This window comes from Miniopterus schreibersii (assembly GCF_964146895.1).
Source record: "Miniopterus schreibersii genome assembly, chromosome: 4".
In the NCBI taxonomy this organism is placed as follows: Eukaryota; Metazoa; Chordata; class Mammalia; order Chiroptera; family Miniopteridae; genus Miniopterus; species Miniopterus schreibersii.
The window spans coordinates 15,985,487-16,108,987 of NC_138105.1; the positions used below are offsets into that span (position 1 = coordinate 15,985,487).

General features: G+C 39.1%; 1 protein-coding gene across 9 annotated transcripts; it reads left to right on the forward strand.

The window, feature by feature from the left end:
• The first annotated feature begins 18,136 nt into the window (after positions 1-18,136).
• On the forward strand, positions 18,137-119,250 carry NR3C1 (nuclear receptor subfamily 3 group C member 1). Of its 9 annotated transcripts, none has more exons than XM_081137086.1 (10): positions 18,928-19,143; positions 20,220-20,282; positions 22,607-23,803; positions 89,130-89,296; positions 95,587-95,703; positions 99,684-99,959; positions 101,017-101,161; positions 105,609-105,739; positions 114,619-114,776; positions 115,327-119,250. In XM_081137086.1, exons 3-10 carry the CDS (start codon positions 22,620-22,622, stop codon positions 115,477-115,479), a joined length of 2,331 nt encoding a protein of 776 aa, XP_080993212.1. In that variant the 5' UTR covers positions 18,928-19,143; positions 20,220-20,282; positions 22,607-22,619; the 3' UTR covers positions 115,480-119,250. The 9 variants fall into 9 exon arrangements, with proteins under 9 accessions (XP_080993213.1, XP_080993218.1, XP_080993212.1 ...); XM_081137091.1 differs by having other exon boundaries at positions 89,130-89,293; XM_081137087.1 differs by lacking the exons at positions 18,928-19,143; positions 20,220-20,282 and adding an exon at positions 18,137-18,369.
• The last annotated feature ends 4,251 nt before the right edge of the window (positions 119,251-123,501 follow it).

Below are 123,501 nucleotides of genomic sequence, written 5' to 3' on the forward strand. Positions count from 1 at the left end.
TTTTCTGTTTTTTTATTACAGCCATCCTCGTGGGCATGAAGGGATACCGCACACGTTTTTGCATTTCCCTAGTGAGTAAGGACGCTGAGCACCTTTCCATGTGCTTATTGGCCATTCGTATGTCTTCTCTAGAGAACTATCCAAGTATTTGCCTATTTTGTTTCGAAAGCATAAGGTTGTCTTTTATTACTAAGTTGTGAAAGTTCTTTGTATACTCTGGATCGATACCCTTGTCAGATGTGTAATTTGCAAATATTTCTTTCATTCTGTGGGTTCTTTTCATCTAATTCTTAATGTCCTTCGAAACAGAAACATTTTCATTTCGCCACAGTCTAGGTTACCAACTTTTCCCTCGTTTGCTTGTGCTTTTGGTGTCATATCTGAGAAACCACTACCTAATCCAAGGTTAGAGAGACTTACACTTATGCCTTCTTCTGAGTGTTTTATAGTTTTGCCTCTTACATTTAACTCTTTGGTCCATTTTGAGTGAACTTTTTTCTATGATGTGAGGCAATGATCCAACTTCCTTTTTTTGCGTATGGCTATCCAGTTGTCCCAGCACCATTTGTTGAAAAGATTATTCTTTCTTTGAATAGTCTTGACACTCTTGGTTTAAAAAGAAAGAAAGAAAAAAGATTCTAGACATATGGGTTTCTGGAACCTCACTCAGTTCTCTGCCACTGCTCCGTGTGCCAGCCCCTGTGCCCATAACCGCAGTATCTTGATTACTGTAGCTTTGTGGTAAGCTTTGAAGTCAGGAATTGTGAGTTCCCCAACTTTATTCTTCTGTTTAAAGATTATTTTGCTATTCTGAGTTAATAACTTTTTAAAACATCAAGTTAAAAATGAAGCAGCAACTCTAGGAAGACAAATTTTGAAAAGTCACAGCGACCTGTGTTTGGTATGTAGTAGGTGCTTCTGAAAATGTTTGTTACATGGAGTGGATTGATTTCATCTCTATTCTAACTCTAGATGCCAAAGTCACTTCTTTGGAGCCTTTTTTCAACCCCTTCTCCTTTCTAAGAAAACCAATAACTTCTACATTAATACTGTTTGTATGCAGAGAGATATAGACAGAGACAGAGATATAAAGACAGAGCTAGGGGGAGGGGGAGGGGGAGGGGGAGAGAGAGAGAGAGAAATATACCAGAGCCAAGGGCCTGGAACACTTCATTATAGTATTTACTTATTTATGTGTCTATTTTCCCCACTAGACTATAACCCCATGAAGGACTGGAATCACATCTAATTTACCCCTGAGTTCCCAAAACCGTGTCCCAAGTAGATACCCCATACATGAATTTTGAAAGGAGAGAAGCCCGTAATGAAGGACGGGATGGCAGGTGGGAGGATAAGGGTGGAGGGAAAGTGAGAGAGAAAGAGGGAAGAGAGAGCTAACATCTGCTTAATGTTTACAATATTCCAGCACAGCCTTAGGAGGCACTATCTCATGCATCTCACAGCAGCCTTATGACACAAGCACTCTTATAACCCCCATTTTACAGATGAGGGCGGTGAGACACAGTGTTAAATAATGTGTCCAAAGTCACACAACCAACAAGTAGCCTCGGCAGGCTGGCTCCTTGTCAAGTCCGTAAACACGAAGCCATGCTGCCTCTCAAATGAAGACTGAAATAAAGACCCCTGGGCTCTACCCTTAAGAGTGGGTCAGTAGGTTTGAGGTGGTATCCGAGTGTCCGTACTTTAAACAGGTTCCCAAATTATTTGATGGACAGCTTAGTTGGAAACCAGCCTATAAGGGGTGGCCAAATAAAACACTATGGAGGCTCAACGCAGGGAGACTTTGGTGCAATGTCGTACTTGGGAGGCAAAGCAAGAGAGGGCTGGGCAGCAGCAAAGATGAGGGGAAAGGAAAACAAGCTGTTGGTTGTCTAACCAAGAGGGAGAACTGAACGCGCGCAAACGCCACGCCAGCCACTCCCCGCCTTGGCCCGCAGCTGGGCCTGGCTCTCACTGTGCTGCGTGCTCCGCAATGACATGTGCCTTCCACCAAGTGCACATCACACCTGAAGTCTCCTTCAGAGTATCCTGTGAGCAAATGGATGAACCATGAGAGCAAGTAAGAATAAACAGCAAGAGAAACAACTCATATTTATTTGTTGCTTATATGTGCCAGGTGATTTTCTAAGTGCTTTATATATAAGAACTCACTCAATCCTACGACAGTCCTATGAGGCAGGCACCGTTGTCTTCCCTTATTTTACAGGCAAGGAGTCTGAGGCACACAGAGGTTAAACAGCTTATCAAAGTCCCGTAGGTGACAAGTGGAGGAGCCAGATTCAAACCCGGGCAGGTTAGCCCCGGAGCTCATATTCATAACCATTATGCTGCTTCTAGAAGAAAGAAGGAATGAAGGTTGGGGCCCATCAACACTGCAATTTAGAAAAGCTGCTTGCAGCAAATCTCACTTGAAAAAATATGAACACGCAAATCCTTCTGAGCCCCCCTGTTTTTGGCTGAGCTCCGACAGGAGTGTAGGAAGACCATGAGCCCTCAAAGGGCCCTGAGCCTGCCATCGGCTGCAGGGGCCAGCTTTGGGTGGCTAGCCGTTCATAACCCAGTGGCAATGGAGACAAGCCCAGGCTGTGGCCAGTTTCTGTACTCCTGAAAAAGAGACTCCCAAATTAGGGCTAACCAAGTCTCTTTTTGGTGAATTTCATTAAAATCACCATCTGAAAATGAAGATGTTTACCCTGAGTTATCCATGAGGGGAAAATGATATATTTTTTTAATTCAACTATTTCGGTAGCAAGAAAAGTATGAATGATATTACCAGGGGCTCTGAAGGCCTTTTGTTTTCAGAGGAGATGTTAAAATGTGTAAAATATCCAAAGGATACACTTTTGCAGCTGAACTTAGTATATTCAGGAACATTATTGCTTTACTGTGTTTCCTGATGATTATTGCAAGTAAGCAGTACCTGGCTTGCATCTCAGGCAGGGATTTTCAACTTCGGCACTCCTGACATTAGGGTCTGGGTAATTCTTTGTTGTGGGGGGCTGTCCTGTCCATTGTGGGATGTTCAGCACCATTCCTGGCCTCTACCCACTAGATGCCAATGAGACTACCCCCTTCTGACAACTAAAAATGTGTCCAGACGTTGCCATATGTCCCCTGGGGCAAAATCACTCCCTCTTGAGGACTCCTGATCTAGGGAAGACCATTATAGTTAATGGCATGTCTACAGTCTCTTCAAGGTATTATATGAAACGTTCACTTTTGTATCATAGCGCTTTAAATACTTGGGTGTTATTGAAAGTATATATAAACAGACTGTAGTTAATAGCAAAATATGAATATGTTTGTGTCCTTGGAAGAGGGAGAGAGCAGACAAAGGAGTGGGCATAGCAATACATTGTCGGTGATAGTAAATTGGTCATGTTATTATCATCATAGTTAGCTACTACTATGAGTACTACTACGATTATGAGTGTCGAGTACAGGGCTAAGGTTCGCAGGCATAACCTCATCGAAGCCTCACAATGGCCCTAAGAGGGATTTAATAGGCTCGATGCCTGTTTAATCGACAGGGAAACCGAGCACTGTAACTAGGTCAAGATCACACAGCCAGAAGCATCCGAGCCTATGTTCTTTCTGGTTCCGCCCCCGTCCAAGCCAGTGCTGTTAACACTGTTCTGCCTTTCAGCATGATCATCACACGAGCCTCAGACTGTATTGATCTGTCTGCCACCCACGAACCCTTGTTCATCCTTAAGTTTCGACCTGCTTCCTCTAGAACCTCCCAGATTCCCGCCTCCCTGCTCTGCTCCTGTCACAACCTGTGTGTTCTCTTTTTTATTGCACTTTCTGTATCACATCATCTGTTTCGTGTTTGTCTCCTTTGCAGTGGGGGAGCCTTGAGGACTGGAGCCTACCTTACTTATCTCCATCTCCAGGGCCTTGCATGTAGCCATAGAGTAGGAGCCCAATAAATACGGACTTTCTAGTAAAAGCTTTGCTGTGAGAGGGGACAGGGAATGTCGTTACCTCTGTGTGTGTTAAAAGAGATGGGGAGTGACAGTCCAGAGACCTGAGCAGAGAAAGAGAGTCGGCAGGAGGAAGACAAGCTCACCCAGATCATGCAGTTGGAGGCTGGGGCGGGGTAGGCAGGGTCCTAAACCCAAAACCAAAGCCCCGTCTCCTGTCCCCTCGCTCAGGACTTTGTCCACTCTGTTATATAAACTTCGATGGTGCAGTGAAAGTGATTTTCGGTGGCATTGATATAACTAAGCAAATGAATTTGTGGGTTGACACATGGCCAGCAATAAATTCATAGAAGGTAAATATTGACGTCTGAAGATTATAGAATCACTATGTTGGGTGTGTTAAGGAAGCTCGCATGTTCTTTTTGGTTCCTTGGCAAATCAGAGAGGCTTCAGACAAATCGTTCCATTTCTCTGGGCTTTCTTTCTTCTGGCTGTAGAACTTTGTTGCTGGTTAAGGAGCATATGGTCAATTTCTATGCTTTATTTATTTATTTATTTTTCTACTACTTGCTCTTTTTAAAATATATATATATATTTCTTAATTGATTTTTAAAGAGAAAAAGGAAGGGAGAGGGAGAGAGGAACATTGTTTGGGTGCCTCCTGCACCCCTTCCCACCTGGGGTTGAGCCCACAACCCAGGTATGTGCCCTGACTGGAATCGAGCCAGGGGCCTGTTGGTGCACAGGAGGATGCCCAACCATTTGAGCCACACAGGCCAGGGCCACTTTTATGCTTTTAAATGTCCTTATTTGAACATGCTCAGCCAGATGTGGAAAATCTGTGGTTCTCTTGGGTTTCATAAGGGTCAAATCCCACGGTGATATGTAATTTGTGTGGTTTATAGAATTGTAGGGCTCCCCCCAACACACACACAGACACACACACACACACGTGGTGAGGAGCCTGATAAATCATAAAGTGAAAATTTCCAGCTAGTGACTGAATTTCTTTCACAGAATCCCCAGCAGGTGCTCAATGAGTCTCATTTTCCCATCCGTGATAGAAGGGGGAAAGTGGTCTAGTCTGAAGAAAGGTTGTGTGGTGTGTCTGTGTGTGCGTGTTTGCATGTGTTGGTGTGTGTGAGAGAGAGAGAGACCTTTCTGGTTGGGGTACGCCTACATGTCCATCTCACTTTCTGCAAGGCTGATAATGACTTGTTGGTTTCTTTACATTGCCAGTCCCTTGCTCAGGGCTTAGCGACAACAATACTCATGTAACATAACAGCACTTACAAATCGTCAGACACTGTATTAAATGCTTTCCATAGAATAGGTTATTTAATCTCTGTGAGAACCTGATGAAACAAATACTATTATTACCTTTCCTTTTCCAATAAGGAAACTAAGATTCAGAGAGGTTAAATAACTTGCCTGAAGACATATGTCTACCAAGAGGCAGAGTCTCAAGTCTATTTCAGACTGAGCTGGAGCTATTAATAACTAAATAAGTGTTTACTGAATCCAACTAATGATATCCCTGCCCACCACCACACCTATTCCCTTACTACAGATGAAAGAGAAGTATAAAGTATATATGTAAAACAGTGGCAATATTTATATAAGAATTGTGAATTTAATTCAGCTAATAAATTGATTTTTTATATTAGTGGAGTTTTTCTTCAGCTATCAGGTTTGGGTTTCAAAAACACCAATAATAATAAGATATTAAAATATTGTAATATATACTTCACTAGAGCATATTTACAGGTGCTGTATTTAAATTAATATATTATCAAATCTACTATAAGCAAAGCAATAAAATATAAGGCTGGACCCATATAGAAAGCAGAGTAATAATTTAGGCTGCCCTAAGGAGAAATCAGATGAGACTTTTCTTTGGGATGATTATCGGGGAGTTGTTTTCTTTTCTCTTTTAAAGCATAGCCTAAAATAGAGATGCAATTTCTATATTAATAAAAATGAAAATCCGAGGCAGATGTAGCTGGAATGAGTGAATTAACTAAAAGTTGATACTCTCATTTATGTTGCTGTATTTTAAATAAAGAAGTTTGACCATCTCGCCTGGTTAATCATTAACAGGAAACTCTAGCCAAACTCGTAAAGCAGGTAAAGTTTATTCTTAGGCATTCAACTGGCTTCTCTCTCTGGCTTCCCCTTCTTTTTTGGGGTCACCCTAGATGGCTGGTAACCGTAGCCAGCTTCTCTCTTCTGGAAGGAGCAGCACCCCATGTTTTAGGCCTTCACTTCTTAGGTCAGGAGCCTTTCAGATGCAAGTGTTAAAAGTTAACCCTAACTGGCGGAAACAAGCCAAAAGAATTTATTTATCAGAGTGTAATAGTGAGGTCTAGGGATAGCCCTAGCCTCAGGATCTAGGCATTCAGATTGTATAATTGGGAATCTTTCTATCTCCAGATCTCTTTGCTTTTTCTTATATTTTTTGTCAACCACATTCTGATGGAGGCTCTCAGCGGTAGAATACAGCTGCTCAAACTTGCCTCTTATCAGCTTAGCTATTATTGTTGGAAAAGGGCAAGTCTCTGAATCGTCCCAGAAGGTCTACAATGAAGCGTCATGTGCCCGTCTCTGAACAAAGACTCGACTAGGCCCGGCCCAGCCCATCCATAGATTTTGGGATGGGGTTAATCCCACCACAAATACATGGACTAAAGTTCAGGAAAGGACAGTTTTCCAAATGAAAATTCAGGTCCTAGTACCATACGTGGAGAGTGGATGTGTGGCAGGCAAAAAAGCAGTATCTACCCACCATATGGTCATGATCAAGGACATCATAGGAGGGAGGGTGTTCATCAGGAGCACTGTGGTGTTCCTAAATAATCCCTGGCAGGTGAGCGCTCCCCAGTTCATATGTAAACCAGTCCTCTTGAATTTGTAATACAGTTAACATAGGATGGATTCAGCAAAGCTAGGACCATAACAAGACGCAAGGGACCTGCAGGTAGGAGCCTGTTCTGCGTGGCCATCCATGACTCCTGCTCTAATTGAACTTTTCTGAAATGCCTAAAAGAAGATGAAAACAGAAAATGAGCTGGCAGCGGACAAGCAGTTTTTTAAGCAAGCCCATTAATGTGGCACAGTTGGGTGCTTCATGATTGTTATGAATTACACTTGCCTGAGCATTTCTATACTACAGAAACACTTTCACAATGGTGCAAAGATACATTTGCAAGGATATTCATTGCAGCATGGCATACGACAGTGAAAAATGGGAAACAAATGTTTATCAACAAAAGGAAGGTTAAATAAATTATAATATAGCCAAACAATAGAAACCTGTGCTATTACCTAAAAATGTTGACATGAAAAGATGCCCCCAAACATGTAATGAATAAAGTTGAAAAATATACATAGTAAAATCCCACATTTTAAAACTGTATGCATGTGTAGGCACGCACGCACACACAGGTGCATAGACAAAACAGGTCTGGAAATACGAACACCGACTCTTAAAGATAGCTGCAGCTGCAAAATGGGACTGTGGGGGGAGGTTTTACTTTTTACTTTATGTATCTCTGCCTTCTTATGTTGGGATTTTAAAAAATAGGTATGTATTTTTTAAGCATGTGCTATTATTATTATTATTATCATTTTAAATTCTCACCCGAGGATATTTTTTCCATTGTTTTTTCAGAGAGAGTAGATGGAAGAGAGAGACAGAGACAAAGAAACAGGGACGTGAGAGAGACACACCGATTGGTTGCCTCCTGCATGTGTCCCAACCGGGGCCAGGGATCCACTCTGCAACCCAGACCCTTCAGTCTATGGGCCGACACTCTAACCACTGAGCATACCAGCTACGGCTAAGCATGTATTACTTAAAAAAAAACCTTTTTTAAACAGAAATGATATCTAAAGTTACGTTTTGTTCTTCCTAGGCCACCCACACAAAGGCAGCCATTTCTCTAGGGAGCTTCCAGTCTTCCTTCTGTAAACTGTGTCCCCATCTGTCACATCGGTAACGCATACACTTACTCCTCACTGCTCTCCATTTGCTCTACAGTCAGGACTCAAAGCCTTATTAAGCATTATTCCTAATAAAAAAAGAAAACACTAACTTGTAAAGCATGTGCGGAATGTGCTAACAGACTAGCCATTCAATAACCTATTTCTCTCTTCTTTTTTTTTTCTTTACAATTTATCCCTTCACTAATTCCAGATAGGACTTGGACTATTCATAATAAAAATCAATAAAGATAGATAGGTGATTATAGGTAGATACAGATATAGATAGATAGGTACCTCGTAGGTGGAATAAAATCGAGCAATTAGAAACTGATCAAGTAGACTGTTGGTCTGATGAACAGAAACACATGTGATGAAATCACTGAGAAGTAAAATAGAAAATGAAAATCAGAAACAAGGGGAGAGGAATAAAAATATGCTGGACATCATTCAATAGCTATTTGCTGATGGTAATTATAGGGATGGAAAACCCATCAGGCCTGTGGAGCTAAAATTAATCAGCAAGTATTCATGGAGTGCCTCCTGCTTCTATTACTGGTTCTGGCTTCCTGCCTGCCCAGTGCCCAGGCTGCAGACATTTGCATGACTTTCAGCTTGTGGAGACACGAGGAGCAGAACAAGCAGACAGAGGCTCGGGGCAGCCTCTCCAGCCCATCGCGCTTGTTGGAATCACAGTCAAGCGAGACAGATCCCTCTGCGAAAGACTATAAAGCCAGCTTAAGCGTTGTAAACATCACTCCATCACCTGAAAAGAGCCCAATTAAGTAGAAGTACTGTATCGGCAAAGCAGCAGTCAGTTCATTTGTGTACTATTTGAAATTCTTAAAGTACAAACCTACATTCTTTTCCTACTGAAATCAGGAAGGGAGATTAGTAGGGCTTTTAACAGCTATCCTTAATTCTCAGGGTTCGTTTCCTTGCTGACAACATCTTAGGCTAATTTCCTTAAAATGTAAAATAGGATGTTTATGTCACTGTTAATATATATATATATTAAATATGATTTTATTGGTTTCAGAGAGAGGAAGGGAGAGGGAGAGAGAGAAACATCAATGATGAGAGTCATTGATCGGCTGCCTCCTGCACGCCCCCTACTGGGGATGGAGCCTGCAACCCAGGCATGTGCCCTGACCAGGAATTGAACCTCCATCTCCTGGATCATAGGTCAATGCTCAACCTCTGAGTCACTCCAGCCGGGCCACTGTTAATATTTTGATAAACGGCTATCTTAGTGGACATCTGTAATTTTGTGCATGCAGTCCAGTTATTTGGAAGAGACATCCTGCCTCTCTCTCTCTCTGATTTGTATCCCACTCTCAGACCTCAGTGGTAGACACTTGACCTAGGTGTTGCCTATGAGAGTGCCCATCGCTTACACCCCATGGTCATAGTAATTGGTTCAGGGAGGAGCATGTGACCCAACTAGGCCAATGAAACCCCTCCCAGGGACACCCACTGATGTTGAAGAAAAGGACTCTCTTTCACTGAAGTTGCTAAGCTGGTAGGATGTTTTAAATCCTGGTACTGCAGCCACCAGGTGGAGGCAGCCTTCCCAGGAATAAAACCAAGACAGGAAAGTTAAGTTAACAGCCGTAGTCCAAGCCCTTTTGGCATCGTCTGAGCCCCTGGATCCATCCTGCCTAATACTAAACTTCCTCTCGAATTTTAAGGAAATCAATAATCTTCTCTTTGCTTTAACAGTTTGGTTTCTTTTAAATGCTCCCAAAAATGTTCAGACAGAATACTAATGACAAGCTTTCTTTATAAGTGTTATTTCCATGAGAAATAACCAAATAACCTGGAGGAGATCCTTTATAATTCAAATCAGTCATGCTCACCTCCTAGAAACCCTCCCTGACCACCATCTCCATACCCATACCTACTTACTTCTTTTTTTAAAAAATGTGTTTTTATTGATTTGAGGGAGAGAGAAAGGGAAAGGGAGAGATAAGATAGAAACCTCGCCCCAGCCGGGCGTGGCTCAGCGGTTGAGCGTCGACCTAGGTAGGATCCAGGCCATCAGGGTTCGATTCCCGGTCAGGGCACATGCCCGGGTTGTGGGCTCGATCAATGACTCTCTCATCATTGATGTTTCTCTCTCTCTCTCTCCCTCTCCTTTCTTCTCCCTGAAGTGAATAAAGATATATTAAAAAAAAAAAAAAAAAATAGAAACCTCGATGAGAGAGAAACATCAATATCAATTGACTGCCTCCTGCTTGCCCCCTGCTGGGGATCAAACCTGCAACCTGGGCATGTGCCCTGGCCGGGAATGGAACCAGTGACCTCTTGGTGCTTAGGTCAATGCTCAACCACGGAGCCACACCAGCTGGGCAACTACTTCCTTCTTACACACCTGCTGACTTCTTGATGCATATGTCTGGAATGATAATGACTGGATACTGTATCTGTCTCCATTTCCTCCAGAGTATAGATTATATCTTAACCATCTTATACTCACACAGCCTTACAGTGGGGCCTAACATGTAATAGTTGCTGTTTTGTTGAAGGAATTGTATTTTGCTGAAGGAATAAATGAATTAGTTGGGAAAGTCCCTACTATTAATAAAGATTCCATAATTAAAACCTTCAATAAAATAGCTATTAGAAGACAAAAGTGAGCCAAATTGATATATCCAAACTGAATCCTGAAAGTGTTAGTCACTGGTGGCAATCTAGTTGAGAATTTGTCCTTTCTCTGGCCATTGGAGTTGAAAGGGTGGGTGAGTGGCAAGTAGTTATTCTTTCTTTTACAGAACCATTTATGGTTCAAATTCTATAAAATTTAAATAACTTCTCTTGCAAAATGTTAAAACCAAAGCTTACAACCTGTGGTGTGGAATATAGGTTGCAGCTTGCAAGGGAGGAAGCAGGGTAGCCAGAAGCTTTCTGGTAACTAGTAGGCGATACAGCAGGCGGCTTACGGTAGGGCCCTTCTTCACGGCGTGGCGAGGAAAAGCTGCAGACAAGGTCATGGGGAGTGTAGGAGGAGACCGCACTATCTGTGCAGCACAGGGTGACTGAGTGAGGGAGCGTTGCAAACTTAAAATGGGCAAATGCTAGAAAAAAGTCTATGTAGATGGGTTAGGATCAAGACATTGGGATGAAGAAACAATCCCTTGATGTAGGCAAAAATCATTACCTTTCTAGATGAGTAAGAAAACTTCAATGCGAGTTCCAGTTTGACACGAAGCCCAGCTTTCTCCGTGCGCTTCAAAGATATTGACTTAAACTCTAACGCTGCCAGTGTCTCCTCTCCTCCTTACACATGCTGCTCTTTAGTTCTCAGGGGCAGCTTTCTGTGCACTCACTTCCTTCAGCCATGGAGCCTTCTTAGTATCCACCAGGCCGCCTTCCTTTAGCACAGGCGGTTCCTCAAAGTCCCTCTCGTCCATAGAGATGTCAAAAGACTGGTTTGCCTTCCTTTAGTCTCCAAAATGCTCCCCCATGTCCCACCATAGCTTCCCACCTCACTGCCACCACCCCAGTACAGATCTCCATCTTCCCTGGAACCAAAGCCCCTGCCTCCTCACTGCTCTCTTTGCTCCCTCTCTTAGCCCCTACAACACAGGCTCCGCCTCACAGGTGGGATGATCTTTTTGAATAGTTCATTAGATTATGGCCATGCCTGGGCTGATAAATGTTTAATAACTGTTGGGGGGAAGGGGAGCGGTATCTATGTATTTTCAAGGTAGATGAAAGGGAAACAAAGATATATGATGGACTACACTCATTTTTCAATGATGTGAGCAACTTCTTTGCTGATCAGGTAATAGTTTTCAAGTACTGGAAAAGCATTTCCTCAATTTTTTTGTGTTATCATAAGCAAACACAATTTTAAGTTTAATCTTCACTATTAAAATTTCTCCCATTACTATCTGAAGTTGAGACAATCAACAAAATAAACCAAGCCTGATTTGTAGTGTTTTCCAGTTCCTATAGTGTAAATACTCCACCATGGTTGATTTCAAACTACCAAAAAATATTTCTGAATGCAAAATGGAGATGGGATATGCTGGATCACACCATATATAATATATCCAATATACATCACAGAAGGAAATAACTTTATAAAGCATGGATAATAGTAAAATGTTGTAAAATAATTAAGAAGTGAAGTTTTCGCCCAGTTGGTGTGGCTCAGTGGTTGAGTGTCGCCTGTGAACCAGGAGGTCATGGTTCAGTTCTTGTCAGGGCCCATGCCCAGGTTGTAGGCTCAACCCCCAGTAGGGGGCGTGCAGGAGGCAGCCAATCCATGCTGCTTTTCTCTCAGCAGTGTTTCTCTCTCTCTCTCCCTCTCCCTTCCTCTCTCTAAAAAAAAAAAAAAAAATCAATTAGAAACACATTTTTTAAAAAGTGGTTTTCAGCATGTATTACCTGTTTTGAAAAATATTTTAATTGTGAGCTCGTAAATAATTTAATTTTTAATATAGACCATGATTAACACTTGACTTACAAAATTCCTGAAAATTTAGCAATCGGCTCTCGGAAGCCGGTACAGCTGGCTCCAGCACACTCCTGAATCATAACTCCTCTGCTTAAGCCTTCAGGCCTCCCATTTGCACGGGTTATCTGGGAGATGAGTGAAGAAGGCAATGACGATTTTCAATAAGATTAGAGGTCACTTTTGTTGTGGTGAATTGATGATGCAAAAATTCTACAAGTGCCTCTCTGTTTTCCCATCCAGGCTTGGGGCTTACACACTCCTCAGGAGCCTCACATGCTGCCTGTGGGACAGGTGGAGTAGATACCATTCTCCCTCCTTTGCAGCTAGAAAAGCAAGGCTAGGAGGAAACAAGGGACTGGTCCCAGCTCATTCAGTTAGCGAAGTGGCAGAATAGATTTCAAACCCGGGTCTTACACTGAAGATTTAAAAAGAGGCTAGAGAAAATGCAGTTGACTAATACTGACATCAAGTTTTCAAAATTGCAAATGTCCTTGGTAACTCTTCTGAGTCCGATATGAAGTACATTCATATCTTGTTCAGGGGTTCCTATACCAAGGACGTTTAGATCTTCTAAACTTCACTATTAAATAGGCTGTAGGCATGAAAATAGCATTGTATGTTCTCAAAAATGAGCTGAGACATTCCACCTAGAAACTGAGCAGATTGAAACAATCTCTACCAGAGAACATGGGACAGAAAAGGAGATTAAATCAGAAAAGGAAGAAAGCTAATGACATAATGGCCAGCCACAAATGCCACAAATGAAAACAAAGTACAAAATATCAGCTACAATTCTTCATTGTGTTTGCTCTAATGTCTCCAAACACTAAAAACATGAGGTTCTTGCTTATTGCAAAACTTATCCTTTTTCTCTGCTGATATTTACCTCATTGTTGAATCAGGTATGGCTTAAGCTAAATTCTGCCTGCGTAAGGATGTAGACTTCACAGGATGTGCGAAGAGCATTTCATGCGTATGAGCACAAACTGTGATACTTCAGGTTGTTATGATGGAGTCACTGAAAGTATCATGAGGAGCAAGACACCAGGGATGTTGGTAACAATTTAGCATTTCCCAGTTCATGGGGTAATGCTAATTCCAGTTACAAAGAGAAAAGTACCAACATGGAATTCATTATGATTAAGAACTTGCTGTACTACCCATGAACTGCTTATAATAGGCATGTCTGGTGTAAAGTGCAAATACCGAAGCAGAGAAAGATGGGACATTCAAAGCTCAGTTGGGTTCCCTTGAGCCTCTTACCTTACAAAGTTAAACAAGAACAGAAGTGTTTCCTAAAGTCAAGGTATTATTTTTAAGAGGCATCTTATAGCTATGATAGCTGCAGGAACAAAATTTTAAAGTAAGTTTTGACAACCCATAGAAGCTGCTCGTGTTGGTTTAATGTAAAATTAACATAGTCAATGAACTATCATTTTCCAAATGATTAATACATACAAACATGATAAAAATTTACTTGATTTCAATTTACATTTAACATCACAGATTTAAAGCATGTGTGTGAGAGATACAAAGATACAATGAATGAAACTAGAACCATGACTGGGAATTCTGAGCTATAGGAAAGTAAGTCACAAGGAGGTGTCTGTCCTACGTAGAAGGAAATGCACGATAAACAACGTGGGGGTGGGAAGGAATGCGGTATAAGCTGTGGTCTTCCTTCAACAGAATCTCTTACAGTACTTAATGCATTCAGCTCAACTCACCCAAGTTCTCCATTCTCCCTGGAAAACATACTGGCTAATGCCCAGCATGTGCTGAACACGGTCAGTTCCTATACTCTCTACATTTCTCTCACCTGTTAAGCTGAATGCTTACCAAGAGTCCATGTGTTTTTTCCCTCCATTTGTGCTTGTTATTGTAATTAGGTAAATATTAAGTAAAAATGAAATATGAATAGAAAAATAGTTGTTGTTCCATACAATCTAAACAGGAAACTGCCATGTAAACAATTGCTATTAGATGAGGTGAGTGTAAGACAATTTTAAAAGATTAGGGTGAGAGCAGAGGGGATGAATCATAAAAATTGAGAACGCTACCTCTCATTTTGTAAGGACTTTTAATTTCTTGCACCACTTTTTTTTAAATGGGGAAAATGGTAATACTGAATATTAATAACAATTGCTAATGATGATTAAACGCTTGATAAGTTCTAGGAATGAGTCTAAGCACTTCACATATACTGAACGTGTTTAATCTTTAGAATAACTGGAGTTAGCACGATTAGCACCCTCCTTTCATGGATGATGGAAACTGAGTTACATTCCTCACAGAGGTGGAGGCGACCCAGCCAATCTGGCTCTTAACCGCAATGTGTACTTAGTTTACACATGAACAAAGACGTCGAACTCCAGGCAGGGGGCTCACAAAAGGTTTAGGCCTTCATCAGAGGATTAGGAAACAAATGTTCAATTCCAGGTTTTAGGTTTTAAAGTTTAAAATGTGCAAGTATAATTTTTTTTTCTTTATGATTCCCCTGCTTTAATGGACTTTTTAATTTAATCAAATACCAGTCCAATTGCATCAGCTAGAAGACTCTGCCTGGCCTAGAAAGAAGCAGGTAAAAGATGGTCTTAAACATCAGAATGGAAGTTGGGGGTCTGGATACACTGGAATAGGAAGTTACTGTGGTTACTTTTTTTTTAACAAAAATTTTAAAGTATATTGAAGTATAATTCTGTAATCTGCAGACCTAACATTTGGTGCATTTTCCTAATCTTTTCAATGCCTAATTTTTATTCCATATATGGAAATATCATTTATTGGATCACTAGATATCAAACCCAAACACCATCTCACGTGCTTCTAACCATCCAAGCACATAGAAGTTAAGTGATTTGTTCAGGGTCACAGAGTTAGAATTTAAAGTCTGCTACTTACATTTTAGGTATGATGTCAAACTCAATCTTAACTGCAAAATTACAATAACCGCTTCCCCCTCCCCCACTTAGCATAGCTTCAGCATTTCCCAGGACATTAAGAGTAATAACTTATTGGCAACTTTGACTTCTTATTGCATACATGCACCATGATTAGTTACTTGAGCAGGAGCATGACATGGTTTCATGATGTTTTAGAGGGGTAATCTGGCAGTGAGGCTTGCATTATTTTAATGGGAATGGGAATAATAAAACCTGTGAACAAAATGGGGGAATTCACTTGGCTAACATATCAATTGCTGTGTAAATGTAAAAGGTGGTTTGGTTACTATTTAGATTTAAGGTTTTACTGGCCTTAGGATATAGTCTCAGACCCTTTCCATCCCTCCGTTCATTCATTAAGTCATTTAGTCATTCAACAAACATCCACTGAGCACCTACTATGCAACAGTAATATAGTGGTAAAAAAGAAACACAGGCCCTGCCTTCACAGAGCTTATGTTCTAGTGGGGGAGACAGAAATTTAATAAATGAGTCCACAAGTAATAACAAACTATCATTGTAATGTGCTAGCAAAGTACAGGAGACTATGAAAACACATACTAATGGGTCTTAGTTGCTTTTTTGTTTTTGTTTCTGAAGAATGGGAGCACTCAGGTGTTTAAACAAGAGGTAATAAAAATGAGGATCTTGAGTAACACTTGGACACTTTTCATTAACTCATTTGGCCTCCACAACAACCTAGTAAAAGTGATATTATGTCTTGTTCACTCAGTGTTTTATTATAACTTTGTAAAGTATTTGCTGAGCACCTACTATGTACTTTGCTCTGTTCTGGGAGTGGGACATACAGCAATGCATAAGACAGATCAGGTCCTTGTCTTAATGGAGTTTCGATACCTCACCTTCATTCCCACGTCTACCTCTGAGGCAATCAATTATATTCCTCCTCAGATGGGGATCCATCCTATTTATTCTCCTGCAGTAATTGTAACTTTCAAGGGTTACAGATTAGTAACTGTCATAGCTAAAGGCTTAAGATAGTACATATAAAACACTTTCAATAACGCCCAGCAGACAGAAGCTCAGTAAATTGTAAGTTTACTAACAATTGTTAGAATTGCTATTATTATTACAATGTTTAATCTCACGTCCTTTCTGGTACAGGAGATTTCATTTCTTTAAATTCCATACACACTCACTGCAAGCCTATCGTGGGACTTACATACTCTTTCATGGGAATTGTGAGATCAACCAAGAAAAACCTCTTTTTTTTTATTATTTTTTTTATCCTCACCTGAGGATATTTTTTCCCACTGCTTTTCAGAGTGGAAGGGAGAGAGAAAGAGGAAGAAACATTGATGTGAGAGTCACATCGCCTGGTTGCCTCTGCTCGCACCCCAAGCACGGCTGGGGATCAAGCCTGCTACCAAGGTACATGACCTTGGCAGGAATCGAACCCGGGACCCTTCAGTCCTCCAGACAACGCTTTAACCACTGAGCCAAACCGGCTAGGGCAAAAAACTCTAATTCTACCTCCCACTGCTATAAGCATCATCCTCTGTAAGCCTTTTTCCTCTAATTCTCATGAAAAATTAGAATAATACCTATCTATTCAGCTGTTGTTTGAATTTAAAACGATGTGAATCTTCCATTTCAAGATGCTCTGCGGGACCTACAGAAATAAAATGAGTGGGGAAAAAGTTAATTGGAAACTTGTGTGAAATTGGGTATTATTTATTTGTTAATCCTCACCTGAGGATATTTTTTCCATTGACTTTGAGAGAGAGTGGAAGAGGGAGGGAGGGAGGAGGAGAGAGAAACATCAATCGGTTGCCTCCCAAACCTGCCCCACCTGGGACCGAACCTGCAGCCCAGGGACCTGCCCCCGGGCCCCCAGCTCTCCCGGCTGAGCCGCCGGCCAGCGCCCAGGGGATGTTATTTAAAAGGCAGAGCATCCACCACCCAGAACAAGAGAAACGAGGCGTATTCTCAGAGCAGAGATTCTGTTAGGAATTGGTTGATGGTTCGGGGAGAAGTTAGGTAACTTATGGTCCCTTTATATATGTGTGTGTGTAATAGATATATGAAGTACTTATACATAAGTTGTCATATTTATATATGAAGTATTCATATATAAATAATCCCTAGCATAACAGTTACGCATATTAAGAGGGATAATCATACTAGCACGAGTTATTTAACTAACTGCCTTTTAAAACACGAATAACATTATCGTAAGTTTGGGTCTTGATTTTCCTCCCCGATACCGTTGGTGGTTCTGGAACCACAGAAGACCTCTGATTCTAGCGTTTGAGCCTTGGAAGGTGGAAAAACTGGAAAGCAGGCCAAGCAGCGCTCTCGGGGTGAATTCTCACTCCTCGTCCGCTAGGGCCCGCGCAGGGCCTTCCTCCAGCGCACTCGCACCGACGAAAGGAAAGCAGAAGCCCCCTCTTCTGGACTCAGACGGGGGTTTGTTAGCACCCGGGGAGCTCAGCACCCTTCGCACACATTCTACTGGCGGAGGGTTGGACGTCGGCAAGGTTTTGGCTCCCTCTTCTTTTCGTTGGCAGCGAGCGTCTCTTCCTTTTCCAAGATGGCGGCCTTAGACTCGCCTGGCGGGGGCCGGCGCAGATCGTCTCCGCACGGGCAGCCCGCTAAAAGCCCAGCTCTCTCCTTCCACACCCGACCACGAGCGGGGCGGCGACCCCCTGAGACCCGAGGAGGAGTGGTTCCCGCGTCGGGAACCTTGGCCAAGATGGTGGCCGCGCGGCCGGTCCGGCGTCAGCGCCCTTTACCAAGATGGCGGCGGCGGCTTCCGGCACGCGTCTCCCCAATCCTCTGGAAGATGTCAGAGCAGAGGCGGCTGCCGGCAGTCAGAACGCGGCCTGAGGGGAGAGTGGCTGCGGCCGAGCGCCCGGGCCGGGACGAGGTGGAGCTGCGGCAGCCTCCGCCCCCGTCAGGAGCTGGCAAGCGCTGTCACCTGTGGGGGCGCAAAAGTTACCTCTCGAAGCCCTAAAGCAACACAGCATCACCTTTCCCTGAGTCCCCAAAATGATAGTATGTGCTGCACAAGGTAGGAGGCTCGGTCCCGGCGTCGCCCAAGCCCTCCGGACGCGGCGAGTTGGGCAGGGGGCTGGGGCGGGGACCTCCCGCGCGGACAGCCCTCGCCTCCGCCCCTGTCGTGGGGGATCGGCCGTGCGCTTCCCTCGGACTGAAGGGGAGCCGCGTAACGGGAACAGCTGGAGGGAGTTGAACGCTGACACGTTAAAGCTGTGTGCGTTTCGTCCCCTTTGGGGGGGCCGGGGTCCCGTCACACGAGCGGGTGGGCGACGCGTGGAGTCGGGTGCAGCCGAAGTGAAGACTCGGGGAGGGGCCTCCAGGGAACGCTTGGAAGCCGGTCCTGGAGGGGGTGGCAGGAGAGGTCAGGAGTTTGGGGGTGAGGGCGTACTTTGCAAGCAACTTGCTGTTTCGCCTGCAACTTGCTTTTAGGCCTGCCGCCCCCTGCTTTCCTTAAAAATCATGAAAAAAAAGTGCAAAGAAATGCAGCTCGCCGGAGGTTTTGCTTTTGGCGTGCAACTTCCTTCAAGTGTGAGCGCGCTGGGAGGGAGGGAGGGACGGAGGGGTGGGGGTTGAACTTGGCAGGCAGCGCCTCCTTCTGCTCCGCCGCCGCCGCCGCCGCCTCGGAGACTCGGGGAAGAGGGAGGGGGACGGCCGCGCGCGGGGGAGGGTGGGTTCTGCTTTGCAACTTCTGCCGGGGTGCGAGAGCGCGGCGGCGGCTGCAGACGGGGCCGCCCGGACGATGCGGGGGTGGGGGACCCGCCGGCACGCGACTGACCCCCGGCCCAGAGTACGTACGCGCCGACCCCTCGGCCCTGCCTCCCCGGAGCCTCCCGGGAGGGCGTGTCGGGCCGGCCGCCCCGAGCGCGGCCGCGGCGCCGCGGCACCGTTCCGGTGCAGCCCGTAGCCCGGTGCTGAGTGACACACTTGGTGCTACTCGGCCGGGGGACCGTGGCGCGGACCACCCCCGCGGCTCCGCTGCGGGCCGCGCCCGGCTCCCCAGCCAGCCCGCTGTCAGCCGCAGGGGCGCTGGCGGCGATTGCCGCCGAGGGACAGGGCGTGCTCCCGAGTGGGTCGGGAGTCGCTGCGCTGGGTGGGGGCGGGAAGGAGGCAGAAGAGAAACTAGAGAAACTCGGCTTCCCTCCTTAGCGCGCCCTGAGAGACTAGGTCCGCCCCCGCCTCCTCTCCTTTTTCCGGGGGGTTGGGTGGGCGAAGACAGTCCCCGCGCGCCCCGAGGGCGGCGGTGGGCTGCCGGGGCGGGGGCCATGCTGGGGCCTCGGGCGTGCAGGCGCCGTCGGGGCCAGGGTGGCGGGGCCCGCGGGGAGGGCGTGGGGGCAGGGGCCGCGGCCGCCCGTGCAGTTGCCGAGCGTCGCCAACAGGTTGCACCGTTCCCCGCCGCCTCGCGGCCCCTCGGGCGGGGAGCGGCCGGGGGTGGAGTGGGAGCGCGTGTGTGTGCGAGAGTGTGCGCGCCGTGGCGCCGCCTCCGCCCGCCCCCCGCTCGATCCCGCTCGCTCGCCGCGGCGGGGCGGCCCTTTCGCGTGTCCGCACTCCCTCCCCTCTCCTCCTCCTCCATTTTGCGATCTCGAGTCTGTGACGGGAGCCCGAGTCGCCGCCCGCCCGTCGGGGACGGGTTCTAGTGGGTGGAAGGAGAGCCGCAGCCGGAGCGGCCGGCCAGGCGCCGGGACGGAGGACGCGCGCCCGAGACCCGGCCCGAACAGACGGGCTCGGGCAGGGGGCTGGCTTGTCAGCGGAGAAATGCAAGACTTTATTAGATAGGGGCTCCCCCCACCCGTGGAGAAGGGGGCGGCTGTTTACTTCCTTTTTTTTAGGAAAAAAACCATCTCCCTCTTGCTTTCACATGCTAAGTTGTTTATCTCGGCTGCCGTGGGAGCTGCGGACGGTGGTGGGTGAGCGGCGCCTCCAGCAGAGGTAAGAGGCTAGGAGCCAGGGCCCGCGCGGGGCTCGCTCCCCCGAGGTGCCGTTCGGGGGCCGCCGCGGCAGCCTGCAAACTTTTATTAGCCTCGGGGAGTGGGGGTGGGGGCTGGCCGGGGCCGGGTGACGGTGACGAAAGGGCAGTGAGCGGGTGACAGCGCTGGGCTCTTCCTCTCCTCGGCCGCCGTCCCCCGGTGGGGCCGAGGGGGAGGAACCTGAGCTCTGACTGCGAGTGGAGCCGCGTTGAGCTGCCCCGGGTTTCCAGCCTCTCGTTCCGTGGCGCGGAATCGTGGTCTCTCTCTCTTTTTTTTTTCTTTCAAGTCCCCTTCTTTTTCCTTACCTGGGGGGCCGCCCAGACACCCATTTTTATGGTGAACGCTGAGCCGAGTGTGAATTCGACTCGCGGAGTATTTCCACTCCGCCCCGGTGCGCCCGAGCGCGTCGGGGTTTGTGCGGAGGCTCCAGCTCGTCCCGCTTGTGGCGGGCTCGCGGGGCGTGGAGTGCGAGCGCGCGGGGGCTCACCGCCTGCAGCCTGCAGCCTTCGGCCCGGGCTGGCGTCGTCGGGTAGGAGTGGGCGTGTCGGGAGAGACTCAACAGGTCTGGACACATTTCTCTTTTAACCTACCCCCCCCCCCCACCCGGCGAGGGATGGTTCTTTGGCGCTTAGCAGCATTTCTCACCTGACTCTTATAAGTGACCCCTTTTCAGAAAAGACCCTCCCTAGCCGTCTTCGTTTTCTGGAGCGACTTTTGACCAGCGCGCCTTTGGTGTTTGGGTTGCTGGCTTGGCGATGGCAGCCTGGTCGTGCCGCTTTAGACCCCCGCTGCTCGGCTCATTAAGGTGTCGGAGTTATTGGCCGTGTAAACTGGGGCATAAAGTCGTTGGAGGGAGGGATCTTTTCGTTTTATGAAGCATTGTTTTGGTTTTGAGTTTGAAGGCAGCTGTCAAAGCCGCGTGGAAATTCATTAGGTTTTATTTGATACCTAGTGTTTAGAGACTTTTATCAGATAAACAGGGGCAGGGAGGTAAGCCGGTTACCAACAAGATTTGTAGTGACAGATCCCACCCTTCTCTCTACCTTCCTCCGACTCCACTTTCCGTGAAGGCCAATGAAGTTTGTTTCTTAAAATCTCCGTATAGGAAAAGTTTCCCTTCATTGGGTGAGATTTGGCTGTAATGTTGAGAGTATGTTTATCAAAGTAGTTGCCCGTTTTTTAAAAACATCTTGATTATTAACAATGTACCAGCAACCTAACTGTCCTGAGACTAAGCTCAGAATTGGCACAGGTGAAGGTTTAAATGCAGAGAAAATTATCCAGAGCATTTTATTGGATTTTTTTTTACACCTGGATTTATATGAGTGTGATTTTACAGTTCTGGGTGTTTTTTTTGTTTTTGTTCAGTACTTCAATATCAGGAAAAGAAACGTCTTTATTTAGAGGTATATTATTTTATACTGAGGATCTTAAGCAGTTTTAAAGAAATGTAGCTTCACCTATATTTTATTGTGTTTTACAGATTGAGAGGTGCTGCATTTGTTATATTTAAATAAGCTAAGTTGTAGTAAAAAGCTACTTCTAATTCTATTCTGCTTTTTAAAATCTAAATTTTAGTTGGTCTTTATACAGTGTATTTCATTTCGTATCTCCAAAATTTGAAGGGAGACACTATTCAACAGGTACATTCAGTAAGAAATATGAGTTAAAAATACGAGCCTTTTCCTAGCCTATTGGAAGATAGGCAGATCATCATTGTTTATTTTTCAAATAAAATGTGCACGGTTTACCAGTAGGTTGTACTAAAAGGTTTAAATGTGTGACTAGCAGGAAGGGGAATTTGGGGATAATCAGAGATACAGAATTTTAGCATAGTATTTATCAAATTTTATGTGTACTGATTCTCAGAAAAGCTGAACAGCCTTGATTGAAAAGAGGCAGGAATTTTAATGATCATAGTTCTTTTTTCAATTAAATACTTTGACACCAACGTGAACCTTTAGAATAATCAGATGTAATGAATTATAATGTCTATAATTAACGAAGTTGCAGTTCTGTGAGTGTCAGGATGAATAGCCAAGCTTAGTTTGATACAGTTTTGTTGTCAGCCACGCAGATGGACTGTGTTGTACTTTTAAGTGTGGCACACTGAATGGGAGCAGGGGAATGGCTTTTTTATTCTGGAAGACAGAACTACTCTTCTGATAACAAGGAATTAGATTCGGAGTTAACTGAAAGGTTCATTTAACAGGCTCTTACTAATCGGATCACAGAGATAATGTGACTTTATAGCTTATTATGTCCCCCCCCCTCTTCTTTTTGTAGCTGATATTCATTGATGGACCCGAAGGAATCATTAACCTCCGTCAGAGAAGAAATCCCTAGCAGTGTGCTTGTTGGGGAGAGGGGAAATGTGATGGACCTTTATAAAACCCTAAGGGGCGGAGCTACCGTGAAGGTTTCTACATCTGCCTCCTCACTGGCTGCTGCTTCTCAGTCAGACTCCAAGCAGCAAAGACTTTTGGTCGATTTTCCAAAAGGCTCAGGAAGCAATGTGCAGCAGCCAGATTTGTCCCAGGCAGTTTCACTCTCTATGGGACTGTACATGGGAGAGACAGAAACAAAAGTGATGGGGAATGACCTGGGATTCCCACAGCAGGGCCAAATCAGCCTTCCCTCTGGGGAAACAGACTTTGGACTTCTGGAAAAAAGCATTGCAAACCTCAGTAAGTCGACCAGTGTTCCGGAGAACCCCAAGAACTCAGCATCTGCTACTGTTTCTGCTGCCCCCACAGAGAACGAGTTTCCAAAAACACATTCTGATATGTCTTCAGAACAGCAGAATTCGAAGAACCAGACTGGCACCAACGGGGGCAATGTGAAGTTGTATACCACAGACCAAAGAACCTTCGACATTTTGCAGGATTTGGAGTTTTCTTCTGGGTCCCCAGGTAAAGAGATGAATGAGAGCCCTTGGAGATCAGACCTCTTAATTGATGAAAACTGTTTGCTTTCTCCTTTGGCAGGAGAGGATGATCCATTCCTTTTGGAAGGAAACTCGAGTGAGGACTGTAAGCCTCTCGTTTTACCGGACACTAAACCTAAAATTAAGGATAATGGAGATCTGATCTTACCAAGCCCCAGCAGTGTGACACTGCCCCAAGTGAAAACAGAAAAAGAAGATTTCATCGAACTCTGCACCCCTGGAGTAATTAAGCAGGAGAAACTGGGCCCAGTTTACTGTCAGCCAAGCTTTTCTGGGGCAAATATAATTGGTAATAAAATGTCTGCCATTTCTGTTCACGGTGTGAGTACCTCTGGGGGACAGATGTACCACTATGACATGAATACAGCATCCCTTTCTCAACAGCAGGATCAGAAACCTGTTTTTAATGTCATTCCACCAATCCCTGTTGGTTCAGAAAATTGGAATAGGTGCCAAGGATCTGGAGATGACAGCCTGACTTCCTTGGGGACTTTGAGCTTCCCTGGTCGATCGGTTTTTTCTAATGGCTATTCAAGGTAAGATTGTTTCTCTATTTCTTAAGTTTGAGACAGATTGATAGTTTTAAATATTCATTTATTTGTATGTGTTCTCCAGCAATTAATGTGCTGCTACTTATGAATAAGTTTAAGTAGTCTTTTAAAGTAGGCAAGGTAGACAGCCTGAGTGATATTTCTATACATAACCATTTCAAGTTTTTGTCTGAATATTGGCATTCAGTATTTCATTGGCCAGTGGTTGAAAATTTTATTTAAAAATTTAAAATAATATTGCTTATTAACAGGTATCTTAAGTAAAAATTGTATAAGTTCAAGGGATGTAATGTCTGCAGATATAACATGTTCATTGTGCATGTTCATTTAAGCTGTTTTCGAATACGCTTACATTGCAATGAAAAGTACCCTTCATACTTCACATAATCAAAAGTTGTGCTGGTGTATTTGCACACTTGTGGAATGTTAACTTGAGATTAAAGGGTTAAATCTTTCCCCCAACAAGAAAAGCTTCCTATTTAAAGAGGGTAAAAAGGCTTTTAAGTACCAACCATAAGTCAAAGCAATGCAGTGTACAGTGTGCCGAGTCATAGTATTAGACGGAGGACTCGCCTACGGGGTTCCTGACCTAACGTAGCCAAGTCTTGTCTGCTGAATTCGTCTCTTTAAGAAAGGAATTGTTGGCAACATGGTGCAAAACAAAATTTTACTTTCAAAGGTTCCCACAGGCTCTTAAATAGATAACTGATGGCCGACATTGCTAAGCTTCAATTCTCAACTATCATTTGATGTGTTCATTTGTCATCTTTTTTCCTCAGGCGTTTGTAAGTATGCTGACATTTCTGTTTGACCTCAGAAGGGTCTGTTAAAATGGAATTACTGGGAAAAAGTTCTAAATTTAGATGTATCTGTTGGTAGGGGTTAAGTTGTGTACCTGCACCCCCATCCCCAATTCAGATAAATACTGGGTTGTATATCACATTTTGGATATGTAGGAAAATACAAAAATATGACTGTAGAGACAATCAGTGGGTTTTTTGGGGTTTTTTTTGAAAGGCATAGTAGATTCAGTGATTTATTTGTGCATAAGCATTTCAAGTTTTTTCTTAATGTTAGTAATAGTCATTGTTTCCGTTAACTAGTCATTGAAGATTTTATTTAAAATTCTCTTTGAAATACTTTTTCTGTTGAAGGGACGTCCTAACACTGAGGTATCTCTTTTTTCCCTCTTAAAATAGGAAGCTTTTCTTGTTGGGGAAAAATTTTAGACTTAGATTTAGGCTATGTTCTATTTCTTTTTCTTTAAAAGGCTTAGTTTCTCATAAAAAAAAAATAATAATAAATAACACCTTGGTTCTTGTGTGTCTAAATGTAAACGACCTACTAATCTATTATTTAAATAATAATTATCTTTATTTAAAAGAACACTACAACTTTGTATTGCTATCATTCTGAATTTGAAGGTTTAAAATGTTTCCAGTAAGGAGATTTGAGATGTTTCTTATCACATAAACTGTTCTGTTCAAATGTTAAAAGACATGCTGTGTTTTAAATTTTTCAATCTCAAATTTTTGGTATTGGAATTCATGGTTGAATGTGCTTGGTTGATTTGACTAAGCTATCTGTAGGAAATTACTACATTGATTTATATAAAACATAATTGTACAGAGTAAAATAGTATATCTTAGGAAACTCTTGCGGATTATTAATGCATTTTGGTCTGATAATTACCAAGGTATTGTTCTCGTTTTCCTTACTATAAAAAAAGCGTGGAACAAGATTATTTTCCATTTACATTGAACTTTCATTAAGCCCCATAAAATCTGGGATCTGGAGCATAAGTCAGGTGAACGTAGTTACCTGATAGATCGTTATCGAACCTTTTTTAGTAATTTATGACATGGTAAGTGTCTTCATATTTTTAACTTGAGCTTCATAGCAACCTTATATGGTAGGCAAAGCAATGATGATGTGGCTCTTTCAAGATTCTTTAATATCCAATGCAATGATTATTTTTATGCCAATGTGTGATTTGAATTATAACCAGTAGTTACGACTTGAATTATAATCAGTAGTTTGTGTCCTAATGAAAAGGTGTAATATTCAGAATCATTTGGTAATCTTTGAAAATTTATACCTTTTGGCATTAACATTGGGAGTTATGATTACCCAGAACAAAGCTTCTTCCAAATAAATTGAAACAATGTTTCTTTTCTAACCATCATTGAATTACTCTATTGTTTCCAAACAACCACCCTGATATAAACTAAAATTGGTTGCTTTCTCCTCTATATATGTTACATGGTTCTAGCAAAACACTAGGTATGACCAGTGACCCTGAATGATTAGCAGATAAATCAACATGCTGAGGCCACAACTGTGTTGAATACTGACATTCTGACTTTTGATATAAAAATATTAAATGTTACTAATAACTTCACTTGCATCCCTTTTCAATTAAAAAAAAATCATCATTTGACTTTTTAAGATGACACCTAAAATTGCTTTTTCTCAGAATGCTTAAAAAAAATTCACAATGTTTTGAGGGGGAAGATAGAGTTTTTTAAACTTTTTTTTTTTTTTAAGAATGGTTTTATTGATTTTAGAGAGAGATGAAGGGAGAGGGGGAGAGAAACATCTATCCACTGCCTCCTGCACGCTCCCTACTGGGGTTTGAGCCCCAAACCCCCCTGGGGGGGGGGCAGATCTAACCATTGACCTCTTGGCGCATGGAACCATGCTCAGCCAACTGAGCCACACAAGCCAAGGTGTAAGGTAGTTCCTTCCGATGTGTCAACATAGCACAACGTCCAATTACCACATTAAATTGTAAAATTATGCATGTCCTGATTGAGCATAGTAAAGTGTTTTCTTTTTAAGTTCATTAATAGTGAAACAAGAGAGATCTTATTGATGTTCAAATACATTCTTAAAGTGAAATGAACTAGCCATTCTAACTTAATATGCTTTTTAAATACTGAAATTCAATAAATTTAACATAAACTTGTAACATCGATGAAGGCACATTTCTGCATAACTTGATTTTCAACATTGTTTCACTTCAGCATTAATGGTGAAACTGCTGAAAAGGGGCAGAGAAGTAAATGGTTTCAGGTGAAATTACAGCTTTTATTGGGATTATTGTTGAAACTTCAGTGTTAAAAAGCTGACTAGTTTCTGAAGTATAAGATTATTGGAGAAAACGAATGATGCAAGATGCAATTGTAAACTCAGTCGTGGGGTTTGGGGCTCTGATAATTGACACCTAATGAAGCTGCAAAAATTTATGGTGATTTTATCTCTCTCATTATTAACTGCATCTAATTTTATTAATGTAATGAAACTGAAGACCTGCACAAACACAGGATGAGGGAAGCAAGTTTTGTCTCTTTCTCGTGTTCCTTAACATCATGTTGAATATTTTTCTCAGAAGTGGAGGAGGCATAAGGAAAATACTCTGTTTTGATTTTATTTATCCCCTATTTATCCCCTTCTTAGTCCATACTTCCTTTACATCCTACCTCCCCCCGCCCCCCCCCCCCCCCCCCCGCCCATTCAGAAGGCCCTGGCAATGAGTGTTTCAGTGTCTTCTTAAACTTAATATTTCTGATATTCACTCATATAAATGATTGCTGAATGTTAGAGGAGATTTGCCTTTGCTTATTTATTTACTTACTTATTTTCAACTTTATGGTAAGAATCTTTTTTTAAACTTTGTACTTTGTTATGGCTGTATTAGTAAAAGCTTAAAAAATATAACTGTGTTCAGGTGTTTCAATTTAGTGTGGAATGAATGATACAGAAATGTGTGACCAACATGTGGTCAGACGTTATTAAAATGACTTCTTGGGTGGTTTCTTTGGCTATCCCATGATATTTTTGTAATTGATAACATGATTTTTATTATAATGGTGTTTTGATTTTGTTGTTGCAGATACTTTAGTTAGTCTGACCACTTTTAGTATATTATTGAATAGACTATAAATTTTATGACCTATTCTGAAATATACTTTGCATAAATGTAGGTTAAATGCAAATTATATTAATAGTGGAATTTATATGTGGGTAGAGATCACTTTAGAGGCCTTTTGAGATTTTAGACATTGGATCAAAAGGGTTTATTTTAGTATGAGTGCCTGATGTGAAATAGCATCTGTATTAATTGGTTGGTTATATAAGTCTTATTCACTCTGGCCTGTAGGTGATTGAAATAGCCTAGTTGTTAGAAAATCTTAATTTACATTAGGTTTAAAATAAGTCTGGGGCATATTTCTTAAAACACATTTTTTCTTTAAAGATCACATCTAATTTTAGTTAGCAGTGAGTTCTCACTGTGTACTACTATTTAAGTGAGCAAATTAAATAGGAAAAGTAGGTTTGTGCTTTTACCCTTCTAAGGACATCCTGATAATTGTGTAATGCAGTATTTACAGGTATGTGCCAAATTAATGGGCATTTGCTTCCATATTTCTGAGTCATGGAAAATATATGTATTTGTAAATTGTGTTGCAAAAAAATTTTCAAGATGTATGTTGAATGAAGCTAAAACCATAAAAAAAAAACCCCAAAAAATTACTGATTGACCTTTGCAGAAGGGTTTAAAAGCCCATGCTCTCCTTATTTTTGTAATTTCAGAAAGCCAACTGCTGTCATTTTTCTTCTGGGTTATTCTACGTGGGTTTTGTATTTTTCAAGTAAATAAAGATATTCCATTTTTTTAAAAAGAGAAAAGATCCATTACGTTTCCTTTCCCTTTGAATTGTGTGTGATCACTCTGTGCTAAACTGGATTAGAGTGTGACTTTTAATGATGGTGGTTGTTTTCATTTTACACATTAAGGTATAGTTTAGAAAATGTGCCATTTTATTGCAGTTCAAAATTCATTATAGACAATGATTTCAACCCCAAAACAAGTAATTTTGACAGCTTGTCTTTTTATTCCTCACTGCCATCACAAATGTCCTTTAAATACAGGATTTCCAGTGGATTATGCATTAATGGGTGTTGTGGGGAAGTGGGGGGGGGGGGACGGGAGAGGGAGGAGCAGTACAAGTGTAGAATGGTGGAAGATAAGTTTAGAAATATCAAAAACAGTTTCAAAAACCAACAATTTGGACCAACTGTCATGAATTCAGAGGACTAAAAAGAGATATTTGGTGCTGTGTTTATGTATAAGGGAATGCAGCAGCCAGGATTACACTTTGGTTTCTTTCATTTGAGAGATAAGTCTGAAGCTAATTGTGGCAATGTAGCCCTGTTTATGGGGTTATGTCGTTGGCTTCTGTTAGGCTTTATTACCAAAAAAGGGATGGGATGAACATTTTAATTCTTTTTAGATTACTTCAGCTAAGATCAAGTTCGTATTTGTCACATTTTTATTTAGGCTACTATTTAATCAATGAAAATCTAGTTACTGGAGTGTCGTTGAAACAGTGATGGTGTCTTACATTGTTTCAACCACTTCATACTTCACAGCCTGCTTTTATTGTGCTCATCGCTGCCGCACTGTGGAATGCAACCCTTGTCTTTAGTAATGTATTTCCATTGGTTGTGTATTTTTCTGCTGGATTATTGAGGAAATTAAATTCTTATTTAATGGTACATAAATAGAATAAATTATGGGGTAGAATTGCTAGACAGCCTATTAAACTATTTATATTGCAGTATAGTCCTTAAAACCAACTATTTTGAATGGAAGTGTGTCATCCCCTAATTTATCTCTTGGCCAGCTTAAATATTAATGACTGATTATCTTGGTAGAGCTGCATGCTTAAACATACTTTTACAGAGTAACTCAGATATTAATTTTGAGTGCTTTAAAATATTTTTTCTTTGGAACAACTTTCAACAAGATTAATAATATTTATAGTGCAGCAAATTTAATAAACATACCTCTTAATTTTAGAATTTTTTTCATTTACCCTATAGGACCCCAAATACATATATGGGGAGAAAATGATATAATTAATTAATTGTAAATGTTTATCACAGTATCTTACATTGAATTTTTGTTTTCGTAACTAACAATTTGAGAGTTCAACCTAAGTATGCAATGTTTAGGACATACAGTCGCAATAAATATTAACTTTTATTTCTTTTTCTGATAAAATTAGCCTTTATTCTAGTTGATTTCATAATTTTTCCATAATATTTAACTGTGTCTATTATGAAAGTATATTTGATAGCCAATTTTTAAAAGCTATTGTGAAATGGCAAATAATTTAGTTCATGATTTATTGTTTATGGTTGGGGCAGTGCAGTGGCTTATGACCTTATGATGGTCACATGTTGAACATTAAAGCTCTACCAGTTTGTACGCTCTTTTGTTTTTGTTGTTTTGTTTTGTAATTACTGAGGATAAGGGCTTTATTAATTTCAAGATGATTTAAATTACAAATTTGGTGCTTTTTAAAAAAAACCCTGGAATCCCTTCTGTACAATTTGATTTCGTTATTAAATAGTAGGAATAGAAAAGCACTAGACTAAAAATCAGACTTGAGTTCTAAGCCTGAGCTGAGCCAGTCTATGACTTTGAGTAATTCGGTGTTTTGGAGTCAAAATACTTTCTTTACAGTTACATAGTAATTATTTTCAAAATGTGTGTGTGTTTCTGTTTAAAATCCTGCAATCCTCTTAACCTTATCACTTTCGTGAAGGAGGCAATTATGGTAGGGAATGGTGTACAAAGTTGGTTCTTTGACATATTTTTGGTGTATTATAAAGTACAAGAGGAAAAACTGAACACAGATTTGGTATTTTTATGAGATAAAGAATTTAAAATAATGTAGTTGGTGGTACATAGACATATGGTAAACATGTTGTTGGCAGTGCCAGAGAGGTGAGGGCCCTTGGGTTCTCGGAGCTGGATTTATGCGTTGGGTACAGTGATTTTTAGATGAGAGCATAAAGGGACTTGAGAGCTCATCTTCTCCCCACACTCATATTTTTTTCAGATGAGGAAATGAGACCCATAGAGAGTGTCTAGGGAAAGATCACAAAATTAGTGATGTTGCCGAGTTGAGTATCCTAATTCTAAGTATCTAAGCTCCCCAGCAGGCTTCTTTTCACATCTGGTCTCTAGTTCTAGAGACCTGAAACATAATACAGGTTAGCCAGGTGTTTATGAAATCAACTAGTTTAGATTTTTAAAAATATACAATATTCACATTCATTCTTGTATATTTTTAACCCTTTTTTCCTAATAATATTGAATGTAATAATTATGTGGCAGTATATGCAGAGGACTTTGTATGCATTCATCTCTTTCAAACCTCTTAACAGCCTTATGAAGGTTTTTAATTCTAGTTTCTATGTTAAATTATTGATTCTGTCATTATCTGTGTAGTACAGAGTCAGCTGTTATTTACCTTAATTTTACAGGTGAGACATTTAAAGAGAAAAAAAAAAGAATAGTCAGGAAAAATTAATACTGATCTGTAGGGAAATAATTAATATTGTGTTAGAAATTCCTCCTGGATCTTTAAAAATTTTATTTGTCATATGTGAATCTTTAAATATATAAAGGAGAAATGGAATCAAGCCTCTGCTCTCCCGCATATATTTGTGTAGTCACTTACTGCTTTCTGTTAAGTTTTGACTCCTGTAAAACAGTAAGAACACCCAGTATTTCTGCCTTACAGCATGGGTGCTTGCTTTGAAAATTAAAATTACTATAAAAATTCAAGGTGGAATTTTTAAAGCTGTGCCGTCTGTTGAACACAAGCCAGCATACCCTCCTTGGCTGAATACATTAGGGCATCTGTGCCTGTGCAGGTGTTATTTCTTCATCAAGCATCTGGACTTTTTCCGTGTCTACTGTGTGTGATCCTTGAAGGTACATGGCTCTCAATTTCATACGGACTACTATATTTAAAGCCCTCAGGTGCCAAGATCATTACATTTATACTGATTTTTTAATTGTTTTTTGTTAGTTTTTCAATGGATTTTATTGAATATTAGTTATGCCATCTAAATTTTAATAGCTGTATTGATAATTTCACCCACGTTATCTTTTTATTAATAAATGCTAGAATATCCCCTTTCTGTTTTATTTTCTAGTAGTCTTTAAACACACACACACACAAATACTCGAAGATTCTTACTCATTAAGGAACTTTAATTTGCCTGAAAATGAGAATGAAGTTATCAGCTTAAAACTTTTTTTACATTTATTATATTTAGCAAGCTGTATGAAAGAGAGCTTCTGACTATATTGAATACCAAAGTTTATCCTAAGTGCCTAAGTTTGGGAGAATTATGAAACTTTATTTGCTAACTTTTTTCTTTACTGATCAAGTGGTTAAAAAATCTTGAGTAAGACAGATTTGATGGATTAAACCAAAGTTATAAATCTAATTTTTATATGACAAGGAGCCAAGTACAGAAACAAGTTAAAAGGTATAGTAAATTGGTAAAGCATACCCATGTAAAGTGTAACTTACTACGTTTGTAGGCAGCTTTCTTAAAGGGAAACTTTAAAAAATTTAATTAGAACTCTATTTGAAATTTGTCAACTGGAATCCCACTGAGTTTAGTTTATTAAGGACAAGGTGTGACTATAACATAGGTTAATTTTTTTTTAAACAGAAAACCCCAAATGAAAGTTGCATTTCTAAGCCTCTACCTTGGGAGGCTATGTGTATTATTTCTTGTTTGAAGTTGCCATAGAAGAAAACTTGACTCATTCATTACACTATTGTAACACCTAAATGTTCTTGCTTAATCAGAAAATGTATTGAATATATTCCTTAGCTTGACCATTTACCTTATTATGTGATTCCAAATGGTTCGAGTTCTTCCAGAAATACAGAATTTTAATTCTCTCCGAAATTATAAAATTTGTTTTCATTGAAGTTTTTAAAAAAACAAAGCCATGTAGGTATTTTTATAGCAGATGTTTAAAACTGTGTTGAATATCCCTGAAATAAGCACTTAGCTTCCCAAGGTGACTAATTTGAAATGGATGGTGCTCAAGTGGTTAAGTTCTGCTTTGTTTTCTTTAAGCTATCAAAGAGCTTTATGTTAACTTTCATATTCCCTTTTCCTGACATAATACAGAAAAAACAGAGATTACCTCTAGGCCTGATTTTATTTTTTTTCATGACTGTTTATGTTCAAGTAAGGTGGGCCTGTCTTTGCCTTGGCCTGTGATGATAGCAGATACAAAATAAATGTAAATTCCTGCAACAGTCTCCAGAACAGTTTAATTTCCCATTCTTGTTCTCCACATATCAGGGAATTAACTATTTGATAATCAACTCAAGTCCACTAAAATTATTTACACCCATAAAATAGTTTGAGTTATATAAAATGCATGTGTTTTCTATTTTGTATTCCTCATAACCTGAAAAGAAATATTCTGCTCTTAGTGAAAGTACTTTTAAAAACTATGTGGCCCTGGCCAGTGTAGCTCAGTTGGTTGAGCGTGGTCCAGAGGTCGCAGATTCGATTCCCGGTCAGGGCACATGCCTGGGTTGTGGGCTGTATCCCCAGTAGGGGGCGTGCAGGAGGCAGCTGATGGATGTCTCTCTCTCTCTCCCTCTCCCCTTCCCCTCTCCCTCTCCCTTCCTCTCTCTAAAGTCAGTAAAAACATAGTTTTTATTTTTTTTATGCCGTTTTAAAAAACCAAGTGAATTTTGGTTGTCATTACTGTTTTTTTTTAAATTTAGTCATGTTTATTATTCATAAAATGCTAGGATTGGAATGGATCCCACCCTGCCTTTGAAATCATAAAGATACATGCAGTGGCACTAAAAATAGGTTATACCTTTTGTAACCATGCTGTTAGTGCTGAAATTCTTTGTGGCTTAAGAACTCTAAGTTTCCTGTGTTTGTACTGAAAACAACTTTTTTCTCAAATATTCTTTCTCCCTCAAAAATGACAAGTTTTCAGTGGCTAAGGAGAGGAGGTAAAAATCCATTGTAGCATGGCAGATCTGCTTTATTGCTAATTTTGGTTTTATATTTTTGCTCTTTTGTTAGCCTTAAATCTAGTTCTGTTAGCATGGAGGTTGATAGTTTTCATTTAGGTAGAATATGCTTCTTATAACTAAACACGTACTATGGGCCAGTGTTGGTGTAGTATATGGGTACCAAATTTTACATAGTTAAAGAAGAAGAAATATTTTTAAAGGAAAGGCAAGAAAACTAGGTGATATAATCTCTAATTCAATATATTAGAGGTGAGTGACCCTTTAAATTGATAAAGTCATTTAACAGTGCTTTGGGGGTACCACAGACATATTTAAAAGAGAAAACAGTAAATAAATGAAGGCAGAGGGAAAAGTTAGAACTAAGAGGCTCATGGAAAAAGAAAATGAAAGTTCTAAATTCTAGTTCCAGTGTCTGGTTAAATAAGATTTTTCTATGCTTGTGGTTCTGTGTGGATGCTGGAAAGTATATGAGCAGCCTCCCTACGTTGTGTTGGTAACAGGTGAAAGATACACAAATGCATGTGCTTAGAAAGGAATTCTTGAGATGAGTGGAATGGGAGGTTAACTCCATGATCTCAAAGTTCCTCCAGCTGCACTAGCAGCAGCAGACATTTATGGAGCTAGACACTGGAATACAGGCATAAAGAAGATTAAAAAAAAAAACAATCCCCAACATCACAGAGCAGTGATCTTCCAGTGCAGTGATTTTCAACCCATGTGCCATAAAAGGCACTCTAGTGTGCTGCAAGAATTTTTAAAACATGCAATGCCTGACTATTTAGTCAGGGGCACTGACCTCTTTCCCTTAGATTGTGTTGGCTGTTGTTCTTTCTAGTCAATATTGTTGTCAACAATAGCCATCCTGTATGAATGGATCAAAATTATACCTATATTTTTTATGAGATCTGCAAAAAATATATTTTTTGGTGTGCTACTGAATTTTAGGATTAGTTTGTGTGTTCCATGAGATGAAAAAGGTTGAAAATCACTGTGCTGGTGATCTTCATACCTGTGCCACCTCCCGCCCAATTTGCTCTTTGAAATGTGCACTTGAAGGATATTAAACGTTTCCCTAGGAAGGCATAATTGAAACTTCATAGAGGAAGAGTGTGGAATGAATGGAAAGCAGGAGTGGATTCAGCAATTTGGAATAAAAAAGGAGGTAACAAGGAGTGTGAGACAGAAGAAGAAAAAGATGGAAAGAATGAGCTGCTCAGATGAGGACTGAGTCGTTAGGAATGAGCCAGCAGGAGACTTCAGTCTCCTATGGAGGAAACTAGTATGTCCCAACTGTCATCCTGTACATTTGTGATGCAAGACAAGGAGAAAGCACGATTTTCACCTTTAATGCATAGCCTTAGGTTATGCACCCTTGGTGTAAGACACTTTTGTTTCTTCTAGTCACTGAAGTATATCTCCTAGTTCTCTAAAAGAAGCATAGTTCTCTTTCTAGGTCCCTGGATGCATGAGCCCAAATCTGAGGAATTTCTGCCTGTGATGTTCTTCCCCCAGGTATCCACATGGCTCATTCTCTCACTGTACTTTGGATCGCCATCTAAATGCCAGCTCCATAGGAGAGACCTTCTGACAGCTCTCTCTGAAACAGTGGCATCTTTCACAGGTTGTCCCCTCCCCTCAACATTATGTATCTAATTGTTTCTGTCTTGTCTGCTCCCCTGCTAGAATGTAAGCTTCCTGAGACAGTGTTACAATCTGTCTTGCTTAGTCCTATATCCCAGCAAGTAGAAGAGTATCTAGCACATAGTAAGACCTGAATACATCCATGTTGAATATACATGACTAAACAAACTTGACATTAAACCAGAAAGATGTGTATGGATGGATTGTACTTCTGTCTTTCCAGAGAAGGGAGATGTCAGCAGGTAGTGAGTGTTGCTAAGAGGGATGATAGCCCGCCCAGGTATCTTCTCCAGACAGGAAATCAATTTTAAGATGGACAAGTACTTATGTATATGCAGAGAAAATATACCAAAAAAAGTGTGTTTTTAATTGCTGTCAGTCTTTAAGTTTGCTCTGAGACTTTGAAATGGATTGCTTTTCACAGACTCTTAGAACAACTCTGGTACATTCACCACTGAACAAATTAGGATAACCAAAGCTTGAGGGTGAAGAGTTTGAGGTTTGGCTTTGTTTAGTTTTATTTATGTTGCTCAGGATAGTAACCTTTTGTAACAGAAATTTTCATCTTTATGTTTTTCACTTTACAGATTGAGATTATTCTAGCAGCCGTCTAATGCATACATTTATGTAGGCTTATCTAGAAAGTCAGGCAAGAAGTAAATTTACCCACTTTCAGATAAGTTGTGTGTGTAATCTCTGAATACTCCAAGAAAGGAGAGGTATCTTATTTTTGCCTGAATTTCTAAATTATCTTTCTTCAGCTTATTGATATTTTGGATTTGACTTACACTATAGTTTTTTTACTTTATCTGTTGTATATAACAGCAATTCAGAAGGGTAGTAAAATAAATTATCTCTTCTAAGAGTTGTGGGAAGAATTCAACCTAATATGATAAAGACAGTACAGAAAAGAGAAAATGCAAGGTAAGTCAGTTTTAGTGAAAGCAAGAAAATCAGGTGAGGTTATTTAAAAATGAACTGCTTTAGTGTTTAGAAGAAAAGTGGAGGGCCAATGACAGGGCTCTGGAAGGCGCCCAAAGGGAGCAGCCACGAAAGATACTGAATGAATAGCTGGAGAATTAGGAGACAACAATATTAAATTGGGGCAAGAGAGAGTAGTTTGTGCTGTCAAGTCAACTAGGGTAGAAGACAGCGAACAGAATATCACAATTATGAAAGGTTGTTGTTGAAGCCATTCCTCAAAATATGTAAACATTCTCAAGAGTCAAAGCCAGAGAAATCAATGAAACCCTAAATAAAACAGCATAACTAGTGATTAATTTATAATTTTTAAATTTATTTTTATTTTTATTTTTAAAAATATATCTTTATTGATTTCAGAGAGAGGAAGTGAGAGGGAGAGAGATAGAAACATCAATGATGAGAGAGAGAGTCATTGATCGGCTGCAGCCCGCAGCCCGGGCATGTACCCTGACCAGGAATCAAACCCCGATCTCCTGGATCCTAGGTTGATGCTCAACCGCTGAGACATGCCCGGCTGGGCCAGTTTATAAAATTTTTTAAAAGAAGAAACCCTAAGTTTGAGAGTCTGCCCAGTCTTTGAAATTTAGATTAAAATATTGAAGTGGATAGTAAGGAACACACTTCTTAGACCACAAAGACCCTGAGACTGGGCTTAGGAGTAAAGGCTGGGAAACGAGAGGGCATTAAGTTTATGTTCTCTGAGAAGCTAGCACAGCAGGAAACAGCTGGCCAGACCCTAGTTCAAACTCCTGTCACTTCAGTAGTCTCTTGAATGTGCTCGCTCTTTTCCCTTCTCCCTTCTCAATCCATTCTTCACTCACTGCCAGACTAAATCTTCCTACAACACTGCTTTCAGTATTATTTCCCTGATCAAAAAATGTCTGAGGTTCTGCTGCTCACAGCACAGTGGTTCTGCATCTCCTTTCCACCACCACCCATGTGCCAGATGGCACACGGCAAAGAGCCGCGCAAATACCCCAGAACCCTTGAAGGATTTGGGTTATGCACGATTTCAAGCAACTCCATCTGGTCTGTCCTTTGTGCAAGAAAGCGAATCTGAGTATAAGCAAGGTTACAGGGACAGTCTGTGAGGTGCCTCTTTTTGGAATTTTTTTTTTTCATTATTAGTTTTGCAAATGCCTTTTCAAAATTTACAAAAATAATGTGTGTTCATTCCCTTCAGTAAAATTATACCAAGAAAAGTCCGTAGACTTAACTTTTATCACCTTTCCTTCCCTTTTTCTTCCTTCCCTTCCTGCCTGTGCCCCCCCACCCCACCCCCTATAAGGCATCCTGGGTTGTTTGCTTTTATTTTATTTATTTTATTTTTGTATTATTACTTTTAATATGTATAATTTTTATTTTTGTTTAAAGTATTACAGATGTCCCTTTTTCTCCCCAATGACCCGTTCCCCCGTTCCTCCCCCCCCCAGTCACTCTCCCCACCATTGTCCGTGTCCTTGGGTTGTGCATATATGCATATAAATTCTTTGGTTACTCTCTCCCCCTCCACCCCCTCTCCCCCCTCCCTCTGACATTTCGTCAGTCTCAACTATGCTTCCATGTCATTGAATCTATTCTGCTCGTCAGTTTATTAAGTTCTTTAGATTCCACATATAAGCTTTTAAATAAGAATAGGACCATTATATTCCGGTTTCTCTGCAGCTTGCTTTTCTTGCCTAACAGTACACCCTGAACATCACTTCAGATCAACAGATGTGGATCCCATTCTTTCTAATAGTTGTACAATATTCCATTCAGGATGTTTCACGATTTTTGTCACTATGAACAAGGCTCCAGTAAACACCCTTTTCTGTGTATCCTTTCATATAGCAGCTTGTGTTTCTACCCATAGATTCCCCCAAAGTAGAGTTGCTGAGTCAAGAGTATGTATATTTACATTTTTTTATATATTAACTTCTTTTTAAAAAATGTATCTTTATTGTTGAAGGTATTACAAATGTACCCCCCCCCCCCAGTTTCTCCCCTCCGCCCTGCACACCCCTCAACCCAGGCCTTCACCTCACTGTGGTCTGTGTCCATGGGTTATGCATATATGCATATAAGTTCTTTGGTTAATCTCTTCCCACCCCCACCCCCTTCCCTCTGAGATTCGTTAGTCTGTTCCATGCTTCTGTGTCTCTGGATCTCTTTTGTTCATCAGTCTATTTTGTTTATTATATTCCACATATAAGTGAGATCATGTGATATTTGTCTTTCTCTGCCTGGCTTATCTCACTTAGCATAATACTCTCCAGGTCCCTCCATGCTGTCTCAAAGGGTACGAAATCCTTCTTCTTTACAGCTGCGTAGTGTTCCGTGGTGTAAACGTCCCACAGCTACTGGTGGGCACTTGGGCTGTTTCCAGATCTTAGCTATTGTAAACTGTGCTGGTATGAACATAGGGGTATGTATATTCTTTCTGATGAGTGTTTCAGGATTCTTAGGATATATTCACAGAAGTGGGATCACTGGGCCAAATGGCAGTTCCATTTTTAATTTTTTTTGAGGAAATTCTATGCTGTTTTCCGTAGTGGCTGCACCAGTCTGCATTCCCACCAGCAGTGTACCAGGGTCTCCTTTTCTCCACACCCTCACCAGCAGGAGTCGTTTGTTGACCTGTTGATGGTGCCATTCTGACAGGTGTGAGGTGATACCTCATTGTGGTTTTAATTTGCATCTCTCTGATGATTAGTGACTTGAAGCATTTTTTTCATGTCTCTTGGCCATCTGTGTGTCCTCTTTGGAGAAGTGTCAGTTTAGGCCCTTTGCCCATTTTTTAATTGGATTGTTTGTCTTCCTTTTGTTACGTTGTATGAGTTCTTTATATATTTTGGATATTAACCCCTTATCACATGTATTATTGGCAAATATAGTCTCCCATACAGTAGGCTCCCTTTTCATCTTGTTGGTGGTTTCTTTTGCTGTGCAGAAGCTTTTTAGTTTGATGTAGTCCCATTTGTTTATTTTCTCCTTTTGTATGTTTAAAATTTTAACAGATATTTCCAGTTTACTTTTTACAAGGATCACAGCAAATCACAATCTAACCCAGAAGTGTTTATACTTCTGTTTCCAATGAAAATACGTAAGTCATTACTAACAACTTCCTTGCCACAAATGCTAAAATTGATCACAACATAACAGTGTGTGGTATAGTTGAGGACTTGTGCAGTCTGGAATGGGGGCTCCCTCCTGGTTTAACATTGTGTAACCATCTAGACCAGTTTAATACCCACTCACTTTGTATACTTTCCTTCATGTAGCCCAACTCATTGCACCCTCTTCCTCATTAGAAGGTATCCTGTGGCATCTGCTAACCAAACAGTTCTTTATACTGAACTCAGTGATTAGCACATAGTAAGTGGCCAATAAATATTTGTTGAATTAATACTTTTTTTATATACAGTTCGTTTTCTTTTTGGTTAATCCTTACCCCGGAGGATATTTTTTCCGTTTACTTTTTTTTGGAGGGGGACAGAAAGAGAGGGAGAGGGAAAGAGACATTGATGTGAGATGTGAGAGAGACACATTGACTGGGTCCGGGGCTTGAACCTGCAACTCAGGTACGTTTCCTTGAAGAGGAATCGAACCCAAGACCCTTTGGTGCGAGGGCAGACGCTCTAACCACTGAGCACACTGGCTGGGTGCTCTTTTCTTTATATATTTCTGATATATTTCTTCAACTAGATTCATTCTTACGAAAAAGGAATGTTTTCATTAAGCACCTAGCACTTAAGATACTCAGTTTAGGTTGGCTAGTGGAATAAAAAACCATGGAGAAGAGGCAACAAATAGCATGGCCTTGCCTTTAATCATGTATTTTACTTCCTTTAGGGGTAAATGCATTAACAGCAGTAAGAACAGCACTTGTGTTGAGCAGTTACTATATGCGAACAATTCAAGTTGCAAAAGATACAGTGGTGAGCAAGACTCATGTTACCTCTGTCCTGTGGCACTTATGGTCTATGGATGTTACATTCAAAATATTTGTAGGAAACATTAAAACAATGGTATCCAGTTTCAGGCTCTTCCCAGCAAAGGCTGTGTGATACTTATCCATTCATTCAACATTTAATTAGTGCTTACTCTGGCAGGCACTGAAGGGGGAAAGCCCAGGGCAGCCAGACCTTAGCTGGGAGGGGATGAACTGGCCAGGGTGGTGCATGCTTATGGGTAGTAGATTTGTTTTCCTAACTGGCTTCACCACTGTGTATAGAAGCAAGGGACTAGATAGAGTGGTTAATGTTAGCATATACTCCAAGGATGTTCCTTTTTAGGTAAAGGTGCCAATCCCTATCACTACCCAAAACACAAACACTAAGAAGTATGCTCCTGTCGTTGTCATAGAGCCACAGAACTCCAACTGGATCCAGTCTTTTTTTTTTTTAATAATATATATATATATATTTTAATTTCAGAGAGAGGAAGGGAGAGGGACAGATAGAAACATCAATGATGAGAGAGAGTCATTGATTGGCTGCCTCCTGCACTGCGCCTGCTGGGGATCAAGCCTGAAACCCTGGCATGTGCCTTGACCTGGTCAGGAATTGAGCCATGATCTTCTGGTTCATAGGTCGACGCTCAACCACTGAGCCATGCTGCCTGTGCTGGGTCCAGTCTTGATACCTGGTCCTCACTTTTCATATGAGGATACTAAGGCTAGTACAGTTAGTATAGCATTGTGGGTAAGAATTAGGACTCTGCACTCAGATTCTGTGGGTTTGAATCTGTTTAACAGTTTTGTGACCTCAAGGAAGTTCATAGCCCTAAAAACCCCCAGTTCCCTCCCCTTTAATATGGGCACCATGAGATAATGCATGTAAACCACATAGCACAGTGTCTGGCAGTTATAAAGCACTCATGAAATATTAGCTATAACTTTTAGTGAGTTGGCTAAGATTAGACAGCTTCTTAATGCCAAAGGTTCCTTCTTGAGGACTCTGTTCGCTGTGCCATGCCAACCTATTCATAAGCCTTTTTCATTAATTGATAGTTCTTAAACTGACTTCATTACCATCTTAACTTTCAAACTAAGTACAGGTACACCTACACCTAATTTTATTGTGCTTCCTTTATTGTGCTTCTCAGATGTTGCATTTTTTACAAATTGAAGGAAAGACCCTCCACCAGCAAAAAAGATTACAACTTGCTTTATTGTGGTGGTTGGGAACCAAACCAGCAATCTCTTGGAGTAGACCTGTAATTATAGTTGTGTAATGGAGACTTTAACCTCTGGTACCATTATCTCACACACATGCACACACACACACACACACACACACACACACACACACACACACACATTTTTGCAATAAGTTTGAAGAGGAACTGAAAAATGCATATGTGATGGATATTTTGTTGGAATGAGTGCTGAGTACTTCCCATCTGGCTCTCTTCCCCCTCTCCTCCCACCAAGTTCCTCTACTTGAAACTCTTAGGAACTTGATTAAGGTAAATTAGAATAAGACTGAAGGAGAGAAATCCTCTTATGTCTTCACAAATTCTTGGGGTTTTATAAATAATTTCATTGCTTCTACTATCTGATCTCTCTATATATCTTTGGCTTCTTAAAGAAAATAGTAATTCTCTGAAAATCTTATTATAGTACAAAGGCTCTGTCTCTTCAAAGAAGGACTTTTAAAAATAGCTTTTTATGATTCAGTATGAATTAAATCCCACAATTAAAAGGACTTTACTTTCTGGGTTTATATTTTCAAATGCATAATTGTTCCTGTTCGTATCTAAACGTAAGTGCTCTGAAGCACCTTGCACATTTTTGAAGGGATCAAGTCACATGCTTCAGCCTTATTTTGCAAAGTTAAGTAAGGTAATTAAGGATTTGTTGAACACATCTCTTATTTTGATACCAACAAGGTTTTTCATGTTGGGGCCCATTTTTTAGAAGTAAGTTTTTGTTTCACTTTCTTTGCTTTCTTGAAGTGGATTTGTTTGGTAATTGTGTCAGGTAGTATTTGCTCTATAAGAAAACCACCCCAAAATGTAATAGCTTTAAAATAACAGCCATTTCTTATTCCTCATGAGTCATCAGGTCAGCTGGGCATTTCTGATCTGGACAAGCTCAGCTGATTTCAGCCGGGCTCCCTCAGTGTGCCTGTGGCAGCTAGCTGGTTGACTGTGGCAGTGAAGGCGGACAGCCAGCCATGTCTCACTATCCAGCAGGGTCTCTGGAGCTGGTTCACAGAGGAGCAGCAGGGCCCCAAAAGAACCATCAGAAGCTTGCAAAGCCTCTTAAGGCCTAGGCTTGGGACAGCTCCCTTTTCCACCACATTCTGTTGGTCAAAGCCAGGCCAGCCCAGATTTGGGAGGAGGAGCTGCAAAGTTACACTGCAAAGGGCATGACCATAGTGAGGAGTCTTTTTTGCAACCTGTCACAGTAGTTATAGAAATTGGGTGCATTTGAAATTCTCATCCTTTAGTTGGTGATATTCTAATTGCTTATGAAACTTGCCCAAGCTGGGAAGGCTGAGTCATCAAAATCAAAAGGGTAAAAGCTTGGACTTTAGAGACTGAGCTTCACATTCTAGTTCAATCACTTTTTTCTGCACTTCTGTTCAAGTTACTTAACTTTTCTGATAGGCACTCACAATGTGTAATTTATTATAAAGAAAGGGCTAAGTACCTGCTAAGTACTAAAATAATTGCTTTTGTTAATATAAAAAATTGTTTTTATCCCTGTCTCCCACACTTTAGTAAAGGTGCAAGACCCAGCCACTTCCTTGGAATAAAAAGGAAGGAAGAGAAAGTGGGTTAGGGAAGGGAAATATTTGACTAATTGTGGCCTCAAAATGAAGTGACTATTCACTGGAGTATTTTCCTCTAAGAAAAGAATGGCTGAGATCAAAATAGTTAAGAGATAAAAATCCATAGGTCTCCTTGGGTAGGATTCACTGTGATTCATGGGTTGAGAGTTGTAACTTTAGAAACAATCCAAATCTAGATTAAAAAAAAAAAAGAATTCTGACCCCTCTTAAAAACTAAATTTGGGAGTTGTCACACTTAGAAATCATGTATTACATGAGAAAGGAGAAAAACAACACAGTATCATCTCACATAAACAGTTGTATATTGACTGCTTTTAAAAAATTAAAAGGGGCCACCTAGAAGTAAAATAACAAATTTATTTTCCTTTTGTTGAAAACAGTTGTCATGTTGGATAGAAACTCAACACTTAAGGGCACAGTAACATGGGATTAGCTTAAATCACTCAAAGAGCCAGATATTTCAGAATGTGCTCAGAAATGTTAACGAGCCCTGGCCCGTGTGACTCGGTTGAGCAACGTGCTGTGCGCGGAGAAGTTGCCAGTTCGATTTCCGGTCAGAGCACATGCCTGGGTTTTGGGGGCAATCCCCAGTAAGGGGCATGCAGGAGGCAGCGATCACTGTTTCGCATCAATGTTTCTCTCTCTCCCTTTCTCTCTCTCTCCAAAATAAAATCAGTGAAAATATTAAAAATAAAGTAAAATAAATGTTAACAAGTTTTAATTGCCTCTTTTAGGAGAGGTACCGGTAAGTGCTCTCAAAGAAGTAACAGGTAAAGTTGAACTACCTCTGGCATTAGCTAATCATGGGAATACAAGCAAGTTCGTTGATGGGTCTGCACCTTAGCTGCCTTTCATATTTAATAATTACACATTGTTCTAAGAAAAGAAAGTTTAGTTATAGCTTTTTGATTAATAACAAATAATAAAATATTTTAGTCTGGGCAATGAAAGTGTCTGGCTTAGAAGCCCATCTTTTTCTTTCTTTCTTTTTTTTTTTTTAAACTAAATTGGTCTTTATATATTTCAATCTTTGATTTTCTTAAATCAACATTTCTCAGTTTCATTCTTTACAAAAACCATTTTCAACCATAAATCAAGGGTAACTAGCTTTCCCAAATATATTTGGGACTTACGGATATTTCCCCAAGACATTCAGTGCTCATTTTATGCCAGTACATGTTTGCAGAACCAATAAAAATAGACTGTGCTGAAGGAAGAATTTGAGTTTGGAAGGACAGTTGGAAAGAAGAAAATTTTGACAGGCAAGTACAGTTCAGTGCTTAGAAGTGGAGGGTCATAAAGAGATGGCAGTGGTCAAAGAGAGTTTCTCCCCACTATCACCTGCTAATCAGGTGGGTCAATAAACATATTACTGAGGACATTCCACCTGTGCAGTGCTGCAATTTGTGTTCAAGGGGAAGAAAGAAATCATATGTTCACTCTGATCGAGAAGGTTCTTGTATCTGGCTGGGGAGACGATGCAAATACATGAAGTCATTAAGAAATCCAGGAGGTCAGAGGATGGATGATGAAGCAGGTGTGGGAGGAAGGTCAGTCCAGTGCATCATCAAGTGGTTCTTCCAGCCCCAGATTGACATTTCCTATGGGTCAAGTCTGTCCTGGGCTCACAACAACTCTGCAGATCCTGCCCTAAGGCTGACTTAAGGCAAGTTTCAAAAACCACCATATTGAGTCATGACCTTTCTGGGAGGTACCCCTGCCCTTTCCTCCAGGACCGGGAAGGCAGTGCCCTTCATAAACCTGCTTTGTTTTAGGGCCTATGAAAAAGAAGCCGCATCGGTGAAAGACAGCAGTTGAATACTGAGGGGTGTTTGTGTTTTAACAAGTGACACAACTTTAAGGAAGGAATGAAATTGTAATGATGGAATTTCTTTCAGGCATTTTACTTTTTTTGTTGAAAGTTAGTAAGCTAATTTGAGGCAAAAGAGCCTTTTGAGTGTACCTCAGTCGCAGCACCTATCTCATGTGCAGGAAGACAGCACTGTCTGTCTTTCTCATGGAGCAGTATCTGCCTTGTTTTTCTCCCTCCCCCATCATTGTTCATCTCTAGTCCTCCCTGCACCTTTTCTAAACACTATATCCTTAAGTCAAGAACTAGTGGTACCAAGTGCTTCCTGGGATACTTTAAGAAAAATATGGATTTCCACACATTTTGTCTCTTTCCTACCCTCACCCCTATTTAAGAGTTCTAGGGACAGAACCCAAGAATCTGAGTATTTTCAGAAACTCTCTAGAAAATCACCCATGTTCAGAACCACTGCTCTATAAAGGACAGCAAGAATGCCAGTAAATTCTGTTGCCAAGGAAGTGGTCATGGAACTTGGAACCTCCTAACATGAGAAGCCCCCCATAGTCAAGTAGTCCATGTGCCCAGGCAACACAAGGATAAGCCAGAAGCAGCTGGGCAGGTGGGTTCTGGCTCTTTGTGCCCACTGTGTCTGACCTGACTTTCTCCTGAGGGAGAGGTCATGAGCCTAGGGGCGACGTGGGCAGATGAAGACGTAGCTCTAGATGGAGAAGGGCAAGAGCTGTGACGGAGAGATTCCTGTGCAAGAAGTTAAGAGGCCCCCTTACGTCCTAGCTCCTTGGCAGCCCTCATGCCCTATCTGAGAACTTATCTAAGGTTCTTTCCCATTCTTAACAATCTAGTTCCTACTGCATTTGTGAGAAGGAGAAAGGCTGTGCTCTAACCCCCTTCAAGTTTTTATTTGATTGGTTGATATTAGAGAGGAAGACAGACAGAGACAGACATCAGTTGGTTGTTCCACTTATGCATTCATTGGTTGACTCTTTTATGTGCCCTGACTGGGGACTGAACCAGCAACCTTGGTATATTGGGACAATGCTCTAACCAACTGAATACCTGGCCAGTGCCCCCCTTTCAATTTTTTTAATTTTTCAATTTATTTCTCCCACTGCCTTTGTGTGTCACATATAACCTTTTAAGCTTTCTGTAATCCTCCAAGTTTACTGACTTTTCTCCATACCTTTCAACTTTCTGGCAGGTAATAATTTTTTCTAGTTTGCCTTAGAAAAATTCTAATTGGCACATACCTAATTTCATGGAGCCTCTCATGAAAGCTAACATTGAGGTTTTATGAAAATAGGGTAGAGCATTGTGCCTACTTTAAAAGGGGAGAAATAGCAAAAAGTTGCAAAGTACCAAACCCAGCCCTGTGTTTTGCATTCTCTCAAGTATTTTTCCAAAGACTATTATGAAATTAACACTATTTTAAAAAGGGAATTTCTTCCCCTTGGTTTTCATAAAAAGCACTTTACACTTAAACTTTTTTTTTCCTCTTTCACTAATCAATTTAGCAAATAATGCAGGTTTATGTGGTCAGTTCTCAGAGAAGTCTTGACAGAGTCATAAGTGGCAGTGTGTTATTATGACAGGTGCTACTCTTTTGATTACTTCTTATTTTTTTATACTTTTCTGGAAGTGGACAACTTACTGTTTGCCCTTGAACAATGTGAGGGTTGGGGGCCAAACCCCAGTGCAGTTGAAAATCTGCATGTACACACATTTTGACTCCCCCGAAACTTAACTACGAATAACCTACCGTTTTCTGGAAGCCTTACCGATAACGTAAAGTGGGTTAACACGTATTCTGTATGTCATGTGTGTTTATATACTGCATTCTTACAGTAAAGGAAGCAGAGAGAAGAAAATGTTATGAAGAAAATTCTAAGGAAAAGAGTCCGTTTACAGTACTGTACACATTTAATGAAAACATCTGCATATGAGTGGATCCAAGAGTTGAAACCCATGTTCAAGGGTCAACTGTACTTATAAATGAAAGTATATAATATTTAATTCTTTAAAATTAAAAAATTTAGTAACATTCCAACTTGTAAATATCTGTGTGTGTATAAATATATCATGGACATCTTTCCACTACATTCTAATAGCTAAATGGATGTACGTAGTATATTTAACCAGACCTCCATTGAAGGGAATTTAGATTTTTTTTATACTGCTTCATTTGGAGGAGGGGTTCATTTTCATGCCTCATTAAATTTAATGTATTTCTCAAATCCTCCACTCAATTAGTTCATCTGATTCTGAAGGGATAGTTGGTGTCATCTTGATCAGCCAACCATCTTCATAACAAGATTTGTTGATAAGTCCTGGAAGATTAATTTTTTTTGCTATTACAATGTATACCTCTCTGTGTGTATATACATATATTTTTCCTCCTTACTCTTTCAAGTACTTCTGTAGGTTTAAGTCTTAGAAAGGTTTTGAAATTGTCTTAAGTAACATGAGAAGCATTAAATAGCTTTCTTTTAAAATTATGTCTTACCTGTATGACTAGCTTTCAGCAATTTGTTCTTCATAAAACTCCTGAGATCTTCAGTTTAAGAATAGGTGGGTGACTAGACTTTCCTCATGGAAAGAGTAAGGGTCTGTGAAGGGTTTTGGAGAAGTGTGTTCAAATGTAGCTGCTGACCTGATGTCAGCCTGGCGTCTGGCAAGGCATGTGTTGAATCTAGCATCTGCCTGCATTCCAGCATCCCCTTACGGAAATTTGTGGTTTCCTTCACTTCATGGTAACCATCCCAAGTTACAAGATGGGGCCTCTGAAAACAGGTAGAATATGAAGGCCTGAGGAGCTTGGGAAAAGAAGCATAATCTAGATACTCACTAAAACATGACCTGAGAATCAAATCTCAGGCCCCAAATTCAGCTCCCTTCTTCTGCCTGCCTTTTTGACTCACCATAAGTCTTTAACCCTTTGGTGTCATTTACCCCCTCTGTGAAATATCTCCGCACTGGTGTAAGGCTAAGGTAAATTATTAATGATTTAGAACATGAGAACATTAAGCAATGTAAATAATGAACAGTCAACATCCTGAAGCGGCAATAAGGCAGTAGTATATTTTATATATTAATAATAGAGAGGCCAAATGATGCTAGAAGCTGAGCGACAGGGAAGAGAAACTGAATTTATGAACTATCTTGAAAACATATATTTCTGTATTACCTTAGGAACCACATTTTTACAAATTATTTCATACATATAGAAAAAAATATATATAACTTATATGTATGACTTACAGGGTAATAAAACAAGCACTTCTTTGTACTCACTACCTAACATAAAGAGATCGTGACTATTACCTCTGTAGCTCACTGTATGTGCATCTTCCCAGTCATCTTCTCCCTCCTGACCCGTGGTGACTGAACTACTGAATTTTGTGTTTTTGCATTCTGTTGCTTTAAGATTCTACTACCAGTTTCCACATTCCAGGCCCACCTCGAAGATACTGTGGGTTCAGTTCCAGACCATTACAGTAAAGCAAATATCACAATATAGCAAGTCATGAAGTTTCTGGTTTCCAAGGAAACAATGTACATATCTTAATTAAAAAATTAAAAAATAGCAAATGTTAATGGACAGTTGCTATTTTGAACAATGCTGCTGTAAAAGTGTCTCTCGATCCATGCTGTGAAGAGCACTGTCTTAGGGATTTGTGCCTAGACGTGGAATAACTAGGTCATGAGGCTCACACTTACAACTTCTAAGTAATGCCAGGTTGTTTCCCAGTAGTGTGGTAAGTATTCTTTTTGCCCCACATCCTCACCAACGTGGGAGTGCTAGTCTTACTTTCGTGCTATTATGGTCGGTGTGAGGTACAGTTTGGTTTTTCATGGTACCATTTAAGTAGACTTAAGAAATATTTAGAAATGAAGGCAGTTTTTGCATTTTGTTTTAATGAAGAAATTGAGAGTAGGCCTTGGAATAAACATCGGTTACAAAAGTGGCTAAAAGGAACTCTTGTTTGGTATCCCGGAGCCCCTCTGCCTCATTGAATATAAAACCAGCGTGTTAAATGATGCATGTGCGGTCCAGAGGCGGAGTAGTGATTGTGCTTGTTGAACAGAATGATAGTAAGCTATTTCTGAACAACTGGGCAAGGGACCCTGGTTGTGGCTCAGTTTAGCCTCCCCAAACCTTATATGCTAAAACTTGCAACAAGGTTTACCGACACATATTACCTGAGCAAGGTGGTCACCAGCTCATGATAAAACACAGGGGGCCCCTGCAAGAAATTTTGAAATTTACTGTTTAGTGTTAAATGAGGGCCCAGGAAGAGAGCTGGGAAGAAGGTTGAAGAGGATCAGTCAGCGGTTTGCGGGGAGGCAGAACAATTATTAAAGAAAGGGGAAAAAAGTGATTAGTATTTTAACTTAGCAACAGTGGTGCAACAGTGGCACCGATAATGGTAAGTTATAGTCACACAGAGCTCTGCCCATTTACGGAACATTCACATTTGTGACCTCGTCTAATGATAATGCTGAAGGAAAAGTATAATTTACCACTGCTTTATTAATAAAGAGAAAAAAGGTAAGAGAGGTGAAACAGGTGGACCAAAGACACCCATCGGGGAAGTGACAGAGGCGGGGTGTGTCCTCGGGGTTCTTCTTGCCAAGACCATGGCTCTTTGGCTTCTTACTTTCCTGCTTCCTCAGCACTGCAGCTGCATGCAGTTTCTGCTGTGGGTGATGAGTGTCAGCAAGCACGCTGAGCACTCATGTGTCCTGTTAGGACTAAAATGAAAAGGCCATATTCCTGCCCGGGAGTTCACACTCTTACGGAACAAGGGAAAAGACTGATACAAAACAGGAAGAGACCAGAATGGTTTCTAATGAAATGCTGGGCTGTAGTAAGATTCTGCTTTAGTTATAAATCAAAAGCAAGGGCACATTTCAGAATGGAATAAAAATGTGAGAGTTTAAAAGGAAAGTAATTTTCAAAATTCGAATCGTTTTCTGTTAAGAAAGCTTAACTCTTCATTCTGGTATTTAAGGTATTACTAATTTGTCTGATAACCTCAGGTAACCACCTGATATAATGGATGATGTACATATAATGAAGAAAACCCCACATTTTACTTTTAAAGAGAACTTCTGAATTCAAAATGAAGTTTTTCCCTTTAGTGATCTTTGGTCAATTATCACAGAACTCAGTTATCACAGTAAGACTCCTAGACCACATTTAATTTTCTATATTCCTATACTTTTATTAATAGTCCTCCATGCCTTGCACCTTTTTATTTGTGTTCTAAAGAACCCATGGACTTTTTTTTTCTGCTTACAATAATGATAATGTAGTTTATTACTTTTTAAAATTTATCTTTATTGTTGAAAATATTACAGATGTCCTCTTTTTTAAATCCATGGACATTTAAAGGTCAATTTAACAACAGCTTTATTCTGAATTGATACATCTCCAGGATCAGATTGCCTTCACTCTTGGATACTGAGTTTCAACCATTTATAAGTTCTTGATCATTTGCTTTTATATAGACCTAACTTCACTTTTTTTAAACATTAGGGTCTTTTTTTCTTTAATTGCTATTTTGTTGAATTCTTTTTATTGAATTTGAGAGCGAGAGAGAGAGAGAGAGAGAGAGAGCGCGAGAGCGAGAGGGAAACATTGTTCTACTTATTTATGCATTCATTGGTTCTTATATGTGCCCTGACCAGGGATCAAACCCGAAACCTTGGTGTATCAGGACAGTGCTGTAACCAACTGAGCCACCTGGCCAGGGCTCTTGAATTCTTGAGAGTGAGTAAAAACTTCCAAGTGGGAATCTTTGGGCTTCTGTATCTGTCATGAATTTGAGCAGGGGTAATAGCCTGACGCCAGACCCATACAACCTCAGCGAAATGTCAGTCATTGCGAAAGCCTGGAAGGAGTAGTGTGTTCTAATAGACAGATCTGTAGCCAGTGTCCTTAATATATCGGCTACATGTCTCAAGACTCCTTTTCCTAAAAATGCAGCGTAAGAAATTCAAGTTATCATTCTGCTCCAGAAGAGAGATTAGTCTCAAATCAATTTATTCCTTCATTTTAAGCAAAGGTAGCTAAGTAGTAATGACATATTTATAATTAGTGAATTTTGAGAAGGATGATAATGTATATTACTCTACAGAATCAACATTTTACAGGTCTTTAAAAAACAAAAAGTCAGTAGGCTCCCTCTGCCTGGAGGCTATGCAAGGGGTACTGTCTTGTCATTGGTGCCTGGCTGTCAGCCCAGATGACACAAGGAGAATAAGCTTAATAAGTTGATCACATCCTCCATGTGTTTCAGAGCTCTTTGGGCATCTTATTTTCGAAAAGATACCAGAAACCATCTTTTGGGGGGAGGAAAGAGAGATTGGAGGGACTGTTAGGAAGATCCATTGAGCTGCTTGAGTATTGTAATATCTTAAACCAGAGAGCCAGGTTCCATTTAAATCTCCTCTTGCATTTTTAACTTTGTTTATTTTAAAAAAAATACACCTCCACTGAAATTCATTCATTATTAGGCAAGTGATTATCATAACATTTTTTACAAATTGTATTACTGTTTAATCCTCATAATGTGGTGAAATACTTAGAGCGAGTTTGAATTATCCCTGTTTTTCTGAATGAGGACACGGGTTCAGGGAGATTAAGTGGCTTGGATGTTACTGCAGCAGAGTCAGGATTTGAAACTAGGTCATGACTTCTGATTCTGGGCCTTTTCCACTAAAGTGCTGTCTGCATAATAGAATTATACACATGAATGTTTACTTCTCATGTTTTTCAGAAGTGCATGTATTTTGTAAATTAAGGCATTTCAAAGGAGGTTTTTCATTTCATGGTTTTCAAACACCTTCATCCACGCTCCCTTTGTAAGCTTTTGTGAACACCTTTTATCTCATCTTACAAAGAATCAAAAGACTGGTTCGTGGTCAGATTCCTGTTCCAAGGAGAAAAGGTTAGCAAATCGCACAGGCACAGGTGTGCTCACCGCTCTCTTACAGAGTTAGTTACTCACACGATTGAGTAGAGCCTCTGCAGCAGGCTGCACATAGGACCTTATATCACCAAGTTAGTTTTGAAGTCCTGGATCCCAAGCTCAAAGCCAAAATCAGGTGGGCAATGTCCACAAAAGAAACAGCCTTTAAAAAAGTTGTAAAAACACTGATGTGATGGCATTCAAATTTCCTGAAAGTCTTATATCCAATATGGTTAAACTCCTCTCAGAAAAGAGAAATTTATTTGAATTGCAAGATCTTAAAGATGTCTTAAAATTGGTGACTTTTGAAGTACACTCTAAACTTGAGACTGATACTTAAGCATCCCTTTGCCACCTGATTTGATATTGTCAAAATGAACGAAGAATTAGAGCTCTAATAAGTTTGGAGTACAACATCCCCAAATGATACTAATATAGTTTTACACGATTGGTTATGTTTTCCTGTTAATAGAGTAAATTTAGAATAGGGTTTTTCAGCCTTAGCACTACTGACATTTTGAACTGGGTTACTCTTTGTTGTTGGGAGATATTCTGTTCATTGCAGGATGTTTAGCAATATCCTTGGCAATCATTAATTTTACTTTTTGTCTCTCTGAACATTTGCCCATGCTGAACATTTCATATAAATGGTATACAGTGTGTCCTTTTGTGTCTGGCTTCTTTCAGTTAGCATGTTTTCAAGGTTCATCAATGTCTCATTTAATAGTACTTCATTCCTTTTTATGACTGAATAATATTCTGTTACATGAATATGTCACATTTTGTTTACTCATCAGCTGATGGACATTGAGGTTGTTTCCCCTTTCTGGCTATTATGAATAATGCTGCTATGAACATTCATGTACAATAGTTCACCCATATCCATGGGGTGGGGGATACATTCCGATACCCCCAGTGGATGCCTGAAACTGGATAGAACCAAACCCTCTACATATTATGTTTTTTCCTCTCTGTATATACCTATGATAAAGTTTAATTTATAAATTAGAGTAATAGATTAACAACAATAGCTAATAATAAAATAGGGCAATTATAATAATATGCTGACATAAAAAGTTAGGTGAATGTGGTGTCTCTCAAAATATCTTATTGACTGTACTCACCTTTTCACTTAAAGGAAGCACTTTATGGCTTCTCTTTGACATATCTGAATTGCCAGAGTCATTACTCTGGTCCTTTCAGGCTATTTTAAAGCAAAATAAGGGTTACTTGAACATATGCACTGTGATACCATGACAGCTGATGTGATAAGCGAGAATGCTACTAAGTGACTAATGGGTGAGTAGCGTATACAGCATGGATACTCTGGACAAAGGGGTGATTCATGTCCCAGGTGGGGTGAAATGGGACAGTTCGAGATTGCATCACACTACTCAGAAAGGTGTGTAATTTAAAACATTTATGTTTATTTCTGGAATTTTTCATTTAATATTTTTGTTCTGAGGTTGAGCACGGGTAACCAAAACCATGGAAAGCAGAACCAGATAAGGGGGACTACAGTACAGGTTTTTGCGGTGACCTGTTTTTCATTTCTATTTCATAGATACCTAGGAGGGGAATTACTGGTTCATATGGTAATCCTTCTGAGGACTTGCCAAACTGTTTTGTACAGTGTCTGTAGCATTTCCCAGCCCACCAGTGATGTCTGAGAATTCCAGTCTCTCCACGTCATTGTCTATACTTGTTACTGTCTATCATTTTTATAATAGCCATCTGAGTGGGTGTATCTCATTTTGATTTTGATTTGCATTTAGCAAATGACTAATGATATTGAGCATCTTTATACAGGGTGGGGCAAAAGTAGGTTTACAGCTTATATGGCAAATGGTACAATAATTAATAAAAAATAATAAAAGAATAAACTTTCACATACAACTGTAAACCTGCCTTTGCTCCACACTGTATGTGCTTCTTGGCCATTTCTATATCTTTGGAGAAATGTGCCCATTTTTAAATTGGGTTGTATTTTTATTATTGTTTGTAAAAGTTCTTAATATATTCTGAATACCAGACCCTTATCAGATACATGATTTGAAGATATTTTCTCCCACTCTGAGGGTTGTCTTTTCGCATTCTTGATAGTGTCATTTGACTTACAAAAGATTTTTATTTTAATGAACTCCCAATTTATGTTTTCTTCCACTGATGGTGCTTTTGGTGTCATATCTTTAAGAAAAAGTTGCCTAATCCAGGGTCACAGATTTTCACCTGTGTTTTCAGATAAGAATTTTATAGTTTTAGCACTTATGTTTAAATCTTTGATTCCTCCTTAATTTTTGTATGTGTTCTGAAGTAGGGGTCAAACTTTATTCTTTTGTATGTGGATACGTAGTTGTCTCAGCATCATTTGTTGAAAAAAACCACAGCTGACCCTTGAACAATGTAGGGGTTAGGGATGCTGACCCACTACACAGTCAAAAATCTGCGTATAACTTAGGACTCCCCAAGAACTTAATTTCTAATAGCCTACTGTTGACCGGAAGCCTTCCCGTAACATAGTCAATTAACACGTTTTGTATGTTATTTGGATTGCATATTGTATTCTTACTTTAATAAAGTAAGATAGAGAAAAGAAAATGTTACTAAGAAAATGAAAAGGAAGAGAAAACACACTTACAGGATTGTATGTATTTATTGGAAAAAAACCCATTTAATTGGACCCTTGCAGTTCAAGCCTGTGTTGTTCAAGGGTCAACTGTAGTTCAGATATAACCACAGCATAATGTTGTAGAAACAAATCACCATATGCCAGTCATCATTAAAAATATAAGTGAACTAACTCTCCATTTAAGAAAGAAAAGTTGTCAGGCTCTGTAAAAAACAAGACTCTTCTCTTTGTAAGAGATACACCTAAACCTAAGGATAGAGAAGAGTTGAAAGGGTAGAAAAAGATCCACACACAAATGTTAAGACTTTCTCCATAAAGCTATAGCAGTTAAAACAATTTGGTAATGATGCAGGGACAGTCAAATAGGCATGCCACCCAAGCTCTGCCACTTAGTCGCACTCATGTCAGACTTGAACTCTGAAGCTCGTGAAAAAAGGCAGAATAGCAGTGGTGTTGGTGATAGACGTGGTTGCAGTATTTTCAAGTTCGAAAGTGGCAAATTTGCTGCTTGGTGGTGGCAGCGGTAATTTCCTCATCAGACCATTTCTGTATTGTTATTTTGAATGTTTTTCTTGGAAGATTACCTGGAGCTAGGGATTCTGTGAGCTACCTTGTATCTTTAAACAAACACCCCCCTGCTGTGCTCTATCACTCAGAGTCAGCTTCTATCCCTTGCCCCTAAGAATTCTCACTGGTACAAAATGTGGTTTCCTAAGAGAAAGGAGAAAATCCCTTCAAGGCATTTGACTCAGGACTGCTAACTGGGACCCTGCCATTCTGATTATTCCTCCAAAATGGGGGCACATTTTCTTAATTCTCTACTTTGCAATGATTTGAACTCCATTTGCTAGCAAAATGCAAAAGATCAGGATTTATGTTCAGAAATACTGTTGACTCTTGAACAACGCAGGGCTTAGGGGTATCAACCCCCAATATAATCAGAGATCCACGTATAACTCGTCAAAAATTTCAGTTGTCCCTCAATATCCACAGGGGATTGGTTCCAGGACTCTATGGATACCAAAATCCAAGGATGCTGAAGTCCCTTATATAAAATGGTGCAGAACAATGCATACAGTTGGCCTACATCCATGTATTCCCAACAGCTGACTGATAATGTTTTCAGTCCATGGTTGAATCCACAGATGTGAAATCTGGGGATACAGATGACTGACTGCATTTTTAAAAAATTCGCATATAAGTGGACCTGTGTAGTTCAAACCCACATGTTCAAGGGTCAACTGTATTTATTCTCTCCATTGAATGATTTTAATACCCTTGTTGAAATAAACAGACCATAAATGTATGAGTTTATTTTTGGACTCTCAATTCTGTTCCATTGATCTATATATCTGATCTGATGCCAGTACCACCCTGTTTTGATTACTGTATCTTTGTACTAAATTTTGAAAATAGGAAATGTAAGTCCACCAACTTTGTTGTTTTTTCAAGATATTTTGGCTATTCTGTGTTTCTTGCAAATCCTTTTTTTAGGATCTACATGTCCATTTCTGAAAAATGGCTGTTGGAATTTTAATAGGGATTGCGTTGAATCTGTAGATAAGGGAGTACTGCAATCTTAACACTATTAAGTCTTCCAATCCATAAACACAGGATATCTTTCCATTTGTGTAGATCTTTAATTTCTTTCAACATCGTTTTGCAGTTTTCAGTATACAACTCTTGTACTTGGGTTAAGTTTATTCCTAAGTATTTAAACCTTTTTGAAGCTATTGTAAATTTGTTTTCTTAATTTTATTTTCAGATTGTTTATTGCAATTGTGTAGTAATTTAACTGATTTTTATGTGTTGATTTTGTATCCTGCAACTGCAGAACTCATTCATTAGTTCTAGTAGGCTTTTTAGGTAGATTCTTTATGATTTTCTATGTGTAAGATCTTGTCATTGTAAGTAGAGTTTTCTTCCTTTCCAATTTGGATGCTTTTTTATTCTGTTTCCTGCCTGGTTTCCCTGGCTAGGACATTCAATGTGAAGCTGAATAGCAGTGGTGAGAGTGGGCATCTGCAGTATCTGTCAGTTTACAGTGGAGACAACCTGTGTTGAACTTACACATATGTAACTTGGAAGTCACTCTGCTTACTATTTATCAGTCGCTTTACAGGAGTCCTTTCATGAGATAACAGAAAACATAAACCATCCATAGGTAGAACGGTGTCATTAATGTGTCATTAAATTTCAGAGGTAAGCCCGGCTGTGGTGGCTCAGTGGTTGAGCACTGACCCATGAACCTGGAGGTCATGGTTTGATTCCTGTCGGGGCATATGCCAGGGTTGTGGGTTCCATCCCCAGTAGGGGGCGTGCAGGAGGCAGCTGATTAGTGACTCACTCTCATCATTGATGTTTCTCTCTCTCTCTCTTCCTCTCTCTGAAATCAATTTAAAAAAACAACATATAAATAAAAAAATTAAATTTTGTAGATAAGACAGTGCCTGGTACTAATTTTGGCATCTGATTAAACACCATATTTCTTTATTTTCATGTTGACATTGTTTCTTTAATGTGACAAAAGAAAATTTTAAGTTAATGAGTAACGATAAAAGTCTTAGAGGGTCCTGAATATTTTGTGTTTTTAAATAATTTAACAGTGATCTAGTAAGCTACTCCCACAGAAATACAATTGATAAGCGTGAAAATGTCATTCTCTTTTAAGTTACCATCTTGAATTTTAAAAAAATGGATTGATAGTACAAAAAGTTGCAGAGAAAGAACTTACATATCTTTCAAAACTGACTCTTATACAAGGCATTAGAAGTAGTTTTACTAAGTTTATAAATAGTGGTAGCTATTAGAACTCATACATTTGGTATATTTCAAAATTGCGATCAACTATTGTGCTATGAAAACACTTTGGTTAATTATTCTTTAACCATGTGTGTGAAAACTGGTTTTTCTTTTGCAACCTAGTAGTGTTTGTGTGTGTTAAACAGTGGCTTTTAAATTTTTAATCACTCAACAAACTGACTATACCACAAATACCACTAAGGCAAACTGTGTGCATTCATATAAGCTCTTTCTATAAAATGCATAGGGCTCAAATCTTCATTTTTAAAATTCATATGTGGGTTTTATTTTCTTCACTAGAAATAAAAGTTTGATTTTTAAAAATCCAAGCTGAGGAAACAGTTGTGTACATTTCTCTGTTAGCAGTCTTGACTGTAAGCCATGTGGCCCACTCATTAATAGAGGCATCACTTCAGGATTTGTGAGTGGCAGAAGTCATTGAGTAATTTGGGAAGTAAGAGGGGAAAGCCTTTGTTGAAGATTCTAAGGCACTAGCGGACAGAACAAGCAAAAATGTAAAGATTCGTTATAGGCACTCAAAACATTTTTATGAATGAATGAACTTGGCTTATTGAGGGACTCAGAAAACATACTGACTGGAAGAGGGCTCCTGCAAGAAACTGGTGAGAGAGATGCGAGTTCAGGTTTTGGTGGGCCTTGTTAGAGTTTGGGCTGTATTTTTACAAGGAGAAGATTTGATTGAGGTTTAGAAATGAGGGTTGGGGCTGATAATGGAGACAAAGTGAGGTTTTAGGACAGTGGTTTCCAAACTCTGTTTAAATACAAAGTTTGAAGGTGGTGTGAGCCTGACATTCCAATTTCAGTTTTACTGGTTTTATCAAAACAGCCTCACTGATCTCCCTGACTGCTTCCTGTACAGCTTAATGTTATAAATTTAAATGTATAAAATGTGCTTTCTGAATATAATACCACTTTATCTGTTTTCTATATTGGGGGTTCTGCATAAAGTTTAATATTTTAAAAGAGAGCATTTGGCTGCTAGGGTCTTGAAACTTGTTTTAGGAGAAATGGATTAGAGCAGGTTAAAAAGACAGGAAAAGAGAACAGTCACAAGGCTCTGTGTTCAGAATTCTTTGCTAACATTTACAGTAGCATTCCTTCCATAAATATTTAATGGTACCAGATAGTAAATGGGTGTAATGGCTGAAGTGTTCAAAGGATGCCATCGTATTAATGACTTGTGATCAGAATGGCATGATGGCTGTCCCTCTTCCAAATGAAATCCTTTACTTGTGTGGAACACTTCTGTTAATGCAGATGTCCCAGGGTCTGTCTTCCTTTCCCATGTCCTCTTATGACTTTTCACTGCTGAGTTAACATCTTTGGTAGGGAGTCCTCTACATACTAAATGTTAAATAATAATGTCAAATGTTAAAAACATTTGAAGGGATGAATAAAAAAAAACCACTTTCAGTTATACAAATGTTTGGTTTATTGGGATGGGGAATGAGAAGAGCCCCTGATAAAAATGGATGTGAAGAAAAGTGGTATCTGCCTTCCTTTCCTTGTAGCCCCATTTAGCCTAATCTAACGCACTTCACTGAAAAGCCATTTCATATTCAGTAGCACGCAGTGACCTAAAGACTGAGATATCTTAACTTGGCTCTTTTCAGGTGAAAAAACTTCATTTTGCTTAAGTTTCTTCTTGTTTATCTCAGGTTTTCTCATTAACTATTAAATCAGAATTTCAGAACTAGTTTTAGATCTGGAAGTCTAACAACTAAGAGAAGGTGAGGCATGGGGAAAGATGGGGAGATACATGAGAAATAGATGGGCCACCTTAAAACTGGAGAAAAGCAAATTAGAATAAAATAATGAAGTCATGTTTTTTTCACTGAGGACAACTAATATATTGCCATAGAATTTTCTTTTTTTATTGGGTGTTAAAAATATTATTTTGAAGATAATACTCTGAAAGACTTTCTAAAAGGTAATGGGGGAGGTGAAGAAGAGAAAAGAGGGAGCATGGTATTCCCCAGTCTGTAGTGAGTGGTCTCAGTCTACACCGCCCTTCTGTAGTTCAGCTACAAGCTGAAGATTACAGAATTCTTTTTAAATTTTTTAATTAGAGAATTATTTTTCACTCACTAGGTACAATGTGCATCTTTTGATTTTCTTCAGTTTCTTTCTCGTGTTGTGATGATCAGTTTTGTATAAAGTTCTGTTAACTTTTGTTAACAAAAGTGTTTTTTGTTTGTTTTTTCCATTAGTTAAAATTTAAAGGGATAGCGAATGTTAGAAATTTATCTGGAAATGAAACTGTTCCTATAATTATATTTATCAACCTACGAAATATGGATTTCCTTTGTCAATACTATGGGTAATCTTAGCATCAGGCTATTGATCATTGTGTTGACAAACCAACTTGCTTTCCTGTAGCAAATGCACTGGGAATGCATTACATTTATAAAATAAAACTTTCAACCTATTTAATGAATAGTTGATGATTTTTAGCCCTTTGGATTTAGAAATGACTGAAAAAGTGAGGTAGTACCACTTCCTCAGCATTATTTTGAAATCCTGTTTATAAACTATGTAATTTCCCAGGCCATGAATCTGGCACCTTTCTAGATATTAACTTAAAAACAAAGATATAATTTTATTTATTTATTGAAGTCTAATTTAAACCCCACATCCCAGTGAGATCTTAGAAATAACATGCATTCTGATCTATAGCTAGTCCCAGTACTCTCTGGGTATATCGCTTCTTTTTTGTGCTCCTAAAAAAGAAAATTAACCTAAGTATGCTGATTATTAACACCGCCACCCCACCACCATGCCAAAAATAAAAATAAAAAAATTAGAAAGTAGTATGGGATAACTTAGTGAGTTATTTAATATAATTTGCACACCTTTTTTTCAAGAAACAGAAATTATGAGAAACACAAAAAAGTAAAAGACATAGGAGAAATATTATTATAGGACCAAAGGTTGCAGAAACTAAAATTCCAAAAACTGTTGGACATAATGGATTTAAAACACACAGGGGAAAAAACAAAACAAAACAAAAAAGGAAAAACCAACCCAGACTAGCTCTGAGGGTCTAAATAATCATATATTGTTAATAAAACAATTTGCTCTGCCATTTGGCCTCGGGAATTATGTCACATTGCTGAGATACTAGAAAATGGCTGTCATGAAATTATTTGTTTAGGGTACTGTAAGAGTAAAAGGTCTCTAGAACCCACTGAAAAACTGAAGTTAAGTCCCACATAATAATGCTTTCTGCCTGTTACAGAGTAGCCAGCTTCGGATGTTTCCATGGTGTAATAAGCTTCATCTTTCCAGAGAACATTGAAGGTTTCTGTGGTTGTCATTTCTTTGCCACAGATGTACTTTTGGTTCCTAGGGCTTTTGAGCTGGGATTCTTCAAGATGCTTGTTGAGTTGGTTCTGTGATCAAGTTGATGTTGATAGAGACAGCCTGAGACATTCCCTTTTTATGTCTGTCACTCATTTTAACACTCATTGAACGCACTGAGTGGAAGATATATTCTGAACTTTTCAGTAGTACCTGATGTCAGTGATGGCGTGTAACCTTGGGAAGACACTTAGGAAATAGCTATAGTAGACAAGTTTGGTCCAAGAGCAAAAGGTTTTTATCACTCAATTATCCCTGAACTGACCATTGTGGGGGGTGGGGGGGCTCTTTAAGGGCCAAGCAGCAAACCTGATTTCTGAGGGCAGACCAGGAATCACTTATTTGAATCATTGTGTTTTCTTACCCACTTCTCTTATGATATTCTGAGTTCATTTTTCCTGTTTTCTATTCCTTCTCTGGACATCCGATTTCTCTTGTTATGCTCAGTCTTTATGCTAAATATTGCTTATTTAATGATGTCAGTCTAAGTTCAAGTCCATTTTAGATAGATGTTGTGGCATTTAAAAGTTGTATTAAAAAGGTACTTAAAGTGATTAGAGGACATCACCCATTCCACTGATAAGCTGTTATTTTAAGATTATCTATGGAGGGGTGATTATTTCACTTAAAAATGCTGAGATTATGGAAACTGGATTGGAATATTTTGGAGCAGTATGAACAAAATAGATCCAGAGACATAGAAGCAGGGAACAGATTGAGGAATCTCAGAGGGAAGATGAGGGCGGGGGTAGGTGGGGGGTGGGAAGAGATTAACCAAAGAATTCATATGCATATATGCATGACCCATGGACACAGACAGTAGTGTGGTGCAGGGGTCAATGGGGGGAAAGGAAGACATCTGTAATACTTTCAGTAAAATAAATTTAAAAAAAATAATACCTCTGAGAATTGAATCAAGCTTATAAACCCCTCTTTCTGTGTTGCTGTGTCTTGAAAAGACAGCGCGAGTGCGTCTGTAGGCATTCCTTCTCCGTGGCGTGATTGGTAGACAGGGAGTAAACAACTTACTGTAAATGGGCGCCGGGCCAGCTGGCTTCAGGCAGCAGCAAGCTTGTGATCTGCAGTCAGGGTTAGGAAAATGCCTTTTAACTTGTTCATTTCCGCTTCTTTAAACATGGGAAAAAGGCACAATCATACTAATTTATTAAGTACCTTATAAGATCTTTTAGGGCTTGCAGGGTCTTCTAGGAACCCCCCCCCCCCCCCCCGGAAATTATTAGTACTCTTTCAAATGGATCTGAATACCTCTCACAGAATGACAAGTTTTTAAAAGGAAGTTTTAGTCAAGAAAAGGAATTTTTCAAACTAAATTGGTTTGCCCTCACCCTGTCTGATTTATTTGGGATTATATTTTGGAGTTTCTCTGACCTACTTTCAATGTATTTAACTTACTGTCCAACACTACTTTCAGATAAAACCAAAAAAATCTTAGAAAAGAGGAAAAGACCTTCCCTTTTTCTTTAAAGATGGATTATGCTCAAGGCATCTGTTCGGAGCTGGTGAATCACTGAAGCTCCTGAGGCAGCTGAGTGTCATCCATGTGTGAAAAGGGGAGGATGCTGAACTCTGAACAATTTTTCATTGAAAAGCTAATCAAGACCTAATGGTATTAATAAATGTTCTGTTACATTGTATCCACACCTCAAAAAATGCTTGCGCTTAGTTTTTTGTTTTTAAATTAAGATTAGAACAGTTTTGTGGAATCAGATTACTAATTGGAAGGTTTCTAAAGGATTTTTGCAAATTTTTATGTCCTTGTAAATAGTATTAAGGAAATTCTGTTCAGATTAAAATTTATTTTAAAGCATTAAAATCTAAGAAGAATGGTTTTAACAATAAAGCCTTATTATATACTTAAAACTATCACTTGAGAATGCAGTAATATAGTAGTTCAAATCCTTCACCTTTAAACACTTTAAAATCTTTTCCGTGTCTGAAAGTCTTTCAGGGTAGCGTTTAACTGCATGATGTAAAATTCAATTATTAAAACAAATTAGTAAGTTTTCTTTGGCAGAAAAAGATATTTATTGAGTTAGCATATGTTTCCCTTTATAAGACATCTTAAATGCCTGTCCTTTCAGTGAAATTTAAAACTAATAAAACAGCAAGCTGGAAACAGGATGGTTGATTTTAGCTAGCCCACCCCTCTTTCAATGTTAAAATATGAGAATAATTTGTTTGAGAGTGTACAGTGTATGTTAATGAACCTTTCACTTCTCCCTGGATCAGTATTTTTAAGCTTTCTTGGACCATAAACCTCTTTGAGAATCTGATGAAAGTAACTGACCTCCTCCCCAAGAAAAAAAATGCATGAAACACATATACTTACAATATTTTAATAGGAACTTCTTGGACCTAGCTAAAACTTATTCATGAAACTCAAGTTAGTAAGTCCTGTGGTTATGTCTACATTGCTGACAGAATAAAACATAGAAAGGTTAGGTTTGAATATCTGTATTGTTACCAGTGTTTAAGAACTCAAAGTGAAACTCCTTACTTCTTGAAAACTAGGGAAGCAAGTCAAAACTGGGATTAGCATTTGCCATTTCATACAATGATGATGCTTTATTTTAAGCTACAGCAATGAGCTAAAAATTGGAATAGTTGATGATGCAAATAATACTAAGAAATTGGCTGTTAGCTCTAAAAAGTATCCATGGCAGTTTACAAAAAACCATTCAGTCAAGATATTCATCTTGATTTGAACTAAAAAATTAGCAATGACAGAGGCACCAAATAGAAATTATTTTGATTTTGTGCCCCATGTATAGATAACATAAATTATATGTTGTCACCTCTAATTGCTACAAAAAGACTATGATGAGTGAAAACTGGATTCTGTAGCTAATCACCAAATCAGAATCACCTGGGAAATTCTTAGGCTGCACACAAGATTTTCCAAATCAGAATTTGGGGGTTTGAGATTGGTAATCTATAATTTGAGAACGCCCTCCAAATGTTTCTGATATTTCTTCCCAGAACTACTGGTAACATAATAGCTGTGGTCATTAGAGTTCTCTATCATATTTAAATATTAATAATATTTTGTGGTTGAAAAATAAACTCAGCATGTAAAAAAGATAAGAAATGTGTATTATAGAAGATGTTGAGATTTCAGCAATATGAGTGAAAATGGTTTTTCTCTAATTGAGAACATGCTAAATTATAATTATAGAAGGGTAACAGACTTCATGGCATTCCTCTGTAGACCATGATGTCTAGGATAATCAATTCATGCTATTAATAGAAATTTTAAGTTTACAATGATAAATTTTCACTCTACCATTCTCAGGAGATTTTTTGTAACTATTGTTTGGGATATAGGATTTATAAAGTGCACAGTAATCTTCTGATGACTGATTCTAGTATCATTTCATTTATATTATCATTTATATATCTTTATATATAAACAGATACTTATGTATCATTTATTTCACTCACCATGTATTAAAATGTACCATGGCAAGCAGAGTAAGTTGTAAAAGGCGAACATCTTTGCTAAGCATATTTTATTATCACTGCACTGTGTTAAGTGCATGTGTATTGTCCACGTTGTGACCGTACAAAATCTTAAAAGCTACAAAGAAAAAAAGCTACAAAGAGGATGGGAATGTTGTGAGGGATTCAGCTATGCCTAAAATTACATGACAAAACCTGTTTAATTTGTTAGATCATCTTCAGCACTGTTTAGGTGTGTCACAGGCTTCTCTGTTTGGATTAAAATTGGTCTTAAAGTCTTAAATGGCTTTTGACCTGTATAATTGTTTCCTAATAAGCATGTGGGATAAGTGGAAAGCTATAACTCTTGCTGGTTTAGTGCAGTGTGTACAAACTACCACCTTCCAATTGAAAACCACTGGACAGCTTCTGCAAGATTGGCAGGAGGGAACTTTAAAAAGAAGGCCAGTATCTCTTTTTTTCTGCCTCATCATTTTACCCAGCTGAGAATGTTGTAGAATGAGTGAGCTGATAATAGGATGGAAATGTTTTCTAATATAACAGATTAGTATTTATAAAATGCATTATTAAATGTTAAACACATTTCCCCCTTCCCTTTAAGTCGTGCGTATCATGCCAGAGCGCCACAGGGGTATCTGTTATACACAGTTCTGCTCTATCAGATGCTGTTTGTTCATTGTGCTGGAATAACAGAGAGAGCCCTGGACCCATCCTTTTTAAAAAAATAACAATAAAAGAAGAAATTATGCTCACCTACATTGCCCATAATGAAAACCTTGACTTTTTAAGTGTTTAAAAAAAAATTCAAGGTCATTATTTTTTACAAAGATGGGTGTGTGGAGGTAGACTGGCATGTGGGCAACATGGCCAGATACATATATTGGAACCAAATACTGGAACTTGGTGAATGTTATGCTAAGGAGTTCAGATTTTTATTCTGAGGGCAGTCCAGAACCATTATGCGTTTGAGCCAGGATTGATTTGTAAGCTGTATCTTAGAAAAATTACTTTGGCAATTGTGATAGGAGCCAGTCACAAAGATCAGGCAAGTAAAAGCATGAACTGTAGTGAGTGGTGCCAGTGGAGGGCATGCAGGGATAGACGTTGAGAATATCCGGAAAGTCTGATGAGGTCTGATGAGGCCACTGACCCTGGAGAATCACTGGTTCCTCTCTACACTCCACTGGCATCTTCCCAAAGTTACCGATTACTTTCTTGTTAAATTCAATGACCTACTGTGCACCATCCTGTGCTAGACACCAGAACCCTGTTTGTAAGGGCTTCTTCCTATGGTTTTGGTAACACAATACTCTTTCGAGTTTTCCTCCTCCTACCTCTCTGGTGTCTTCTTTGCAAGTTCCTCTTTTACAGTTTCTCAGAGCTCTGTTCTAGGCCCTCTTCTCACATTCTCTCTCTCCTTGAGTAATCTTATCTCTTCTGTTGCCTCAGTTACCGTCTACCCATATGCAGTGGACACCCACCTTTTCTGTATCTCCAGCTCAGACACATTCTCCTGACATCCTGACCCTTACAGTCATCCCCTCTTATCTGCAGTTTCACTTTTCATAGTCAACCCTTGTCTGAAAAATGAAATGGAAAATTCCAGAAGTAAGTTCATAAGCTGTAACTTGCATGCTGTTGTGAGTAGCATGATGAAATCTTGTGCCACCCCACTTAGGACATGAATCATCCCTTTGTCTGTCATACCCATGCTTTATATGCTTCCCGCCCATAGCTTTCTCCGTTACTAGATCGACTTAGACTGTCATGGTATCACAGTGCTTGTGTTCATGTAACCCTTAATTTACTTCATAATGGCCCCAAAGCACATGAGTAGTGATGCTGGCAATTTGGATATGCCCAAGAGAAGCGATAAAGTGCTTCCTTTAAGAGAAAAAGTCTGAATAGGAAAAAAGAGTGTATAGGGTATGGCACTATCCAGGGTTTCAGGCATCCACTGGGCGTCTTGGAACATATCCCCTGCAGATAAGTGGGAACTACTGTATTTCCAACTGCCTATTGAGTGTCCTCTCTTTGGTGGGTCAGAAGCCTTGCTTCCTTTTGCCCCCGTACCCACATCTCAGCAGATGTACAGTACTTCGTCATCCCATTCCCCTAGGGCTGTCATAGCCTTGTGGCATCAGCATCTTGACTGGCTCTCATCATCTTCAGTCTATACTGCAAGTGGAACTTTCAAACATACAGATGATGTTCATCAGCTCATTCCCCTGCGTATAACACCTTAGGGCCCTCACTGCCTTAGGACAGTGTAACAGTTTACTATGGCTTATAAGGGCTTTTGTCATCTGGTGAGCCTTTATGGTGTAACCTTTACAAGCTGCTTTTATTTCCCTATTTCCTCCTCTGTTTCTTTGCATAATGCTGTTCCCTATTCTTTAGCCCACCTCTAACCCCATATCCTTTCTACTTGCATAGCCAAGTCCTCCCAGGTAGCCAAAACCCAGCTAAAACATCACATCCTCAACAAGCCCCGTCCCTGGTCCCCACACCTGGATTAGCTGTCCCTCCTCAGTACTACCACAGCACCAGGCATTTCCCTATCCTAGCATTTAATTTATCTCATCGAGTTGCAATTGTTTGTTTAGTCTGTGTCTCCCTCTGGCCTAAACATTCTGTGAGCGTAGAAGACCATGACTGCATTTTTAACTGGGGTACACCCCAGTGCATGGTACAGGAGAGGCACTCAGTGAATATTCGTTAAATGTGTAAATAAAAGAAAAAGCAAACAGGAAAACGGAGGTGGTTTGAAGGCAAGGAAACAAGACTAAGAAGGATGTAGAAAAGGAGCAGATGAGGCGATGGGAGAAAAGTTGAGTTTGTTTTAGGAAATACTGTGTTTTAGAACCACAAATAACTGATGTGAAGAACTGAGGCCTGGGTGTGCAAAGGTAGAACCGTGAAACAGTGTATAGTGGTGGCTGGCAGGATGGAGAGGAAGATGCCAGGTTCCAGAGTAGGTCTAGAAGGACTCAAGTCCTCTAAAATGATAAATGGTAGCAAAAATTAGGGGATGGAAAGAGAAGCCTGCTCCACCTACAGTCTCAAACATACAAGGGACAGTGGCAGAGGGAAGGGGAGGAGGGCGCCTTGAATCTCAGGCTGAAATGAAGCAATTAGAGAAGGAGCAGCCGTCCTCAGACAGTGTGGAAAGGAAAACGGTGTCAGTGGTTTTTGTAGAGCAAAGCAGCTAAGGAAGATTGTGTTACCATTTTTAACCACCACCACAAAAGACAGCGCGATCATCTTTGACTCTCCCCATCCTTTCTTGGGCATCGGAAGGCTAAGAAGAGAAAACTGTATAAGAGGCTCCTTCCTCCACCCACCCCCTTCAGTATTACCACACATTACTCAGCAGTAAGTAGGGATTTGTATAAAATTTCACTAGGATGGCATGCATGGAGAGAGAAGTAGTTATTTGGGTATTTTCCTTTGTTGATAATCCATAGGAGCATTTATGGAAAAATATTTACAAATATAGCAAGACCCATTATCTTTCTATACTTATATAAAATTTTAAAATCGAGCCCTTAGATTCTTTTTAAAAAAGAAAAAGCAATCAATATTCTCACCAAAGTCTATGTATATGATGATCTCTGTTGAGTGAAGGAGTGACCAGCAGAGGGATGAGTGGGAATGCTGATGGGGGACAGGCGGGTATGCAGAGAGGATCTGGATAGTGGTGGATGTGGGTAATGCTTCTAGGCCTACATCGGGGGTCAAGCTACAGCCCACGCCAAACTCGGCCCTTCAAAAGACATGAGCTAAGAATGGTTTTTACTTTTTTAAAGCTTAAAAACAAACAAGTAGGCAAAAGAGAATATGTGACTCATGGTATGCAATGCCCAAAATATTTACTCTCTAGCCCTTTGCAGAAAAAACTGCTGACCCTTGATTTACATCAGCCTGTTTAATGGAGGCATAACAGTCATCATATGGATGTATAGTCGATTGTCACTACTCACTCCAGTTACATCTGGAGCAATAGTCTCCGCAAACACTGCGTTAGCAAATACTGCGCCATTGCTCCTCGGGAGGACAGGGTTAGGCTCCTACAAGCCTCTGGTCACAATATTTTTGCCAGCCTATCAGCACGTAACCTTTTTCTGATTGTGTTTCTGTTTTAAGACATGTTGTTTAATAGATATTGCTGGTTCATTAGCATCGAACTCATGGACTATGCATCGTACCTGATGAAGCTTATCTGACACACTGCCTTCGTGTGCTGAGGAATACTGAGCACTTCAGCACTATGCTTGGTGCTGTTTTAAACAGGGAAACCACGGCACAAAAATGGAAAAAATATGGTACTAAATACCTCATGAAAAAGGACACTTGCTTACAGTACGAGAGCTGACACTCGAAGGCAGGGGTTGCTTTGATGGACTTCAGTGGGGAAGGGGCGCACATTTCTCGCCACTGCGTGCTTATCCACAAATGCCAGGAGAGCCCTGCAGTGTTGACTATGGAGTTACAAGTACATTTTAGCAAGCAGGTGAGCTGCAGGTGTGTAACCTGCGAATATAAGGGCCAAATAAATGGTCCCTGGTGATCTGACCATTAAGTCAGCCTTTCGAAGCAGTGTCCCAGGGCCTGACAACGATGCCGCCCTGGTTTTGAGTCACTCACTGAATGTCGTCGCTTAGTCTCAGTGGGCATTTTCCATAGTTTTATTAGAAGTCGCATTTTAGATCTCAGAATTAAGCTAACCCACCACCATCACAGCTATGTGCTGGGTAAAGTTTTACACCTTCGCGGAGGCCCTGAGTTTTGGGCTGGATGCTGGAGAACCATGGGCAGGGAACTCTGGTCAGGCTACCTGACAGAGTTTTGAGGGTCGGGGCCTCAGATTCAGACGACACGTAGACAGGAATTCAGATAACCTGCCCAGAGGACGGAGGCTGAAAGCTGACACTGGAGTGGGTACTGAGAGGGTGAAGTGCTCAGCCAGGGAAGGCACGTTGGGCACAGACTGAAAACTGTGTTTGCTAGCTGAGGAAACTTGGACTTTACCCTCTGCAAAACAAAGCTATTGGCTTTTGAGGGGCTACACGAAAATGTTATTTTAGTAGCATAGATTTGATAGAGCTGTTACCTGCCTGAGAATATCAATGTCATTTTACCAAATGATATTACTGTGTGTTTAGTTTGGCCTAAGTTTCTACAGTGGGAATGTGATCGCATACTCTTGATTAGTGGGAAGAGGTAGGCTTTTTAGGCTGAAATTCTTAGGTAGAAAAAGTTCGTACCTAATTAAGCTCTTGGCACTCTCCAGTTTTATGTATAGTAAAACGGATTTCTCAAAAAGCCAGTGTCTAATGTCTGTAACAGATACTAGAAATTCATGTAATTTAAGTGGGATTTACAAGTGAAAAAGGTGGCCTTTAATTCTTTAACAATGTAATAAACCGTAAAAATAATTAACACCAGAGTTAGGGCCTAAAAGTAATGGCACTGGCTTTAGGTATATGTTTTCAGGTGCAAGTTTTTTCTCTTTGTTTCTTTAACAGAAGTAAAGGGGCAAAATGCCAGTACTACTTCCAGTTTCAGCTCTTACAAATGGTAATGACTGCAATTTATTAAATCGCATTTTTGAACTTTAGTCTTTGTTTTCTAAAGATGAGTAGGATAAATTCGTAAAGATACCTGCATAAGACTTTTGTATATTTATAAATATGTGGATAATTGGCATTTTCTGTATCAAATATACATTTTATATGTTACATGTAAGCATCAGGAAAGAGAGGGAGTGAAGGAGGAAACACCTCATTAAGAAGAGCCTCTTCTCTGAAAAGACTTCCTTTACAGTTCTACTTATTAAAGCTTATCTTGTAAGTCATAAAACACTGAGCACACATAAGGTCACCCTCTTATTGTTGCTTTGGTAACAATCAGAAATCAGTTTTCAATAATAACCTTGTAGCATTTATGTCTCTGCCAAGCAGTCTTGATTATAAAAGAATCCTACTTGATTTTCTGATTCTCCTCATTGTTTTCTGCCTAAATTGAAAAACTGTTTGCTACATAATTAGTTTTTTGAAGTATAGTTAAGTTTTGAAGTTCCTAGTCATTTCAGTTTTGCTGCTATCCCTCATTAACATCTTGTAATAATGTTCCATTCGAGCCATTCCTGGGATCTGAAAATTATTTTGGTGGCTGTCTTTTCCTTGTAATCTAAAGATTTTCAAATTTAGGAAATTTTAATTTCCTAGATTTATATCTTTCTTACAAAAATACAGAAATCCAGTTTCCTATATATTATTTAATGCCCTAGACCTCTTGTCAAGTTATTTTAAGGTCCTGATGGCATGCATGATGGGTAGGACATCATAAACTACATTAAAGCTAAAATGAGGCTGACTTATTAACTAGCTGAATGGACATATTCCTCTTCTGTGGCGTCGTATCTTTTCTTCTGGCAATCAGTCTGGATTGAAGGCCTGAGGTCCGTCTGTAGGACCAAGGTGTTAACAGGTTAGGAGGCTGTGCCATGTTTGAAGTCGCAGATGCCATGGAGAGTTCTAAGCTTGAGAGAGAGAGAGAGTGAGAGAGAGAGTGTGTGTGTGTACGTGCGCTCGAGTGCGTGGGAAGGGGGGGCGGGATTCAGTGGAACAATGACCCTCACATAGCCCCTAGTGGACCACAGCTGCTGACTCATTTAACCAAGTGGATATCAGCTCATTTGCTTGCTGATTATCTCTTCAGTAACTTACTTTGATAACCTAGATTTGGGATTCTGACAGCATGCAGTGTATGCCTCATTAAAACCTGCCCTTTAAGGGCGTAACATTGTATATGTAGCACAGTGGTCAAGCACTTGGCATCCAGAGTGGTCTACGTCATTTGGGGTCCAGATACCGCTGTTTTCTAGTTGGGGGACTTTCTTTGGGAAAATAGCCTCTCTGAGAGGCTATTAACACATATGAGAAATGAGAAAGCTGACTTTACTACATGCTGGTTATATGATCTTGGGCAGGTAATTTCTCTGAATTTGCATCTTCCTTATCTGCTGCGCATAATAATAGTATCTCTGCATGTGGTTGTGGTGAAGATGGACTAAGGTAAGTTTTTCTGTAAGGATTAGACTAAGCTAATATGTATAAAGTACTTAGGCTGATGTCAAGCACATCTTAAGTACTCAATATTAATTTTCATTGCTATTATTTTGAGGCGGTTCTTTGATAAATAAAGTTTAACTGACTTCAAGCTGTTATACGGCTAGGGGTACAGAAGGCTGTGTTGGGGGTCTCTCTCTCTCTTTCATGTCTACTTTACCTTAGTCCTTTAAAGCCTGGATTCCCCAAACCAGACATAGCAAAATACAATGTTTAAATGCTAACTACTATATCACAGTAAGTAACTTAAAGGTTTCTCCATGTTGTAACTTACAAGAGTAATGAAAATATAATTTAGAAAAACGGCTAGCCTAAAATCACTGATCTATAAATGTCAATAAAATCTTCTATTAATCATCCTTTTATAAATTAATTAACCACAAAAAGTTAAGTGAAAACATTTGCACTTTAGCTGTCTCTCATGTTGGCTTTTTAAATCTATGTAATTTGCTGCATTTGGAGGAACACAGAAAGCAAGGTCATGAAACTTGGATCCTGGCCCCAGTGCATCACCGAGTCCCTGCAGGACCTTGCGAGAGCTTCAGTCACCTCATCTCTAAATGGGGATAACGCTGTCTACCTTCCAGGACTATTAATGAAGATAAGATAAATTGCTAATGTGAAAATACTTTGAAAAAACTAAGTACAGGGTAACAGTACAGGGACTGTTCCTGCCAGCAGTGCATAAAAGAGAGGCACGCACTGCTGGGTAAGGCAGGAGCTCTGTGGCTGGGATGCCTCGGAGAGAACCTGGCTCCGCTAAATGCTAGTTATATGGCCTTGGCAGGTCACTTCTCTAAGCCTGCATTTTCCTTGTCTGTCTGGGGTTGATAACAGAACTCACCTCATGGGGTTGTGGTGAAGGCTGAGAAAGGTAAGGAATGTCAAGTGCCAGCACGTTGCTTGGTCCTTAATACACAGTATTAGCTACTATTACTGGTTCTCATTAAGATAGTAGTAGTGTTGTTCATCTCTGGTTATTTGCCATCATGTATCTGAGTTAGAGAATCATGAGTGTTAGAACTGAAAGAGTCCTGAGAAAATTATCTGGTCCAGTATCCTGCATCTTGCAAGATAAGTGGCTTTATCTGCGAGTCTCAGAAGGAGGAGCTTGAAGTCCAGGAAAGCTAAATGAGTTGTTGGTGGTCACCCAGTGAGTTGGCGGTAGGACATCTGGGATCTCTCTGGTTACCCGTTTCTGGTGGGGTGGTTTGCTTTGCACTAGAATGCTGTGCCAGTCTCAGTTTGAGAGTGCAGTATGACACGGTGTTATTAAGATTTCTATCGTACCACCTTCCGTAGATGCTGTCTTACATTTGCACTTTGTGAATTTAGCCTCTGACTCCCCCATCACTGTGGGACCTTGGTTGTACAGTATTTTCAGATGTTCTTAGTATTTTTGTTGGTTTTGTTCTATTGCCTTTACTTTGAGTTTCCCAGATGAGTTGTGCTCTGTGTACCAAGAGGCCTCTGCACAGTATGTTCTCTCCCTTGACCTCCCTCTCTGACTTAACCTTTCTAGCTCTTAGCATTGGTGCCATGTTCTCCAGGAGGATGTCCCTGACACCTCTCACCGAAGGCCCTTCCATGTCCTCCCATGGCAGCATGAATCACAGTGTATTATAATTGCCCATTTCCTTGTATATATCCTACAATGGGCTGTGGAAGCTTCATGAAAACAGAACCTGTGTCTGTCCTAAAGCTGATTATTCAGATGTGTATCCATGGTAAATATTACAGCTGTGTATCGGAACGGACAGCAGCAGTAGGGAGCAGTGAAGAAACTCTTCAGCAAGAGGTCTGAGCATCTAGATTCCAGGTCTCACAGAGCCTCCATCTTGGTGGCCTTACACAGTTGACCCTCTGAGCCTGTTTTCTTGTCTTTAAAGTGGGGATGTTAATAGAACCCCTTCTCAAAGACATCACCAGGATGAAAATAACCAAAATAATTTCTGTACAGCAACAGTTAATTGTAAATTAAATTAGGGAAATTAATAGATTAAACGAGGTCGCCCATTTCCTTTTGATTAAAAAAGGAAAGGAATTGTTTTTCTTGAAACATAATATGTTTCAGAACTTTTCCCCTGTGAAACATCTGCATAGCACCTTGTTGTTCACTGTGTTTTGACTGTGGCTGTCCTGGATTCCTGCTGGGGGTCTGAGAGAACGATTTGTCATTTTGAACATGGCGTCAGTGAGCAGCTTATGATTCAACAGTCGCATCATCCTGGACAAGCATCAGATGGGTGTGAGCAGGGGCATGATGTGAGGAGAGACATTCATTCTCTGCTCTTCCTCAGTGTTTTCTTTGCCACAAAACTATTCATGTCAAGCCCTTAGTAATAACATTTAGGTTGAACTCTTAATAAGAATGGAGGGCATTCACTTGTATTATCTATTGTAAACTGAGTGATTATATATTTAGTCACAATTTATTTGAAATAGGTTTTCTTTACCAACGAGTATACTTTATTAATGAAAGAATAATAATTATCTAAGAATATTTAATATCATGTTTTTATTAAGTATTTATTGTCTTTTCACTTTCAAATTTCTGGTTGTAAAACAGAATACTGAAGGATATAATGCCATGTTCTGTTAAAAGAGTTTTGGCAATTAGAAGACTTGTCTTCTTGTGTTGGGAAGGGATGCTCTTTAGGGCAGTTGTGAGCAGTGTATGCAGATACCCCTGAAAAGACCAATGGGTAGAGATAGTTCTTTCTACTTTTGTCATTTTTATTAGCATTCTGGTTGCTGAGTGATAGACTTCTGCTTTCAGCTCTTCTCAAATTCACTGTTGTTCTAGTGACTTTGCTTAAGTAGAGCATCTCCTTTTGCTACAGGCCATCAGAGCACTTACCTTTAATTTTTAAGAGTACTCAAATGAGAACCTCATAAATTAAAGAACACCTATAATTCTGAGTTAACACATCTGACCAAGCCTTTGGCAAAAGGAAGTTTCCTTTAAGTTGGTTTCTTTTTCCTTTTAACATTCCATTATCCAATGGCTGATTCTTTGGAGCAGTGACCTGTTTAATATATTTCAGGCTTCTGCCTAAACCAAACAATGTAGGTTACTACTATTTTGAAACTACAGCAGCTTATAAAACATTTAAAAGAAGAGTTTTGTATATGCCACAGACTTAAGAATTGTTTCAATTTTAATGGATGAGTTGACTTCATTATATATATTTAATTCCAGGTAGTCAAAAATATTTGGTAAATAAATTGTATCATCTTTGGAGATATTTAGCCCTCCCCCGGAAGGTATAGGGTCTCCTAAGTCTGCATTTCCATGTAAATTGTAGAATCAAGTTGTGAATTTCTACACACACACACACACACACACACAAACAGCCTACTGGAATTATGATCGATGCTGCATTGAATTTATAGATCAATTTGGGAAGAACAGACATAGCTAACACTGTGTATCCCTCCATTTAGTTAGATCATCTTTGGTTTCTGTAAATAATGTTTTCTAGTTTTCTCTTCGAGCTCTTGCGCACCATTTCCCCAATTTGTCTCTATGTTTTCTCTGTGTTTTGCTGCAGTTATAAATGACATGAATTTTAAATTTCATTTTTGAATTCTTTGTTGCAACATACAGAAAGAGGGTTGATTTTTTAAAATTGTGCCCTGTGACCATGCTAAATTCATTGATTCTAATTTCTTTTAAGCCAGTATTTCTTTGAATATCTTTTTGCTCCCTTCTCACTGTTTTTATTCTAGGGCTTCATTTACATGTGCATGAGGCCATCTCATACTGTCTCTCGGGTCCCTGAGGCACTGGTTCATTTTTCTTCAATCTTTTTCCCCCTCTTCTTCAGACTACGTGAACCCCACTAATGTTGGGTGTGTAACAGCTCACATAGTCATCCTGGGTATATACCGTGCCCTCAACTGTGCCTTCACTCCAGAGCCCTCTGCTTTGCTGTTTCCAGAGAAAGGCCTCTGGTGGTCTGCCTCGAAGGAGGGAGGGGGTGGAAAAGGTGAAAGGAAAGATAGCTTCTACTTTCAAAAACAGAGATCAGAGCAAACAACAGAAGAATAAAGAAAATACACAGAGAGAAGGAACTCACAAAAACCTATCATTCATATGCTCAGGAATAAGAAAAACAGTGCATTAATCAAATAAGAGTAAGGGGTTTTTAAAAAGGGAAGCACTCAGAATAAAACCGAACTCTTAGATATTAAAAAAATGAAAGTATAAATGAAAAGCTCAGTAGATGGCCTGGGAGATAAAGGGAAACTAAATAAATTACCCAGAAATAAGAGCAAAAAAACCAAAAAGATGAGAAATAGGAGAGAAGATAAGGAACTTAGATGGCCAGTCTTGGCCTCCGGAATGTGGACAACCAAAGGAAAAGAGTAGGGGAGCTGGTAGGATTAAGTAACCTGCTTTTTCTACTTACTTTGTTTAGAGTTTAAATTTTTTACTATGAAACAAAGCATATATAAAAAAACTCCATATATATACACACTTGAATAAATACTTGAGGCCTCCCATGTGACCTTCCAAGATTATAGTCCCAGTTTTCTTCTGTAACCACTACCTGACGCCTATGATAACTATTTCTTTTGCTTGTCTTACTACCTATATATACGTCCTTAAACACTATAGCTTCCTTTGCATGTTTTGGAACTTTAATTAGTAAAATACTAGGTTTCATTCACTCTACATTACACAACTCATCCATGTTATTACATAAAACTGTAGTTCACTGCTGTATAGACGTGCACCTCTATTTATACATCCATTCCATTCTCATGAGTTAATAGTTTCTATTCTTGGTTTACTACAGAAATGCTGCTGTCAGCATTCTCACACATTTTATCATATAGGCACATTAATTTTTGGAGTACATATCAAGTGGTGGAGTTGCTGGATCATAGGATATTCTTGTTTTTCAACTGTGCTGGATAACACCAAAGTGTCTTTAAAGCAACGTGCCATTTAAACTCAGACCCTTATTGTCAAATGTTTAATTTTTGCCAGTCTGGTGGGCATAAAATGGTATTTCACGGTGGTTTTAATTTGCATTTCCTTAATTACTAATGAGGCTGAATAACTTTTCATATGCTTATTGGCCACTTGGAGTTCCTACCTGGTAAACTATGTATAAGGTGTGTTTTTTTCTGTCTATTTTCCTAGTGGGTTTTCTGTCTTTTTATTTGAAACCCCAATATGCTCAGAGCATAGGTGGCTGGGATGCTTTCCTTTAGATTTGACCCTAAGTCCTTAATCATTTTGTCAGCTCACTCATATTTTTAAGGAGATTTTTCAAAAAATAATTTTTATGCAACATTTTGGTTTTTTTTTACAGGCAAGTTGCCCCTATAATCAATTCTGCAACTATTCTTAAACAGATTTTGAACTGATTTTGGCCCCTGCCTTTATCCCCAGTTTCTGAGCCATGTGGAAGTTCTGTCATAGTAAGTAGGTTGTTGCTTAGCTTTCCCCACAGGTGACTTAACAGACCCCGGAATGCCCACCCAATCCAGTGTAAAATGTGGCTGGTATTATTGCTTCTTTTTCCTCCCAGTGTTATTGTAGTATCACTGACAAAATATCACTTCTCTTGTCTTTATTCTTAGAGATTTATACCTTTAAAAAATATGCCATTCCTTTCATTTTACTGGGTTCCAGAGGGAGCTGAAATAAATCATGTGTTAACAATATTATCTTTAACCAGCTCTACATTTGGCCGGTCATTTTATTTTCAAGCTCACACACACTTCAAACTGTAATATGGCTAAAAGAAGTATTCTCGCGTGAGCAAATAAGTAAGGACTCAGGACATCACAGGCATATATACTGTCAGCCTTGAAATATTTCAAAATATGACTTAAAAATAGGGCTTTCTAGATATGTCCTCAATAGATTGTTGAAATTCTTAAAATCTAAAACATTCTTACAAATGGAGAAGACAGACACCCCAAGAAAGAAATAGGCAATTTGCACCAATTACTGACCTGGTTTGTTTTCTGTTAGGAGCAAATACGGGGGAAGGTACGAGCCTACTTTCCAGCGAGGGCGGGTAGGCAGTTCAACAACGTGTGCAAAAAGCCCTGAATCTGTCCACTGGCTTCCCTCATCCTTTTAGTAATTTAATATGTAATCAAAGATGTTTGCAAAGGTTTCTGCAGTGGTATTTATGAGAGGAAAAAAACAAAAACAGAGAATGACCAATAATGAGGAATGGCTAAGTTACAGCTGAATACTTTGCAACCATCAAAGAATGATGTAATAAAAATTATCTATTGACATAGGAATTTTTCTCAAAATGTTAAGTGATGAACAACAAACGAACAGCGCCTCACATATGAAAAGCTGCATACAAAGCAGTCATCTGTTGTTATCCCCCAAATAAATATATACAAAATTATTTTAAGATTAAGTATATGTATAGAAGTTTGCTGGTTTTCTCCAACAAAAGTATGATGGCTTTATTTTCTAATTTAAACTTTCTGGTGTTTTTCAAATTTTCTAACCATTATTTTTATAATTTAAACAGTATCTTCCAACTTATTTTTATTTGACCTAGTTGTATATTTCCAAATGAATATAAAGCAATAATCTTGGAATAGATTATGGACTAAATACAAAGAAATGAACTATGAAAAAAATAGTTTGGGCTTTATGGACGTAGTAATGAGTTTTCCGCAGTGTAGGGATCATGCTTATATCGAGTTCACTTAGTTTACCTTTCCCACATGAGTAACAAATGGAGCAAGCCCACCCCAGAACTGCCCTAGCATATTAACACTTTGCTGTCCTTGATGTTTATGTGTTGATGCCAGCAGGGAGGGAAGCAAATGAGACCTTCGGGCCCACCAATAGAGCCAACCAGCCATTTCTACTTTCCACTGAAGTGGCAAAAAATGTGAGCCCTTCCTGTTCTCTACTGTGTAAGTTTCCCTTGGTCACTGTTTCTCATCCTTCTCAGATTTAGGGTTTACACTACATTTCAGAAATCACAAAAAATTTCCTTTATATTAGTTTATTCTTTACGGGCACTGTGAAAAAAATTAAAATTTCCGACAAGAATGTTCTCAGATACTATTTACATCCTTTTGCCCCTCCCCCCTTTTGGGGGAGGGGGCAAAGTCCTTCCTCAGGCTATGCAAGTGGGCAAACTTTTGCTAACTACCTCCATTGTAATTTTGAAAGATTCTCTCTTCCTCTTGCTTTTGGAACTCTCAGTTCTTATGGCTGGGGCGTTAAGATCCAGTCTGTGATTCTTAAAGAAAGTGACGGATAAGTAAAAACAACAAATGAACACTTCAAATAAGCCTGGAATAGCATCGACTGGCCACCTAACGGGTAACAGTGCAGGTTGCTTTGCATTGTTTTACTGTTTTAAAACTTGTCAGCTTTCAGTGTTAATGTGGGAGAATCCTTTATCCACACGGAAACGTTTGGTCCAGAGTCATCAGATATTTATGCTACAGATTAATGACTTGTCCTTAAAATATCAATTGTGTGATTCATGTTTTGGCAGATGGTGTCTTGTGTTTTAAACAATGGATGAGAATTTTCTCGGTCATTGTTATATTGGTTCCTTTCCTCCCCTGCCCCCCTCGTCTTTTGTTGCTATGCTTAACTGTGTTGAATTGTGAAGTTTTTTGAAGTGATAATTTTGTTGAAAGTAAGAAGTCTGAAAAATACTTGATATTTTAAATGGAGGACCTTATTTCCAGAAGTTTCCTTTCTCTTGGACTTTGGAGCAGTGGTTTCCCGGGAATGTCAGCTCTGCAGGCTGTTTCCGGCACGCAGAGCTTACTGCTTACATAAGAACTCAACTTTAAAGCGCGTCCTAATGCTGACTAGTCACATTTTATTCTTTGAAGGGACTTGGTTTAACTGAAGTAATTTTTGTAACACTTTTGTGAAGATATGAACTTTAACAGAGCTTTTAAGACAAGTTTGAGAGAATTACAGTGTTGGTTTTATTTTTAAATCTGCAAATTATTTTAGAAATAGCTTCTGTTGATCATAAGTGCTTATCAATTTCAAAGCTTCCAGACTGCAGATTTCCCACTGCAACAATTGTTACTATTTATTTGTTCTAAAAAAAAAAGTGCTACCTGTGCCCTTCAAATTTTTACATACTGAAGAATAATCCCCCAACTTTAAAACAAAAATCACAGTATTAGTTGCCTTCAAAAGTTTCTCTTCCATCCCTATATGGTTTCAAAATGTTAGCAGATAGCATTTTAGAAGAAATAGACGTTTCTTTTCTGTTGAATACTTTAGAATGAATATTCTAAAACGAACTGCAATAATCAATACTTATGTGAACTGTGGAAAACAAACTGAAGCTTGCTTTTTTTAATTGCTAAATTTAGCAAAGGTGAAACTAAATGATAGCCTATGTTGCCTATCATGGTTATTTATGAAATTTTGTTGAGAAAAGGGATATGTGCACAAATATATTTAAGTCTGTACATATTATATACAGTGTCATAATACATTATGTTTTCAGTATGTTTTGACCAATAGTTAATTATATAATATCCCAATGGATCTTACTTACGAAAGGAAATTACTGAATTTTAGCATAATTCACATGAATTTTTTTTAGAATGTTGCCAGCCTTTATCTGGAGAATGCAGGGTAAATAGATAATAAATGGGTATTGGTGAAAAGTACTAATTCTATTCTAGCTCTATGATAACTGTTACGTTGAGCATCAGTTGACCTCAGTATCTGCGAAATAGGAGCTCTAATATCCTGTTAGTGTCACTATAATTTGTTCTAATTTAACCTGCCATACAGTTAGATAACCAAAATTTTATTATTTGTATGTGCCAAAAATGTAAAAAGCAGCAGACTTGGAATCTTGAATTCAGATTTAAACTTAGCCTTCTCAGTAGTGTTATATGGTGTTCTGGGGACAGTTCTCTAATATTTGTGTAATTTTTGCATCTGTAAAATGGGATTAGTGATATCTTTAAGGATAGTGATGAAGACTGTAGATTACGTATATCAAATGTCTAGCACATAAGGAGTGCCAAATAAATGGTAGTGTTGTCATATAGCCAGGTTGAATACGTAATTATGGTACCATATACTTTGGTGGAGCAGTATATTTCAGAAAAATCAAATGCATCTCAAAAAATTCTGATTTCTAATATGTTAGTGAAACATTGCTTCAGAGAAAAATTGGTATTGGGAACATATAAAACACTACTGTTTCTGTTCATACTTTTGATACGTGGTCTCTATGTTAATTCAATATTTAATGGCTAGTGTGGCATTTACCTTAATAATTTAGAATATAAATATGTTAAGACTTAAGTCAATATAACAGGAATCTAAAGAAAAATGGAAGTGACCTGGATACTTTCATATCATTTAATTAGAGATAATTTCTACTCCATTGTGATACCAGGATAGTCAGAAGGAGGAATTATTTTTGATGTTTAATTTGACCTCAAGACTGTCCACTTGGTGACGCACACAATATTCTAAAAACGATCGAACTGAGCAGATATTACCCTGCAGGTCCCTGCCAGGCAACACAATCATGAGGGTGAGGAACGTGGATTTTGGAATCAGGCAGCACTAAATTCAATATCCCGTGTGCTAATGTGACTTTGGGCAAATGTATGGCTTAATTTCTGTGTTCTCATCTGTAAAATGGACCAATAGTAAGGATAATTTGAAATAATTATTAAGGAACCTGGCCATGGAGCTTAGCCTATAAAATTAAAAATCAGCCAATTGGCTTTCTGTATGATTATTACTATGATGGGACAGTTTTCTTTCACCTACTGAAAACTTTTTGGCCTCAGATTTTTCATCTAACTGCCTGTATTACACATGTCCACTAAGTAACTTTTACATCATTCTAAAGACTACTTTATTTCTTCCTTATCTCTTCTAGGGACAAGTTTACCAGTGTTTTCACTATTAAATACTTAAAATTATTCCTTTAAATTGTTTCAGTGGGTATTTAGGAACCAGGGTGTGAAGTGAGAGCATTTTTAAAACCTGAGGGAAACATAGCCAGAAAACCCTCATCTGGAAGACAGGCATGATAGCGAAACCAAGAAGTTCCCACACTCTCAAGAATCAAGGAGTTGAAGCCTGGGCTTTTGACTGGGGGGAGGGAGGGAGTATGTGGTAAGTTGAGGTTGGTTCTGTGAGTTTTGTTCCTTACTTTATATTCACATAAGTATGAATATTTAAAAAGCTGTTCTGTATTTGTTTGATTTACAGACATCTTGGTAAGGATTTCGGAATTGTGCTAATCGTTCAGAATGAGTTATACCTTAATTTATGGATCATTTGAAAATTTAGCCAAACAATACAGACTGTGTTTTAGGGCAACTGTGTTTACCAACTTGACCTGCTCTGGCAACCCTTACTTGGACAAAAAATCTTGATTTGCAGATCATAATTGGAAGTTGGCATGGGAAATTTGCTACCTTTCGCTGGGTATCACCGAGACATCAAATCTCAGTCTACAAAGCAGAAGGCAGGCATTGTTCCTCAGTTCAAAGATGTAGATTCACCTCAGCTTCTCAGTTATGCCACTTTATCATAGTGAGGGAGGTGGAATGCTGGTTAAAATGCTAATTTTGGTGTTAGAAAAACCTGGGTTTGAATCCCTACTCTGTTACTGTGTCACCCTAGATGAGTAAGCTTCTCTAAGTCTCAGTTTCCTCATCTGTAAATAGTACCCACCTCATAGATTTGTGGAGCAGATTTAAGGAGGATAATGTATATAATGAAAGAGCTTGCACAGTAGTGAGGTGATACCTGTATTGTAGGTATAAACTCATAAACATCTACCATGTTAGCTGCCTCAAAGTCTTCGAACAGATGAAGATTAATGTATAAATAGGTTAAATAAAATAGCATATACTGGACACTGTACAAGATGCCGGACTCTTGTAGTGATAGCAACATACATTGGAAGGTACCATGGGATCACCTGTGTAAAGTGATACATAGCGATGTCTAAGGGAACTTAAAGGTTGTCATGGATCAGAAGAGTCATGGTGGACACTCCAGTCACCTCATGAATATTTGTAGAACACAGGATCCCTACTACCGGTGATAAAGAAACCAAACGGCTGCCGTAGGGGAGTGGGACAGCATCTGATTGGAGAAAGGTGAACCAGGTTGTGGACCATGTTGGGCTTGTACTATATAATACAGTGGAGGAGCCCAGAGACTTTTCATCATGATGGGCAGAAGAGATTTAGCAGTGTGGTGGGTGGAATGGAAGGAGAAGCAGCCCGAGCCAGGAGACTGCTTAGTATAAACCACTGCGGTGGGGAAGGCAAGAGGTGCGGGAAGGCATGCATTAAGGCGGTGGCGGTGGGAGTGGACAGGAAGAGGAAGGTACATGGCGAAGTGCTATAGGGAGTGATAAATAGAATGTGAGGAAAGGGGAGGGGTTGGCAGAATCTCTGCATGTAAGCTGGGTCTACTAAGTATAGTGAGATTCACTGCCCTCTAAGAATGCAAGAAGATATTTAGAAATGTTACTGTTATAGTTAAGGTGGAAATGAGTGGCGTTTTTTGTTTTTTTAGTCATTTTTATTGAAGTTTTTCACAGCAGTTATATTACAAATTACAATAAATATTCCGAATTTCAGAATTCAGTAAACCTATATCTGGGGTTGAAACTGATGGTTATGGAGTTGTTTTTGAGCTTGAATGTCACCTGTGATTAACTCTTTACATCCTGTCATGACTTGATTTTCCTCGTATACCAATGTATTTGTAATTTTACTAGATTTTATTTTTAGGGAGTAGGGAAATAATAGGTTATTTTCCCTTTTTTTTAAGTTTGTTCAGCTACGGTGCTATTCTGTAGGTATCTGCATACATAGTGAGATATACACATAAGAAGGCAGTACGTGTGCCATCGTCTCAAACCTGTTCTTGCCTTCTTTGAAGGTGTCACATTCATAATTCTGTAGTACCAATGAGTCAGTAATCCCTTTGCTAATTCAGGGATAAATGAGGAGTTAGGAAATATAGTCGCCTGGGGTGTACTGCTAAGTATTTCCATTTGTCCTAATGAATAAAGATAAGAAAAATGCAGGTGACTTTAATGTGTAAAAACCACCATTTAGGGCTAGCACTAGAGGGGAAAATAAATTACTGACTCCAGTTAACCACTAGGCCTGGACAGTCCCTGGCCTTAGCTCTGTTTTGAATCTCCCTTAGGGCAGCTGCTCCATTTTTAAAGATAGTTCAGAAGGTTTTAAAATGTTTCTGGTCCTTGCTGAATTTTTTCCTCCACGTGTTGCTTACAGTTTTATGGGTTTCTTAACCTTAGCACTGCTAACATTTGCAATTGGGTAATTCTTTGATGTGGGGGACTGTGCTGTGCATTGTAGATGTTTAGCAGCACGCTAGCCTCTTCCCGCTAGGTGCCAGTAGCATTTCCTCCCTTTTGACAGCCAAAAACGTTTCCAGTCAAAGCTAAATGTCTCCAGGGCAGCAAGACTGCTCCCCATTGAGAACCATTGCTTTACTGGGACAAAACTAGTAAACCAATGAGAAGACACCTAATTCCATTTGTAGTTGGTTAAAATCCAGTTGTAGCAGCTTTATTTCCAGGATTTCTTTCTCATATTAATTAATACTTGTTCTCTGAGGTGATAATATGCCTTTGATTTCCCCCCCCAAGTGGATTTATTGCATTTCGTTGAAAAGCTGTTTATTAAATTTACTTAAATTGAAGGGTAAGCCAACCACGCCAGTCGGGTTTGTCATAGTTTATCATCTCTGTTCCTTTCTCTTTGGGGGATAGCCTCTAACTTAGTAAGCAGTACTGTATCATTTTGCCAGGTGCATGACAGTCTCCACTTAGAAATAGGACACTTGAGATTTAGAGAGATGAAAGGTGACATTGCAGTTCCGTAGTGAGTTCTAGCCAGTCTGACTTAGAGCCCTCACTAGTCTCCATAATAGCAATTCTCAGTATGTGGTCCACGGACCCCAGGGAAACCCCAAGATCTTTTCAGAGCTATTTTCATGATAATACATAGTTTTTATTTGCCTTTTGTACTTTGTTGGTATTTGCATAGATGATACAAAAACAATGATGAGTAAAGCTGCTGGTATCTTAGGGTACAGTAGTCACTGTATTCACTGCCATGCATCCATGGTTAAAAAAGGAAAGACGGTTCCTCTTAAGAATATCCTGAGGAAGCAAAATGCTAATTCTGTTAAATCTCTACTCTTGAATAGGTGTCTTTAAATATCTTGTGTGACACAATGGGAAGGTGCAGACAGCACTTGTGCTGCATGTAGCATCTGATGGCTGTCTCAGGAAAGAACGTGTGAGATGAAGTTGTGAGCTGAACAAGCCACTTTTTTCGTGGTATACTATAGATCAATTGTGATTTCAGCTGGGTTATTTGGCACATTTTCACAAAAATGACTGAAGTGAGCTTATCACTTCAAGGAAGACAACTGACAGTATTTGTTGCCAGTTGATAAAAATTAGAACTTTCAAACAAAATTTAGAACTTTGGAAGACATAACTGCCACTGTGAGCTTAACAAATGTGACTCCTTTATACTGTGTCAGCCAACACTTGGAAGGTCTGCATAACTCAGGGAACCAGTGTTTTCCAGATGACTAATGCACGGGTAAAAGATCCTTCCAAAGTGCGAGACAGGCCAGTGGATTTTAAGTAACAGTTACCGAAAGTTCACTGATACGGTTTCAGATTCCACATTGGAACACTAAATTGTCGAATTGGGTTGTAATATCAAAAATATACATATCTACAATTACCTAGACTTGAGATTCTAAGGGACCATTACTAACCTTCCCCTGGCTCACAGGGAAGACTATTTATAGCACTCCTCTTTCCCTAGAATACTCTAGAAGGGAAGGAGGAATTGGGAGGGAGAGAAAAAGAAGTTAATGGGGTGGGGAGTTGAAGCGAGTACTGTTTGATGATCACTGAGTGTGTGCCCAGTACTTGATATAAATGTGATGTATCACCTACAAAAAAATTCCTAAAATGGAACTAATAAGGAAACAGACTCAGGGTTGTCAGCTAGCCACTGCTGCAGTTGTTAGAACCCTGGAGCAAGGATCTGAAACCAGATTTGTCTGTACATGTAGCTGATTCTCTTCCTGTAGTAAGACATAAGAGGCAGCTAAAATATTCTGCTACTCCTACCTAGATCAGGTTCAGGGTTCATTCCCACTGCAGCAATTCATTGCGTGCATGACATGACTTCCTTATAAGATATGAACTCTGCATCCTCACAGTGCCTGGCATTCAGGTGCCAGGAAGTATGTGCTGAAGGAAAGGGTGTAATTTGCACATTTTACATGCGTCTCAAGGTGTGCGATTAACTTTTAGAATCCACCCATGACTGTCCATCAGTTGCTTTTCTTGCAAGAGAATTAAATAGAACACCCCAATTTTACACGTTTTTTTCCTCTCGTAAACTTAATAGCTTCAGGAATACCTTGGGTGTCCGTTCTGAATGGGAAACAGCATTTTGTGCCTATGACTTCACCTATAAGAGGGCACCCTGGATGTAGTCAGTATGAAGAGAACCTCAGCATCTTCAGAATGTTTGGTGTAGCTGTAAACACACTGAGCAAAGACCAGCACATTTTAGCTTTTTCAGGCCAGGAAGGTGCAATATGCACTCATATTATGGTGTGCTTAATATGCACTCGTATTGTGGTGTGCTTTTCATCTCTTTCTGCCACGTATCATTAAAAAATGGCGATTCCATATGGTTTTCCTTGAGTCCTAACCACTTTGTTGTACCATAGCCCTTTTAGCAATACCATAGGGTCACATTTGCCATTGAATGCCACTTCACGTTCATCCATTCCTCCCAATGTTGTTCATTATAGGCCACCATAGTCCTCATATTTATGTGACAAAAACTGATTTTTTCCACTGATGTCTGGGGTATACTTGGCAGCTTTCCTCGTACTCAGTTCTTATCTGATGTAGCCCAGAATGACCGCCTGAAGGGATGCCAAAAGCCTGACTTAAGTTCCAGATCCTTCGCTACAATTCTATCAGTCCATTTGTTCATTTAGTTTTAACTTTCCCCTTTGTCATCTGTAGCTCACAGCTCAGTGGCCTGAACGTGTTCTGCAGATGCTCTAATTTGTAAGTGAGAATTTGGGAACACTGTTCTAGGTTTTTAATACTACTTTCCACTTAGGTAACACTTTTTATAAAATCTCCAGTGTTGCTGAAAGAAAATGAACATGTATTGAATGCCAGCTAGCTGTAGGAACTGTGTGCTTGACTTCCTACATGTTCTCTTTTCACAACACACACACATACATGTGATGTCCTTCCCAGTTTTTACATGGCAATGCTGGGATTGAAACGTGTCAGTGTGACGACAGAAGACTCCCTCCTCAGCCTCCTGCTACTGCATGACCTCATCTAGAGCCTAGGACATTCTTTTTACAGGGTTGTTGAGAGGATAATGAGATTCTATTCATGAAAGTGTTTTAAAGCTATAAAGTACTACAAATACTTCTACAGATTTTTAAGATACATACATATATGCATTATGTATGAAAATTAACACTTCAAATCTTTAAGTATTGCGCTTGTTTTCCGTAAACTAAATAGACAAACTGGTTGGTCCCTAAAAATAGATGTCAGGTGACAGAGGTTGGCTGAGCGGGAATAGGGGCATCTTCAGAACGAAGCCAAGGAAGTTTGTGCTTCCCTAACACATTGCGTCGTCCACTCGCTCCTCAGCCTTCCCACTTCTCTGTAACACTCTGGCCCAGGGCAGCACCTCTACATTAGTCGTGAGTTTCCATTAATCAAAGGCAGCTTGTGCCGGGCCTATAGCAGGGTCACCTCAGGTTCTCTCCTATTGTAGGCTTTCCGTATGTACTCAGTCCATGCTCCCAGACATAGTAGGGAATCAGTGCCTTGTGATACGGAAGCATCTGGAAAACCTTCACAGCAGTCAGAGAGCAACGGGAAACCCTGGGGCCTATTCCCTGATTGGGGTGTTGGGAATGCTGTCCTCTTGACTAAGCCTCTTAGACAAACAAGGGTTGGCAAGGTGCAGTAAGCTTCATTTGAGGATGGAATTTAGGGGGAGCTTTGGGTTTAGAGGCCTAATTACTTAAAGTGACATTTATAAAACAAATTGTCATTTTGTAATTACCTTTTATTTCTAAAACAGAACAAAGATGTTACTTCATAAATATAATTTCTAACCGTGTTGATACATCAAAACAATTTCTTTAGTTTGCTCTCTGAATTTGAGCATATTTGTAATGGAGAGTTAGTTAATACACTGAGTCCTCACTTTAATGTCATCCATGGTTTCTGCGACTTTAAGTGAAATGATGTATAACAAAGCAATGTTGAACAAAATGACATTACTTGAGAACCTGCTGTACTGTTCTCGGTGCAGTTATAAAGGGTGACAAAGGGACAGCTAATGGAACAGGCAAATTAAGAAAGTTTTAGAGAGAAGTAACGGTATGCTTATGAACTTTCTTATGTAGGTGATAACACACTTGAATGTGTATAGTTCCAAAATCAACAGATGGCTATCACTCATATTCTGAAAAACACATAACCAGAGAAGAAATAGGCACTCTCCAGAAACTTTTTTTAGAGACTCTTTAGTTACAGAAAGTTAAAAGGTTAGAAATTCTTCTGAGTTACACAGTACAGTAGCTTTGGTTCTGAAGTTAGCATGTAAGATGAAAATTCCTTAGGAAGATACACGTTGGAAAGCTTTGGATGATCCACTATGAAGTGTTTCATAGGTAATTGTTCCGTCAGCATTAAAAGGATGGCTGTTTTGTTGGCTTATAAATGTGTATCTTTATAAGCAAATGGAGCACAATGTTAAGAATGGTGAGCATAGGTAAAGAGTGTACATCCCTTGTATAGTCCTTTCAACTTTTCTGAGTTTTTTTCAAAACAAAAATTAGGAAAAGTATTTATTTTTAAACACTAGACCTGCACTCATTGTGGTAAAAGTCTGCAAGATGAAAAACGAGACCCGGTAGGAGAAGCAGATTCCCATTTTCCATTTCTTCTCCAGGGCATATCTAATCTACGCGGAGTGGGGAGGGCAGAACAGTCCTTACAGTTGAGAGCCTAGTGCCTTTTCCAGTTGTACTGCAAGCCAGACAAGAAAGTTATAGAAAGGACGGTTCTGCATCAGTCTTTTCTAAGTCCTAAGAAACTGGTTTCAGTTAGGATGACAATGCTGGCAATGAGAGATGTAGGACCAAACTAATATTGTAAGAAGTTTTGACTCAAGTGGAGGACATGAATAGAATTGTAATGAGAAGTGACTGAATTTATAAAGATGCCTGCCCAAAACAGCTGATGTCTTAAGCCATTAAAGGGTAAGAGGAATCTTTTGAGAGTGATACTATGTCTTGATCATGGTGTTAGTTATACAACTAACTATCTATTTAACAAAATTCATCAATTGAATACTTATAAATGGTGTTACTGTATATAAATGACACCGTAATAAAGGGGATTATAAATATAAACAAATCCTAAGCAACTAATAAACACGTAATTTCTAACTGAAGCACAACTTTAGGGGATACTTAAAAAGTAATGACCTCACTCTTAATTTTGTATAAAAGAACAAATAATTATTTGAATCTATTTCAATAGGTAGGATAGTGTCACGTTTGCTAGAACCTGGAGCCAGAGTGACCATGCTCACTGCAGAGTGAGGAGCTAAGATAACTGTATTTTGGTGGGTATCTTTTGAGTCATGACAGCTAAATCACAACACTGCTTTCTTCTTCTTTAGCCCCGGAATGAGACCCGATGCAAGCTCTCCTCCTGCATCCAGCTCAGCAGCTGCAGGCCCGCCTCCCAAGCTCTGCCTTGTGTGCTCTGACGAAGCCTCAGGATGCCATTACGGGGTCTTGACCTGTGGGAGCTGTAAGGTCTTCTTCAAAAGGGCAGTGGAAGGTAGTGTGTGTTTTGAAGAGTTTTATCTCCCTCTACTTCGTTTATTTCTCAGAGTGGATTTTGAAATTTCTATTATAGGCAAAGTTTATTAAGGCTAGAAGTCAGTAAAGGGGGGGGGGCTGACTCGTAGGTCTTAGGGGGAAAGAGATATTTTAAAAAGCAACATAAAAGTGTAAATTGACAGGAGGAAGCTTGGTCAGAGAACAGAGGAAACTGAGTGGTAGCATGTGAAATGATGGGATTAGATTTGGGCAGGAACAATACGAATTGTGTTAGAATTACGGGCTTTAATTACCATAAATTAGTTGGTTTCAAAGCCACCAGCTATTTCAGTCTGGCAAAAATGAGTGACAGTGAGAACTGTGGGGGGAAAGGGTGTTTTATTTTTGGGCCAGGGCACTATGCTAAGTGGTATAAATACAACATCAGACCTGATCCCTTCCCTCTGGGAAGTCACAGTCTATTTGAAGTGAAAGGTAACAAGGTACAGCGAGTATAGTAGAGAGGAGCAAGTGATAAACTGCCCGAGGAGGTCAGAAAAGGTACTTTAGAGACGGTGACTTCACTATCCGAACATTGTATTAATACAAACTTCACCCTCGTTATAGACCCAGCTTGCTGACAAAGACAGTAGCATCAACTCTTTAAAGGAGGAGAAATTCCTTCCATAGCAAATTATTATTGGAAGTCACTAAAATTTTCTAATATTACCAGCAAATCCTCGTGGGGAAAATGATGTAATTCGGTCATCTGTAAAGCAGTTTGAGGCAGTGTGGCCTGAGTAGATTACCTAAAGAGTGCTCTGATTATATTAATTTTTAAAGAAGTAATTATTTATTCATTCACAGTATGAGAGGGTTATTATTATTTGGCTAGAGTTGTGTTTGCATCCTTGAGTTAGATGAGTCATTTTCTTTAGTTTGCTAGAATATTTAAAAAATCATCCAAACTATAAAATTGCTCATTACCCCACTTAGTGCACAGGGATGCAGGTTTTGACTGGTATAGTAGTAACTCCCAACTATTGAGCACAGTTGTAAGTAAAGCCCATCCCTGCTTGGTGCAGTGCCTCTAACAAAGGAGATCTTACCTACAGCAAACCCAAGAGAAGGAAGCTTCTTACTCTTTATTTAGTCATCACTTTATTGATTTCAGAGAGAGAAAGGGAGAGGGAGAGAGAGTTGAAACATCAGTGATGAGAGAGTCGTTGATCGGCTGCCTTCTGCACGCCCCCGACTGGGGATCGAGCCCACAACCTGGGTATGTGCCCTGACTAGGACTACAACTGCGATCTCCTGGATCCCAGGTCGATGTTCAACTGCTGAGCATCGACCGGCTGGGCTAGTCATCACTTTCTTAACTGGCTAGTTATTTCCATGGTATAAGTGCAGTGATGATAGTAAACACAGTATTGCTGTACATAATAATGTTGACAAATTGATTTCAGAACGTGAAATTCAGAATGAGACACTGTAGCCTTAAAAGAAATACAGTATTTAAAAAAACATTTTTCATTCTCTTCCATTTTAACTAAAATTATTCTTTAAAACAGGGCTGCACATTCAAATGCCTACAGGGACCAAATATGTCATTCTGGCCAAATATAATCCATCTGGGGGAAGAAGGGCAGTTATTGCTGTTAGAGAGTATGAGTGTGCCCTACCTAAGAGCATCCAAATGCAATTTAAGAAGGAAAGAAAGAGCTAAATATACTTCTCAAAACACTGCTGCAAACTATATGCCCTTGGGTCTTAATCCCTGCTTTAGAATTAAATTATTATACTTGTTTTTAGGTAAAATCTAATTGAATATTAGCTCTACTGTTTCAAAATGTTTATCATTTAAATATTTCAGTTAAGTGTGGTGGCTAGATTACATGTTTAGTAAGGAAAGGTTTAAATGTGGACTGTATCAAGTAAATCCTTTCCTTGGATTTCAGTGTTCTCCAAGCTCCCTTTCCGCTCTAAAATTCTGTCATCCTTTGATAACCTACCTAGACTTGATGAAAATGTTTTAAAGCCCAGATACATATTTTGGAGCACTTTTTAGAAATTTCAGAGTTGCACCTTGTATAATTTGCATTACACTTAGCACTCCATTTATAATGACTGCTACAAATGATGTTTTCCCCCAAATTGGCATGTTTTAATAAATACCCAAGCATTTAACTGTTTTTAGGAAATCTGCAGAATTTGCTGAAGGTTTACTTATTGTCCATATAGCCCAGATTGAGGATAGATACTATGAACTTTTTTTATTCGATATTCTGGACTCGCTTTTCTGCACACAGAGAAGGATTTTGGGTAGCTCCATTTCTTTCCACGTACACTAGTTCAGTGATCTCTTTCCCCGCTGGGGTCCCATTTTCTTATGTTCCCTCTGCACAAAAGTACACCTAATCTTTGTTAGTGGGTCATTATGGAGACAGGCATCAGCTACCCTTAATTTACCATGTGCCAAGTACTGTGTTTTACATATGACATAGCATTTAATTAACAGCTGTGAACTCTTAGATGCTACTGTGATTCCTATTTGATGGCCTAGGAAATAGGCTCAGAGAGCTTAGCTTGCAAAACTAGGATTGAAACACAGCTGTCTCCAAACAGGCTCTTAACCTGTGTCACACCGACTCCCTGAGAGGTATATGATAAAAATCTGTCACCTAGCATTTTATAATCTAGGTGGGTTCTGAGATGGAAGTTATTGCAAGGGCATTGTTTAGTGGCTGTCATTTATTGAGGGCTTACAATGTACTAGGCACTACTGGAAGAACCTTCTACACAATTGCCTTTAACCTTGGAGAAGCCCAGCCAGATAGGTGCTAATTTTCCAGATTTACAGATGGGGAAGCAGAGGCTCAAGAGAAGTTAATAAACATCACTGAGATCACACAGCTAGGAAATAGAGCTGCGTTTCAGATCACAGGCTTCCTGGCACCGTACCAGTGCACTTTCCGCTATCCCACACTGTTTTTGAGAGCAGATAAAGAAAGCAGCTCAAGCTGACAGTCACAGTTCACATTTAAGACTTGGTTACTACAAAATGCAGAAAACCCTAGAACATGCCCTTTGCTGTGGTACCCATTTCCTGTACCATTTTCATGGTCTTGTTCATGTCTATGCATCACTGACCCATTTATTAACATTTTTCTTAGATCACTCTTTAAAACTTAAGTTAAATGTTTTTTTTTTATATGTCTTTATTGATTTCAGAGAGAGAGAGAGGAACATCAGTAATGAGAGAGTCATTGATCAGCTTTCTCCTGCACGCCCCCTACTGGGGATCAAGCCCTCAACCCAGGCATGTGCCCCGACTGACTGGGAATCGAACCTTGATCTCCAGGATCACAGGTTGATGCTCAACTGCTGAGCCACGCCAGCTGGGCTAAAACTTAAAACACACACACATCTTTACTATCCCTCCTGTGTTATCTATTGCTGTATAACAAATTACCCCCCAAAGGAGTAGATTAAAACGGGGCATTTATTATGTCACACAGTTTCTGAGAGTCAGGAGTTCGGAAGCAGCTTCTTAGCTGGGTAGTCCTGGGACACTCATGAGATCACATTCAGACTGTCGGTGGCGCTGCAGTCATCCCAAGGCTCCACTTCCACCCCGTTAACATTGCTTTTGGCAGGACGCTTCAGTTCCCCACTGTTTGGGCCTCCTCTAGAGCTGCTGTCAGTGTAATGGCTCGCCTCCCCCAAAACAAATGATCCACGAGAGAGAGTGACCAACATGGAAACAGTGTCTTTACAACTTTATCTCCGATGTGACACTGTCATTTTTGCCATATTTTATTGGTCACACAGACCAGTCCTGGTAGAGTATGGTAAGGGACTACACAGAGACCATAGGGGCCTTCCTAGAGGCTGGTTACCACACCTACCAGAAATAGAAACTAGAATCACTTGCCAAAAATAGATTTTGACCACAAAAATAAATACAGTGCAAACCAAACCATGTTAAATTCCAGCTGGCTTGAAGGCTTTTCTCCTGACGTCTGCTCTCTGTTAGGGAATTTACCAACTAGTACAAGGCAGAGACTCCAGACTAAGACGTCCCTCTGTCTTATCAAAGGGACTGACAAGGAGTGACTTCAGTGGTTCATGTCTAGGCCTTGTAAAATAGTGACGACTCCTCATTTTATGAGACACATACTAATAACCAGATAGGACTAATTTTAACTTAGAGGTATCTTTAACTCAGGTTCTTAGATGTGCTTAAGACAAACCTGGGATAAAAAAACAAGCATTACCATAATATGTGCATTCTGATATTTTGGTTGGATATAAGTAAAGCATTAGAATTTTTTCTGTTTTTAGCAATGAGCAGTTTTTTCAGCTGTTTTTTCCAGTAACTGCAGGACAGTGACTTGGTGATATTCTTATGGAGCCGAAATCCTTTATATTTTAACTGCTTCCACTACATCTATTGTACCTACTCTTGCTTTAATAGAATCACTGGGTTGATGCTTGCGCTTTATGTTCAAGTAAAGCAGCTAGGAAGAGTCCACAGTGCAGAAAGGAATTGAAACAGCTGTACAGACACTTGGCATCAGAGAGCAGTTCTGAATGGGACAGGGCCTTCAGTCAGCCCTGCGGCCTGTTCCTCCCGGTACAGTTAACCATCCACCCAAAACTAATGCTTCAAGAGCACTGTGACTTATCCTGGTAGGAAGAAGTAAATATAGTTTATTTTCAGCCCAGGCAAGTCTTTGGTTGTCCTGTGCATAAAAGATCTTTTCCTAAAAATCAGAACTAGCTATAGTCAGCCTAGTGAATTGAATTTTCTCTTTTCTTAGCATATAATTTATTTTTGAGAAGAGGCATGGCTTGCAGTCTTGTGAAGACCATCCCCTCTAGTGTAAGGTACCTGGACTCTTAGTTGTATATTTATTTAGATATTCTGGTCTTGCCCGGCCGGGCGTGGCTCACCAGTTGAGCATCGACCTAGGATCCAGGAGATCGGGGTTCGATTCCCGGTCAGGGCACGTGCCCGGGTTGCCGGCTGCAGCTGATCAATGACTATCTCATCATTGATGTTTCTCTCTCTCTCTGTCCCTGAAATCAATGAAGATATATTTAAAAAATAAAAATAAAAAATAGATATTCTGGTCTTGTGCAGGAGGATCCTTTGTTGTTGTCAGGCCAGCAGATCTTCAGATAGTTTTCTTCAACATTCAATAACACATTAAAAGAAAATTTCAAGATTGTGCATATGGGGGAAGTAGGGATACTTTCAGTCTTTTCCTTTCAAATTTTCTGTGAAAACTTTTGCCAGGGGAAAACTGTACTTCCACCTCTAACACGTTATTTAATAACCGTGACCACAAGATTTTAGACAGTAGTGGTCTTCAATGTTTGGCGTCAATGATGAACTCACATTCTTATATTCTAAAAGCATGTGAAATAATTTACAAATCTCTATAAGATCTATGTACGGTAGTTTAGTTTGCTAATCTGTGTTCACCTGACTAGTTGATGGCAACCTTAACTTTCAAGATTAAGTGTTTACCTGTAGCTTTCTTTAAAATTGGGAGGGGAGCACATTTTATTTGCATGTGGTGGCAAAGTTGAATGAAAGTTGTTTTCCCTTTGGGACTCTCACAGTGTTTTAAAAGCAGTTTCCTTTAGTCTTTAGCATTAGGTCAGAAGTCGTGATAAAGCAGTGATTACAGACCTGTCCTATAACTGTTAAAAGCACAATTTGTCTAGAAAGGTTGCCCTTGGTGGGCGTTTGTGGGGTACTGTTCTGCTTTTTCTTAATCCTCACCTGAGGATATTTTCCCACTGCTTTTAGATAGAGTGGAAGGGGTGGGGTGGGGGGAGAGACACATCGATTGGTTGCCTTCCACACACACCTGAATGAACCTGGAACCCAGGTATGTGCCCTTGACCAGGAAGCAAACCCGAGACCCTTCCGTGCGCAGGCTGATGCTCTAACCACTGAGCCACATCAGCCAGGGCCTGTTCTGCTTCTTGATCTGAGCACTGATGCCATGGAGGTGTTCTGTTTATGAAAGTGCATCAGGAGGTACATTTATGACATGCACTTTTCAATATGTTTGCTGCCGTAAAGTCTTTTAATGAACTTTGTTTGATTTGCTTAACAGAATAAGACTTTTTTTAGTGACCTTTCCACTTTGCAATGGCAGTGTAAGCAGGTCCACTGTACCTTCCTCAATCAATGCCTTTGCTCCTTGGCTGGGTTCCACCTAAAACAGAGTCACTCCAGAAAAAATACACTTTAAGACCTGTGAAATTTTAACAGTGCCTTTATTTTCCATATAGGACAGCACAATTATCTTTGTGCTGGAAGAAATGATTGTATCATTGATAAAATTCGAAGAAAAAACTGCCCAGCGTGCCGCTACCGGAAATGTCTTCAAGCTGGAATGAACCTGGAAGGTAATGTAAGACCTGAAAGGAATTGTCCCTGTATCATATATTTTTAAAAGTAAAGTAAGTTTTTATAAGTAAGCTGATGTAATAATTTAGTTATTATAGTATGTATGTGCTTGACTAGCACAATTTTATATTATTCAACAAAAGTAGGAATTTTTAAATGAATATTTTTTGTATTGCTTAAGTTTATTCACCAGTTCTCATTTCTGAATTCAGGATAGCCAGACTATACTGAAAAAGGAAATTATATAATAATGATAATTACAAAACTTGAAGCAACATTACGTTTGTAGATCTGCAGGGGGAAATGCTCCTCAAGGTGGCCTTGGATAGGTTTTGTTTATGTTTTTCAAGTAAAGAAGAAACCTGAAACTAGTTATAAGTTTGATTTTCATGCTCCTGTTTTTGTTAAGTTTATAACAACATTGATTTCATCATTTAAAAACTTGTCTCCAAAAAGCTAGGACTTCTGCTTTGTGAAATTGCAGGTCCGTGAAGGTGGTGATGGTGATCCAATAACCCCACGTGCATGTGCTGTGATAGGAGCATTCACACAACAGTGCTCACCAAGGAGGCAGGCACCAGGCAGTGCATTCAGGGAGTGCACTGTCTGGTTAGGTTGCACAGTCAAGTCACGCAATGGGATGGCACACTGCCAAGAGAATAGAGCCACAGGGAAGAGGAGGGCCACCTAATTCTGTCCTGGAAGAAGCAACGTTGAATTTTAAATCTAAAAAAGCTGAATAGGAATTAAGTGAAAATAAGGGCAGAGGACATAATCAGCTTTGTATTTTAGAAAGACCAATCTTGTATAGAGACCAATTAAACAAGACACGGTGATCTTAGAGGGAGAGTGGAAACCATGTGGTTCTTTTGATAGGAGACTCACTGTTGGAGCTATCTAGCACATACTGTGTGTGTGTTTAAATACAAAGTAGATTTATAGGTGTGACTGCATAGTTCGTTTGTCATTTAATATTAAATATTAGCACATATTGTGCAGTTGATAACTTGTAGAGAAACGGAAAAGCTTTTAAATATCTAAGTTGATAGGTTTGTTTTTTTGCATGTGTGTGGTTTTACTGTAAAAGCTTCATTTTTGTGTATAATTATTCCAGTGTTTATAAAACCTTTATTTAGAGTAAGCGCCAAAAACGTCTAGCAGACCGTAATACTTAAGAATATAGATGAGCCACGTATTTCATACCGATTTTTTTTACAAGTCTTTAGAAATAGTCTTTTGTTCATTGCAGTGTTCCCCTAAGCCAGGCAGTTTCATGGTCATCCCAGGGTAGCTTTGCAGAAGCCACCCGCTCTCTCAGTGCCCATTCCTCTCCATAAGTGTAACTCAGTACTGCAAGGGGTATACTTGGACATGTTGCCCCATACCCAATAATCCTCAAGATACATTTTAAGGCAGCCTTCTTCACTGCCTGAAGTGCATAGCATTTGAATACAGATACAGTTTTTAATGGTGATCCCACGTTTTATACTTACTTCATTTTAAGGTGTATTGTAATCATTCCAAAATAGAGCGTTATTTTTGGTATAGATCAAGTGGAACTTAAAGGCAAGGAGGCTTATGACATTAGATTTCATACCTAATATTTTAAGGCTAATTTTAAACTAAATAGATGTCTTTTATTAATAAAGAAGTAGAGCTATCACAGACTCATGAATACTTCTGTAGAGATCATATATCCAATGCTAATCTACCATATGCTCCAAGGAGTCAGAAACTTTATATAGAGTAAAAATCTTATTAACTAAATTGCTTTAAAACAGTGATTGCTTTTGTATTCAATTAAGAACTCCTTGCTGAAGTTCTGTGGGAACATTCTAGTGCACTTTCTTGCTTTCGTCAGTGCAGTACCATTGGATGTGCTTTCTGAGCCTCATTCAGAAGCATCCGTCCTCTCATTTAGGACTATAGATAAATAGTAAGAAATTAAACAAATTCTGTGCTGAGTCACAGATTTTTAGAGATCTCCTAGCTTGTCATTATCCTTTCCTCTTTGTTCTAATGGAGTGTAGGAACACAGTCCAGGCAATTTAAAGTTAAGGCTAATTGAGGCTTTTACAGTCCGATTTCAGTGTATTGATTTGGGCCATGCATGTTCTTTTACTTTGTCAGCCAAGTGCATGCCATGGTTTTGAGATCTGGATTTCATTGAGATACTTTTGATTGTTTAAAGCAGGGATAGGGAACATCCGGCCCGTGGGCTAGATACAGCCTGCAAAATCATCTGGTCTGGCCCTGCCAAGGCAACCTTACAGGTGGGACTCGAAATTCAATAAATCTAGGAGCTTTTTTCATAGCTAATTTTTAAGTTGATAATTTTGTATGGCCCTTGAATGATAAACATCCAAATGGCCCTTGGCAAAAAAAAAGGTTCCCCACCCCTGGTTTAAAGGGTTTCTTCCTGTATAGGGACACATCCTATTTTAAACTTTATCACTCCTCTGTAGACTTGCACTATCTGAATTCAAAATATTCTACAACCATATTCTACCAGGTGAGGTACTGACAGTTCTTATAATAGCACTTAATGTGTGCCGGGAACTGTTCTAAGCATTTTACATATTTTACCAGATTTAATTCTCGACCACCCTATGAGGTAGGTACTAATATTATCCTCATTTTACAGAAGAGAAACTAAAACCCAGAAAACAATTTGCTACAATACCTGAAATTCAACCATGTTGGTTTCAGATTTATGCTCTTTATGGCTACACCCTACTGTCTCCAGCATAGCATGCTAAAATAAATTAGATTTGTCTTGGTCCCGTTTTTCTCTTTTGAAATGTTGACTAAAAATTCAATTTCTTAGTACCACATTCAGCACAGAGCAAGTAAGAAATGAGGCCATTCTCAACGTAAAATACCGGATTTTTTTTCCCTAACACCAGACACTGGGATATAGATCCTGCCACCATATCTATCCTCTAGAAACTATCTTTATCATTTTAGGGACCAGGATCTAATAATTATTTTAAATGGTAATATCAATTTTCCCTTAGCAAAATGGTTTGCATTTCTAATAACAAACAGGAACATTTCTTCACTCATATAAATTCCATTCCTTGCCCTTCCCTGGAACTCTGAGTGCTTCCTCTTAAAGATACTATAATTCTTATTTGTCACTAAAACAACCAAGAGTAAGACTACGTTTACTCAAAAATCTACAGAATCTGTGTTGTATTACACTGGTCTGAACTAAGAGATAAAAGATAGCTTTAGTTACTTTATATATAATGTGAAAAGGATGCTTTAGGTTTATAGTCATCAACATAAATCTCTCAAATTACCCACTGATAATTTATGTGAAGAAATACAAAGTTTTTCTCTTTATCCCCTCAAATGTTTTTAGTCCCAAGTAGTATCCATTATTACTGGTTAAAAAAGTGGATTTCTGCTCTTAGAACTAATACTGTCTCCAGTGTGTGATCTGCTCTGTCATCTTCCTCTCTCAATAAGGGGGGCCATGCGAAGCTGTAAACTGTGTGGCTCTCTTCACTATCTGTATCACCGTCATTTATGGTGACCCTAAGCCAGAGTTTCTAGGTTGGTAGTACAAGCTTAGATTCTTTCTTTCAATTGATAGTAAAAGTAATTTGCCTTATAAAACCAATGAAAATTTTGACTTTGAAGTAAAATGTGAGACAAATTAATTTATGGATGAATTCAGGAAAGTGATTTGTTTAGAATGCTTTAACATAGTATTGTAAGACTTAATTTTGTATAAAATATAACTAATAACTGTCTTTGTAGCAGAAATTAATATACAAATGGGTTTCTCTTGGTCTTTTTCTTTCAGAAAAAATGTTTCTCTTATTCCATGTCACTTTATCATAATTGCTAAATAAAACATTTCTGCTTTCAGTCTAAATATTTTGAGAAATTAAAATGCCTCTTGGATAAACTTTGTCACCTCCACCTTCCCATCACAACTCATTTCTGTGTATTTCTCTAATACCCACAGCACGAAAAACAAAGAAAAAGATAAAAGGAATTCAGCAGGCCACTACAGGAGTCTCACAAGAAACTCCTGAAAATCCTAACAAAGCAATAGTTCCTGCAACATTACCGCAACTCACCCCTACCCTGGTGTCACTGTTGGAGGTCATTGAACCCGAGGTGGTGTATGCAGGATATGATAGCTCTATTCCAGATACGACTTGGCGGATCATGACTACACTCAACATGCTAGGTGGACGGCAAGTGATCGCAGCAGTGAAATGGGCAAAGGCGATACCAGGTAAGATGCAAAAGATGACAAAGCTAAGATACGCATTTTTATATTTGCCTTTTTTTTAAAATTACAGTTGATAGTTACACTTGATATATACAATATTGTATGAGTCTCAGGTGTACAACATAGTGATTCTACATTTTTATACCCTATGATGTAATCACTATGACGTGTCTAATAACATCTGTCACCGTACAGAGTTATTAAGATACTGTTGACTCTTCCCTGTGACTTTTGTTTTGTAACTGGAAGTTTGTACCTCTCATTCCCCTTCACCTTTTTCATCCATCCCTCCTCCCCTCCTGGCAACCACCAATTTGTTCCCTGGATCTATGTTTCTTAAAAACACTCTGGATCTTTATCGTCCTGATCCCATGGTGTGTCTTGTTTCTCACACTCAGCTATGGGAGAATGCAGAGTCTATGATAAAAGTCTTACACTGCTCCCTGCTTTTCAGAGCATAGTAATTTCAGATAGGATGATGGACATCACTCACTCAGAATTTCTTTTAAACTGAAGTAGGAGAAGAAAATGTAAAATATTTCTTAAATTTCAGTTTGTTTTTGCATGTTTCACTTTAAAATTTTTTGTTATTTGTAAAATTGGTAAAAATCAGACATGGTGACATTTTGTCAAAATGTACTAAAGTAGAGTCTTTTAACTGTTCCCTGACTTGACAGAGGGGAATTGACAAGCTGTGTTCTTACAACTAGGGACAGAACAAGACTGAAGTGGCCGACCTCCTGTGTTCACTACTCTGTCTCATTGAATGAATAATGTCCCAAGCCAGAATTCATGGCTTGCTTTTTTACTGTTTATATTTATTTGAATAGGCAAAAGGTGACAAAAACTGGCTACTCTTACGTTTTTGAACACTGAATGCTGTTAAAAAGCACTGAGGGCTTTGGTCTTCACGTGTCACGTGACGGAGGAACACTGAGCCCACTTGATGTTTCGTTCCCTCTACCTGTTAGAAGTCCCCCAGAACAAGGCTAGTTCCAAAGAGATGACTTCTTTTTTGCAACTACAGTTTTTCCTCACACCTTCATTTCTCTTAATTCAGGATTCAGGAACTTACACCTGGATGACCAAATGACCCTACTGCAGTATTCATGGATGTTCCTCATGGCGTTTGCCCTGGGATGGAGATCGTACAGACAATCCAACGCAAACATGCTGTGTTTTGCTCCTGATCTGATCATTAACGAGTAAGTCATTTTCCCTGGATTCACAGGGTATTTTAAGCCACTGATATTTTCCTGATGGACTGTTGCTGTGATCATTCAGGACTGAATCAGTGCTGCCAGGTATCTGGGAACTGGGAATACTTGAAATAGAATTATCAGTGCTGAAGGCAAGCCAAGTAGGATGTGGGGCAAATATACATGTGACATTGTTACTGTCCCAGGACACACTTAAAGATATTATTTAAACAGTGAACATCTCTGGGTTAGAAAAAATCTATAGCAAATAAAAAAGAATCTTGTGGTGCATTGTTTTAATTACATAACTCTATCCCAGGAAGAAAAAGCATGATAACAATTCATGTTGATCTCGCTTTTGGTAGACCCAGGTGAGGACATCCAGGCTGAGGGGTGGGAAGTACTGCTCCAGAGAAGAGCTGTCTCTTTGCATGGCAAGGACTACTCAGTGGTTATTACTTGGAAAGAATATGGGAACAAGAATATGTTTTTCACTTGGGGGAGAACCAGCCAAGCTTTAAGATTTTACATCAGCTATGCTCTGGTCTTCTAGGGCCTTGCTTCTAAATTTGAAGTATCTTAGACGTCCATTCCCCGAGCTCATTGCAGTTGTTTCCTAACTAGTTTTCTGCCTCCATTCTATCATGTTGACTAATTTTTTTCTTTCTTAAGCACAGTGTGTTCACGTCTGGTACACCAACACATAGACCTTGTCGGTGTCTCCTCACCAACCACCCAGTACATTCAGCCTGGTTTCTGTCTTTCCAGACCTGGCCTCACTTCCTCTCTCCTTTTCCTTGACACACTCATCGCTCCTACTCAGATGATCCATTTTTCAAATGCACCCTCAGGTCAAGGTGTTCATATCACTGTATAAGACCTCTCTGCTATACAGCCTAAGCTCTTACTCCTCAGCACTTTCTCCCTTGTAATACTACTTTTTTGCCCACAGCTTACCTCCTTTATTAGAATATAAACAGGAAGTTCGCGCACACACACACACCCCCCTGTGGTCTGAGCAGAATAAAGAATGAAGGGGATTTATGTGAAAAAAAGTTAATGAATTCTTAAACTACATTATTAGAATAATAGTTCCAATGCTCTGTGAGTCAAGCGTCATCCGCCGTATTAAAAGTAACACTGACAACTTTAAATCATTCCAGAGTGGCAAAGAGTTTGGAATTAACGTCAGTTTGTGAGCAGAGATATTTGGAGGAAAGAGAAAAGGAGACTAGAAAGCAGTGAGGACAGCCCAAGGAGGTACTCTGAAGATAAAGCAGACATACTGTTTTCTCTCTTGGGTGTACCTGCACAGAAATAATGGGTAGGAGTTGCAGAAAAGCATCTTTGAACCGAGTGTTGAATGGAGGGCCTGCATTATGATGTAGTAAGCTTGTGTTACTGTACATGTTTCAGTAGAGACTGGATGATACTAGCTCCAGACATTTTAAAGGAAATTGTTAGGCATCGTATAAGAAGCTGCAAGTAGTGGGGCAATTCTAGATTCAGGACACTTTTTATACTGCTCTGAGGTAATGCCAAGACCATGTATCTGGCACGATGATAGGAACTACGTAAAGCAGAGTCCAGGTTTTCCCTCTGTTAGGCCAGGTGCGTACAAAGCTAGCCTAAAGAAATCCGGCTGAACTGTTGAGTAAAACTTGGTGTTGCTTCTCTATTGGTGACACTTTCCAGCAGTGTTCACTCAGTGTTGGATGAGTACTGACCCGGTGCCTGACACTGTATTAGGAGCTTGAGCTCTAACAGTGAATACAATAGATGATGCCCCGCTAACACTCTGATGGGGGAAGCACATGACCAAAATTATTTTGGAGCCACGATATAGTCGTGTGATGGAGGGGAGGAGAGACAGGCATGTGCTACATGAGATTTTTGGGAGCATGGAAGACCTCTCTAATTAGTTGAGGGAACTGTTTGAAAGGGAGGGCATTCCAGGCAGAAGGAATGAGTACAAGGGCTGGAAACAACCTTGGCTCGTGTGAGAAAACCACTGAGCATATTGTGTGAGTTTAGGGAAGCGGGCAGGGACAAAGTCAAGCAGAATGTTGCAGGCCATGAAATACAGTTCAGATTTTATTCTAGGAGCAAGAAGCCTGTGGAAGGTTTCAAAAAGAGTGTACCATGATGGAGAGAATAGATGAAAGGAGAACAACAAATACTCATCACACCCCTAGCATGTGTTGCCTGGTGCTACAGCAGAAATCAAGACAAGGCTCCTCACTTTCATTGCATACACTCTAGCTGGGGAGACACAGACAACCACCCAATAAAATTTCAGACTGTGGTGGAGTTTCTACTAGAGAGAGGTCTGTTTCAAACAGAGTGGCTAATGGCTCCTTGGAGGAGGTGTCGCTGAACCAAGAGCTGAAGGAAAAGGGACCAGCCTCACCGTGAGCAGAGGCGTGTGAAACGTGCCGCAGTCTGTTCCAGGAAGGGCCATCTGCCTTCCCGACAGGCACTGCCATGTGCTTGGCCAGACCCGGGCACCTATGTCAGAGAAGGAAGTCACCTTGATTGACTGTTACCAAAAAGAGGACTGTTCAAACCACTGTATCACAGTTTAACAAGATTTAAGTTGTTTTCATTGTTCAAATTTTGAATTACTGATAAAGATACGTAGCTTATATGTAAACTCAGACATTTAAAATCTCTTAATCTCGTTTATTTTAGAACCCAACCATGCTTATATAGTCCCTTTCTAAAAAGCAATTTTATAAAAAGCAGTTTTAAGTCATTTAATTGGGATTAAAACTGAATGGAGATTTATATGCAACACCAGTTTACCCTTTTCTGTTATAAAATTAATCTAATTCAAGGTTTTTATTTTATTTTGGCAACACTCAAATTTAGATTTAAACAGTCACAGCAGAACCTGATCGTGCCACATACATTCCTCACGTAAAAGAAGGAATTACAGGAATACTTTCTCAGTGTTAGCTCTGTTGGAGATAAATGGCTTATATGAGCAGTGGTTTTGAACAGGCCATTCTGGCCTCGCATTCTGTGTGTGTAGGAGGTAGGAAGCCCCCTCCTTTCTTTTGGCTCACTGTGTTTCCACCCTACTCTGGTGTCTGTGATGGGCAGACTTGTGGGCCAGAAAGTATCCATTCAAGTTCTGACCATCTGTGTAGCTTGTAAAACAGTTTCTCATCATTGTCCTTAGGTCAGAAAGTTGTACAAAATATATTTTTTTTCAACAGCCAACTAGAATGATTTTTTTACTCTACTACCCTGTAACTTTGTCAAAATTACAATGTATTAGAAACTGAAAGAGAAAAAGATACCTCCCAGAAAAGGAGTGCTTAACTCCTAGTAGGATTTTGGGAAGGGGCCTCTTTAGTAAAAGCAGATTTTAAATTTGAAGGGTCATAGAGCTCCTCTGTCATCACTTTGGCAGTATATCATTCATGTCTGATTTATTTTATCACATAAAGAAATAAATTACATCTTCAATAGAGAAAAATAATACCTTTCTTGTACTTAACAGAAAAAAATCACTTTCTGTGAAAACTTTAAAGAAGAAAAAACAACACACAGATCTTGAAGTATTTTTAAAACTGTGAACTGGGCACAGATTCAGGCTCTTAGTGTCACTTAAGAAGTTAGGAAACTGCCCTGGCCAGTGTGGTATAGTGGTTAGAGCGCAGCCCAAAGGGTCAAGGGTTTGATTCCCAGTCAGGGGCATGTACCTGGGTTGTAGGTTTGACCTCCGGCCCCGGTGGGGCTTGTGCAGGAGGCAACTAATTGAAGTGTCTCTCTCACATCAATGCCCCCCCCCCCTTCCACTCTCTAAAATAAAGCAATGGAGAAAATGTCCTTGGGTGAGGTTAAAAAATTTTTTTAAGTTAGGAAACTTCAGGGATCTATTTGAAAATTGTGGATGTGACGATTGTTGAGAATCCTAATTGAGGGTTCATTTGGTACCTTTAGTTAGGAGAATATTCAGTCACATAATGTCTGTCAGCAGCAGATATGAGGCACCAGGACACCTAGCGTTGTTCTGACCCTCTGCATAACTATAAACATTGTCACTCATAGTTGTCTTTAGAATGAAATGCTGTGGGGGGGGGAAAGTATCTTTTGATTTTTAAATGGGTAGGATCTAAAACTGTTGCCTAGTTGGCCATATTTGAATGCTGCCATAAAACCTTGATTTAAATAAGCAAGTGGTAATAAATCTGGTAGGACTAATAAATTCTAAACACTTAATAAAACAATACATGACCTACATGATAGAAAAATAATTTCTTCAATGTAAAATTAGGTTGTTCAGTAGTCTCTTTATGTGCTACAGACCCAGGAACAAGTTTAAGAAAAGTTTTCTAAACTTCTGATCTACTGGGAGTTAGCATTAATAGTAATAGTTAGGTTTTCCTTTATGGAGCAAGCACCATTTATTTCTAATTCAAACGCTGATATTTGTCTTTCACAGGCAGAGGATGGCTCTACCCTGCATGTATGACCAATGTAAACACATGCTGTTTGTTTCCTCTGAGTTGCAAAGGCTTCAGGTCTCTTATGAGGAGTATCTCTGTATGAAAACCTTACTGCTGCTCTCATCAGGTTTGTAGAACATTTATTCACTTCTAAATGTGTCAGGGCATGAAGTACAGAAGTCTAGAAACAAAAGTATTATTTGTATACATAGCACTACTACTTATATCAGTCTACTATGTCCTGCTAGTCAGATAGGTTTTTATAAATGTAAAATTTTAGAAAGGCACAGCCAGTGATACGAAGATTAATAAGACAGACCAATGGGTGTCATGGAGAAATAGAAAGGTATAGGAGTTGCACGGGGTTTCAGTTGATCTGGAATGTGTAGACTTCTTCCTGAGACCTTTGATAACACCTCTATAGCAGGCATGGACAAAGAAAACCAACTGGAATGATTTTTGTTTCTCTACTACATTGCTACTTTGTCAAAAATTTTACTTACACAATGAGTACTACCATGTGTAAGACATTATGGGAAAAAGAATCTACAAAAGGTGTGCTTGATTACTATTAGGGGGTTGGTTAATGCAGCATCTGAACTGGACTGTTGGGCAGAGAGATAGTCTATCTAGAAAATGGCAACAAGCGTTTATCTAAACTTTCAAGATTGTTTTAGAAAGTTCCTGGTACATAAACTTTAGTGAGACTACTTTCATCTAGCAAAGGCATACTTTGTATTTTTCAAAAGCTGTCTAGTTTTAACTAAGTATCTTGTCTATATTAATAAATTATGACATTTTTGGCATTTTCAACAATAAGAGTGTGAACCAGTTGGTATTCTAACCAATGTTAGGCCATTCCAGTAAAAAGTATGTATCAGGTTAGTGTTTATAAAATACTGAGTTGACAGCTGAATTCCTTTTTCATTAAAGAAGTCATTATTCTATTAGTAACTGTGGTTTCAAAGTTGTCAAATAACTTTAAGCTGTGGATGTTGCACGTGACTGTTTAAGCTTTTATAATTCTTTGTTCTACAAAAAGTTATTTTATGTTCATGGATTTAAAGAGTATTAATAATATTCAATCAAGGCTAGAAAAATTTCCACAACCCATTAAAAAACCTAAAGGTAAAGATCATCACCAGAGACTCTTTTCACATTAAGGATGGCAGTACACTTGTTAAAGAAGTGAGCTTGATGTTATTTGAGCAAAATCTGATCATGATTTTGATTGATAATATCTAGGTATAAGTCAGCACCAAGATACTTAACCAATCTTATTTGTAAAAAAATCACAGTTAAAGTTTTATACATATCTGACACTCTGAGCTGTGTGCATTTTTTTTTAATTGTACATAAGAAAAAATGAACTAGTACATATCACTGGTTCTTTTTTAAAAAAGAATGAAATCACAAGGATGAAAACACATCCCTCAAATATAGTTAGGCATCTGTGCTGACAGGAGGCTGGAATAGTGCCCTAACCTCCCCTAAGAATGCTGGACTGAAAACTACCTGCAGACAGGAATCCCAAGAAGTAAGATGCACTCTGAAGCTAGCCTTCTCTTAGAGGGTATTTGCAAAACCTGGTAAGGTAGTATATTTAGTCAGCTTAAAGACTGGGTTGGAAATATAATTGAAATAGAAAAAACAATGGATGGGTCTAAAAGCAGATGAGACACATTTAAACTGAAATAAGTTCAGTTTAAATAATATATCTAAAGAAATTAGCCAGAATACAGTTTTTAAAATGCACGTATGTGTATAAGTGAACAGAGGATAAATGATTGAGGGAGGAGATCTAAAATAGTGCTTCACAACTCAAAATTTTCATGTCATAATGAACATAAAAAACAGCATTCGACAGCATAGTACACTGAGATAAGTGAATGAGGCCACTTGCAACCAGCATAGCAAATCATTACCATTACCCATTCACAGCACACCAGCTGAAAAAAAGCCCTGGTTTAACATAATCATCAGAAATCCAGAATGAAAGGTGAAAGAGAATAGGAAAAGGCATTATACACAGAGACAATGGTTGAAAAGATTCCAGAATTTTAAAAAGACACCAAACCCTATATACAGGCAGTGCAATGAATTCCACATAGTATATTAATAAAACCCAGCTGTCTGAACAGCAAAGTTAAGAAAATCACTGAACAGGAGAGAGAGAAAAAAAAATCTTCAAAGGAGAAGCAATTTAACTGAACAACAGCAACTGAACAAAATGGAATGATGTTTCCAAAATGCTAAGGAAAAAAATGAAGGTGGACTTCAGTTTCAGCTCTAACAAGTAAACAGCTTTGAAGTTATCCTCACAATAAGCAAAAGCTGGTCAAACTGAAAATTTAGTGACTTTTCTTAGATCCATCAGAGAATTGAGATCACAACGCAAACCACCACCTCAAAATCTATAGAAACAGGCAAATACAGAGCAGCACAGCCAAGGTCAGCTTACTGGCAACAGACACTACTGGAGCCAGTAACTGGTAGGAACACTTTGGTAATTTTGATGACTTCTGTAGACCCGATGTGAATAGCCTGAGTTAAGAATTCCTGGGACCCAGTGTTGGCAGGGGGCTTGTCTCCCCACACTTCTTCGGGTTTACCTCCTGAAGCCCCACCAGGTTCTCATGGTGAAGCCCTGAGAAAGATCCCCTAATGTTTTTGCCTGCTAAGGGAAACTGCTGTAAAGCTTTATATGACCTGGGGGAAAAGGGGAAATAGATAATTCCAGCTATGTCGTGTAAGAGAAGGGAGAAGAAAAAAAAAGGCTCAGAAACACTTCTGAAGGACACAGCCCAGGGACCAGGCCTACTAAAAATAGATTTAATCATAAAAGTATAAAACACTCCACATCCCCACACCTTACCACCATATCAGCAGGGCTCCAGTATAATAACTGAATTACAATGGAGAGAGCTGCAGAACAGATATTTAAGAAGGAAAGACAACGGGGTGGGAGATAAAAACAAGGAAACTGGATCCTCTTAACACTTATACTAGCCAGATTAGCATAAAACCTTACACTAAACGTCTACTACAGTTCTGACATAATCTCTAGCTTTTTGCAAAAAAAGGTATGCTAAAGGAAAGAAGAAAACATAATCAGAAAAGAAACAAGCATTAGAATAAGACATAGATATGGCATAACAGAGGTAATTTTCAGATAGGGAATTTGAAATACTGATGATTAATATGTTAAACAACATGATGTAAGAACACATGGGTATTGTAAGCAGAGAGGTGGAAATTTTAAGAAAGAATAAAAAAAAAAATACTGCATGCTGTTGATAGGCTCATCAGAAGATTAGATACACCAAGGAAAGAATCATTGAGCTTGAAGATGGTCACTAGAAACTTACAAAATTCAAGTGCAAAGAGAAAAGAAAAACATGGAACAGAATTATGTAAGAACGGTGGGGACAATTACAACAAAAGGGGTAACATACAAGTAATGGGAATATCAGAAGTAAAAGAAAGGAATTAAAGAAATATTTTAATAATGGCTAATAATGTTCCAAAATTAATGACAGAAACCAAAATATAAATTCAAGAAGCTCAGAAAGTACCAAGATAAAATACCAAAAAAATCTATACTTAGGCCTATTTTTACTCAAACTACAGAAAACCAAAAAGAAAAAGGAAATCTTTAACAGCTTACCTATGGAGGAACAAGGATTAAAAAAACATAACTCTCATCAGAAACCTTGCGGCAAGAGAGTGGAGTCAAATAGTTAGTGTTGAAAGGAAAAAATCACCAATTTATAATTCTGTATCCAGTGAAATTTACCTTCAAAAGTGAAGGCAAAATAAAGACCTTCTCAGACAAACAAAAACTTGAAAGAATTAGTCACTCATAAACTTTCCTTTCATAAAATATTAAAAGAAGTATGATACAGGTCAGAAACATGGATCTACATAAAGAATGGAAGAGCTTTAGAAAAGGAATACATGAAGATAAAAATTTTACTTTTCTTCATAATTGTTATTAATCAACAACAATGTATTAGATAATTACAACATACGGGTAAGGTGACTGAGTGACAGCAATGTTTAAAGGGATGGTTGGGAAGGATTGTGAATACTCTGTTTTAAGGTACCTGCACTACCTATAGTATTACTTGAAAGGAGATGTAGATTGCAGTTGACCTGTAACAACACAGGTTTGAACTGCTCTGGACCATTTATACACAGATTTTTTTTTCAATAAGTAGAGTCAGCCTTTTGTATCCATGGGTTTTGCATCCTCAGATTCAACCAGATGCAGACCAAAAGCAGTATTTTCACATTCCCAACTGCAGTTTGTTGAATCCACAGATAGGAAGAGCCACTTGTAGAGTCAGAAATTATTCGTGGATTTTCAACCGCACAGGGGTCCGCACCCCTAACCTCCACATTGTTTAAAGGTCAACTGTAGTTGTCAATGTACATGCAAACTCTAGAGCAACCACTAAAAACGATTTTTTAAATTTTATTTTCATTTTCCCATCATCATTTATCCCCTCTATGAAAAACAGTTTTAAAAAGAATTATGGATATACTGAAAGGAGAGAAAACAATCATATGAAATGCTCAGTGGAAACTAGAAATGGCAGAAAAAGAAGGGAAGATTAAAAAGGAAACTAAGAACAAGTGCAATGAGCAGAGAATAGTTACAGGCATGGCAGATACTGATCTAAATATGTCAAACAGTTGCTTTTAAATTTGAATGGTCTAAATATACCAATCGCCTGTTTTTAAAAAATATTTTTTTGTTAATGAAGGCCAAAACAAAGTTTGCCACCACAGATCCTTACTAAAGTAATATTACAAGATATAGTTAGGCTAAGGGGAAGTAAATCCCATCTTTGAGAAGGTAAAAAGAACAAAGAAAGTGGTAAATATGTAGATACAGTTAAACTAACCTTTACTTTATAAAATAACAGTAATGTCTTCAGGGTTTAAAAACATGGAAATATAGTACATAATAATTACATGGAAGCAAAAGTGAGAATTTGGTAAATTGAGAATGAGTGTTTAAATGTTAAGGATGACAACTAGAAATAGAACGCACCAAACCCCTGGGGGGAGAGAGGATAACATGGTAAAAACAATCCAAAAGAATGAAAGAAATTGGGGGGGGGGGGGCATAAACGAAAAGCATCCTAAGAGGAAGTAACAGATGGTTCAAATAAAAGCAAATATATCAATAAATTCACCAGAGATATATCTAAAGTTATTTAATGGCTGAAGTAAAAGGACATATATACTATGCATGGTGTAACCTAGGAACAGCAAACTTTTTTGTAAAGGGCCAGATGGTAAATGTTTTCAGCTTTGCTCTGTTATAGCTACTCAACTCTGCCCCTTGTGGCATGAGAACAGGCAATGGCTGTCTTCCAATAAAACACTATTTACAAACACAGGCTGCAGGTGGGATTGGGCAATGAGCCATAGTTTGCTGACTGCTGCTTTAACCAAAAGAAAGCTGAAGCAGCTATCTTACTATCAAAATAGACTTTGGGGGGGGGGGTGTGGATTTCTATATTTAAAGATACTCATTACATAAAGCATTCTACTCACCAGGAAAATATTTCTAAATATATGGCTTCCAACAACATAAAGCAAAAATACATGGAACTACAAGGATAATTTGGGATGGATGAAATTCTTTTAAATATAAATATCAAATAGGGCTTCTCTCATAATTATTTTTAGAATTAGGATAACCAGCAGGAAAAAACATAAATAAGCAATCACTATTTTAAAAATTAGCAATAATTAGATTACCTGTAATGTAAACTAATGTATAAAATGAATACATCGCTAACATAGAAGGCTCTTACCACTCCTGATTAAGTGGCCTTCAGTCTTGCATTAATACTGACATCTTAGAAGTACCAAGTATTGCTTTATGGAATCAGAACATTTTCATATGTGTTCTTTGGTCTAATCCTAGTCAAAATCCAGTGAGAGTGATATTTCACATTAACAAAATAAAGGATAAAAATCATATTCTCAGTAGATGCAGAAAAAGCACTTGACAAGATTCAGCATCTATTTATGATTAAAAACTCTCAACAACTGAAGGCCATATATGACAAACCCACAGCTAACATCATACTCAATGGGAAAAAACTAAAAACTTTTACTCTAAGATCAGGAACAAGGCAAGGATGCCCACCCTTGCCACTTTAACTCAACATAGTCCTGGAAGTCCCAGCCAGAACAGTAAGGCAAGAAAAAGAAATGGCATCTGAATTGAAAAAGAGGAAGTAAAATTCTCACTATTTGCAGATGACATGATATTATGTATGATATTAAGATATTACCAATTCCAAAAACTGTTGGAACTGGTAAATTCAGTAAACTAGCAGGATACAAAATCAATATACAAAAATCTGGCGCATTTATATACAGTAATAACAAACTCTAGTAGAAAGTGAAATTCGGAAAATGATTCCGTTTACAGTTGCATCAAAAAGGAGAAGATACCTAGGAATGAACTGAACCACTGAGGTAAAATACCCATACACTGAAAACCGTAAGACGCTGATGCGACAAACTGAAGACGGTGCAGGTGGAAGGGTATTTTGTGCTCGTGCATTGGAAGAATTAATTTTGTTAAAATGTTAATTTATGATGAAGGAGCCAAGAATATACAATGGGGGAAGGACAGTCTCTTCAATAAATAGTGTTAGGAAAACTGAACAGCCACATACAAAAGAATAAAACTGGACCACTATCTTACACCACACACAAATAGTAACTTGAATTTAAGACTTGAGATGATAAAACTCCTAAAAGAAAACATAGGTGGGAAGCTCCTTGACATCAATCTTGGTGATGATTTTTTGGATCTGACACCAAAAGTAAAGATAAACAAGTGGGACTACATCAAACTAAAAAGCTGCTGCTCATGGAGATATTTGCAAATCATATCTGATAAGGGGTTAATATCCAAAATATATAAAGAACTCATACAATTCAGTAGCCAAAAGACAATCTGATTAAAAAATGGGCAGAGGATCTTAATAGACATTTTTCCAAAGAAGACATACAGAGAGCCAACAGGTACATGAAAAGGTGCTCAACATAATCATCAGGGAAATGCAAGTCAAAACTACAATGATATATCATCTCACACCTCTGAGAATGGCTAACATCAAAAAGACAGTAAATAACAAGTGTTGGTGAAGATGTGGGAAAAAGGGAACCCTCTTGCACTGTTGGTGGGAATATAAATTGGTGCAGCCACTGTGGAAAACAGTATGGAGGTCCCTCAACAAATTAAAAACAAATTCCATAGGATTCAGCAATTCCACTTTGGAGTATTTATCCAAAGAAAACAAAAACACTAACTTGAAGAGATACAGTAACCAAGATAGGGAAGAATCTAAATGTCCATCAACGGATAAATGGTAAAGAAAACGTGAAAGAGATATTTATATTCAATGAGAGTTACTAAGCCATAAAAATGAATGAAATCTTGCCATTTGTGACAACATGAATGGATTCTGGGGGCATCACTCTAGGTGAAATAAGCCAGTCAGGGAAAGAAATACCATATGATCTCACTGATATGTGGAATCTAAAAAGAAACAACAAAAACAAGCTCATGGATACAGAGATTGGTGCATGCCAGAGGCAGAGGGTAGGAAAAATGGGTGAAGTGGGTTAAAAAGTACAAATTTCCAGCTATAAAATATAAGTCATGCGGATATAATGTACAGCATGGTGACTGTAGTTAACAATAGTGTACTGTATGTCTGAAAGTTGCTAAGACAATCTTAAAAATTGTCATCACAAGAAAAAAATTTGTAGCAATACATGGTGATGGATGTTAACTAGACTTATTGTGATCATTCTACATTATATACAAATATGCAATCATGCTGTGCACCTGAGACTAACATATGTCAATAATATCTACATCTTAAAAAATAAAAAAATTTAGTGAGAAAGAGCATGAAACAAATCCACAGAGCAAGTAAGAATTAGATTAAGACTCCTTGATCCTAAACCCACTGCTTTTCCTCTATGCCAGCATTTCCTAAGATGTCAGCAGCTGTGTGAAGTTTGGGAAACTTGTTTCCCCTCTCTGGAGACTGCATAATCATCATTCTGAGAAGTTCTGAAATTCAGAATCTGCCTCACTTTGTATTAAACCTTTAGCTTTGCTTCAATTTAGACCATCAAATCCTCTTTTCCCTAGCCATTAACACAGAGCCAGGGTTCCAAGGAATACACTTCGGGAAATGTAGCACTCTACAAAGTCAGTCTCTAAGTGAAACCATGATTAAACTATCTGTTCGCCATCTTTACTAGTATCAGTTTTTGAAGAGTAATTAAAAAAACTGACTTTACATCAATCTTATGATCCACAGTTCATGAGGTATTTTCTATATTTCTGAGTACATAAGGGAAGGCAGGTATTTCCTTCCCCGGAGGTGTATGTGTACACACACACACACACACACACACACATATGTATATATACACACACACGCGCGCCACATAAAAAAATCAGGTTTTGTTTTAGATTGGAATCCTGTCAACTCTGTGCTAATACATCGATTGATAAAATGTATTGCATGCTGATTTTTAGGTCTAATTGACTGGTGATGTCACATATATTCCTGTGATTGGTGGAATAAACACTGTTGAAGTTTTCTATGTCTGTACTACAACTAAACTGAAGGGTAGAATGGCTGCCACTGTGTTATTTGGTCTTTGAGCGGGCTTTGTGAACTAGAGAGGAAGGTGTCATCACCAGCTGCTTTTAAAGATGAGAAGCAAAGCGCTTTACCTAAGCTTCAGTCCTCCAGTTTCCTACTGGCCCAGTATATTCTCTTGGCTGTAGTTTCACAAGCCTTTGAAATGCTCATGTTTTAATAGAGTGCATTAAAAGCACATAGACAATGTTCAGTCACGAAGTGTGCAATTAATAAATGCCCTACGTGCATACATGAAAAGTTATCTCAAGAAGGTTATTTAATTAACTACATGTTAATCTTTTAGTTCCTAAGGAAGGGTTGAAGAGCCAAGAGCTATTTGATGAAATTAGAATGACCTACATCAAAGAACTGGGGAAAGCTATCGTCAAGAGGGAAGGAAACTCCAGTCAGAACTGGCAGCGGTTTTATCAACTGACAAAACTCTTGGACTCCATGCATGATGTAAGTGTCAAACACAGATCCAACTATGAGAAGACTTTTTGGGATATGAAGTTATGTTCTAGTTAGTGTGAATAATTATATACCCGTATTTTCCCGTTTGTGGATATTGATGGTGGTTTGAGATTGAGCTGTAACTTCAGTTAGCACACGGTTTTCCTGAGGCCAATTATGGAATTCCATTTCCTCTAGTCCTGTGCAGACGGCATTGTGACGCTAGCACAGAACTTAACAGCACTGTTTTAAAATGTGGAATTCCCTGGCTTTGCGTGATTAATCCTTTAGAATGTGTCTTTCACGTACTGTAGTACTGCAGTTCATCATGAAACACTTAATTCCAGATAATTCTGTATACAATATAAGGGACTCAAGAGGTCTTTGGTACCTGAGTGCTCATTGTATTTAACTAAACTTTTGTTTACTTGGGGAATTCCAGCAGAGATTGGTGTATTCTGTCTAGGTCAGATATTTTAAAAAAAAAAAAGCCAACAGGCATGAGATGTTCCTACTGATAGACTTTTAAGACTAATCATTACTCTATCGTCCCTTGTAGGTAGTTGAAAATCTCCTTCACTATTGCTTCCAAACGTTTTTGGATAAGACCATGAGTATTGAATTCCCAGAGATGTTAGCTGAACTGATCACCAACCAGTTACCAAGATATTCAAGTGGAAATATCAAAAAACTTCTGTTTCATCAAAAGTGACTGCCTTAATAAGAAAGGTTGCCTTAAAGAAAGTTGACTTTATAGCTTTTATTGTAAAAATTATCAGTTTATCCTATAGCGGTTCTGTTTAGTTTTCTTTTTTGTTCATGTCTGGTTTTGTTTTTGTTTTGAATACGCACTACATGTGGTTTATAGAGGGCCAAGACTTGGCAGCAGAGCAGTTGAGCCATCACTTCTCAGTGATGGGAAAAGTAGAAAGTGCTAGTTGGTGGATCCCAGGAATTAGAAACAATGACGTGGGGTGATCTCCACTATCAGAGAAGGGTGGCACCCAAACCACCAGTGCCCAGAGTCTGCGTCATGGACTTTCTGCTCATATTTTTCACAGTTGGCTGGAAAAAATTTTCTAGACTTTTTGTTGGTGTATTTCCCCCTGTATAGTTAGGATAACATTTTTTGATTTATGCATGGAAACCTGAAAACAAGTTTACAAGTGTATATCAGAAAAGGGAAGCTGTGCCTTTTATAGCTATTATCATCTGGTTTTAACAATTTCCTTTATATTCAGTGAACTACGCTTGCTCATTTTTTCTTACATAATTTTTGTATTCGAGTTACTGTACAGCTGTTTCAGATGGGCAACTAGTTCAAAGCTTTCCTAGATAAACTCTAAACATTAATCTTCTGTGTGAAAATGGGTTGGTGCTTCTAACCTGATGGCACTTAGCTATCAAAAGACCACAAAAATTGACTCAAATCTCCAGTATTCTTGTCAAAAAAGCTCATATTTTGTATATATATGCTTCAGTGGGGAATTATATAGATTGTGCAAATTAACCGTCCTAACTGGTATAGAGCACCTACCTAGTCCAGACCTGCTGGGTAAACTGTGGATGATGGCTGCAAAAGACTAATTTAAAACAAACAAGAAAACTACCAAGAGGCCCTGTTTGTACCTAATGCCCTATCCCTGCAATGGTTAGATGGCACGAAAGTTAGTTTACTGTCTTTCAGGACCTTTTGTTGTAGTTTATATAACTTCTTAAAAGTTATGATTCCAGATAACCAGCTGAAAAAAAGCTGAGAGATTTTAATCAGACCAAGTAATTCCTCTCACTTTACCCAAAAAATAAATCTCTAATAAGGCAGAAGTGGCTAGACACCCATTTTCACATTCCCATCTGTCACCTAGTAGTCTACCCTTCCTGGTGGTACAGGAAAGCTCAGCTACTGATTTCTGTGACTTAGACTGTGTGTCCGACTTCCATGTTTGTAAACTATACACATCCCCCTGTCCCCGTGTGTGCCATAGTTTAACAAAAGTCTTGTGAATTTCTCCTCCTCACTGTTGAGACTTAATCATTTTAAACAAATAGAAGCTGTAGTAGCCCTTTCTGTGTGCACCTTACCAACTTTCTGTAAACTCAAAACTCATATTTACTAAGCCACAAGAAATCTGATTTCTATCCAAGGTGGCCAAATTATTTGTGTAATAGAAAACTGAAAATCTAATATTAAAAATATGAAACTTCTAATATATTTTTATATTTAGTTATAGTTTCAGATATATATCATATTGGTATTCACTAATCTGGGAAGGGAAGGGCTACTGCAGCTTTACATGCAATTTATTAAAATGATTGTAAAATAGCTTGTATAGTGTAAAATAAGAATGATTTTTAGATGAGATTGTTTTATCACGACATGTTATATATTTTTTGTAGGGGTCAAAGAAATGTCGATGGATAACCTATATGATTTTAGTGAGTGTAAGCATTCATATACGCAGTAGTGGTCTCGAAAACCAAACAGGTTTGCTCTAGGCCCTAGAGTCGAGGGGACGAGGGAGATGGAGACTGACCCTGTGTGCAGAGAAGGTGGCTGAGGCTCCACCCCGCTCAGATCACAGAGGAAGTAATCCTCTGCCTCCCAGAATGACCACCCTTCTCATTCCAACGGTGATTCTGGCGGCGTAGGCTTAGTTGACTAAATCTCCCCTTGCGCTAAGTGTGTGAGCAGGAGATGGAAAGGTGGTGCTTACCCCCAGACGGTCACCATCTAACAGTGTGTTACTTTCACATGCAAGCCTCTCCGGCAGTTTAATAAAAACAGAGGCTTTAGAAGTTTGGCAATAATAGGCATAGAGGTACCAGCAATATGTAAATAGTGCAGAATCTCCTAGGTTGCCAATAATACACTAATTCCTTTCTATCCTACAGGAGTTCATTTCCAAACAAAATGAGGATGTTTATGTTTTCTTTGAATGCTTTTTGAATGTTATTTGTTATTTTTCAGTATTTTGGAGAAATTATTTAATAAATGTAATAATTTGCTTTTTGAATGCTCTCTAAAAGGGAATGTTCCTTTTCTGTAATAGTTTAAATTGATCTCAAAGTATTTTAAGATGGTTTGTAACCCAGCTGGATGTGAAATTTTTGGTGCCTAAGAAATACCGCTTGAATATTATTATCAATGACAGTGTTAAGAATCAAAAAGAACTTCTGAAAGGTAAATTTTATTCATTTATAATGTTAATATGGTTAAAACCAGAAAGCACATCACACATCAATCATGTTTTAGTCCCAGCATCCTCAGCTCTTAAAAAATAGAGGTTGGTGAAAAAAAAAGATACGTGCACTTTGTTGTTAAAAAGAAATCAACTGACATTCATACAACTATAGGAGGCTGGACATTGAATGGAAAAAGAAGCTGTGCCCTTTTTGAATACGTGGGAAAGAAGAAAGTTACCTTAATTATGTTGTTCCTATGAGTATAATTATGGATTTAAGTGAAAAAAGATGGTGCTATTTGAAAGTAGCTTCATTTTCTATGTAGGTGGTATCTTGCCATCCCAAACTATTTAAGTTTGTAGTGATGTCAGTGAGAGTTGGTGACAGGCCTGGGTGACTCACAACAGATCCTGAAAAGTATTTTTAATTACTGGTGGAAAAAAGTGACCCTCTTGGTGTTTTTAGGCCTTGCTGCGGGGTGCAAGTGCTTTTTGGGGTATATAGACCCAACTGTCTAAGATTATAGGAGGGGAACCTCAAAGAGCACTTGCTTTCTGGGAAAAAAAAACAAAAAACAAAAAAAAAACACCTCACCCCAAAGGGTCTATGAAGAGCTCGGCCACTAGCATCAGGTTGATTCTGGATGCAAATCTAAGGAAAGCCAACCTCACTGCAGAACTGGGGGGTGGGAAGGGTAAGCAGTTCCAATCTTACTTATCTAGACAACCTAGTATCATTGAGTCTTATCATTTTAGTTCTGTTAAATACCCTAAAACTCCATCTCCATGGAATGAACATTATTACACTATGATCTGTCAAAAGTCAAGAATCATGGCAGCCCTCCATGGACTTCAATCTCGGTTGGTTGTTCAGAAGACTGTAGCTGTAGATGAATGTGTCTTTATGTGCCTGGTTTGAGAGTTGAAAGGGAAAATGAGAGAGTAAGGGGGACACTTTAACCACTTTGAGTGGAAGTTGCATCATTTTCCAGACTATTCTCAGTCGGCCTGGTACACCAGGGATTAGTGGCCAGGTTTTTTGGGAAAGGATTAGCTTCTCTCTAGGAAAGAAGGATTTTATTTTCTGATGAAAGGCTGTATGAAAATACCCTCTTCAAATAACTTGCTTAACTACATATAGATTCAAGTGTGTCAATATTCTATTTTGTATATTAAACAAATGCTATATAATGGGGACAAATCTATATTATACTGTGTATGGCATTATTAAGAAGCTTTTTCATTATTTTTTATCACAGTAATTTTAAAATGTGTAAAAATTAAAACCAGTGACTCCTGTTTAAAAATAAAAGTTGTAGTTTTTTATTCATGCTGAATAATAATCTCTAGTAAAGAAAAAAATGTCTTTTTACCTACACAGTGAAATGTCAGATTGTAAAATCTTGTGTGGAAATGTTTAACTTTTACTTTCATTTAAATTTGCTGTCCTGGTATTACCAACCCACACATTTGTACTGAATTGGCAGTAAATGTTAGTTAGCCATTTACAGCAATGCCAAATATGGAGAAACATCACAATAAAAAGATCTGCTTTTTAATTACGTGACTCTACCATGCTTCCGTAGAACTCATGCAGCTCCAACTTTCCTGCTTTTCCCCTCCTTTTTCTACTGAAAGTAGAGTTGTCACTTCAGATACCCTCACATGTCAGTATGGCAGAGTCTACATGCTAATATGGCACAGGTTCAAAGAGAGCTTAACTCTGGCGCCAGAGCCCATAGCTGCCCCTCCATGCCCCAAATGGTCACCTGCCAACTACTGCAAAGGAGACTTGAGGGAAGGAAGAACTCACTCCTGAGGCTTCTCACATACAACATTTGATCATGAAAAGTGGCATTTTATGTAAACACATGCAATCTAGCTAAATTCTTACCTTATTTTAAAATGAACTCTCACAGGAAAGGTCATAAATGTTTAGTAAATATCACAGCAATATCGCACAACTATTCTATACAAGCTATTCATTTTTCCCCAAAAATATGTTCAGGTCATATCTATGAATTGGATAATCTCACAAACTTCTCCTATAAATACTCTCTTCTCAACAAGTGACCTCCATCATGAAGGAAGAAAGCCAGATGGTTTAAAAAACCAAATGTGACATACCTACTATATGGTAAATACAGAAGACAGAATAAGAAAGAAAAACCTCCTTCCCCAGTGTCTTGAGGTACATGCAGAACCACCAGGTATGGCACCAGTGTTTATACACATTACTCCTTTACAGTGCACGTAGTGTTACTCTTACAGTTGTAGGATGCCTGCACAGACATTATAGCAGTCAGTCCTCACCCAGTGGAAGAATGAAATGAAAACAAATGCTGAAGATATTAACTCCATTTACTAAAAAATTTAAAAAAAAGGAAACAGGCTCAGTGATTAAAAAACTGGTTCCTAGCTGCAAACTCCCATCTAATTGAAGTTTGAATAGAAAGTCTGTAATGAGGCCATTTACCACAGTCAGAGGACATATCTCTGGCCTACACGCCTCCCGGGGAACTGGTGTTTTATGTTTTTAAATTTTGTTATACATTTACTGAGCATTTACTATGTGCCAGACATTGTGTTTCAATATATTATCTCATTTAAGCTTAGCAACTCTATAAAGTAAAACTGTAGAACTACTAACCTCATGGCATTTCCATGAGGAAGCTATTGCTTGGAAGTGCTTAAGTAGGACTTTTTTTTTTTTTTTAAACACAGCATCTGGCTCTAAAGTCCATGCTCTTAAGCAGTACTGAGAAATTATTAATATGAAGCTCCAAACTAGGTTAAATGAACTCATACTGAGCGTTATTTTGGCGGGATCTCAGTTAATCTAATCCCTTTTGCTACCATATTAGTTTTGATCTAGTCATTTAAACACTGATATTTCCTCGTCTTAAAAACCTGTGTCCTACGTCCTAGAGACATGGAAGGTGAAAAATAGTACCTCCCCAGAAATAATACCCTTTGGTTTGTCAAGTACACAGTCAGGAACCTGTCTCACCAATTCCCCCAGGAAAATCAACAAACTTACTTTAAGTGAGGCAGAGCATATAAGCTACACTCAGACTGAGGAAGAAAGATGTTTATAAATAAAAACTGGTGCAAGTCAAAATGTATTCTTAGTTTCGTAGGTAAAGTAAGAGCCAGACCTTGGGTGTAGAAAAGAGGTTGAAAATACAGAAGCATTCACACTAGCTGAGTATTTTTTAGACCTTCAACTAATCTTTCCTACTTGGTAGTAAGCCGCTTTCAACAGCATTAGTAACTTTACAGCCTTTTCTTTGGTGAAAATACCCAGCCCCTCTTGTCATATCAGGCTTCTGCTTCCCAAAATGAAACAATCCCTTGGTAGAGAAACATTTTTACTTTACTTGGGTACAGACATGTTAGTCTCAAAACAAAAGAGTTCATGTCCAGCACATCGAACACCCAAAAAACTCTCCTCACTCTATCCTGACCACTTAATAAGAGCCGGATGATAACTTACTCATCTATACCTCACCAGAAACAAGCAATACAGAAATAATGCATCCACCACGTAAATAGGCCATTTACATTCCATTACTGTTAATGTGGCACTGTATGAGGTAGTGTCTTTCAGTATACATGGGGCAATGCTGGAAAGAAGAATCTAGGCCACCCAAAACCATTAGGATTTTTGCTACGATTGCAAGGAATTGAGATAAGCATAAAACTCTTTCCAAGTGCGGAGTGGGGTGGAGGGAGGGTATATAAAAGCCAAACAAAGGTTCATAGAACATGAGACTGTCATAAATATTTCCTGATCAGTTTCTCTACCCCCCCATGTGGCACGCATGCTAGATGAGCCAATATGAAGAACACCAAGGCAATACTAAAAAACTTCAAGGCGAGGTTCCTGCCTTTAAGGAATCAAAGATGATCATCAGTTCCACTCCGGTGTATTTATTCAAAAGGAATGAAAACATGCACACAATGGCTTCCATCCAAATGTTCATAGAAGCCAAGCAGTGGAAATAACCCAATGTCCACCAACTGATAAATACATAAACCAAATGTGGCAGATTCATACAATAATAAAGTGAGATGATGCATATTATAATAACGGACGAACCTCAAAAACATGCTACATAAAAGAAGTGAGAGACACGCGGCTACATATTATTTGATTTCACTTCTATGAGATGCGCAGAAAAGGCACATCTATAGAGAAAGAAAGCAGATCGATGGTTGCCTATGGCTGGGGATGACATTAGGGCTTAAGTGAAAATAGACATGAGGGAACTTTATGGGGAGATGGAAATATTCTAAAGCTGGATTATAATGATGGTCGCACAACTCGGGAAACTTAATAAAAATCATTAGCTTGTACACTTAAAGTGAGTAGATTTATGGTATGTAAATTATATCAATACATATGTATATTTTTAACTAATATATTTAAAATAAATGTATAATTTAATATGAGGCAGACAAGTAAATGTTTAATTGCCCATCACCTGTATCAGGAGCTGGCACTAAGTATTTTAAATACATAAAGGCAGGTACAGCTGTTTCTCAGGAAAACCTAAGAGATGCTTTCACTGTGCTGGGTGTTAAAGGGTGAGCTGGTGTTTAGCAGCTCGGACAAAGGCTTACTCATCTAATGTGAACAGATTTTCCCCTAATATTTAATTAGATTTCTGTTGCACTCACCCTGAGATAACAGCCAGATTGGCAACATGATAAGTAAAAAACCACAGCACACATGACTGCCCATTTTAAATACACAACAATGTGTGGCACAAACACTAAGTGTCAATAACTATAAAGACCTTAGTAGTTACAACTTGATAATGAGTCAAACCTGGGTTCAGGTCTTGCTTCTGTCACTTACTAAAGTCTGCGATCTTGGGAAAGTTCAGTAGCCACTGTAGGCCTGTTTCCAAACATCTGAAAAGTGGAACTGACACCAATATCTTAAAGGAATGAATTAAATGAGATAAAATATATTTAAGCTGCTTAGCTCAGTTCCTATAATACAGCAAGTGCTAGAGACATATTACCTGTTTTTTAAATCCTATGGGAAATCTAGAGAAACGGGGAATTTTTTCAATGCTCTCCCCAAAAACATACAGAAAAGGTCAAGGTGAATGACGGGGAGAGATGTGAACACAAGGTTGAAGGCAAATTTCCAACCCCACACATCCTAATTAACAAAGATCATGCACAAGGCTAGGGTGGGCTGCTATGACACTGGCCTACATTTTCACTATCTCACATATTGCCAACTATCAGACCTTGGCCTGGGTCACCCAGAGGCATGGAGCATTCTTTCAGGAAGCATCTTACATTTGCATCTAGTATCTCAAAGCATAAGAGCAGTGCCAAAAAGAAGAGGGAAAGTTATAGATTTAGTTGATCTAGTCTTTTATACAGAATTTTTCCCGGTCCATAAGAAGACTGACAAAAGAACCAGCTTGTTCATCTTTTACCCCACATGGAGTTTCCCCAGGCTATCACTGTCACTAAGGTTATAAATATGAATTAAATTTCATTAATTGGCATTGGTGAGAGGAGGACAA

Bases quoted from the DNA above. Each gene is read 5' to 3' on its own strand.
- NR3C1 (XM_081137087.1), top strand. From the start codon at position 22,620: ATGGACCCGAAGGAATCATTAACCTCCGTCAGAGAAGAAATCCCTAGC. The intron at 23,804-89,129 runs GTAAGATTGTTT...CTTCTTCTTTAG, and splicing joins TTTTCTAATGGCTATTCAAG to CCCCGGAATGAGACCCGATG. The intron at 99,960-101,016 runs GTAAGATGCAAA...CTCTTAATTCAG, and splicing joins ATGGGCAAAGGCGATACCAG to GATTCAGGAACTTACACCTG.